The sequence below is a fragment of the Triticum aestivum genome, chromosome 1D (assembly GCF_018294505.1).
Source record: "Triticum aestivum cultivar Chinese Spring chromosome 1D, IWGSC CS RefSeq v2.1, whole genome shotgun sequence".
NCBI classification, from domain to species: Eukaryota; Viridiplantae; Streptophyta; class Magnoliopsida; order Poales; family Poaceae; genus Triticum; species Triticum aestivum.
In genome coordinates this window covers 437,677,002-437,821,180 of record NC_057796.1, presented here as the reverse complement: position 1 = coordinate 437,821,180, position 144,179 = coordinate 437,677,002, and the positions used below count along the sequence as shown (strand labels likewise).

The 144,179-nt window shown below is 45.2% G+C and overlaps 4 protein-coding genes, 1 long non-coding RNA gene and 2 pseudogenes across 8 annotated transcripts; 5 read left to right on the top strand and 2 right to left on the bottom strand.

Annotated features, from left to right (window-relative positions):
- LOC123173481 (senescence-induced receptor-like serine/threonine-protein kinase) overlaps positions 1–3,952 on the bottom strand; it is a 4,752-nt pseudogene extending 800 nt beyond the window's left edge.
- A 23,121-nt stretch (positions 3,953–27,073) lies between these two features.
- LOC123182695 (alpha-glucan water dikinase, chloroplastic) lies at positions 27,074–40,343 on the top strand. Its single transcript, XM_044595351.1, has 30 exons — positions 27,074–27,567; positions 27,698–27,739; positions 27,847–27,950; positions 28,059–28,137; positions 31,470–31,561; positions 31,652–31,955; positions 32,046–32,153; positions 32,217–32,315; positions 32,398–32,532; positions 32,634–32,731; positions 32,815–32,949; positions 33,098–33,260; positions 33,368–33,457; positions 33,542–33,727; positions 33,943–34,005; positions 34,077–34,139; positions 34,236–34,295; positions 34,420–34,572; positions 34,672–34,755; positions 34,966–35,142; positions 35,221–35,327; positions 35,464–35,677; positions 35,776–35,879; positions 35,973–36,108; positions 36,262–36,387; positions 36,656–36,766; positions 36,948–37,046; positions 38,912–39,178; positions 39,241–39,356; positions 39,450–40,343. The coding sequence occupies exons 1-30, from the start codon at positions 27,376–27,378 to the stop codon at positions 39,652–39,654; spliced, it is 3,912 nt and encodes a 1,303-aa protein (XP_044451286.1). The 5' UTR covers positions 27,074–27,375; the 3' UTR covers positions 39,655–40,343.
- Positions 32,857–42,204, bottom strand: LOC123182696 (uncharacterized). Its single transcript, XR_006492283.1, has 3 exons — positions 41,892–42,204; positions 41,653–41,802; positions 32,857–32,981 (listed from the first exon to the last, which is right to left on the bottom strand). It is a non-coding gene; the product is annotated as an uncharacterized lncRNA (long non-coding RNA).
- A 7,205-nt stretch (positions 42,205–49,409) lies between these two features.
- LOC123173465 (mediator of RNA polymerase II transcription subunit 15a-like) lies at positions 49,410–64,776 on the top strand (annotated as a pseudogene).
- A 4,085-nt stretch (positions 64,777–68,861) lies between these two features.
- LOC123182694 (uncharacterized protein At4g14342) lies at positions 68,862–71,884 on the top strand. Its single transcript, XM_044595350.1, has 4 exons — positions 68,862–69,180; positions 69,648–69,733; positions 70,012–70,135; positions 71,551–71,884. The coding sequence occupies exons 1-4, from the start codon at positions 69,175–69,177 to the stop codon at positions 71,596–71,598; spliced, it is 264 nt and encodes an 87-aa protein (XP_044451285.1). The 5' UTR covers positions 68,862–69,174; the 3' UTR covers positions 71,599–71,884.
- Positions 71,885–72,344: 460 nt separating this feature from the next.
- On the top strand, positions 72,345–80,775 carry LOC123182693 ((R)-specific enoyl-CoA hydratase). 2 transcript variants are annotated; one of them, XM_044595349.1, is made up of 4 exons: positions 72,345–72,685; positions 72,794–72,909; positions 72,993–73,107; positions 80,641–80,775. In XM_044595349.1, the coding sequence occupies exons 1-3, from the start codon at positions 72,407–72,409 to the stop codon at positions 73,102–73,104; spliced, it is 507 nt and encodes a 168-aa protein (XP_044451284.1). In that variant the 5' UTR covers positions 72,345–72,406; the 3' UTR covers positions 73,105–73,107; positions 80,641–80,775. The 2 variants fall into 2 exon arrangements, with proteins under 2 accessions (XP_044451284.1, XP_044451283.1); XM_044595348.1 differs by lacking the exon at positions 80,641–80,775 and having other exon boundaries at positions 72,993–73,405.
- LOC123182691 (putative disease resistance protein RGA1) lies at positions 78,714–87,850 on the top strand. Of its 3 annotated transcripts, XM_044595347.1 has the most exons (7): positions 78,714–79,034; positions 80,828–81,176; positions 81,269–82,438; positions 83,282–86,417; positions 86,858–86,880; positions 87,186–87,336; positions 87,408–87,850. In XM_044595347.1, the coding sequence occupies exons 1-7, from the start codon at positions 78,793–78,795 to the stop codon at positions 87,446–87,448; spliced, it is 5,112 nt and encodes a 1,703-aa protein (XP_044451282.1). In that variant the 5' UTR covers positions 78,714–78,792; the 3' UTR covers positions 87,449–87,850. The 3 variants fall into 3 exon arrangements, 1 of the variants encoding a protein (XP_044451282.1); XR_006492282.1 differs by lacking the exon at positions 78,714–79,034 and having other exon boundaries at positions 80,805–81,176; positions 83,282–86,497; positions 86,858–86,979; positions 87,109–87,336; XR_006492281.1 differs by lacking the exon at positions 78,714–79,034 and having other exon boundaries at positions 80,805–81,176; positions 83,282–86,497; positions 86,858–87,336.
- Positions 87,851–144,179: the final 56,329 nt, after the last annotated feature.

Sequence of the window (144,179 nt, the reverse complement as noted above, 5' to 3'; positions counted from 1 at the left end):
GAAGAAATATATACCTTCTGCGGATTCCAGTGCAATACGGAGCCTCTGCCTCTAGGCTAAGGGTACAGCGTTGCCATCTCTCCCTGCAAAAGTGCGTCTGACGTAGTAGTGTGGAAATTTGACACATAATGCTCTCTTTTTGAAAAAAGAAATCCTAATGCTTTTGTTAAAGATGGACTAGCACACCTCTGAGTTTATCTTCGAGGTTTCCTTCGGACATATGCTCGTAGACAAGTGCCAAATACTTTCCATCTTTGCAGTAACCAATCAAGGATATAAGATTCTTGTGATGGATCTTCGTCAATGTCTGAGCCTGAGTGAGGAGAAGAAATATGTCATAAGTTTAAAAAAAAATCTTCAAATGTACTATGCTCTTATTACACTTGACCAGACATTACCTCTGTCGAGAACTCTTTGATACCTTGACTGGAAGACTGAGACAACAACTTGACTGCGACGTGAGTACCATCATCCAAGAAGCCGTCATAAACAGTGCCGAACCCACCTTGGCCGAGCACTACCTTGAAGTTGTCCGTTATGACCTTCAGCTCCCTATACGTGAACTGGCGGTTATGTCCATGTCCATTGCCTTCCCTCGCCAATCCTTCAAATTTCAAGAATGAAAATAACATTACCTTCCACTCTTTTTGAGCAAAAACTATTCATTCACATGTGCGGATATCATTTGTATATCAACGTAGTGTTTATGCGGAGTGTTACCTTTCCTTTTTCTCACTCTGAAGATCAGTAGTACTACAAGTGCTCCTATCAGCAGAACTACAAATACGGGAACAACAATATACACGGTAAGCATAGAGTTGCTCTTCCTTTTTGTAAGCTGGCAGTAACTGTTGTTGCTACAAAGGTTTGGATTGTTGCCATATCTGTCAATAAGAACAAACAGATATCAGTTTTGACTGCGCAAATGTCAAAGCAATGATAGGAAAACGAAATGGCCATGGTTATATAGATGCGATGGACTGACCTAATAGCTAGAGAACCACCCTGAGTTCTCTTCAGAAGCCCGGAAGGAATTGATCCACTAAGCTGGTGGCCAGTCAAATCTCTAAGGGGACCAAATAGTGTTCACGTCAGTCAAACAATAGTGTAGTTACTTATTAGTCCTCAAAGATATCATAATGCAGAGCTGCTTACAGAACCACGAGAGCGGGTAGTCGTGAAAGGACATTAGGAATTGATCCTGTTAATTTATTGTTCGATAAATCCCTGAAATAAGTGACAAAGCATACGATATATGTGAACCATTTGCCTAACAAAATTCACAGGGAAAATAGATTTAAAATGTCTACTTACAAATACTGGAGATCTTTGATGTCAGCGAAATAAGGTGATATATCGCTGCTCAAACCGCCAGATGACATATTTCTTCCAGAACACAAAAAAGTTTCAGTTGAAACATCAAACAACATGGTTCTCATTTTTCTGGAATAATTTCTTGTGGGCGACAACAAATTAAATGCTTCAAAGCACAGCTCCAATTCTTTTCCAAGAAGGCAAATTAAATTTGAACTTACATGCTTGTAATTCTTGGACGCCCAGAAATAGCATAGCTACAGGTCAATCCCTCCCACGCAAAATTCTTGGGAGCGCACGGGTCACCCATCCAATTCTTCTTCACATGGTACTTAGCCTTGATTGCGTTGATGGCAAAAACTTTTTCCCCGCAGTAACACAATAGACAAGGAAGCACAACTATTAGATCATGTAAGCTCTGTTTTATGAAAAGCTTACTAAAGTAAGAACCGACAATGATCTAATGCACGAAAATAAGCTTTGGTATGTTTACCATCCTGACTGTCTGTTCCAACGTTGGCTGTGGAGATGACCGAGAAAAACTCGAAGGCATTGATGATCGGTGGCAGTGTCGAGTTGGCAGTGGCGATCATGGTGTAGTTGTATTGGTTGTACCCATGATGTGGTTCCCTGTTAGATATGGCGTCGGCGAAGAGGTACTCGAGCGTGTACGGGAGCTTATTCTTCTTGCCGTTGGCAATGACGTTGAACTCGCGCATATCATTACTGGCTAGGATCTGCAGCTCGGCGACGTACAAGATACCAATGCACCTACGATTAGTTAAAGGGTTAAGTAAGTGCACTCCTATATTAGTAGTACTATAGATGACAACCCGCATGTTGCAGCAGATATTTATAGGAAGTAAAAGTTGTAAGCCACATAAAGTAAACGATTGTGTGACAGGCATTCAGTCCTTCCTCGTGGATGTTAAGAAACTTGAACTTTGATATGCAAAGTTACAATGTTCGTTAGCCCAGATGTTATAGTACCATGCTATTTGTTATGTTTTCTTACTTAAATTTAACAATATTATTAATCTAATTAATATGCTTATTGGTGTTCCAAAAGTACCATACTGGGTTCTTGGGTTGACCTTATACTCCCTCGTCCCAAATTAAAATATCTAGACAAATCTAAGACAAGTAATTTGGGACGGAGGTTGTACAATGTTATGTATCAAGGAATGACACTTTTTTTAAGTCAAGAGATTTGCTGCGAGATCACGGGTCATATTACAAGTCTCATGGTAGATCAAACAGCTGTGACACTCCTAAATACAAATGATCTAATTCACCATATGTGCCCTCAGTTACCACTTTATAGGAAATTCAAAAAAAAAATCCCATAGTAGTGTGGGAGAAGGGAACTACACCTATGTGAACCTATGGCCTCCTTACCCCAAAAAATTTGTTGGGAGAATAACACACGAAAACGAAACCACATGAAAAATATGTTTTGAAGTTTTTAAAAAAGCTTTAAGAATTTAATGATGTTAAGAGGGTGGTGTTTTATTGAAATGCAAAATTCCAAGTTCAAATTATAGGATATGAGCTATGAAAATAACAAAATTAGCATTGAATAGTGCCGAACAGCAACATCACTATTCATTGCTGAATTTGGTTTTTTTATCATAGCTCACATCTTGTAATGCGTTCCAACTTGGAATTTCTCATGGCAATAAAACCTCACCTTCTTAACATCCCTTACTTTTTTTAGATTTTTTCGAAACTTTTAAACATGGTTTCCACAGAGTTTTTGTTGAATTGTTGGCAACTACTATATAATTGGGCTGATGTGACAATGGTGCATAGCTGCATGTGCTCTAAAAAATAAGTAGTAAGTGGGGATCCTGCTAAATATAGAAGATTGATTAGGTTCTTGGTGTAAATGTACTAGCTAACTAAAAACAATAATACCCATTATAGGAAAAACAATATTTCAATCTCGATGTTGTGAAGTGGGACAAGTGATATGCAGCTGCGTACCCGGGCAGTGGGTAGGCGTGGTTTGGCTCGGTGACCCACGAGAAGTCGATGGTCTTGTTCCTGGAGTCGTTGCGCGCGATGATGGCAGTCTGCATTACGGCGGACGGCACATGGAAGCGGAGGTTGCCGATAGTCTCCCGGACCTTCTCCGTCGTTGAGATGTCCGTCCACACCTCCGGGTCGCTCCACGGCAGCCAAGCCCGGTCGTACGGATCGTCCGGGTACCTGACAGGCAACACGCCCGTGGCACCCAGGCTGCGCCTGCCGATCAGGACCAGCCCCTGCGTCGCGTTCGCCTGCGGATACAGCGAGTTCTCGAGAGGCCTCAGCGCCAGCGCCGAGATGAACGGCGTCCCGGCGCCGACGTTCACCAGGCAGACCTGCACCGAGTCGTCGGGGATCACGGTGATGGCCTTGGCGACCACCACCGCGTCGACCTTGGACATGTTCACCGTCCGCCAGAAGTTGACGCCGAGGTAGAGGTTGAAGGCGGGGAGCTTGCTGAGCCCGTCGTAGTCGCCGTACCTGAAGGTGGCGCGGACCAGGTACTTGGACCCCGGCGTGAGGGACGGCAGGGTGTAGCAGCCCCGGGCCGTGTCCGGGAAGCTGCGCATGTTGAGGTGGGTTCGTGACATGCGTGGATCCATGTTCACTGTTAGAGTTGTGTCGAATATAGTGTACAAGGTAGGTTACAGTTGGACTTGTAGTTGTATTGTGTTTAGATAGGATATGGAGTCATGTCCAAGTAGGACACTTGTATCCTAGGCCTCTCATATATATCGGAGGTAGACACACGATGTAACCTATGCCAACATAATAGCACAGACGCGCAGGGGGGCCGGCGGCGTGTGCCGGCGCCCGGGTGGCCGGTGTGCGGTATTGTGACAGTGTCATGGGGAGGAGCGCCCGTAGTCAGGCCCCGGGGATGTAGCCATATCGGTGAACCTCGTTAACAAATCTCGGTGTCGTGCTTGTGTGATTGCTTGGTCCTCGGATGATCGACGGTATGTCTCGGATTTATTTTAACAAATGGTATCAGAGCTAGGTTGGACGGAGGTGGATCGTTGATTGGAGCCGGAAGGTATCGTTGGAGTTCTGCAGGGATGATCGCAGTCGTTAGAGAATCGACTTGAGGCGATCTAAGAAGCAGAATCAGCGAGGACGTGAGTGCGTGGAGGCGATGCAGATTGGAGGCCCAACCGGAGAGCTGAGCTGAGCGGAAGCCCCACGAAGGCCCAATCAGGCTGGCGCGTGGGTGCGTGCAGACGTGAGTTTTGTTTTGGACCAAAAGAAGAGGACCGAGTCCTGTGTACGTCACAGAGAGAGGCAGATCAGATTGATTCAGCGGAAGAAAACTACCCATCGTGTTGTGCATCCGTCAGGAATTAGCAGAGGTTGTGGCAAAGCAAAGGCAGCATCGGAAGTTGTGTAAAGGGAGCACACCACGTGAAGAGGCCAAAAGGTTTTTTCTTTGGCTGGGATTTGGTGCATGTACACGGTTGTGTACTTAGGCACCGCGTGGGAGCTCAGTTATTTTTCATCGAGTTAGCCGTATGAAGAACCATCACGCCAATGGGTATTAGGTTTGAGGTGAAGAAGTTCACGGAACTGAAAACCTTGGATTATGGCAGACACAGATCAAAGATTTGTTGGCACAATAGAGATGCTTGAAGGCGTTGCGGAAAGTCATGTCAGCTAAGATGGGATTATCATGTGATGGATTAGAATTTGCTGAAGACGATTTGAGAGCCTGGAGTGTGTCATGTAGCCGGACAAGTTCGGTTTGGCCGGACTAGACAGTCTGACGGATCGACACAAGTCAGTTGGTACAGAAGACGGTGGTGGGATCGGCGAAGATGCTGATGGTGACCGACTTCTGGGGCGTGGAAACACGTGGCGCAGGCCTGAGGGCTTGTGTGACTTCGACAAGACTATGGCGCGGGGTTGATTCAAGACGGTGCACATGGAGCTTGAAGTCGACGGGGCGCAAGGATGGACTGATCATCTACCATGGAGTCATGTTGAAGGTGGAGCTGGAGTCTGGAAGACTTCACTCGGTGCTGGATTGAGGGGCTACGGTGTAAGAATCCAGAGAATCGAAGCCTATTCAGCAAGGGGGAAAAGCGAGTGACACGTAGTTCGGACTGGAGCCCAGTGGTCTGATGGAAGCGTGAAACTCGTCATCGGCCGGCGATGATCGATGGTACTCTGCAGTGGGGGTTGAGTGGTGTGGGTTCGCGACCCTTCAGACTCGACCGGGACAGCGGAGGCTCGACGCGGTAATAGCAGCGAGGCGTGCGGCGCGCACGGGACATGGAGACGGGCCAGGGCTCTGGTGGTTATACATGTGGTGAGACAACTGCGAATTTGACTCGGGATGACTACAAGCAATGGTGAAATTCCTTCAAGTTTCAAACAAGCGGTCAAAAAAGGAGCGGTGATGTTGAGTTCAGGTAACTCTTATGTGTGACACCCAATATGTGAGTTGTTCACTTTCACGCAGGTCAGTGATCGGTGTGTGATGGCGTTGGACTGATACTCTGAAAGTTGGGAACGCAAACTAGTGAAACTTAATTTCGCTCGAGTGTTGACTGTGGTCAAGAAAAGAAGGGACTACAAATTGCAGGTGGAGTCACATGGAGTCTTTGGAGTAGCAGCGGTGCTCATGGGATAAGCTCAAGTCCAATGTACATGGAAGTTTGATGCATTGACGAATTCAAAGTGGTGGAGAATATTCGCCAAGGTGGAGTTTGTTGGAGTTGTGTCGAATATAGTATACAAGGTAGGTTACAGTTGGACTTGTAGTTGTATTGTGTTTAGATAGGATATGGAGTTGTGTCCAAGTAGGACACTTGTATCCTAGGCCTCTCATATATATCGGAGGTAGACACACGATGTAACCTATGCCAACATAATAGCACAGGCGCGCAAGGGGGAGCCGGCGGCCGGGTGGCCGGTGTGCGGTATTGTGACAGTGTCATGGGGAGGAGCGCCCGTAGTCAGGCCCCGGGGATATAGCTATATAGGTGAACCTCGTTAATAAATCTTGGTGTCGTGCTTGTGTGATTGCTTGGTCCTCGGATGATCAACGGTATGCTTCGGATTTATTCTAACGTTCACGGCGGAGATGTCGCGGTTGGAGCCGGCGTCCGTGAACCCGGCGTCGGAGGTGTACGGTATCTTGGTGGCGGCGTCCACGTAGCCGCTCTGCTCCGGCAGCCCGCAGTCTATGCTGATGAAGCCTGCATTGTGTGTATGGGATTTGATGAAACGATGAACACACCCACTTTTACTTTCTAACCTGCCGAGATATATTCCCCTCAAAAAAGAAAACTACCGAGATATTGTCCATTCCTAGCTATTATCTAAAGAAAACAAGCATCCGTGGATGATTGCAAGCTCACCTGTGATACTAGGCGTTCGCTGGCCGCGGACTTGAAGTACGCCGGCGGCGACGGCGAGGCCGAGCAGGAGCCTCAGCCACGGCCGAGCCGCTATCACCATTGATCGCCCCATTCCACTACACGCGCACATGCGGGGCCAAGCACCAACCCAGAAGTAACTTCTAACTTGGACAAATTATGCGCTCCACTAATTAAGTACCCCTATGTAGTTAGCCCTTAACCTAGTTTTTTTTTCTGCGGCCTTTGCCAACCACATCCACAGGCCAGTGAGCTTGTAAAAATATCTAGTGTTCGGCGACGACTGAGCTTCCAGTTGACTTGATTGATGATGAGAGTTCATTTGTCAACTGTCTCGCTGGTTGGAAAAAAAAATGTCTCGCTGGTTGCACGCTACAGATAATGCTACCGATTATACAGCCGTAGATCATCTCTAGGCCTTCTCCTGTAATGTGCAACTCCTCAAAGAACCCCCTAGAACTTAACTCCCCCAATTTTGAGGAGTGTAACTTTTGAGCACCTGGCCCTTCTTCATAACTTAACTCCCTATAATTTCGTTTGCTACTTCCTTCATCCTTTGCATAGAAACTCTATTTCGACTATATTTGCACAATGTAATAATTCAATAGATGATATTTCTAGTGCTCATATATACCAACAACATTTCAAACTTTAAATATTCAAATTCAAACACAACATAGGGTCTAAATGAAGTAATAATCCAAAACATGAGAAAAGCACAACAACCAAGTGTTGTCAAATGCCCACAAGTGCTCAAGAAGATCATCCTGGAGTTGGTGATGAGTTTCTTCTTTCTCCGTCATGCGATGCACTATGAGGAATCTTTAAATCATGTTAGCATGATGCTCTGCCTCGACATGTTCCATATTGTGGAGGTACATAGAGTCCTCCGGGTCGACTTTTGGAGCTCCTGTCTCCCCGGAAGATTAAGATCTTCGCATGCTTACTGGTTCGAGACCGCCTCAGCACCAGGGCGAAATTGCATGCAAAACAGTGCACCCCCTCCACCACTTGCACCTCCTGCTCGCGCAACAAGACTACTGACCACATCTTCGCCGCCTGCTGTCGCGCGACCTCCACCTGGGCCTGCCTGGGGATGGGTCCCTTCCACTCGGCCGGCGAGATCCTCTCTTCACCACCGTTGGTCTCGGGCTCGGCCGACGCATGGAAAGACGGCCTCCTGGTGCTTCACTGGCAGATTTGGAAGGCCGGGAACGATGCCACCTTCAACAATATTAGACGCCATGCTTGTGACATCCTCACCAAGGTGGCGCATGACCTCCTGCCTTGGAGGCGCCGTTTCGATGCCACGTCCAGGGAGCGGATCTTGTCGATCCACACTTTTTTTTCTGTCTGCGACCTAGCTCCCCCACCCCTTTGTGTACTGTCGCTTCTTATCTTTATGTTTTTTACCTTCTTGATGAAAAACACCGTATGACCACCAAGTCATTCGAGTGATATAACAACTGGTCGGGCCTAGTCCCCCCCCCCTCGTCATTCTCGAAAAAAAACATAGAGTCCTCCGGGTGACCTCTCTCATCTTCGGTGATCTTCTTTTTTTGAGTTGTGCAAGATAATACATGTTATCTGTTGGGGAACGTAGCAATAATTCAAAATTTTCCTACTTGTCACCAAGATTAACCTAGGGGAGGGACGGCGGCCACAGGGGAAACCCTAGATGGGTTTGGGCGCCCCCACCCCTAGGAAACTTGCCCCCCAAGCCGGAAGGGGCGGCTGCCCTAGGGGAGGCGCCCCCACCTCTCCAGGTTACGTGAGAGGGGTTGGGAGGGGCGCACTGCCCCTTAGTGGGCTGGTGTGCCCCCTCCCCTTGGCCCATAAGGCCCCCAACGCTTGCCGGGGCCTCCGAAACACCTTTCGGTCACGCTGGTCGTCACCCGGTACTCCCAGAACAATTCCGGACTCCAATACCTTCGTCCAATATATCGATCTTCACCTCCGGACCATTCCGGAGTCCCTCGTCACGTCCGGGATCTCATCCGGGACTCCGAACAACCTTCGGTAACCACATACTATTTCCCATAACAACTCTAGCGTCACCGAACCTTAAGTGTGTAGACCCTACGGGTTCGGGAACCATGCAGACATGACCGAGACGTTCTCCGGCCAATAACCAACAGCGGGATCTGGATACCCATGTTGGCTCCCACATGTTCCACGATGATCTCATCGGATGAACCACAATGTCGGGGATTCAATCAATCCCGTATACAATTCCCTTTGTCTATCAGTATGTTACTTGCCCGAGATTCGATCGTCGGTATCCCAATACCTCGTTCAATCTCGTTACCGGCAAGTCTCTTTACTTGTTCCGTAACGCATGATCCCGTGGCTACTCATTAGTCACATTGAGCTCATTATGATGATGCATTACCGAGTGGGCCCAGAGATACCTCTTCGTCATACGGAGTGACAAATCCCAGTCTCGATTCGTGTCAACCCAACAGACACTTCCGGAGATACCTGTAGTGCACCTTTATAGCCACCTAGTTATGTTGTGACGTTTGGTACACCCAAAGCATTCCTACGGCATCCGGGAGTTGCACAATCTCATGGTCTAAGGAAATGATACTTGACATTAGAAAAGCTCTTAGCAAACGAACTACACGATCTTGTGCTATGCTTAGGATTGGGTCTTGTCCATCACATCATTCTCCTAATGATGTGATCCCGTTATCAATGACATCCAATGTCCATGGTCAGGAAACCATAACCATCTATTGATCAACGAGCTAGTCAACTAGAGGCTTACTAGGGACATGTTCTGGTCTATGTATTCACACATGTATTACGGTTTCCAGTTAATACAATTATAGCATGAACAATAGACAATTATCATGAACAAGGAAATACAATAATAACCATTTTATTATTGCCTCTAGGGCATATTTCCAACAGTCTCCCACTTGCACTAGAGTCAATAATCTAGTTCACATCACTATGTGATTGTAATGCATCCAACACCCATGGGGTTTGTTCATATCTCGCTTGTGAGAGAGGTTATTAGTCAACGGGTCTGAACCTTTTAGATCCGTGTGTGCTTTACAAATCTCTATGTCATCTTGTAGATGCAGCTACCACGCGCTATTTGGAACTATTCCAAATAACCTCTCTACTATACGAATCTGGTTTACTACTCATAGTCATCCAGATTAGTGTCAAAGTTTGCATCGACGAACTCTTTTATCACCTCCATAATCGAGAAAATTCCTTAATTCACTAGGTACTAAGGATAAATTCGACCGCTGTCATGTGATCCATTCCTGGATCACTCTTGTACCCCTTGACTGACTCATGGCAAGGCACACTTCAGGTGTGGTACACAGCATACCATACTGTAGAGCCTACGTCTAAAGCATAGGGGACGACCTTCGTCCTTTCTCTCTCTTCTGCCGTGGTCAGGTCTTGAGTCTTACTCAATACTCACACCTTGTAACACAGCCAAGGACTCCTTCTTTGCTGATCTATTTTGAACTCCTTCAAAATCTTGTCACGGTATGTATTCATTTGAAAGTACTATTAAGCGCGTTTTTTTATCTATCCTTATAGATCTTGATGCTCAATGTTCAAGTAGCTTAATCCAGGTTTTCCATTGAAAACCACTTTTCAAATAACCCTGTATGCTTTCTAGAAATTCTACATCATTTCTGATCAACAATATGTTAACAACATATACTCATCAAAAATTCTATAGTGCTCCCACTCACTTCTTTGGAAATACAAGTTTCTCATAAACTTTGTATAAACCCAAAATCTTTTATCATCTCATCAAAGCGTACATTCCAACTCTGAGATGCTTACTCCGGTCCTTAGAAGGATCGCTGGAGCTTTGCGTACTTGTTAGCATCTTTCAGGATTGACAAAACCTTCTGGTTGTATCACATACAACCTTTCCTCAAGAAAATCGTCGAGGAAACAATGTTTTGACATCCTATCTGCAAGATTTCATAAATAATGCAGTAACTGCTAATAAGATTCCAACAGACTCTTAGCATCGCTACGAGTGAGAAAGTCTCATCGTAGTCAACTCCTTGAACTTGTCGGAAAACATCTTAACGACAAGTCGAGCTTTCTTAATGGTGACACTTACCATCATTGTCTGTCTTCTTCTTAAAGATCCATTTATTCTCAATAGCTTGCCGACCATTGGGCAAGTCCACCAAAGTCCATACTTTGTTCTCATACATGGATCCTATCTCAGATTTCATGGCTTCCAGCCATTTGTTGGAATCCGGGCCTACCATCGCTTCTTCATAGCTCGTAGGTTCATTGTTGTCTAGTAACATGACTTCCAAGAAAGGATTACCGTACCACTCTAAAGTAGTACGCATCCTTGTCAACCTACGAGGTTTGGTAGTGACTTGATCCGAAGTTTCATGATCACTATCATAAGCTTCCACTTCAATTGGTGTAGGTGCCACATGAACAACTTCATGTGCCCTGCTACACACTAGTTGAAGTGACGGTTCAATAACCTCATCAAGTCTCCACCATCCTCCCACTCAATTCTTTCGAGAGAAACTTTTCCTCAAGAAAGGACCCGTTTCTAGAAACAATCACTTTTGCTTCTGGATCTGAAATAGGAGGTATACCCAACTATTTTGGGTATTCTATGAAGATGCATTTATCCGCTTTGGGTTCGAGCTTATCAGCCTGAAACTTTTTTACATAAGCGTCGCAGCCCCAAACTTTTAAGAAACGACAGCTTAGGTTTCTCTAAACCATAGTTCATACGGTGTCGTCTCAAGGAATTGCGTGGTGCCCTATTTAAAGTGAATGCGGTTGTCTCTCATGCCTAACCCATAAAAGATAGTGGTAATTCGATGAGAGACATCATGGTATGCACCATATCCAATAGGGTGCAGTTATGATGTTCAGACACACCATCACACTATGGTGTTCCAGGCGGTATTAGTTGTGAAACAATTTCCACAATGTCTTAATTGTGTGCCAAACTCGTAACTCAGATATTCATCTCTATGATCATATCATAGACATTTTATCCTCTTGTCACGACGATATTTAACTTCACTCTGAAATTACTTAAACCTTTCAATAATTCAGACTTGTGTTTCATCAAGTAAATATACTTAGCATCTACTCAAATCATCTGTGAAGTAAGAACATAACGATATCCACTGCGTGCCTCAGCACTCATTGGACTGCACACATCAAAATGTATTACTTCCAACAAGTTGCTTTCTTGTTCCATCTTACTGAAAACGAGGCCTTTCAGTCATCTTGCCCATGTGGTATTATTTGCATGTCTCAAGTGATTCAAAATCAAGTGAGTCCAAACGATCCATCTGTATGGAGTTTCTTCATGCATATATACCAATAGACATGGTTCGCATGTCTCGATCTTTTCAAAAACGAGTGAGTCCAAAGATCCATCAACATGGAGCTTCTTCATGCGTTTTATACCAATATGACTCAAATGGCAGTGCCACAAGTATGTGGTACTATCATTACTATCTTATCTCTTTTGGCATGAACATGTGTATCACTGCGGTCGAGATTCAATAAACCATTCATTTTAGGTGCAAGACCATTGAAGGTATTATTCAAATAAACAGAGTAACCATTATTCTCCTTAAATGAATAACCGTATTGCGATAAACATAATCCAATCATGTCTATGCTCAACGCAAACACCAAATAACAATTATTTAGGTTTAACACCAATCCCGATGGTAGAGGGAGCGTGCGATGTTTGATCACATCAACCTTGGAAACACTTCCAACACATATCGTCATCTCACCTTTAGCTAGTCTCCGTAGCCTTTTATTTCGAGTTACTAACACTTAGCAACCGAACCGGTATTTATTACCCTGGTGCTACTAGGAGTACTAGTAAAGTACACAATAATATAACGTATATTCAAAATACTTCTGTCGACCTTGCCAGCCTTCTCATCTACCAAGTATCTAGGGTAGTTCTGCTTCAGTGACCGTTCCCCTCATTACAGAAGCACTTAGTCTCGGGTTTGGGTTCAACCTTGGGTTTCTTCACTAGAGCAGCAACTGATTTGCCGTTTCATGAAGTATCCCTTCTTTCCCTTGCCCTTCTTGAAACTAGTGGTTTTACTAACCATCAACAATTGATGCTCCTACTTGATTTCTACTTTCGCGGTGTCAAACATCGCGAATTGTTTAAGGATCATCATGTATATCCCTGATATGTTATAGTTCATCACGAAGCTCTAATAGCTTGGTGGCAGTGACTATGGAGAACCATCACTATCTCATCTGGAAGATCAACTCCCACTCGATTCAAGCGATTGTAGTACTCAGACAATCTGAGCACATGCTCAACGATTGAGCTTTTCTCCCTTAGTTTGCAAGCTTAAGAAACTTGTCAGAGGTCTCATACCTCTTGAAGTGGGCACTAGTCTGAAATCCCAATTTCAGTCTTTGGAACATCTCATATGTTCTGCAACGTTTCAAAATCATCTTTGGTGCCACAATTCTAAACCGTTAGCATTACGCACTGAACTATCACGTAGTCATCAAAACGTGTATGTCAGATGTTTCGCAACATCCACAGACGACGCTCGAGGTTCAGCACACCGAGCGGTGCATTAAGGACATAAGCCTTTTGTGCAGCAATGAGGATAATCCTCAGTTTACGGACCCAGTCCGCATAATTTCTACTATCAACTTTCAACTAAATTTTCTCTAGAAACATATCTTAAACAGTACAACTAAAGCGTAAGCTACGACATAATTTGCAGCGACCTTTTGACTATGTTCATGATAATTAAGTTCATCTGATTATTTAATGAACTCCCACTTAGATAGACATCCCTCTAGTCATCTAAGTGATACATGATCCGAGTCAACTAGGCCGTGTCCGATCATCACGTGAGACGGACTAGTCATCATCGGTGAACATCTTCATGTTGATCGTATCTACTATACGACTCATGTTCGACCTTTCGGTCTCTTGTGTCCCGAGGCCATGTCTGTACATGCTAGGCTCGTCAAGTCAACCTAAGTGTTTCGCATGTGTAAATCTGGCTTACACCCGTTGTATGCGAACGTTAGAATCTATCACACCCAATCATCACGTGGTGCTTCGAAACAACGAACCTTCGCAACGGTGCATAGTTAGGGGGAACACATCTCTTGAAATTTTAGTGAGGGATCATCTTATTTATGCTACCGTCGTTCTAAGCAAATAAGATGTAAACATGAGAAACATCACATGCAAATCATAAAGTGACATGATATGGCCAATATCATCTTGCGCCTTTGATCTCCATTTACGAGGCGCGGCATGATCACCTTCGTCACCGGCATGACACCATGATCTCCATCATCGTGTCTTCATGAAGTTGTCTCGCCAACTATTACTTCTACTACTATGGCTAACGGTTAGCAATAAAGTAAAGTAATTACATGGCGTTTTTCATTGATACGCAGGTCATACAATAAATTAAGACAACTCCTATGGCTCCTGCCGGTTGTCATACTCATCGACATGCAAGTCGTGATTCCTATTACAAGAACATGATCAATCTCATACATCACATATATATAATTCATTACATCCTTTTGGCCATATCACATCACATAGCATACCCTGCAAAAACAAGTTAGACGTCCTCTAATTGTTGTTGCATGTTTTACGTGGCTACTATGGGTTTCTAGCAAGAACGTTTCTTACCTACGCAAAAGCCACAACGGTGATATGCCAATTGCTATTTACCCTTCATAAGGACCCTCTTCATCAAATCCGATCCGACTAAAGTGGGAGAGACAGACACCCACTAGCCACCTTATGCATCAAGTGCATCTCAGTCCGTGGAACCTGTCTCACGTAAGTGTGCGTGTATGGTCGGTCCGGGCCGCTTCATCCCACAATGCCACCGAATAAAGATAAGACTAGTAACGGCAAGCAAATTGAACAAATCATTGTTGGAAATATGCCCTAGAGGCAATAATAAAATGGTTATTATTATATTTCCTTGTTCATGATAATTGTCTATTGTTCATGCTTTAATTGTGTTATCCGGAAATCGTAATACATTTGTGAATACATAGACCATAACATGTCCCTAGTGAGCCTCTAGTTGACTAGCTCGTTGATCAATAGATGGTTACGGTTTCCTGACCATGGACATTGGATGTCATTGATAACGGGATCACATCATTAGGAGAATGATGTGATGGAAAAGACCCAATCCTAAGCATAGCACTAGATCGTGTAGTTCGTTTGTTAAAGCTTTTCTAATGTCAAGTATCATTTCCTTAGACCATGAGATCGTGCAACTCCCGGATACCGTAGGAATGCTTTGGGTGTACCAAACGTCACAACGTAACTGGGTGGCTATAAAGGTGCACTACAGGTATCTCTGAAAGTGTCTGTTGGGTTGGCTCGGATCGAGACTGGGATTTGTCACTCCGTATGACGGAGAGGTATCTCTGGGCCCACTCGGTATTGCATCATCATAGTGAGCTCAATGTGACTAAGTAGTTAGTCACGGGATCATGCATTACGGAACGAGTAAAGTGACTTGCCGGTTACGAGATTGAACGAGGTATTGGGATACCGACGATCGAATCTCGGGCAAGTAAAGTACCGATTGACAAAGGGAATTGTATACGGGATTGCTTGAATATATCCTCGACATCGTGGTTCATCCGATGAGATCATCGTGGAACATGTGAGAGCCAACATGGGTATCCAGATCCCGCTGATGGTTATTGGCTAGAGAGGTGTCTCGGTCATGTCTGCATGATTCCTGAACCCGTAGGGTCTACACACTTAAGGTTCGATGACGCTAGGGTTATAAGAAAGGTTTGTATGTGATTACCGAATGTTGTTCGGAGTCCCGGATGAGATCCCGGACGTCACGAGGAGTTCTGGAATGGTCCGGAGGTAAAGATTTATATATGGGAAGTCACCATACGGTCACCGAAAACATTCAGGGGTATACCGGTATTGTACCGGGACCACCGGAGGGGTTCCGGGGGTCCACCGGGAGGGTCCACCTGCCCCGGAGGGCCTTATGGGCTGTAGGTGGAAGGGAACCAGCCCTTAGTGGGCTGGGCGCCAACCCCCCTAGGGCCCATGCGCCTAGGGTTTGGGGGGAACCCTAAAGGGGGCGCCCCCCTTGCTTGGGGGGGCAAGCTCCCTCCCCCCTTGGCCGCCGCCCCCCCCTCTAGATCTCATCTAGAGGGGCCGGCCCCCTTCCCCCTTCTCCCTATAAATAGAGGGGTGAGGGGAGGGCTGCAGCACCACATCCAAGGCGCAGCCCCTCCCCTCCCCAACACCTCTCCTCCTCCGCGTGTGCTTGGCGAAGCCCTGCCGGAGAACTGTCACTCCATCACCACCACGCCGTCGTGCTGCTGTTGGAGCCTTCTTCCTCAACCTCTCCCTCCTCCTTGCCGGATCAAGGCGTGGGAGACGTCACCGCTCCGTACGTGTGTTGAACGCGGAGGTGCCGTCCGTTCGGCGCTTGGATCATCGGTGATTTGGATCACGACGAGTACGACTCCATCAACCCCGTTCTCTTGAACGCTTACGCTCATGATCTACAAGGGTATGTAGATGCACTCCTCCCCTCTCGTTGCTAGTAAACTCCATAGATTGATCTTGGTGATGCGTACAAAATTTTAATTTCTGCTGCGATCCCCAACAGTGGCATCATGAGCTAGGTCTATGCGTAGTTTCTATGCACGAGTAGAACACAAGTTGTTGTGGGCGTCGATTTTGTCAATTTACTTGCCGTTACTAGCTTATCTTGATTCGGCGGCATCGTGTGATGAAGCGGCCCGGACCGACCTTACACGTACGCTTACGTGAGACAGGTTCCACCGACTGACATGCACTAGTTGCATAAGGTGGCTAGCGGGTGTCTGTCTCTCCCACTTTAGTCGGATCGGATTCGATGAAAAGGGTCCTTATGAAGGGTAAATAGAAATTGGCATATCACGTTGTGGTTTTGGCGTAGGTAAGAATCGTTCTTGCTAGAAACCTATAGCAGCCACGTAAAAGTTTGCAACAACAATTAGAGGACGTCTAACTTGTTTTTGCAGCAAGTGTCATGTGATGTGATATGGCCAGAAGGATGTGATGAATGATATATGTGATGTATGAGATTGATCATGTTCTTGTAATAGGAATCACGACTTGCATGTCGATGAGTATGACAACCGGCAGGAGCCATAGGAGTTGTCTTAATTTATTTATGACCTGCGTGTCAACTGGAACGTCATGTAATTACTTTACTTTATTGCTAACCGTTAGCCATAGTAGTAGAAGTAATAGTTGGCGAGACAACTTCATGAAGACACGATGATGGAGATCATGATGATGGAGATCATGGTGTCATGCCGGTGACGATGATGAACATGGCGCCCCGAAGATGGAGATCAAAAGGAGCAAAATGATATTGGCCATATCATGTCACTATTTGATTGCATGTGATGTTTATCATGTTTTACATCTTATTTGCTTAGAACGACGGTAGCATAAATAAGATGATCCCTCGCTAAAATTTCAAGAAAGTGTTCCCCCTAACTGTGCACCGTTGCGAAGGTTCGTTGTTCCGAAGCACCACGTGATGATCGGGTGTGATAGGTTCTAACGTTCGCATACAACGGGTGTAAGCCAGATTTACACACGCAATACACTTAGGTTGACTTGACGAGCCTAGCATGTACAGACATGGCCTCGGAACACAAGAGACCGAAAGGTCGAGCATGAGTCGTATAGCAGATACGATCAACATGAAGATGTTCACCGATGATGACTAGTCCGTCTCACGTGATGATCGGACACGGCCTAGTTGACTCGGATCATGTATCACTTAGATGACTAGAGGGATGTCTGTCTGAGTGGGAGTTCATTAATAATTTGATTAGATGAACTTAATTATCATGAACTTAGTCTAAAATCTTTACAATATGTCTTGTAGATCAAATGGCCCACGCTAATGTCAACCTCAACTTCAACGCGTTCCTAGAGAAAACCAAGCTGAAAGACGATGGTAGCAACTATACGGACTGGGTCCGGAACTTGAGGATCATCCTCATAGCTGCCAAGAAAGCATATGTCCTTGAAGCACCGCTAGGTGAAGCACCCGTCCCAGCAAACCAAGACGTTATGAACGCCTGGCAAACACGTGTTGATGATTACTCCCTGGTTCAGTGCGGCATGCTTTACAGCTTAGAACCGGGGCTCCAAAAGCGTTTCGAGCAGCACGGAGCATATGAGATGTTCCAAGAGCTGAAAATGGTTTTCCAAGCTCATGCCCGGGTCGAGAGATATGAAGTCTCCGACAAGTTCTACAGTTGTAAGATGGAGGAGAATAGTTCCGTCAGCGAACACATACTCAAAATGTCTGGGTTGCACAACCGCTTGTCTCAGCTGGGAGTTAATCTCCCGGATGACGCGGTCGTTGACAGAATCCTTCAGTCGCTCCCACCTAGCTACAAGAGCTTTGTGATGAACTTCAATATGCAGGGGATGGAAAAGACCATTCCTGAGGTATATTCAATGCTGAAATCAGCGGAGGTGGAGATCAAAAAGGAACATCAAGTGTTGATGGTGAATAAGACCACTAAGTTCAAGAAAGGCAAGGGTAAGAAGAACTTCAAGAAAGACGGCAAGGGAGTTGCCGCGCCCGGTAAGCAAGCTGCCGGGAAGAAGACAAAGAATGGACCCAAGCCTGAGACTGAGTGCTTTTATTGCAAGGGAAACGGTCACTGGAAGCGGAACTGCCCCAAGTACTTAGCGGATAAGAAGGCCGGCAATACCAAAGGTATATGTGATATACATGTTATTGATGTGTACCTAACCAGCGCTCGTAGTAGCTCCTGGGTATTTGATACCGGTGCGGTTGCTCATATTTGTAACTCAAAGCAGGAGCTGCGGAATAAGCGGAGACTGGCGAAGGACGAGGTGACGATGCGCGTCGGGAATGGTTCCAAGGTCGATGTGATCGCCGTCGGCACGCTACCTCTACATTTACCTACGGGATTAGTTTTAAACCTCAATAATTGTTATTTAGTGCCAGCTTTGAGCATGAACATTGTATCTGGATCTCGTTTAATGCGAGATGGCTACTCATTTAAATCCGAGAATAATGGTTGTTCTATTTATATGAGAGATATGTTTTATGGTCATGCCCCGCTGGTCAATGGTTTATTCTTAATGAATCTCGAACGTGATGTTACACATATTCATAGTGTGAATGCCAAGAAATGTAAGGTTGATAATGATAGTCCCACATACTTGTGGCACTGCCGCCTTGGTCACATTGGTGTCAAACGCATGAAGAAACTCCATGCAGATGGACTTTTGGAGTCTCTTGATTATGAATCATTTGACACGTGCGAACCATGCCTCATGGGCAAAATGACCAAGACTCCGTTCTCCGGAACAATGGAGCGAGCAACCAACTTATTGGAAATCATACATACTGATGTGTGCGGTCCAATGAGCGTTGAGGCTCGCGGTGGCTATCGTTATGTTCTCACCCTCACTGATGACTTGAGTAGATATGGGTATGTCTACTTAATGAAACACAAGTCTGAGACCTTTGAAAAGTTCAAGGAATTTCAGAGTGAGGTTGAGAATCAACGTGACAGGAAAATAAAGTTCTTACGATCAGATCGTGGAGGGGAATATTTGAGTCACGAATTTGGCACACACTTAAGGAAATGTGGAATTGTTTCACAACTCACGCCGCCTGGAACACCTCAGCGTAATGGTGTGTCCGAACGTCGTAATCGCACTCTATTGGATATGGTGCGATCTATGATGTCTCTTACCGATCTACCGCTATCATTCTGGGGTTATGCTTTAGAGACTGCCGCATTCACTTTAAATAGGGCTCCGTCGAAATCCGTTGAGACGACACCGTATGAATTATGGTTTGGAAAGAAACCTAAGCTGTCGTTTCTTAAAGTTTGGGGATGCGATGCTTATGTCAAGAAACTTCAACCTGAAAAGCTCGAACCCAAGTCGGAAAAATGCGTCTTCATAGGATACCCTAAGGAAACCATTGGGTATACCTTCTACCTCAGATCCGAAGGCAAGATCTTCGTTGCCAAGAACGGGTCCTTTCTGGAGAAAGAGTTTCTCGAAAGAAGTAGTGGAGGAAAGTGGAACTTGATGAGATGACCCCTCTCGAACCAGAAAGTAGCGCAGCACAAGAAAATGTTTCTGTGGTGCCTGCACCGACTAGAGAGGAAGTTAATGATGACGATCATGATCAAGTTACCACTGAACTTCGTAGGTCCACAAGGACACGTTCCGCACCAGAGTGGTACGGCAACCCTGTCCTGGAAATCATGTTGTTGGACAACGGTGAACCTTCGAACTATGAAGAAGCAATGGCGGGTCCAGATTCCAACAAATGGCTTGAAGCCATGCAATCCGAGATAGGATCCATGTATGAAAACAAAGTATGGACTTTGACAGACTTGCCCGATGATCGGCGAGCGATAGAAAATAAATGGATCTTTAAGAAGAAGACGGACGCGGATGGAAATGTTACCATCTATAAAGCTCGACTTGTCGCTAAGGGTTATCGACAAGTTCAAGGAGTTGACTACGATGAGACCTTCTCACCCGTAGCGAAGCTGAAGTCCGTCCGAATCATGTTAGCAATTGCCGCATTCTACGATTATGAAATATGGCAAATGGACGTCAAAACGGCATTCCTTAACGGCTTCCTTAAGGAAGAATTGTATATGATGCAGCCGGAAGGTTTTGTCGATCCTAAGAATGCTGACAAAGTATGCAAGCTCCAGCGCTCAATCTATGGGCTGGTGCAGGCATCTCGGAGTTGGAACATTCGCTTTGATGAGATGATCAAAGCGTTTGGGTTTACACAGACTTATGGAGAAGCCTGTGTTTACAAGAAAGTGAGTGGGAGCTCTGTAGCATTTCTCATATTATATGTGGATGACATACTATTGATGGGAAATGATATAGAATTCTTGGAAAGTATAAAGGCCTACTTGAATAAGTGTTTTTCAATGAAGGACCTTGGAGAAGCTGCTTACATATTAGGCATCAAGATCTATAGAGATAGATCGAGACGCCTCATAGGTCTTTCACAAAGCACATACCTTGACAAGATATTGAAGAAGTTCAATATGGATCAGTCCAAGAAGGGGTTCTTGCCTGTATTGCAAGGTGTGAGATTGAGCACGGCTCAATGCCCGACCACGGCAGAAGATAGAGAAAAGATGAGTGTCGTCCCCTATGCCTCGGCCATAGGGTCTATTATGTATGCCATGCTGTGTACCAGACCTGATGTAAACCTTGCCGTAAGTTTGGTAGGAAGGTACCAAAGTAATCCCGGCATGGAACACTGGACAGCGGTCAAGAACATCCTGAAGTACCTGAAAAGGACTAAGGATATGTTTCTCGTTTATGGAGGTGACGAAGAGCTCGTCGTAAAGGGTTACGTCGATGCTAGCTTCGACACAGATCTGGATGACTCTAAGTCACAAACCGGATACGTGTATATTTTGAATGGTGGGGCAGTCAGCTGGTGCAGTTGCAAGCAAAGCGTCGTGGCGGGATCTACATGTGAAGCAGAGTACATGGCAGCCTCGGAGGCAGCACATGAAGCAATCTGGATGAAGGAGTTCATTGCCGACCTAGGAGTTATTCCCAATGCATCGGGGCCGATGACTCTCTTCTGTGACAACACTGGAGCTATTGCCCTTGCCAAGGAGCCCAGGTTTCACAAGAAGACCAGGCACATCAAGCGTCGCTTCAACTCCATTCGTGAAAATGTTCAAAATGGAGACATAGATATTTGTAAAGTGCATACGGATTTGAATGTCGCAGATCCGTTGACTAAACCTCTTCCACGAGCGAAACATGATCAACACCAGAACTCTATGGGTGTACGATTCATCACAATGTAACTAGATTATTGACTCTAGTGCAAGTGGGAGACTGTTGGAAATATGCCCTAGAGGCAATAATAAAATGGTTATTATTATATTTCCTTGTTCATGATAATTGTCTATTGTTCATGCTTTAATTGTGTTATCCGGAAATCGTAATACATGTGTGAATACATAGACCATAACATGTCCCTAGTGAGCCTCTAGTTGACTAGCTCGTTGATCAATAGATGGTTACGGTTTCCTGACCATGGACATTGGATGTCATTGATAACGGGATCACATCATTAGGAGAATGATGTGATGGACAAGACCCAATCCTAAGCATAGCACTAGATCGTGTAGTTCGTTTGCTAAAGCTTTTCTAATGTCAAGTATCATTTCCTTAGACCATGAGATCGTGCAACTCCCGGATACCGTAGGAATGCTTTGGGTGTACCAAACGTCACAACGTAACTGGGTGGCTATAAAGGTGCACTACAGGTATCTCCGAAAGTGTCTGTTGGGTTGGCTCGGATCGAGACTGGGATTTGTCACTCCGTATGACGGAGAGGTATCTCTGGGCCCACTCGGTATTGCATCATCATAATGAGCTCAATGTGACTAAGTAGTTAGTCACGGGATCATGCATTACGGAACGAGTAAAGTGACTTGCCGGTAACGAGATTGAACGAGGTATTGGGATACCGACGATCGAATCTCGGGCAAGTAACGTACCGATTGACAAAGGGAATTGTATACGGGATTGCTTGAATCCTCGACATCGTGGTTCATCCGATGAGATCATCGTGGAACATGTGGGAGCCAACATGGGTATCCAGATCCCGCTGTTGGTTATTGGCTAGAGAGGTGTCTCGGTCATGTCTGCATGATTCCCGAACCCGTAGGGTCTACACACTTAAGGTTCGATGACGCTAGGGTTATAAGGAAGGTTTGTATGTGATTACCGAATGTTGTTCGGAGTCCCGGATGAGATCCCGGACGTCACGAGGAGTTCCGGAATGGTCCGGAGGTAAAGATTTATATATGGGAAGTCACCATACGGTCACCGGAAATATTCGGGGGTATACCGGTATTGTACCGGGACCACCGGAGGGGTTCCGGGGGTCCACCGGGAGGGTCCACCTGCCCCGGAGGGCCTTATGGGCTGTAGGTGGAAGGGAACCAGCCCTTAGTGGGCTGGGCGCCAACCCCCCTAGGGCCCATGCGCCTAGGGTTTGGGGGGAACCCTAAAGGGGGCGCCCCCTTGCTTGGGGGGCAAGCTCCCTCCCCCTTGGCCGCCGCCCCCCCCCCTCTAGATCTCATCTAGAGGGGCCGGCCCCCTTCCCCCTTCTCCCTACAAATAGAGGGGTGAGGGGAGGCTGCAGCACCACATCCAAGGCGCAGCCCCTCCCCTCCCCAACACCTCTCCTCCTCCGCGTGTGCTTGGCGAAGCCCTGCCGGAGAACTGTCACTCCACCACCACCACGCCGTCGTGCTGCTGTTGGAGCCTTCTTCCTCAACCTCTCCCTCCTCCTTGTTGGATCAAGGCATGGGAGACGTCACCGCTCCGTACGTGTGTTGAACGCGGAGGTGCCGTCCGTTCGGTGCTTGGATCATCGGTGATTTGGATCACGACGAGTACGACTCCATCAACCCCGTTCTCTTGAACGCTTCCGCTCGCGATCTACAAGGGTATGTAGATGCACTCCTCCCCTCTCGTTGCTAGTAAACTCCATAGATTGATCTTGGTGATGCGTAGAAAAGTTTTAATTTCTGCTGCGATCCCCAACAATCATCGCCCACAACTACTTTGTGTTATACTCGTGCATAGAATCTACGCATAGACCTAGCTCATGATATCACTATTGGGGAACGTAGCAATAATTCAAAATTTTCCTACGTGTCACCAAGATTAATCTAGGAGATGCTAGCAATGAGAGAGAGGGAGTGCATCTTCATACCCTTGAAGATCCCTAAGTGGAAGCGTTACAAGAACGCGGTTGATGGAGTCGTACTCACGGCGATTCAAATCGCGGAAGATCCGATCTAGCGCCGAACAGACGGCGCCTCCGCGTTCAACACACGTACAGCCCGGGGATGTCTCCTCCTTCTTGATCCAGCAAGGGGAGAGGAGAAGTTGAGGGAGGACTCTGGCAGCACGACGGCGTGGTGGTGGAGCTTGTGGTATTCCTGCAGGGCTTCGCCAAGCTCTACGAAGGAGAAGGAAGAGTTGGAGGAGGGAGGGGCTGCGCCAGGGAAGGGGTGCGGCTGCCCTCTCTCTCCCTCACTATATATAGGGGGAAGGGGGTGGAGGAGACGCCCTAGGGTTCCCTAGGGGAGGGACGGCGGCCACAGGGGAAACCCTAGATGGGTTTGGGCGCCCCCACCCCTAGGAAACTTGCCCCCCAAGCCGGGAGGGGCGGCTGCCCTAGGGGAGGCGCCCCCACCTCTCCAGGTTACGTGAGAGGGGTTGGGAGGGGCGCACTGCCCCTTAGTGGGCTGGTGTGCCCCCTCCCCTTGGCCCATAAGGCCCCCAACGCTTGTCGGGGCCTCCGAAACACCTTTCGGTCACGCTGGTCGTCACCCGGTATTCCCAGAACAATTCCGGACTCCAATACCTTCGTCCAATATATCGATCTTCACCTCCGGACCATTCTGGAGTCCCTCGTCACGTCCGGGATCTCATCCGGGACTCCGAACAACCTTCGGTAACCACATACTATTTCCCATAACAACTCTAGCGTCACCGAACCTTAAGTGTGTAGACCCTACGGGTTCGGGAACCATGCAGACATGACCGAGACGTTCGCCGGCCTATAACCGACAGCGGGATCTGGATACCCATGTTGGCTCCCACATGTTCCACGATGATCTCATCGGATGAACCACAATGTCGGGGATTCAATCAACCCCGTATACAATTCCCTTTGTCTATCGGTATGTTACTTGCCCGAGATTCGATCGTCGGTATCCCAATACCTCGTTCAATCTCATTACCGGCAAGTCTCTTTACTCGTTCCGTAACGCATGATCCCGTGGCTAACTCATTAGTCACATTGAGCTCATTATGATGATGCATTACCGAGTGGGCCCAGAGATACCTCTCCGTCATACGGAGTGACAAATCCCAGTCTCGATTGGTGTCAACCCAACAGACACTTTCGGAGATACCTGTAGTGCACCTTTATAGCCACCCAGTTACGTTGTGACGTTTGGTACACCCAAAGCATTCCTACGGCATCCAGGAGTTGCACAATCTCATGGTCTAAGGAAATGATACTTGACATTAGAAAAGCTCTTAGCAAACGAACTACACGATCTTGTGCTATGCTTAGGATTGGGTCTTGTCCATCACATCATTCTCCTAATGATGTGATCCCGTTATCAATGACATCCAATGTCCATGGTCAGGAAACCATAACCATCTATTGATCAACGAGCTAGTCAACTAGAGGCTTACTAGGGACATGTTGTGGTCTATGTATTCACACATGTATTACGGTTTCCAGTTAATACAATTATAGCATGAACAATAGACAATTATCATGAACAAGGAAATACAATAATAACCATTTTATTATTGCATCTAGGGCATATTTCCAACATTATCATGATCTGCCATGGTAACTTTGGGTTCCACTCAGCAGGGCCACTAACTATCCCAAAGTGAACTTGAAGCATCCCAAAAGTTCTCTCAACATCCTTTCTCCCAGATTCTTGGCACTTTGCAAAGTGAGATTTCTTGTTGTCTCCCGGACATTCAATTATCTTCACAAATGTAGCCCATGAGCTTGTCCATAAGCCTTCAAACAGAGGAGATCTATGCAAAACATTGAGGTCCAAATCCATAGATCACATGATGCAACCGCTTCAACAATTATGGTTGGATCATGGCAATGCCCTCTGAACTGCCCATGCCATGTGGTAGGATACCTCTTTGATGTCCAACAATCAGTAGATCCAATCATCCCTGGCTAGCTTCTAGATTCACATATAGCCATGAGCCTCACCGTGTCATCATCATGGGGTGCCCTCAAGTACTATGATCCGATGATCTCGATCCCGGCTTGTGTGAATCTATTCACACACTCGAGGATGGTATTTTCCCAATGCAAATGTACTCATCGCTAGTATGCCACACTAACATGACATATTTTGAAGTGCCATTCTCAACATTAGTGACCCCCTAGTCCCCTTGGATCATTCTTGAGCCACCATATCGAGAAAACATTCCCTCTCAAACCATGATGTTTCATGAGCAGCCTTCAAGAGGAAAATCGGCCTAGTTCCATTCATGAGCAGCCTCACCAAAGTCCAAGAGGAGTGGATTATGAATGTATGGTCATAAACACTCCTCTTAACTGCCATCGCTGTCACCAGAGGAAATATCTGCTCCCAATCAACACGCATCAAAACATGATCTAGTTTTTTCATAAGTTGTTGTATCAATAATAGCACTGAATGTAAAGGGCCATCTAGCATCAAAATTGTTATTATTTTAGCATCACATTGAGTGCATAAATGAAAAAAAACTCAAGAAAAGGGAGAAATATCACCTTGGGGGCAAATGGACAAAAACATTATGGGCGGAGAGAGGTGACTATCATAGCAACCGACGTTGGTGCACCGGCGAGGCTCCGAAGACGAAAACGGCATGGAGGGAGGAACCAATTTTTGGCATCACACCGTCGACCTACTTAGCATCGATCAAGGAAGCCTGTGGCACCTTGACACCGGCATTAGGAAAGCTCGATGAGGCGCTAGAGCTCAGGATGGCGGGAGTTTGCGTACGTCATTGGTGGCCTCATGCTCCTTCGACAGATGTGTTTACGGGGAATCAGGCATTGGCGTGGTCGGCAGAAGGGTGGAGCTAGTGGGACGGGGAAGGGTAGTGACAACGATCTGGTCACCAGGATGGCCGGTGGGAGAGGACCAGCATGGATGTGGCAGGTGGCTTGAGGAGCAACTCCTAAGGAGTTAATGGTTTGCAGGGACTTTGTTGTTAAACTTATCCCAACTTCTGATCAAGTGTGCTTATCTACTTGACTTCTGGTGAACCATGCTTATCTTATCTTCACAAATATTGGTTTATACACTAAAAAAAATTGGTCTATAAGATACTCCTCGGTAGAGAAGGAAGCATTCCTAACAGGCTTACTTGAACCCATGTTACAAGCTTGCTGCCATGTGGAATGTTGTGCTTACGGCTCCCCCTTTAGTCAGGTTCCACGGCGTATTTCTGAATGGACACGTAGATATATCTCTCTTATCTTAGGGATGACGTGCCAATTTATTTGTATCTCTTATATCTTAGGTTGACGTGGGAAATTATTCGGTCCAATCTTGAATCCCATCTGTCCGGTCCAATCTTGAATCCCATCTGTCCTTGATTACATGCATACGTAGATATATAAATAGATCGATTGCATTGCCCTTTTCTGGTATCCATAAAATAAGGAGACATGTCGCATTTTCGGAGACGGAGGGTGCATGTTCAATTTTAGCAGGGGCATGCACAGGCTCTGAACACATAGTACAAGGCCAAACATGGCACCGGAAAAGGTGGACGCCGAAGAGGGCCACGCTGCATGCGCGCCATGAATGCCATTTCCGGCCACCGCTAGCTCCGCCTGTTCCTCCTCGCCTCCTACTAGTTTCTTCGTCGCTCTCCCCTTCTTCTTCCCCCTCCGATCATCCAATGATCGCAGAAGAGTAGAATAAAGCATCGATCGAGCGAATAAGCCCAGTAAGTCTAAGCAGCAGTGGGTGCAACATGGCTGGATCCTACGCGGCTACGGCGCTGGCGGCAGCGGGGAGATGCGCGCCCGGGTTCCGCGCGCCGGCGGTCGACGGGCCGAGGCCGCAGCGGTGGGCGCCACCCCCGACACGCTTCGGCGCCGGTCGCCGCCTGCACGCGGCCGTGTCCTCCCGGCACCGCCGGCGTGTGGTCGCCGCCTCCTCCCAGGTAGGCAAGGGCGGCGACCCCTGCATGAAGTTTAACTATACGTGCGATCAAGGGAGTCTCTATTCTATCCATCTGTTCCTTTTCTTGTACTACTTGATTGATCGTACCGTGTTCTTGTCCCTGTGTGCAGAATGGTGGGAGGTTTGGCCTGGGCTCTAACTCTGAACTCCAGGTGGCGTCACGAAACGATCGTTTGTAGTGCAAGTTAACATATGCATGTGCCCTGATACGCGGACGACGGGTCTGATGCTCGCGTGCATGCATGCTTTGCGAATGCAGGTCACCGTGAAACCCGCGGGCTCGGCGGTGGAGGTCGAGCTGGTGGCGACCAACGCCGGCGGCGCGCTCGCGCTGCACTGGGGCGCGCTGCAGTCGGGGAGAAGGTGCACTGCACTGCACGCACATATGTTTCTTCCACTCATTCATTCGTCTGCTTGCTTGATTAGTTCCTACTATGCTTGCTTACGGGGCACTACATGCTTTGGTCGCAGGGAATGGGTGCTGCCGGCCCGGAGGCCGGAGGGGACAAAGACGGTCGACGACGCCGCCCTCAGGACTCCCTTCAAAAGCGTGCGTTTTTGCCTTTTGCCGTACATTCCTTTTCTTTGTGATTTGGCTTCAAAGAAAAGTAAGAGCGGTTTGGAATTTTAGCACCGTATATATCCACGTTTGGAACGCCTTGTGCCGTACATTCCTTCTCCTGTTCTGTTCTTTGAGGTTTGGAATTTTAGCGGTCATAAGAATTGGTTACGTGAGAATTCGTTAAGAGACTCCCATTTGCTTGCCGCATTCAAATGTCAAAAAGTCACGTGGCCGGACAATGTTTTTGTTACTCACTTATTTATTGACGCACTTGTTTTATATTCACTATGCAACGGTGCAAGACAAAGTAAAAAAATGATCATGTTGACTTATCCATTGATTTTTTTTTATGCACACACTCAAACAACCACAAAGATGCACTCACGCAACGCCGATTGAAGACCGGATGGGATATGCGGAGCTTCAAGATTGGCCAAGTCGTCATGGGCGGACCAGAGTTGTGAAGCTTTAAGATTGACGAAATCATCATGAGCGTCTCGCTGTCTATGGAATGCCGTCTCCCATTAAGGAATACTCTGCGTTAATGAGGCATCAAAGTTTTTGTTTGATCCCTCATGGGCTTGCCGTACCACTCTATTGGTTATACTCCAACCATTCATTTTAAGTGGGCTCAAAGGCACTCTCCAAATGTTTGCAACTTGATTGAGAAAAAACATATAGACAATCAATCAACTAACTCAAAGTCGATTAAATCACAAACGCTACTGCACCTAAATAACTTTACCACAATTTTAGGATTTCCATTTTTCACATAACCACCACTCTTACTTCTTGGCATGTCAGATGCCGGGGGGGTACAAGCTCCTTTTCAGAAGGATACTTGGAGTCTCATGAGCCATTCTAGCCTATGTGACATGTCCACATGACAGGGTCCAAAATCGCCACACAGACCATTAATTTGATGTAACACAAGGACGGTGGGGCGAATTGGTCGACCCAACTAGTCAGGATCATCCCTTTGCTTCAACCTCTATGTCATGAAACAATGGCAAAGGCGAGGCTGACATATGGCAAGGTTGATTGAGAATGGCACAAGCAAACAGGCTAAGTCTCGTTAACCAGAAGACGAGGAGATGATGTGTGGCACGAAGGACTTTTATGTGAACTAGCCATGCACGCATGGCCGATCTATAGATCATGGCAAACATGGTAACCGCTCCGAGATGCGACAAATGGAGGCCCCTCACCACATACTAATTATGATATTAATCATTACATGGCTAGTTAGTGGTTATTAAGCCAAAGAGATTAATAACTTAGACAAAATAATATGCCCAATTTGTGAAAGTAAGTTTACGCGGCAAGCCAATAATGCTCAAGCAAATCAATATGATATGCGGTTGCTAGTTTAGTTAGGTTGTTAGCATATGATAAATGTCCTACATGTGAGACTATCTTAGCCAAAACAATTCTATTTCAACACAAAATATAAATCACATACATATGTTCCAATAAATTATTTAACCGGATGTAACATGTGAGGCACATTTGATCCTGACAAAATTATAATGCAACGTCAACATGTCAATGATTCGGTGATAAATTACACATAATATTTTTAATATACTCTAGAATTATTTAGTTATGTATACCTAATCATAAACTAGAAAATGCTATTAGGATATTTTTGAGACCAAACGCTCTGGAGATCTCAACCAAAATATTTATAAGGATACATACAAAAATATATGCAATATGTTCATATGGATATCACAAATTAATCTATGAAAGCATGGCATTTTATTGTATTTTATTATTTTCTCGCATGGGGATGGGGCTTAAAAATATTTTTAAGGCATAATGTGTCAAAGATAATACTTTCATTACAAAAACAATCTAACTTTAGCACACTACATGCACATTTTTCATGGATAGACATTACAATTGTAGCACAAGGAAGACTATTGTTAATATTTATCATATGGTTAATTATCATAAGTATTTGATTAAAAAATATTGATTACTATTCTGATAAATTAAACTCAATTATAAGTAAGTATAAAAGTTTAATACAAATATTTAATTATTAGACTTTTTCATAACAACTTTTGTTTGGATCGACTCACAAAAATTCAGGGCGGTGATAACTCACACGTGGCAAATAATGATGTAATGGTCAAAGCTATAAATTTTCCTTATTCTAAAATTTATTTTGTTGGAATAGATTTTGTGTGAAATTAAGGAATCAATGTGTATTTATTGGCGGCGTCCCTGTTTATATCAAAATAATTAAAGATTGTAATTTTTTAGTCATAAAAATTGTGTCATTGCATTATAAATATTATATAATCATTCTATATCGCAACACGTGAAAGTTTAAACTTCTAAAAAATACATATTTGAGCATTCTATTTTGTATATACATGTCAACGAAAATTTCAATTTTTTTATTAAGAAGTGCTTTAATGAAAATTAATGCTATTATTTTCAACCGAGCAATCTAAATTTTTTATTAAATTATTGTTTCATTCCAAAAGTGTATAATTTGGATATTGACAGTCTCAATTATAACACTTCGTTCTTACATTGTATAAGTATATATTAATAAAAACTATAAAGAAATATATAATATAGAAGTTTTTTCTTGTCAAATCTAAAATATGATTTTTGCCTTACCAATGTTAACACTTTATAGTATTTTAATAGTCAAAGTTACTCAAGTTTGACTATACACTTTCTTTAGAGTCATGTATTCAGAGGTATTACGACAATAGACATCGTCACAACATAACATATACATGACAACTCTAATCATAATTTGTGTATTTAACATTATGTTAGGTAAGAGGTTGCAAAATATTGTAAATACATGACAAAGAGTCAAAGATAGTGCAATTTTTTTATAACAACTATCATATACTCCCTCCGATCCATATTAATTTTCGCTCACTTAGTACAACTTTCTTATACAAAACAAAAGATAAAGTAACTTTGTGGATGGACTCCTAATCCAGTGGCGTCTCATAACCGACGCGAACCTGGGCTGGAATGTTGTTGTCTCACATTCTCCTTAACTAAAAAGCCCCCCTGCTGGTCTTTTTTTAGTGATAAAGCAACTTTTAGTTATACTACAAATCTTTGATTACATGTTGCTAGCAAGTCATACTTTTGCGCATAGTGGAAGTATACATCGAAATTATGTTGAACGAAGTTCACATGCTCGTGAATCTCTGTGTTAAACAACACTAGGAATGGTATCAATTCTCTCGCAAATTATAAATGTCAATTCTTACAGAGATTATGATCAACTGATGTTACATCGATTTATTTGCTGATTTATTTTGTCTTCTGAATACCAGTCTGGTTCCAATTCTACACTGAAAATCGAGATTGATGATCCAGCTCTCCAATCAATCGAGTTTGTTCTCGTCGATGAGGCACAGAACAAATGGTCAGTGTGGCATTCAAGATCGTCATCCAGTTTTACATCTTTATCCATGTGTATGATGCCAACAAACCTACTTGCCTCTTCATTGAACAGGTTCAAAAATAACGGCGAGAACTTCCTAATCCATATACGACCAGGCCACCATCAGGGACAACATTCTGCTCCTGCAGCAACAAACCAAAACTTCTCATCTGAAAAGATCACACGCAAAAACAGAGATGTCATGCAGCTCCTCAGTAAACACACATCCAGTTCCACCGACGTAAGTAAGGCAACAGAAGCTACTCCAGATCGGAATCCCACGGTTCTTGATCTCTTCCTGAAGTCATTACAAGAGAACAATGGTTGCCAAGTCCTCTGCAAAAAGGTCTTCAAACTGGGCGAAAAGGAGATCTTGGTTAGTTCAGATGGATATTCTACTAAACCTTAATCTTATGCTTCTAGCCACATATTGCAATGCGGGCTAAACTATTCTCCCTTTTTGAAGGCATCAATGTCAGAAGTACAAGGAAAGTTCAAAGTTCACTTGGCCACAAATCACGCCGAGCCACTTATTCTCCACTGGGCACTAGCAAAGAAGGCTGGAGAGTGGAAGGTAAAATCATCACAAGATTCCAGGCAAGATTAACAACGAGACTAACATGTAAACTTTTTCCAGGCACCTCCTCCAGGCGTAGCACCTGCTGGTTCAACATTGCTTGAACTGGCATGTGAGAGTTCATTCTCTGATGCTGAACTAGATGGTTTGCATTACCAGGTAAACATAAATTCATCATTGCAGTATTTGTTTCCACTTTGTAATGGTGTCTACATTTGATGGAACTTTTTGTCATGCCAAGGTTCTGGAGATAGAGCTTGATGCCGACAGCTATAAGGGGATGCCATTTGTCCTCCGGTCTAATGAAACATGGATAAAGAACAATACCTCTGACTTTTACCTTGATTTTAGCAGGAGAACTGCCAAGACTTCAGAGGTGAGTTTACATTTCAGCTTTCGACCATATTTCACTTTCTCCCAAATATTAGGCAAGAGTTCCTTCAAAAGTGCTAACAAAATCTCACACCTGCCATGCAGCAGAAGGATAGTAGTGATGCTGGTAAAGGGACTGCAAAGGCTTTGCTAGAAACAATAGCCGATCTAGAGGGAGAGGCCCAAAAATCTTTTATGCATAGGTAAAATGCTAAATGGTGACTATAGTCTATAGTAACACGGTAGTTCTCTGGTACATCAATAAACTGGTGATATTCCTCTACAGATTCAATATAGCATCCGACCTAGTTGAACAAGCAAAAGATGCGGGACAATTGGGTCTTGCTGGACTACTGGTTTGGATGAGATTCATGGCCACGAGGCAACTTATCTGGAACAAGAATTATAATGTGAAGCCACGGTATGCACTTTGTATCCCTCATTTCATCAACCCTACAAAGAAAAAAAATCATCATAATGAAGTTCAGTAGAATGATAATTATAGCATTTCCACCAAACAGAACTCAAGTAGCTTTAATAACGTGTTGCCCCTTCTTACAATTATGCAGTGAGATTAGCCAAGCACAAGATAGGTTCACAGACAATCTTGAAAGTCTCTACAGAACATATCCACAGTACAGGGAGATGCTAAGAATGATATTGGCCGCAGTAGGTCGTGGAGGTCAGGGTGATGTCGGTCAACGTATTCGTGATGAGATTTTGGTAATACAGGTAAGTTTATTCAACTACTTTTATTTGCTGATTTGTTGATGAAAGAGTACACGATACAGGAATAGTATTTTTTTTGCGGGGGTGTACATCAGTTGTTTTCATTGTAGAGAAACAATAACTGCATGGGTGGAATGATGGAAGAATGGCATCAAAAACTACACAACAATACAAGCCCAGACGATGTGGTGATTTGCCAGGTAAGGCATTCATATTTGGATTCTTAGCACCGTAAGGAATTCAGATTTTACGGTACGTATCTGACTATATCTCACGTTTTGCAGGCACTGATGGACTATATGAACAGTGACCTTGACATCAAAGTTTATTGGGATACTTTAAACAAAAATGGTATAACAAAGGAAAGATTAGCAAGCTACGACCACCCTATTCACTCAGAGCCAAATTTAACGAGGGAGCAGAAGGAGGGTCTACTACGCGACTTAACAAACTACATGAGAAGCCTCAAGGTCAGCTTCATTGTGAAAGATATGCTAGTATGTAGCACATAATCTTGCTTAGAAACATCAAGATGGCTGGTAACTCCAGACCTTTTGTTTTATAATGTTCTACTCATCTCCATATGGAAGAAAATGCGAACATGATATAGTGATGTATTTATGGAAATGCCATTTTCCTTATCTTTCCTGGACTGCTATGTGTGACTATAATTCTAATATCACAGGCTGTTCACTCCGGTGCTGATCTAGAATCTGCTATAGGAACCTGTACAGGGTACACGTCAGAGGTACCATAATATATCAGCTAAATTAATGAAACCGTGTTCGGATTAGTTATGACAATATTTCCTTGTTACAGAGTCAGGGTTTCATGGTTGGTGTCGAAGTGAATCCTGTAAAGGGATTACCATCTGGATTTTCTGTAAATATGCTTAAACTTCCCTTCTAATACATTATTATTCTATTATCTGTAACATATGAAGGCATGTTTGTGTTGATATTCATCATTTGGGCACAGGAATTGCTTAAGTTTGTCCTTGACCACATTGAGGATAAATCAGTGGAATCACTTGTTGAGGTAACACTGCTGTTTGAAGACTCCTTACTTACATCAAATTTTCAGGCATTCATTTTCCTATTGCACCAGTGCTATTAAACAATACAGACATTATAGTTCAGTAATATTAATTGCTATCTTACAGGGTCTCTTGGAGGCAAGAGCTGCGCTTCGCCCTTTGCTCCTAGGCTCAACGGATCGCTTGAAGGATCTCATATTTTTGGACATTGCTCTTGATTCTACTGTTAGGACAGCAGTTGAAAGGTCATATGAAAATCTGAACAATGCATCACCTCAGGTTAACTAAACATATCTCGCTGTTTCTTCCCATTTACAAAGATAAATGTTTGTTACTTTGGCATGCGTACTGTCTCATAATCATCTCCTTTTCATCCAGAAACTCATGTACTTCATCAGTCTAGTTGTTGAAAATCTTGCGTTGTCCACTGATGACAATGAGGATCTCCTATACTGCTTAAAGGTACAAACTTCCGCACAACCATGATTTTGCTGTGTGTTATTTTGATCTTACACAAGATGAGCAAGGTGCATTCAAAGAAAACAATTATTGATTTGGTGATCAAACAACTTCCTTTTTGCTTGTAAAACCACATGTTGATAGTACAAATGGACAAATATATTTTTTGTGGGTCTTGCTGCACATGACAGTGTTCTTATTTGTTTCTTAAAGGGATGGAACCATGCCCTTGAAATGTCAAACAAATCTGATAATCAGTGGGCATTGTATGCAAAAGCATTTCTAGACAGAACTAGACTTGCACTTGCAACCAAGGGAGAAGAATACCATAATATTCTTCAGCCTTCAGCAGAATACCTTGGTTCGTTACTTGGAATTGAGCAATGGACAGTAAGTGCTTCCATCAATCATACTTTATTTTACTTTATTTTCCTATCTGCATACATGTATTAAATATCATATCTACAGCTTAACATATTTACGGAGGAAATTATCCGTAGTGGATCAGCCGCTTCATTGTCCTTACTCCTCAATCGTCTCGACCCTGTTCTTAGGAACGTTGCAAACCTAGGAAGGTAAGACACATAATTTTATTACTGCCACTATAATATCTATATTAGTCTTGCATTATTGTACCTTTTAAGATGATAGCCTCAAAGTTATATGGAAGCTGATCCCAATCTCTAAATAGCATCTTATATATTTTAACAGTTGGCAGATCATAAGCCCAGTTGAAGTAGCGGGGTATGTGGTTGCCGTAGACCAACTGCTCACTGTTCAAGACAAATCTTATGACAAACCCACAGTTTTGGTGGTAAAAGGTGTCAAGGGAGAGGAGGAAATACCTGACGGCGTTGTCGCCGTCCTTACTCCAGATATGCCCGATGTATTGTCCCATGTCTCAGTTCGAGCAAGGAATAGCAAGGTCATCTCTCTTAACAAAACCGTTTGGACGCTAATAATTCTATTTATTACTCTAGTCTACCATATATGCTAGATAATAATCGATTCCTTCCTTTGAAGGTATTGTTTGCCACATGCTTTGACCCAAATATCTTCTCTGAACTTCAACAAAATGAAGGCAAGGTACTTTCACTAAAGCCAGGTTCTGTAGATATAAACTACAGGTAATATTTATTCTTTACATCATAGCCATACCAAGTCATCGCCGAGAATTTTATTTGATATGCCTAACATCTACCTGTCTGCACATTTAATAGAGAGATTGCAGAGAATGAACTAGTTTCAAGTTCCCCTGATACAGCAGATGGTCAATCAGCACCATCTCTGTCACTAGTGAAGAAGCAATTTGTTGGAAAATATGCAATATCTGCTGACGAATTCTCTGATGAAAAGGTCATTACTCCAATGCCGTTCTGAATTTCTGATCTTACCTATGGATCATGCATCTTTACTTTCTGAAAATGATCATACCACGGAGCATATTCATATTCTATTACAAATAAATTATGCATATTTTGTATTATTCAAGCATATATTTTTTATTAGGTCGGAGCTAAATCTCGGAATATAGCTTACCTCAACGGAAAGGTGCCATCATGGGTCAGTGTCCCAACGTCAGTTGCACTCCCATTTGGAACCTTCGAAACAGTTTTGTCTGATAAGACTAACAAGGTTGGTACCATATCACTAGATTAATATTACTCTCGCAAATGCATCATACTAAGCATCACAGGGCTTCCACTTCTGAAGCAATACTATGCATTTACTGTTTTTCTAAACTATATAGCATGTTTGACGCAACTACTAAAAAAATTCTTGGTGAACTGTCAGATGTCTACTAACCAAAGACCATGTTAAGTTATGGTGTGGTTTTCGAGAACTACTGAACTGGCATAATAATACTCAATGCATTTATGGTTCATTAATTTTCAATTGGCAGGAAGTAGCCGGAAAGGTACAGATCCTAACGGACAAGCTCAATCAAGGAGAATTTGGTGCTCTTAATGAAATCCGAAATGTTCTGCTGAACCTAACAGCTCCTATTGATCTGGTAACAGACTATTCCCTACCTGCAAGGGTTTGTTTGTAACATAATCCTACTTGAACAGTTCTTTTGTAAGCTCCCAAATTCAACTGCAACAGTTTGTTTTTGCAACATAATCCTACTTGTAACAGTTCCTTTGTAAGCTCCCTAATTCAAAATATGAATGATTACACTGATTTATTTTCAGGTGAAGGAGCTCAAGGAGAAGATGCAAGGTTCTGGAATGCCCTGGCCTGGAGATGAAGGTGAACAGCGTTGGGAACAAGCATGGATGGCAATCAAAAAGGTGACATAGCTGATACTAGAATCCATTATAGACAATATTCATAAATTACCGAAAAAGGCTTTCGCCCCGCGTTTATATATACACCAACCACAGAATCCACAGTACAAAAACACACGCCACGCCACCGCAATACACGCACACACCCAGGGCGGGATACAAAGGCGCTGAGCGCTAGCAACACCATCCCTAGCACTACCACACAAAAAATGAAGCTACATATGACGAACCATGCCACTCCAAGCGGCGCCTTCAAGAACGGGAACGACACCCGCGCGCCGCCACCGCCCGATCCAAGGATCAGAGTTTCCCCCGGCAGCCACATGACGCGGGAATGATAGCCGCGACGACGCCTTCAAGAAGGGAACGATCTTCGCCGCCGCCGGTCCGTCCGAAGAAGAACAGTTTTCACCTCGGCCAACACTCACCACCACCGAACGCCGCACCCCGGCAACCACGCCGCCCACACGGCCATGAGCCGGGCAGCACCAAGGCACTGGCTCTGCCCACGAGCACCGCGCTACCACCACCAGGGCCGCCGCCCCAGCATCCAAGACCTCGACACCACCTCACCCGAGACCCGTCGCACCCCAACGAAAGAGACGAGCGGAAAGGTCCCACCTTTCGCCCTCCTGGGCGACCCCCAGCGTTGAGACCCAATAGGCCGGCCAAAACTGGCATCCACCGACCCGTCCTGCAACCCCGAGCGCGATACGAGCTCGGTCCTGCTGCATCGAGAGGGGGACGAGGTCAGTCCTGTTGCACCGTGCGCGAGACAAGCTCGGTCCTGCTGCATCGGGCGCGGGACGAGCTCGGTCCTGCAGCACCGGGGCGCGAGACGAGCGGTGGACCGCAGCTGGGAGAGGACCAGCCCATTGATGGGAGTAACGCCCGGGCGACGAGGAGATGGGGTGAAGGCCGAAACGGCCCGACCGCAGACGAGCCGACGCCGGAGAAGCCGGCCGCTGCCGCGAACAGATCCGTCGAGCTACCGTGGAGCCGCCACGACACCGGGAGGCCATCACCGAGACCTTCCCACGCCGCCGCCCACGGCCGGAGCAGCGGCCACGCCCGGCCGCTGTCCAACCCGCGCCGCCTGCCGGAACACTCGCATCAGATCCGGCCGGCACGCCCCCACCTCCACCAGCACCAGCCCGCCTCCGACCCCGACCGAGAGGAGAAGGAGGCCGAGCCATGGCCCGAAGAGAAGGGGTCCACCGGGACCCGCCCGCTGCAGCCCGTGGTCAGATCTGGACCACCGCCGCCACCAGACGTGCCGCCCCCGGAGCCCCGCCCGTCGCTAGGCAACAGCAGCAGGCGGCTCCTCAGCCTCGCCGGAGCAGCAGCCCGCCAAGGCAGAGCGCCCTCCGGCCCACGCTGTCGCAGCCCGAGCCGGCCGCCAAGGGGATCTGGACTGATAGGAGCCAACCCCGCCATCTCCGCCTCGCCAGCCGCCCATCCATTCGCGCAGCCGCCGCCGCTCCACCGGCAGGCCGCGCCACCAGCACGGCCGCCCGGGTCGCCGCCGCGCCGCCCCGCGCGAGCGACGCGCCCCTGCCAAGCTGTCGCGTACGCGCCGCGAGCAACAGGGGAGGGGGCTAGAAGACCCCGCCGCCGCCGACGCCGACCGGGCTTCGCCCGGCGGCGCCCTCCGGCGGCGGCGAGGAGGAGAGGAGGTGAGGAAGAGGGCTGGTCCGGCGGCGGCTAGGGTTCGCCCTGCCGCCCGCGGGAGCGGCTCGGGCGAGACGAAAGAGCCCACGATTCTTTCAGATCTATCCAAGCCGTTCAGTCTGGTTTTCCACCTTCAGGCATCAATTTCATATTCACAAATTAGCGAGACTGAAAAATCCCGTCTTGCATACTGTCAGGTGTGGGCCTCAAAATGGAATGAAAGAGCATACTTCAGCACCCGGAAAGTGAAGCTTGATCATGCCAACCTTTGCATGTCGGTTCTTGTGCAAGAAGTTGTGAGTGCAGACTACGCTTTCGTGATACATACTACCAACCCATCATCTGGAGAGTCTTCAGAAATATACGCTGAAGTTGTTAAAGGGCTTGGGGAGACCCTTGTGGGAGCCTATCCTGGTCGTGCAATGAGCTTCGTCTGCAAGAAGGATAATCTTGACTCTCCCAAGGTAAACCAATATTACTAGCAATTATTATTTTCTCTGTACTGTCTACTAAAATTTTGTTTTAGGTATTGGGATATCCAAGCAAGCCAATTGGCCTCTTCATAAAGAAGTCGGTCATCTTCCGTTCTGACTCAAATGGTGAGGACTTGGAAGGCTATGCTGGGGCTGGACTCTATGACAGGTGACTGAAAATCTTTCATGATACGCGATTGTACATTTTAAATTCTTCTTTTCTATGGGAGTCGCAGGTAATCATTTGCTGTTCTTTCTGTAGTGTGCCTATGGACAAGGAAGAAGAAGTGGTTCTGGACTACACAAATGATCCCCTCATTACAGATTGCAGTTTCCGTAATTCAATACTCTCAAACATTGCACGTGCTGGTCATGCTATTGAGGAGCTCTATGGGTCTCCACAGGATATTGAAGGAGTGGTGAGGGATGGAAAGATCTACGTTGTGCAGACACGGCCACAAATGTGATTTACTGTTTACAGAAGTACGGTATAGAATATGCATGACAGCCCGTGCATCTTATAGAGTTCCCCAATTGTGCAATGTACTAAAACATGCACATACATTTTTGGTGTTGGTATACGATGGCAAGTTAGAGAATAATAAAAGGAGGGTGTGATTTATCCCCAAGCATATAGAACTACAGAGTAATAAGAGTGCACTACGAAGAAACCTATCCATATAAGAAGTTCCAAAGATCTCTGACAGAAAAGAATGCAGCCTGCAAATGAAGATTAGAAGTGCTATTGCTTGAAAGAGAAGCACTGCTCTTGGGATGACTGAGATAAACAGGTCAAATCTATTTCTACTGATTTCAGGCCATTAAAAGAAACAAAGGCAACTGAGTTGTAATAAGGTAACTGGTAATGGCTGGCAGTTATTGGCTATTGCAGATAAGTTCACAAAGTCCTCTGATTCCTCGACCGGTGGATTATGGTCCATGGTCATAGGGTTGGTGCTAGTATGGTGGAGATGCAACTGTGAGGCAGGTTCAATGTGGATGGCCTCGGGTTTTTCTTTCTTTTTGTGTAAGTCGATCAGTTGTAATGCTTGCCATTGTGTTTAATAATAAATAAAATGTTTGCATCAATTGATGCAGGGGCCGAGGGTTTCCCTCTTTTCCAGAAATAAATTCTCTTGGCCACCTGTCCTTCTAATTCTTCACCACCACAGGTTCCCACCTAAATGTTTTCACATAATTGCTTTAGTCCAGGTGATAATGTGTGCGAATCATCACCTCGACATCCCAGGGTCGAGATGAAATATATTTTTGCACTAAGTTTTTTAATTCAAAATTCACTTGAAAGTTTCGAGCAGAAAAATACCGAAATTTTAAGATTTTCCGGAAACTGGTTCTCTTGTTCCCTCGTGAAAAAAAAAAGCAAAATTGAGAAAAACAAAACTTGTTCAAACACGTGCCTAGATCGAAGTCATCCTTTTGCATGGGGAAAAAACTCAATAGATCTCAACAGTATCCCTGGAGATTGGATCGACTGCAGAAATAGCCTTCATCGCAAAGGCGACACCTTTCCCCCAACTTATCTGCAACATAGTGGAGATGCAACCGTGAGGCAGGTCCAATGTGGATGGCCCCGGGGTTTTTTTCTTTGTAAGTTGACCGGTTTGAATGCTTGTCATTGTTTTAATAATAAATAATATGTGTGCATCAATCGATGCAGAGACTGGGGTTTTTCCTCCTTTTTGGAAAAAAAATACTCTTGGCTGTCTCTCCTTCTAATTCTTCATCACCACAGTTTCGCACCTAAATGGCGTGCCTAGATCGAAGTCATCCTTTGCATGGGTAAAAACCTCAATCCTTCTCAACAGTATCCCTGGAGATTAGGTCGGCTGCAGAAATGGCCTTCATCATGAGGGCGAGACATTGTCCCCAACTCTTCATCATCGTCACCCATGTTCTCTAATAACCTATTGTCGAAGCCCACTAACACGACTTCTCCTCAATCCAATATGCCCCCATCTGTGATATTCAGGTGGCTTCTCATCAAGGGCAATCTCAATACCAAGGCTAAATTGTACTGCAGAAACATCTCTCAGTGCCACTTCTTGAAAATTTGGAATGCCCACAACGCCAAAGTGTTCAGGAATGTGGATTGCATGGACTATGTTGTCTGCACCCTAACCGCACTGTTTGGACTTGTATGTTTAAAGAACGTAGTGACAAGACCGTCGCTATGTCTTGGAAGCAATACCTGTCCTCACATGCTTAGTGAGAAGGTCACATGCTTCATGCTTGTGTGCCCCTATACAACTTTCGCTCTGGTTAATGTATTCAGGTGGTCTGGTGCCTATTTACCAAATGCATAAGCTTTTAGCATGAATCAAATGGATAGACACAACATTAGTCATTACTGACTCAAATTAAATTCAACAGATATGATCCATTATCAATTAAAAAACGCCATAAAATTGCGACAACAATGACAACAGGAGACATAGTGCTCTCACCTGATTCCTGAAACAAGTGGACAGAAGATGAGAGAGCATCCTGGCAACAAAACGTTCCTTTTCATGACCCACCACTCAAGGTAATTCCTTTCAGGGTGAGAAGACAAGGCAACTCCATGTCTCACTCTGCACCTTCATAGTGCCTGCAGTCTGCAGATCAGCGGCAGACACTGTATTATGGTCAAGCGTAAAGTTCTTCTTGGTACACATCAGAACTTAAGCCGCTATACATTCAGCACCTTGCCCATGTATTGTCGAAAGAAGTCCCTCGCTGGGGTCCTGTGAGCACCATCAGAAGCAGGGAGCATTACGTCAAACACCTTGCGGCCATGGCGTCCACACGGGAGCCCGCACGTGCCCCGACCGGTACACACGACGAGTGCTGACTACCGGAAAGCGTGAGACGGAAAACACACAGCGCCGCACCGCCGCCCTCCCTCCTCCTCCGGTGCTCCCGGCCTCCCCCTCCGCCGCCGGTCTACTCTCCAGAAGTCTACTGCAGGCCCGGGCTGACGGTCTGGCGCGTCCATTCTTTTCCTCCCTGTACCGGGCCTTCAGTTTGGCCCAGTATCAAGGTAACGCGAGAACGAACCGATGTCGGATACAGTAGTACCACACCGCTTACGAACAGGGACCCGGACCGATTTATAAGCTGGTTTGTAGGCTTTGTGTTCACCATTCAGCATGGATGGTGAGCTATCTCAAAAACAATGAACAAAGAATAATTGTGATTTCATCATGGCTTTGCTCATTCAAGGGTGATTTCCTTGACATGAGCACATGACATGTTTACCTGCACGCTTTTTTTTTCTATGTCTGTCTAAAACTAACTTTTTTATGTCCAGACTAAAATGATACATTTGATCTTTTTTTTTAATTCATTGTGGATAGAAGTTTTTTTTCCCCTGATTTGATTTCTTATTTCACTATTCTGGGTATCAGAAAGAATATATATCTTCTATAACACTATGCTTCCTATTTTTAAAGAGCACACATTTAATTGAGGTCTTCAACTGAAATTGGGTCATTCAATTTTGACTGAGACAATAATTTCTCAAAGCTGTCTCGTTCAATTCTTTTATACTATACACTATGCTTCCCAATTTTAAGTCCAAAAAAACAATTAAGGTCTTCAACTTAGAATTAGATCAGTCGATTTTGACCGGGTCGACGATTCTCAAAGAGCTCTCCCATTTAATTCTTTTAATTTACTATGTTCGCTAACTTTGAAGCTCTTTCATTAAACTGAGGTATTCAATTTTGAATTTGGTTACGATTTTGACCATGCCAACAACCCTTCATAACTTCTTAACGATGCATGCGTTGCACGCCCACGCTTACAAGTTCCTTTAAAAATTGCCATGCAACAACAAAAGAGAATTGACATGTTATAGACAATCATTTGCTATGGTATAGTAGAGAAAAATTTCTTACATGTCCAATAAATTGTCATGCTACAACAGGACAAAGTTGTCATTATGTGTTTAGAATTTCAGTAATTGCCATGCTACATCATAGATGAATGTCATGCTGATGTCATGCTACACATGGATTGTTTAGGGAGGGTAGGCGGGAGCAAACATTTGTGTCGTTCACTCCAAAAGGTGGATCGAAGCGAGTGGTGTACACACAAAGATTGCTGTTAGAATTAATGGGCTAGGCCCATAGCAATTTCTGAAATCTCAAAGCCCATGTGTAAAATGGCAAGTGGTGGTGCTAAGTTTAGTCCCACCTTGGAAGTTGAAGAGGAGTTGGACCTCTTTATATAGTGGGTTCTCTCCACCACTCTAAGTGGTGTGTGAGAAGAGAAAGGGAAAACCACACGCGCGCTCGCTCGCCTCGCCTCGCCGGGCCGGGCCGGGCCGGGCCGTGGCGTGGCGTGGCGTGGCGGCGCGTACATGCGACATGCGCGTGAATGGTCCGCCGAAATCCGGTCCGTCTCCTTGCAGGAGCACATACCGGCTGCGGCCAGAGACACACCGAAAAACACCTAGGGTTTTGCCTCATCTCACAACTTGCGCAGCCATCGTAGTCTACTCCATCCCAAGCGCCGGCGTGCATCGGCGCGTGGGAGAGCAGGTCTCCGGAACCGTTCGTCTTTGCGATCCTGCACCGGGAGAGGACGAATTAGGTTTTTGGGAAGCGCTGTGCGCGACTGCTCAAATTCGTCATCACGGGTCGTCTTCCGTCCAAGTCGGGCGGTGCTACTCATCGTCGTATTCATCGCCGTCAGCAGCAGATCGTCGCCAACATCGTCATCAACACTGTCGCACCCATAATAGCTAACGATCAGTACGTCCAACATCCTCTGTTCATGTCTGTTTCTACAGCTATTGTTACGTGTTTGCTGCTGTTATGCATGTCTTGTTGTTCTTCTAGTTTGCTAGATTATTGCATGCTAGTATCTCTTCTAGTCATGAATTATTTACTGGAATTAATCATGAACTTGCCTAATATTCCAACAATCCAAAAACCTAATTATAGGCAATTTCCTGAGTTAACTATGGCTGGATTCGCTGATGCACTGAGGCCGGATAAGTTTACCGGTGTGCACTTTAAGAGGTGGCAGGTGAAGACCACGCTCTGGCTTACTGCTCTGAAAGTTTTCCACGCTAGTGTTGGTGCTCCAGAGGGAATGACCGACGAAGATCGGAGAAAATTCCAGGAAGCCAATACTATGTTTGTGGGATGCATTCTGAGTGTTCTTGCTGACCGTCTGTGTGATGTGTACATGCACATAAACGACGGAAAAATTCTGTGGGATGCACTGAATGCAAAATTCGGTGGAACATATGCAGGCAGTGAACTGTACATCATGGAGAGTTTTCATGACTACAAGATGGTGAATAACCGTTCTGTGGTTGAACAAGCTCATGAGATACAGTGCATTGTGAAGGAACTTGAACTCCTTAAATGTGTTCTACCCGACAAATTCGTGGCTGGGTGCATGATTGCAAAGTTGCCTCCTTCATGGAGGAATTTCGCCACAACTCTGAAGCATAAGAGACAGGAGATATCAGTTGAAAATCTGATTGGATCTCTTGATGTTGAGGAAAAAGCTCGGGCTAAAGATACTACTGAAAAAGGAGGTGAGGTTCAGCCTACTGCTAACATGGTGCAGAGGTACCCACAGAACAAGAACAAAGGGAAGAACAAACCTGTTTTCAACAAGCCTACCAAGACTACTACCTTCAAGAAGAAGAAGTTCAACAAGGCTGAGCTAGAGTGCTACGCCTGTGGGAAGCCTGGACACTTTTCCAAGGAATGCCCTGAACGTGCAGACCGCAGAGGGAAAACAAGCTCCAAGACTGTCAACATGGTGACCGCTAGCAATACTGATGGGTATGGTAATTTACCTATTGTGCTTTCAGTATTTCAATCATCTTCGTGGTGGATTGATTCGGGTGCTAACGTTCATGTGTGTGCTGACATCTCCCTGTTTACTTCTTATCAGGTCGCAAGGGATTCTTCCGTCCTAATGGGGAATGGGTCACATGCTTCTGTTCGTGGCATTGGCACGGTGGATCTGAAGTTTACTTCGGGAAAGATCGTGCAACTAAGGAACGTGCAGCATGTCCCTACTATGAACAAGAATCTAGTTAGCGGCTCCCTTCTATGTCGAGATGGATTTAAGGTAGTTTTAGAGTCCAATAAAGTAATCGTGTCAAGATTTGGACAATTTATAGGAAAAGGCTATGAGTGCGGAGGCTTGTTCCGCTTTTCTCTTTCAGATTTTTGCAATAAGTCAATAAACCAAATTTGTGCTAATGTTAATGATGATGCAAGTATTTGGCACTCTCGTTTATGTCATATTAATTTTGGTTTAATGTCTCGGCTATCCAGCATGAGTTTAATTCCGAACTTCACAGTTGCCAAAGGTTCTAAGTGCCATAGTTGTGTGCAATCTAAGCAACCTCGAAAGCCTCATAAGGCTGCCGAGGAGAGAAACTTGGCACCTCTAGAACTCATACATTCTGATCTTTGTGAGATGAATGGTGTGTTGACAAAAGGTGGAAAGAGATATTTCATGACTTTGATTGATGATGCGACTAGATTTTGCTATGTTTATTTGTTGCAAACTAAAGATGAAGCATTAGACTACTTTAAAATCTATAAAGCTGAAGTTGAAAATCAACTAGAGAGAAAGATCAAGCGTCTTAGGTCCGATCGTGGTGGAGAATATTTTCCAAAAGTTTTTGATGAATTTTGTGAGGAACATGGTATTATTCATGAGAGGACGCCTCCCTATTCACCTCAATCAAATGGAGTGGCCGAGAGGAAAAATCGCACATTGACTGACTTGGTGAATGCCATGTTAGACACTGCTGGTTTATCTAAGGCATGGTGGGGGGAGGCTCTATTGACTTCATGTCATGTCCTGAACAGAGTTCCCAACAATAATAAAGAGAAAACCCCTTATGAGGAGTGGGTTGCGAGAAAACCATCACTTTCTTATTTGCGCACTTGGGGATGTTTGGCAAAGGTCAATATTCCTATTCCTAAGAAACGCAAACTTGGACCAAAGACAGTGGATTGTGTCTTTCTAGGGTATGCTCAACGGAGCATTGCTTATAGGTTTTTAGTGGTAAAATCTGAAGTATCTGATATGCATGTTGATACTATAATGGAATCTCGTGATGCAACATTTTTTGAGAACATATTTCCTATGAAAGATATGCATAGCATTGCTAGATTTTCTTCTGAGATAATTCCTGAATCTAGTACAACTGATGAATGTTTCGAACAATCACATGAGGAAGTCCTTGAGAAGGATAACAATGAAGTTCCTAGAAGGAACAAGAGACAAAGGATTGCAAAATCCTTTGGTGATGATTTCATTGTATACCTTGTGGACGACACACCCAAGACGATTGCAGAAGCATATGCATCTCCGGATGTAGATGATTGGAAAGAAGCTGTTCATAATGAGATGGACTCAATTCTTTCTAATGGAACTTGGGAACTAACTGATAGACCATACGGTTGTAAACCTGTGGGCTGTAAGTGGGTGTTCAAAAAGAAGCTAAAGCCTGATGGTACTATTGATAAGTACAAGGCGCGGCTAGTGGCCAAGGGCTACACTCAGAAAGAAGGCGAAGATTACTTTGACACCTATTCACCCGTTGCTAGAATGACCACCATTCGAGTGTTACTTTCCTTGGCTGCCTCTTATGGTCTTATCATTCATCAAATGGATGTAAAGACAGCTTTTCTCAATGGAGAGTTGGAAGAGGAGATCTATATGGATCAGCCTGACGGGTTTGTGGTAAAGGGTGAAGAGAGAAAGGTGTGCAAGTTGTTAAAATCTTTGTATGGTCTGAAACAGGCACCTAAGCAATGGCATGAGAAGTTTGAAAGAACTCTAACTTCTGCAGGATTTGTCATTAACGAGGCTGATAGGTGTGTTTACTATCGCCATGGTGGGGGCAATAGTGTCATATTATGTTTGTATGTGGACGACATACTGATCTTTGGTACAAACATTAATGCAATTAATGAGGTCAAGTCTTTTCTATCAAAAAGTTTTGACATGAAAGATCTGGGAGAAGCCGATGTAATTCTAAACATCAAACTTATTAAGGATGAGAGTGGGATTACATTAACGCAATCTCACTATGTTGAGAAGGTCTTGAACCGATTCGGTTTTATGGATAGCAAGCCTTCTCCAACACCTTATGATCCCAGCGTGACACTCAGAAAGAACAAGAAAGAAACGAGAGATCAATTAAGATACTCTCAAATTGTCGGTTCACTCATGTACTTAGCTAGCGCTACAAGACCAGATATCTCTTTTGCTGTGAGCAAACTGAGTAGGTTCATGTCCAAGCCGGGTGATGATCATTGGCATGCACTAGAAAGGGTCTTGCGCTATCTGAGAGGTACTATGAGTTACGGAATTACTTATTCAGGGCATCCTGCTGTGCTAGAAGGATATAGTGATTCAAATTGGATCTCCGATGTTGATGTACTTTACGCAACAAGTGGGTATGTATTTACTCATGGTGGTGGCGCAGTGTCATGGAGGTCTTGCAAGCAAACCATATTGACGAGGTCAACTATGGAAGCAGAATTAACTGCTTTGGACACAGCTACTGTTGAGGCAGAATGGCTGCGTGAGCTCTTGATGGACTTGCCGGTTGTTGAAAAACCTGTACCGGCTATTCTTATGAATTGTGATAACCAAACGGTTATCGCTAAAGTGAACAATTCTAAAGATAATGCAAAGTCATCAAGACACGTGAAAAGACGTTTGAAGTCTGTCAGGAAGTTGAGAAACTCCGGAGTAATAACTGTTACGTATATACAAACAGACAAAAACCTGGCAGATCCCTTTACAAAGGGACTATCACGAAATGTGATAGATATTGCATCGAGGGAGATGGGTATGAGACCCATAGATGTTACACCATAGTAGTAACCCAACCTTTGTGATCGGAGATCCCGTGAATTAGGATCTGGGAAGAACAAGCTATTGGTTAACTGAGGAGAGTAATAACTTATGATCGTCTCCAAGTGAAGATGCAAAACTCTCAGAGCTGTAAGGCTCAGATCTGTAAGGCAGGTTGGCAACATGCCTTAATGTGGTTCTATTGGCTATAATTAGCAAAGATGCTGTCCTACAGAGCAGTCTTGAAAGAACACACCTATATGAGTTCTGACTGTAAACGTCGCAGTCTATGAGGTTTGGGTGATCTCTAGTAAGCTCACGAAGAGACCAGGGAGTATGACGTATAAGCTCCAAACCGCGGGGTAGCCTACTGGCGGTCCGGTACTGGTTAAGACTTTGAGTGAAACCTGTTCACACAAAACTAGCAATTCAAGGCATAGTCCATTGTCAAGTTGTGAATGGATGTAGCTTAAAGTTCTAGGCAGAAGTTCATGCGTTGAATCAGGCGTATCATAAAGAAGTTCACTAAAAATCGAAAACCGTTAATAGGGAACATCGGCTCTATAACATTTTTTGATATTTTTGGTTCCATAACATTTTTTATTTGTTACGCCATAAGCTATTTTTTCTTTACGAACCGATCTGTAGTTGGATGGTTAGGAGGACAACGATCTACCCAAACACCCAGGGTTCAAGTCCTAGACTTGACAACAATGGTCGTATTTTTCTGAATTTATTTCAGATCTTTCGGCGATGTGCTTTCAGTGAGAAGAGAGTTCCTTCGACTACGAAGGCATCTGTGACGACTTAGTTAATTTCAAAATGATAAGTCGTTAATCTTAATGATGCGCGGTCTCAGTCTCTCGCAGGTGCTCGTACGGGTAGGTGTGTCGTGCATGCGTTCGTAGAGGTGAGTGTATGTATGAGCGTCTGCCCGAAAAAAAAAGCTAACTTTCCTTTAGCATCTAGGTTATGTCGGTATTACGGATTCAGTAAAGAGTGCGAACCAATCTGTGGTTAGATGGTTAGGAGGACAATGTTATCCCCAGTTCACCAGGTTTTAAGTTCTAAACTTACATTGGTGCTCGTATTATTCCTGCATTTATTTCAGGCTTTCGACGGTGTTCGCTGAGTGGGAGGAAACATTTTCGTCGATTGCTATGCCAGTTCAGTCTCTCGAAAATGCTCATAGGTGTAGGGTGTGCCGAGGTTTATTTTGAAACAGTGTATGCTTGTGTATATCATCACTTCGATTGTAGTGTGTTAATTTTTTTTTCAGAAAAGAGATACGAGACCGCGGCGGTCAAGTTAACCACCCCACTGGGCGCGCAGCCGTGGAGACCACCTCCATCCAATGGCGGAGGCAGAAGCGGACGCGGGCGGCTCTCCCTCCCCTGGTGACCTAACCAGTATACACGAGGAATAGCCGATACGAACCATGGACGCCGACTCGCGGCCGACCCAAGGGTCGGACCCCGCCGCCGCCGCCGCTGACCCGCCCTCCACCGGAGCAGGCGATTGGCGCGCCCAGCTCCAGCCTGAGGCGCGCAGCAGGATCGTCGAGAGGATGTATGTATGCAGGGACTCACCCTACTTGGGTTTGATATTGTTTGATATGTTTTCCCCTTCCTCTAATAGCTTTTTCGGTTTCCCACATAGAAAAAGAGAGGAATTTCCGCCAGTTTTTCCATCGATCCGTCTGATGTAGTATATACTTGCTTTGATCCATAGCGGCAGCAACAGACTCGTCCGTCGTCGATCTAGCTGCTTCCAGTTTCTGCGCCTCCTTTTGATTCCTTCCTAGTCAAAACTCAAAACCTCCCCTGATTTGCATCCAGCTTAATGAGTACGTACTTCGTTAACTCTGAACAATCTAACACAAGTTTATTCACCAAGAGCTGCAGGTTTGTCATGTCTCGTCGTTTGATCACCCAGGGTAAACCATTCAGTTCAGGGATGCAGTTTTTTCTGAAACTAGAGCCCCTCGTATGCTTCCTTCCCAAGGATGATATCATGCACACGATCACAAGTCATGACTCCTTCTCCTTGGTCCTTGTTTCGACAGAGGGCGCTTTTATCTCCTTGGTCCTTAGCAAAACGAAAATTTCACATTCCTTGTAGGAATGGATGGAGTATATGATTGAGAATTGGAGATCTATCCTTGGCTGCTCTGCCTACTCGTTCCACTTTACATCTCAGATTTGCTCGCAACAGTTTAAAAGCAATGCATCCCCCAACTTATTCACATTTTGCATTATATATATGCGTGTAGGATGGAGACTCTGAAGACGCATCTGCCAGTATCTGAGCCAGAGGGACTGAACGAACTTCAAAAAATCGCCGTGCGATTTGAACAGAATATCTATACTGAAGCAACCAATCAGGTAATTTAACCTACCTTCGGAGCAGAGCACAGATTTTTTACTATTTTGCTCCCTAGCTGCAAAAGTTTTCTTTACCTTTAGAAAAAGAGATTTTCTTCACCTGCAACATATCCTATTTTTTTCTCATGCTTGGGAACTAACGCAATTTTCTGTGCCGCCGGGAATTGAACAGGGGCCATGGTCCATGGGTGTGCTAACGTCCAGTTATTTTAGTATTTTCGCACTTAGTATACATACAAAATCTAAGTTTAATCTACTATGCTAGCTAAATACCTGTGTGTTGCGTGTGACCGATTGTCCTCGGCTGTGGTGGCGTTGACTTTGTTGTGACGATGTTGGTGACTAATTATTCTGGGTGCATGCGAAGCGATAGATTATATATGGGCCGTTCTGGAAAGAATATATACTATTAGGGGACATATGGTTGGAAAATATTCCTAATACTAAATATCTACATGCCTAATTAACCGCCTGACTATAATTAGCTAATTGCATTAATGGCTTGGTTTTCATATTGATTTGGCACAAAAAATCCCTATTTATATGGACCTAATTAATTGCACATGTAATTAATTGTCTGGCTAATTAGTGCATTAATGGCTTCATTTTCAAATTGATTCGGCCCTCGGTTTCCAAATTGTTTTTGCATTAATGACTGCATGTGAAACAACGACGTAGCAACCCCCCTTTATAATAGTATAGATTTCTAATGTTATGTTACATAAACGATAGACCAAAACACTGATCATGATCTTGGTTATCATCCATCACATGTTGAATCTTGTAGTGCTGTACCTTGAGTGTCTTCAGTTAGTTGCTCTTCTAATTCATGTTTCTATGCCATCTGTCCATCCATCAGAATCTGTTATAGATGAAATAAAACTATCTCTGTTAAAACGATAGTACTACCCCAAGTCCATGGGATGGATACACAATGGTATACAATCATTTATCCCAGACTAAAAATCAAACAATACCTTAATACCTCCTTCACTTGGTTGAACGGTCTTCAGTATGGTAAAAAAAAACTCCAATGCATTTATTTGGTTGCGGTGTGCCATCTCATTATTTCCATTTTGAATTTCTTCCGTCTGACTTATTTGTGGCAAACCTAGGAGCAGTCTGCTCTTCATCATTTTGCCTAACTCAGTTCTAGTGAATATTTGTTTATTTGATAAAGTTGGGGCACACTGTCACTATTTTGATCTGGATTTTCTGTTCATATCGCTAATTTTGCCTAGAACTTTACATCATTTTTTTTGTATTACTCAGTCTGATTATTTCTGGAAGATTTCTCTGAAAATGCTCCCTATGGAGTCGAAGACACAACAGGCTCCTGGAAATGCTCATGTGATTCCAAATCAAAACAACTCCGACAAGGTACCATATACAGTAAACTGATTGTTGCACAATTTATCATCCTCTCTTGGATGTCAATTTACACTCATGAAATGATTATATCATATGGTACATTAAGGGCCAGTTCTTTCGGTGGCTTATACTCCCAAGCTTTTCCCATTAGCCGGCTTATGGGAGAAGCTTGGGATGAGGCGGCTTATTTTGTAAGCCGCAAAAGAACAGTGCCTAAATGTAACTTAGTTTAATGTTGGGGTTAGTTTGCAATGTTGCGACCATTAAGTTACAGTAACATTGGACCATCTTTAACTCTTTGTAGAATTATGTTCTTTCTCTCCTTGCTACTACTCAAATGTGATCTGCCTCTGAGCTTTCCACAAGATGTATTTTGTTCACAAGATACTTTCTTGAAAAACATATGCTACCTTTTCTAAAACAGCTCCTCGACTTCCTCCACAAGGCAGTAATCAAGCACAGACATCAGCAATTTCCTTCCGAATATTCAATTGACCGATTAATTTCTTATAATGTACTCTATTTTTCTTTGCCAAATAAGCCAGCATATGTCGACGTTTTCCCAAAAGTCTCGCAGACCTCTTTCTGATGATTTTTTTTGTGTAATTCTAAATGTGAAGCAAGTCTCCGTATCTTATTGGTGAAACTGAATACTTGAAATTCAACAGAACCCCTGTTTTCTTCTTTAACCATAAATCCCCCCAAAAATTACCTCCTTTCTTTTGCTCATGTATTATTCTGATTAGGAAAAATAAAAAATTATGTCAGTTATTTTGAAGTAACTCTAATCTCATACACACATTGCAATGTCTCAGCAACAGCCTGGCAGCCAAATACGTCTACATCTGTACAAGCTTCTTCACTCACTAACATCGGACAGAACTTGGCCGGTGTCAACCAAACATCAACGATGCAGAATGTGTCTTTCATGCCACAGAACATAATGAATAATGGCTTGGCGCAAGGCACTTCACAAGATGTTTATGCTGCACAAAGGCAAATGGCAGGAAGGCAACAACAAAAAGAATCTCATCAATTAATTTATCAGCAGCAGCAAATGCTAATGAAGCAGAAATTGCAGCATAATTCACTACTGCAACCGCATATCCAGCAGCAGCAATCTTTGTTGCAGCCAACACAAATGCAATCTTCACAGCAATCCATGATGCAAATGTCATCTGGCCTTCACCCTGGGCAGTCCATCGTTCCACAGACACAGCCAATGGCCATGCAGTCGGCTACTCAGAGTTTTCATCAACATAATCAATTGAGTTCCGTACAACATTCTGTGCAATCATTACTCGAGCAACCTCAAAAATCTGTTGGGAGGCAGCAGAAACAAGCACAAGCCTCCATTCATCAACAGCCGAATATTCTACAACAGCAACAACGACAGTTGATGGGACAGCAGCCAAATTTACAATAAAATCAGTTAATTGGTCAACAGAATGGTGCTGTGGAGATGCAGCAGCAACAGAGGCTACCAGTCAAGTTAAATAATCTTTTGAATGTCCAACAAACACAACAGATGTTGAACCAGCAGTATGTGTCTTTGCATGAGCCACAACAATCCGGCTCTCAGGCAAACATGTCGACTCTACAGCAGTAGCAACAAAGTCAACAGCAGCAGCAGCTTCTTGGAACTGTGCCTAATGTGTCAAACATGCAGCAGGTGCATATGCTACAAACAAAAGCTCAGCAACCACAACCACAACAGCAGGCTCAGCAACCTCCAATGGGTTTGATGCAAACTCAGTCTCAACACAACCAACTCCGACAGTCACAACAACATCTTATGTCGCAGTTCCAGTCTCAGCCTAACCAACTACAACATCAATTAGGGATGCAGCCACAATCCTCCATGCCGCAAAGAAATCAAACTTCTGGAGGCATGCTCTTGCCACAATAACATGGATCAACAAGAAGTTTCTTCTAGTAGTAAGTTCTCACATATACTTTCTTTGTGGATCCATCGTATGCTCTTATTGTTCTCGTCTTCTTTTTCTCCATGTTCTTATATCTTATTGATCTGGCCTCATTATTTTCACTATCTTCCTGTTGTGGCCTTACATTCCTTGTGCAGTTTAAACTGGCTTATTGATCTGGCCTTTCATTATTTTCGCCTACTTACATAGAATTTTTTTGGGGGAAATGTGTGTTGTCCATCAGGGCTAATTTTTTTTAAATAATACATTTTTTTAAAAAAATTACAGAAATAATACGCCAAAAAAAGATTTTTCAAAAATAATACACCATCGGCCTACTGCAGGCCGACAGAGCCCAGTCGGCCCACAGCAGGCCGACTGGTGGCCCATCAGTTTGCTGCTGGCCGATTGGGCTGTCGGCCACCAGATTCAAGCCCAGTCGGCCTGCAGTTGGCCGACAGGGTCCAGTCGGCCAGCAGTACACCGATAGGCCTGTAGTGGGCCGACTGGGCTCTGTCGGCCTGCTGTGGGCCGACTGGTGCATGCCCATTTTTAATAATACAGGCGAATATTTTTTAAAAGTATATATTTTAACACGTTATGAATACATGGTAACATTTATTCAAATACATTATTACTGGAAATACCATTGTTTTAAACCACACAACATTTTTTAAAATGCTTTTCTGAAATTTTCACAAACTTTTTTTAGAAACACGCGAATATTTTCTTAAAATGTCATGATCCATCTAAACATTTGTTAACCCACGTGATATGTGAGTATATTGATTGTAATATCATCTTATATTATGGGATGAAGGGAGTACCATTTTGTAGAATGTCATGGATATTTTTTGGAAACACGAGAATATTTCCAGCAAAGGTGACGTACATTCATTTAGTGGCAGGAACCATTTCTTATCATATTTTCCAAAAAAATTGCATGCATTTTTTGAAAGGCGGGAAACTTTTTCCATTGTGATGAACATTTGTTTTGAAAGTTATCGACATTTCCAAACTGCGCTTTTCCCGCCACCCATTTTCCGCCACCCATTTCCCGCCATCCATTTCCCGCCACCCATTTCCCGCCACCCATTTCCCGCCAACCAATTTCCCGCCACCCGTTTCCCGCCACCCGTTTCCCTCCTCCCATTTCCCGCCAACCTTTCCCGCCATTTTCTCGTCTCTATCTATAAAACCCCCTTCAGACGGAGCTGGATAAGCATTGCAGTGTAGTGTAGTTGAGATGTCCCATTATCCTTTCGATCGTAGTTTTCACCCTGGGATGAGCAGGACTCTTCTGAGGCTAGCTACCGATTTCAGGATGGATAATAGGATAGTTCCATGGGACGAACTCACCGGTAGTGACACCATAATGAATGAGTTGGCTCACCAATTACGTAGTTCTGGGTGGCCTGAAAGGACCTATGAGGAGGTACGTAAAGAACTTCTTAGGTTGCATGACAGGTGGAAGAAGGTAGTGGTGCCGAAGAGTGAAACTTTCAGAAGGATTTCAACAAATAATCCATGTTTATGGACTGAGGAGAGCGAGGACGAAGATGATATCTTCATGCCGCCGCTTTCGGGTTCTGCATCGTCGAAGGGCAAGAGTTCTTCATCATCGAAGGGCAAGGTTTCTGCATCATCGAAGGGCAAGAGTTTTTCATCATCGAAGGGCAAGGTTTCTGCATCGTCGAAGGGCAAGAGTTCTTCATCGTCGAAGGGCAAGAGTTCTGCATCGATCGAGGATGACGATGATGACTTCATGTAGTTTTTATGCTGTATGTTGTGAGTTCAGTTACGTGCCATTTAATTTGGATGTAGTTCTATCTAGTTGTTTGTAATGTCGTTGTATGAATATTATGTTCTATCTAAATATGATCTTGTAGAGTAGGCATATGTCTCGTACATAAGTACATAGTCATTTTTCTCATACATAGAATAGACATAAGTCTCACACAGAAATAGATGGTAATGTCTCTACTGATACATAGGAGCGGCAATGACGACGTCTGGCCTGGCGGGGAGGCGGATCTCGAATGACAAATGCATCACATATAACTCGGTTTCCTGTAGCAATGCAACTGAACAACCCTTTTCCATTCCCATTCGCTCAGCATTTCTTGAATCTTGCCATCATCAGTTATGTCAATCAATTTTCTTTCCCCAGGGCCATCTGAATGCTTCCTGCTGACGTAGTACACAAAATCGTCTTCCTTCAACCCTTGCTTCAACATGAATTTAGTCTTCAACCAATCAAAAGTGAGGTCCACTTCACTAACTTGCACAACACTTGGAGACAAGCCTTGGACATGAACAATAGGGCTAAGCACCCACTGAGTACTCTCAGCCATCTGCAACACACAAATCGCTATATATTACAGAATATTAACGGAGCAACTAATACAATTCACCCTCCTATAATTATATTACGAATATTTGCCGTAGCAACTACAAATATTGACAGATTAATTAGTTGACATCTAAATATATTAACAAAAACTACCGGAGCACCTACGAAAAATAAAATGTGGGCTTAAATATACCCTTGAAGCGTGCGAAGGATGAAGGACGAACGGCGGCCACCAAACTGCCGGTGCTCCGGCTCCAACGAAGAACGACGAACAACAGCTTTTTCTCCACCACAGTGCTCCAATTTCACCACCAGCACACTGCAATGCTTATGCAGCTCCGTCTGAAGGGGGTTTTATAGGTAGAGAGGAGAAAATGGCGGGAAAGAACGACTGCGATATGGCGGGAAAGGGTTGGCGGGAAATGGGAGGAGGGAAACGGGTGGCGGGAAACGGGTGGCAGGAAACGGGTGGCGGGAAAAAGTTGGTGGGAACATATGGCGGGAAAAAGTTGGCGCGAACATATGACGATGATGACTTCATGTAGTTTTTATGTTGTATGTTGTGAGTTCAGTTACGTACCATTTAATTTAGATGTAGTTCTATCTATTTGCTTGCAATGTCTCGTTGTATGAATATTGTGTTCTATCTACATATGATCTTGTAGTTCCGATAACAGAGTACTAAAATAGAGTAGGCATATGTCTCGTACATAAGTACATAGTCATTTGTCTCATACATAGAATAGACATAAGTCTTACACAGAAATAGATGGTAATGTCTCTACTGATACAGATACATAGAAGCGTCAGTGACGACGTCTGGCCTGGCGGGGAGGCGGATCTGGAATCGGGGACCATCCCAACCTGTCGGGTGCCCTAACGTGACGAGGAGGAATCTCAGACTCTCCCTGGTCATGCTGTGTATCCTGTGTGGGGCCTGGTGGAGGAGTCGAAAACATGTTCATCCACTGGGTGTGCTGCGACATCTGAGCCTGTATGTTGTCCTCGGGATGTTGATCACTCCCCCACGTATCATGTGATGCCGACATAGACGCCTGATATCCATAGGCCCCTACGCGATGGAACGGTTCATCATGAAGAATGAGGTCGCATCAATTAATATTGCAAACAATAAATATGAAGACACATACCTGCTGGGTGTGACGTCTGCTCTGGCTGAAACACGAAACTGGACGAGGGACCGTGCTGCTGTGGCTGTGGAGAAAACACGAAACTCGACGAGGGACCGTGTTGCTGTGGCTGTGGAGAAAACACGAAGCTCGACGTGGGACCAAAGTGCTGCGGGTGCCACGTAGAACTGCCAGGTTGGTCAGGACGGGGTGGCCTGGTTGTCGGCTGCTGTGCTAGGCGTGGACGTGGTTGATGTCGTTGCATGGAGTGACGCGGCTGCTCCTGCTCGTGCTGAACAACATCGGTTCTTCGGGTGCACGTGATAGCCTCGTACACCGTCCGTATCTTATTCTGAATTCTTTCCAAGAAGGGTTGTACCACTGGACGATGTTGAAGAAGAGGTCCAGACGATAGTGATCGTCCAAACGTGGTCACGTCGTCGTACAGTTCGCGTGTCAAGGTAGCCTGCAAATTTCCATGACGATTAATAATGTCTGTCTCTTGCACGTCAAAGTATTTGACAACATTACGTAAAGAAAAAATATCTTACCGCGTACTGCCTAGAGCCTGAAGTATCATAGCTCGGGTACATATCCGACGGAGTAGGATCCGGTAACTCCTCTGGGTGGGAGTACTCAACAATGCGTAATCGTGTTCCGGTCATGTAGCGTCGCAAATAGAGATTGAATTCATCGACACTGCCGTCTGCCTCTACTTGTACGCATATGCTCTGGGTTTGGAATGTAACACCTATCGGCGGGGTTGACGCTGTTGAAATTACCCATTGATCGAAAACCCATCAGCTCACCTGTCCAGGTATTGAGGACAGCCTCTTTCAGAAAATATGGAGACACAAACGATATTGCGTCCATTCCAAGCTGCCTGCAAGCAGCAAGTACATGTGAGCAAGGTAGGTGAAGCAATTTCGGTTTATTGCATGTGCACTCACATGTTGGCCAGGCTTCATTGCCAATTTTCACCTCATGCGTCCTCAACTCATTTGCACATCCGAATTTGTTGTTGGCTAAGCGGACCTCAAACCTTCTTTCTTGATTACCGATGGCGACTACAGTGTGTGACCTAGCTTTTTGCATCTTGTTGTCCATGTACTTCGTGACTCTTTCACAGTACCGTGTATTTGGGTTGTTCAAGATATGCTGCTCTGCTATTTGACGTCTGTCTCTGAAATACTTGACGGTGCCATAGAAAATACCCTCAACGATGGCTGTAAGTGGCAATGCCCGGTTTCCTCTGAGGACAAAGTTGTATGTTTCCGCGAGGTTCGTTGTCATGACACCGTACCTTGCTTCATGTGTGTCATGTAGCAAAGACCACCTCTCCAGAGGCTCATGCTCTATCCACTGCTCGAAGGTTTTAATCGACCTCCCGAGCCTTCTCCTAGTACCAGGTGGGTCAAAGCCTGGCAGGTCACATAGCCCAACAGCCTCCTCCTCCACGGCCGCTGTTCCTGTTGCCAACTGTGCAGCTACTGCTTCAACATGTGCCCTCACCGCTGCATCTCTTGCAGCTTTCCTGTCCCTCACGTGTCTCTGCGTGCACACATTAAGTCTGTCGCGTATCAAATTGTACTTCTATAACTGGTTCTGCTTGCAGAGTTTTTTGAACAGATTCATCAGGTTCTTATTTCTAAACTGCGAGAAGAAATTAGCCCCGAGATGGCGCATGCACCAACGGCTCTGCAAGTCCTGCCATGGAACTTGTTCCTCAGGGCCTGGGTTTGTCAGTGTCCTTATCGCACTGAGTATACCTGCATGCCTGTCATGAAGGATGCACACATTCGGCTTCTCCTTGACAACTGATATTTTCAACTGCCTGAAGAACCATGTCCAACTTTCAATGTTCTCACTCTCCACAAAAGCAAATGCCAGTGGGACGACTTGATTTTGGCCGTCTTGACCTATGGCTGTCAGTATCTGACCCTTGTACTTGCCTGTGAGAAAAGTACCGTCAACACATATCACCGGTCGGCAATGCCTGAAAGCTTCGATGCATACACCGAAAGAGAAGAAGAGACGATGCAAAACCCTCACAGTTGGGAACTCTGGCATGAACATGTCTTGGATATCGATATAGGTGCCTGGATTCCGCTGCTGCAGGGTGTGGAGGAGGTGGACAACAGAGTCATATGCATCAAAATAAGAACCAAATCTCCTCTCAAGCGCTGCATGCTTAGCCCTCCAAGCCTTGCCATAAGAAATTCTGTACTTCAACCTGGCGAACACTTTTGTCTGCACTGCCTTCACTTCCATAGCTTTGCCTTGCACTATCTCATCGTAAAACAGTCGAGCAATAAGCGTGGATGAAAGGTTGGCATGATCTTGAGGGATGCAGGGAATAAGACAAGTGTGATTAACTAAGTCACTTATCACCCAACTTGTGCCATACTTAGGGAGAAAGCCGTGCACCCTTGCGGGACAATCTGCATTCTTGCATACCATTGTGAGGAATTTCTGACTGGACACCTCAGCTTTGAAAACCCTTTGCGTGGATATTGCCCAATTAATTATTGCATCCTTCAGGGCTTGCTTGTTCGGATACATAGCACCCGTCGCAATATTGTTCTGGTGATATTGCCAGGCTGAATCATGTCCATCATTCACGGTCATTGCAGATGATAAGTCATGATTCCACCATGCAGGATTCGGGACCTCCTCTGCATTTTCTTCTTCATCTGACTCGTCAGAATCATCGGCATGACCCCTTTCAACATCGGTGTCTTCTTCTTCCATCTGGTTCTGCATGTGCCCATCTACCTCGTCAGCGTCCACCTCGCCATTGTAATCACCATCGGCATTTCCTCCTTCTACCTGACTACTCTGCCCTGGTTCATAACCATAAGCATTTCCTCCTTCTACCTGACTGCTCTGTCCTTGGTCGTAACCATAAGCATTTCCTCCTTCTACATGACTGCTCTGTCCTTCGTAGCCACCCTCCCCTTCATGTGCAGTGACCTCCTTCACGACGGGAAGCACTAAAGCAACAGGATTGCATCCCCTTCGTTCACAACCTTGTAACCACCGCACCCAATCGGAGTCTCCCTCTATTGGCCTCAAATAAAAGTAAATTTTTGAACTTGACCGTGTCCACAATGCATGAACACCGACGGTGTGTGTTTCAGTATCAAGACCTAAACTTGTCGCAATCCATTCTTTCAACTGACTAACAGACCATGTTTGTGGTGCGCTGATTGCAACCTCTATGTGAGTAAATTCACTCAGATCTGCTCCCAACTCATTTGTTTGGACAGTACCAGGACCATAGTAAAATCTCAACTTCACTACATCGGACATCTTGACTCACCTATTTTTTTTCAACATAGAAATACAAGTATTAGACATGACTATATATATATTACCAGGACCATAGTAAATAATATAATAAATAGGCCCATGTTTACTAATAATAAATAGGTCATGTTGATAATTCAGTTTATTTGAATTATATGGCCATGTTGATGTATTTTTTATTTTAATCTATGTTAAAATAATTTAGAAAAAGGCATGCGTCTTATTTCTACGATCATGTAAAATTCTTCCTTGCTAAGAAGTTTTTTTGTTAAACTACAGCGTGGCCGTTTAAAAAAAACAGTGTGGCATTGCTTGTTATGGGTTAAACTTTAGAAAATATGCATAATAAAGGTTAGCGGGTAATCCGCTTCATATTCGCATCGGGTACGGACTGAAACGTTTTTTAACATGTAGTTCTACTTTTCCTATTTTTTGCTTGCTTATTAAATTTTCGTCAAACTAACATGCTATGCACATGCCGACCCCAACTCTTCAAAAAAAAAAACTTGTCTCTTCTTTCCAACTTTTTATTCATGTTTCCAACTTTTTATCCCGCACCTGTGTACGTGTCAAGTATTAAGCAACAACTTATTATCCCACTAACAACTAATATAATTCACACACCTACAACTATATTACGAATATTTGCCGTAGCAACTACAAATATTTACGTATACTACCGGGGCAAATAACAATAATCGTACACAAATTTATTTTCACATCGAACGAAGCGTGCGTGCGAACGAATAATATTTACGTATACTACCGGGGCAAATAACAATATTTCCGTATACTACCGGGCCAAAAAACAATAATCGCACACAAATATTTACGTTTACTACCGCGGCAAATAACAATATTTACGTATACTCCCGGAGCACCTACGAAAAATAAAATGAGGGCTGAAATATACCCTTGAAGCGTGCGTGCGAACGAAGAACGAAGAACCACGAACGAAGAACGACGAACGACGAACGACGAACGACCTCCACCACCACCACCACCTCCACCACCTCCACCACCTCCACCACCACCACCACCTCACCACCTCACCACCCCAACTGCCCCAACGACGAACACTGCCCCAACTTCACCACCACCACCTCCACCAAAATGCTCGCCACGACCACCACGAGCTACCCCGTCAGTAGATCGACACCTCTTTTGGCTGCCCTAAATGAGTTGAACCCATTCACGGTGCCAAAATCGCGAAAATGTAGCTCATTTAGGTGTACAAATGTGTGCCATTTTTCTGTAGAGAGAGGAGGAGGAAGAACACAGCAGAATAAGCCACGGGAGAAGAATAATGGAGGAAGGAGAGGGTATGGGCGGGCAGGGGAGAAGGCCAGTGCGCGTGCCAGGCAAAATAATGCAGAGAGAGGGAGAGGATAAGGGCGGGCTGGCCAGTGCGCGTCAGGTCGGCCGCACCCTGTCGGCCACCAGGTGGCCGATCGGCGAGCGGCAAGCCGACAGGGGCGCCCCACGCCGACAGGCCGCTGCCTCCCCCCTCGCGACGTGGCACGACCAACCACAGGCCGCCGCGTGGCTGCCCGGCCTGCAGTCGGCCTCCTGATAGCCGATCGGCCTGCTGTGGGCCGACTGGGCTCAGTCGGCCTGCAGTGGGCCGACGGTGTATTATTCTTGTAAATTCTTTTTTCTGCGTATTATTTCTGTAATTTAAAAAAAATTGTATTATTTAAAAAAATTTAGCTCCATCAGGAGCCCAACACCCTTTATTCTCGTGCTAACAGTTACGTTGGACTATAATACAAGGTCCTTACTAGACTACAACCTGGATTCTTGGATCCTAACTCTTATTGAACTCTTAGGGCACTCCCGCTGCATTGTATCTTGTGTTGTATCATATTCATTAAATATGTGTTTAGATACAACTCTTCATATGGCTTATATCTTGGTATTGTATCTAATGGAGCTCCATTTAGTATGTTCTGTGAGAGAAAAATAATAATTATTTCCTCACTGACTAGGCTTCCCCAACGGTATTTGGACCTTGCCTAGGTGGCATGTTTCAGATACAACCAGCATCACTGCACTGGGTTTGCCCTAAGTACGACTCATACTGAAATTAATGTTTGTGCTACATGAACTAGCTTTAAATCTTTTTGAAACTTCTTCGAAGATGACAACCGGATTCATAATTCAGATGCAATTATACGTTTTTTGACAAGTGAAATGCGCTACAGGTCCTAGAACTATCGAGGGGTGTAAAGTTAGTCCTAAAACTTCAAAACAGCATTTCACTCTTCATTTGCCTGAACTACGGTGGTTAGTGATGGAATTATATATTGCGTTGTTCAGTGGCCCAGTACTATGTAATCATCATGTTGACTAAACGAACCTTACTGATCTCCGTGATTTCTCTTCAGCACATTGGGATTTCTTATTTTCTGGAAAAGTGCTACTGTGTAGTAATCATGATGACTAAGCTGACCATATTGATCTTCTGGGATTGTTTGATTTGGTTCACAACTTTTCCAATTGACCCTGCATTCCATCCTACAATGTACATGTAGCTGTTTATTTGTTGGTTTGTTCATTGTATCGTGATACTCTTCGAGTACCTTGCTTTTTATGCAGCATCCATGGACTCTACTTCTCAAACAGGCCATGCAGGCGCAGATGATTATTGGCAAGAGGAGATATATCTAATGGTAAGACATGACACTGATATCATCCTTTTTGACACTCCCTTCCTTGGAACTTCCTAAAATTCGTAGACAGTAGCCCCTATAACAAAGAGGTTAAGATTGCCCTGATCTAGATTGTTCGAAGATGAAACAACACCCCATATGTTGGATGTTGGGGCCTTTTATCACTTCATGTTGCCCATCTCCTTTTCCTTTTGGTGTGTACACCAACAAATTCCTCTTCGGGAGTTTCATACAGCAAGCGTGTAGATGCACTACAGTCTGGTAGTCGTCTTGTAAGATATATATTATTTGTATACGGAATTCAGTATGGAGCATACAACCATATAGAGTATCCAGATGTAGTAAAGCCTCAAGGCAGTTAGCAATTTTTATTTTATTTAATGGGCATCATAGTTTCTTATTTTGTTTTAGATTTGTATGCTTCTAAAAGCTACTTGAAATATCTTGCCAGTGCCATATTCGCTGACTTAATGACAAACCATGGTCTACTAGCTGTTCTGTTTTCATCTCTATATAGCTTCTGCACCAAATTTATGCGTGTATGTGGTCTTTGTTGTTGACAGATTAAGATGTTGAAGGACCAATACTTTGCAGAAATCAGTATGATAGAATGAAGAGCTTTAAAATAATATTGGGTCGTGTATTACAAATGCTGCAAATTAGCAAGAGTAGTATCCAGCCTGACATGAGGGACAAAGTTCCTCACTACGAGAAACATATTATCACTGCCTTGAATTTACAAAGGAAGCCAGCGCAGCCCCAAATACATCAATAGTTCCAGCAGAGCCACCTGCAGGACAAGCTCCTAATTCTTGCATTTCGTGGTGGCAACAGCCTTCCCAAAATTTGCGGCAGCATGATAGTCATACTAATACCAAGTGCAGCAGAAAGGCCTCTGGTTTTCTTAATTAAAAGCAGTAAGTATCTTGCGAACTTTGTGTTTATTGTCTTCTGTTATTTTTTGTGCTTAATCAGTGTTGTTCTGAATGTATTGTAGAACTTGACTATTTTCAAATTGAGCCAAACTGGTCTGAAGCATACTGGCATAAAAAATGAGGGCCAATAATGGGAATTCGATTGTAGGAGTTAGATATATATCATGCTCTTTTGGAGGAGACCCAGGGGATAAATCAACAACTCATACACAGAGCTATATGTATGTGAGGACGATTTCGCTGCTACTTCTGAAGGAGCTGTCATCAAATGCACATTTACTGCTGTGGCTGTTAGTTGGAGCTTCAAGTCCATGCTCGCATCTTGCAAAGATGGCAAGTTTTTGAAAGCGCTTGCGCACATGTTGTGGACCGATCTCTTGGAGAGAGGCATATCAGGGTACTGGCAAACTGAGTTCTTCATCGGTTTGGTCACTAGTCCGACCTTTAAAACTTTTTTTGTTTTGCTGGTGGTGGATGGTAGATGAGGGGAAGACTTTCTGTGGGGCGATTTGCTCGGTACCCTGTCCGGTGCCGAGATGAATGTCAGTGATTCTCGCTAGATCCATCAGCTGCGGTAATCATGTCGTTATCTACCGATATCCTACAGTTATCTCACAGCTGTAGTTACCCAGTGATAGTCACATGGTTGGTTGGATGAATAAGTTCTAGTTTTGGAATTGATAACTACTCCCTCTGTTCCAAAATAAGCGTCATGATTTTAGTTCAAATTAGGGAGTACTTGTGAGTAGGTGCTTGCGAATACATCCTACAGCAGAAATCTAGTTTCAAAGTTGATAAATATTCTTGAATTGTCTAATAACTCGCACATTACTAGCATGATAATCATTCATAGTTACCCAACATCCAAATTACACTTGCCAACATGGAATCAACATGAGGGAAATTTATAAAACATACTACTTGAACAGAGCAACCTGATCACTAGAACGAGGCTAAAATTTAGGCGCACTTGGCTGAATTTCATCCATGTCAGCAAATGCTGGGGATACTAGTCAATCAATATGTTATACATCCATCATTTCAACAGACACTAGACATACTAGACGTACTGTGGTCTCTTCAATTCTTCTCTAAATTGTGGCGTTGAACACACCAATTATGACTGACATGTCCACAACACCTGCTACCATCTTACTCTGAAGGGAAAAGTATATTTTTCGTCCCTCAATTCTTTCGAAAGTCTAGATTTGGTCCCTCAATTTCAAAACCGGCAAACCTCAATCCCTCAACTCTTCAAACCGGATAACTTTAGTCCCTCGTCTCAACTGATCCGGTATCGGTGCTGACTCAGTGTGGTTTTGACCGGTCTTCGCTGAGGTGGCAAAATTCATCTCTCCTACTCATCCTATCTCTTCTTCCTCTCATCTCTCTAGTAGGCATTTGATCGAGCGACTCGCGTGCGAGCCTGCACTTCCGTCACTGGCACCACTTGGTTGTCTGACTAGGCAACACCAGCTAAGAGCACGTTGCTGGAGGCCGGACCTGCACGCCTTGGCTGGTCGTCGACGATGGTCGCCCGGGGCAGAGATTCCCAACGCCGGCGCCGTAGTAGGTCATCTCATCGGGTCAAGATGTAAGTCTCTAGCTTTTGTTTAGACACAGTGGAGTTTGCTGGGTTGGTTAGCTGTACCCAAAAATCTGAATGATCCAATCACCTGTACGCTGATTGTCAAGATTCGGTCAAAACCATGTCCATGTCACACAAAATCCATCAAAAGTGGTACGAGGGACTAAAGTTATCCGGTTTGAAAAGTTGAGGGACTAGGTTTTGCTGGTTTTGAAATTAAGAGACTGTTTCTACACTTTCAAAAGAATTAAGGGATGAAAAATATACTTATCCCTACTCTGAATGACGCCCAACACCTGTGATAAGCATGGGAGGCTCATTGTCATTATGTTTTCAAACTCCCCGGCTACAGAAACTGACAAATCGAAATCACAAATACTCTGTCTTGACTCAGCTACATGTTTCATACACTTTTCTGAATCCCTGTAGCTGAAGGATTTAGAAACCGCAAGTAGTCTCTAGTATAAGTCCAATGCGTTTAGCACATGACTTCTACTACCTCCATTCCTAAATATAAAACGTTGCGGCAAATAGTAGTTGATATATTTAACTTCTTTTTATTCACTGTGCATAAAAGCTTTTTATTTCTGCTTGCAACTGACATTTTATTTCTAGAATAGTTGATACATTTGATTTTTTTTATTTCACTGTTCTGGGGTGTTAGAAAGAATATATATATAGATCAAGTTCAATGCATTTAGCACATGACATGTTTACCTGCACACTGACATGGTGTGTGCAAGTTTTTTTTCCCTGAATGGAACCGACTTTTATTTACATAAGATAGTTGATACATTTGACATTTTATTTATGGGTATCCAAAAGAACATATATACATGAGGGGCGTTTTGGCTCTATGGAGCATATGCTCTCTGATGAACAGTAAATTCAAAACAAATAGTAAATAGATTTCAAAAATACTGTTTTTTTGTGTGTGGATGTTCATTTAGTCTAACAAATATGCTTGACAATTTTCATGCAACACGGGATAGCAGTGCTTCTTCGATGAAAAAAACAAAATTAAATGTAACATTTGACATTCAATTTTTTCGCACATGTCAAAATGCTTAAGCTTTTTCACTAAAACTTTGCAGGTAGCATTTGGGTGTGACAACGAACACATACTTTTAAAAAAATATGACATTTACAAAAATCATTTTTGGCGAGCAGGAGCATATGCTCCCAAGAGGCTCTCCAATATGGAGGCACATAGTTTAACAAAACATGCTATAGATCTAGATGAGGGACGCCATTTGTGGTTTATGAATCCTCATGAAATTTCTGTAATACTGGTGACTCGAACTTTCGATCAATAAATTAAGGCATGTTACCCATAAAAAAGCCGGATTGGATTTTTGATATATACATCAACTACAATGCGTGTTTATGTTATGTTTTTGACAAATGTCATGTGAGTGCACGGGAGGGCCGCGGCACACCTAGAATTCTAAGCTTTTTTTATCATGTCATTTTTTCTAGATTTTGAGGTCCAAAAATAGCAGCTCATTGAGCGGACGTGGATTTTTATAGCTCAGGCTCCCGGACACCTCCTATCATTACCATCCAATATAGCTTTGAGATCCATGCTAGACAACTAACTTATTATATGAATTTTCTCTTTTTTGTTTCTTCCAAATAAAACAACATATGAACTATAAACTTGGCAAGATAACAAAACATTCTTACAACAATGCGGGGAAAACTTGCAGATTTTTTTGTCCGGCATAAATAGAAATGGGATTTGTTTTATTCAAAAATGTTTTTTTAAATTTATGATGCACGAAAAAATCTGAAAGTTTTTTCCCACATTCTAGTTAGAATGACTTGTTGTGCTGCAAAGTTTGAAGTTCATATGTTGTTTTTTATGGAAGAAACAAAAAAGACAAAATTATTGCACGAATCACGATGCAAAAATGAATGGCTAGATAAGGAGGTGCACCTAAGCCTAAGCTCCCCAATATATTTTAGCTCATTGAGCTGAGGCTAGCAAGGCAGCAACCACGCTCTCATCATTTCCTCTCCTATCAAGACAAAGGTGGACGCCAGACCTAACGCCGCCGTTGATCTCTTATTCGAACACGTCGCCACACGGGCACACAGCCGCAACCAACTCCCCTTCCCTCGCAGGCTTGCCTCCAACCTGCAGGGTGTCAGCAGTACACACTATTGCTGCCTCCTCCGCGACGTCAGACCGACGTTGCCGACCTACTATAGCAAGTTAGCAAGGGACAACTGGTCTTCTTGCAGTTCTGCTTAGCAATTCTAGGAACATGAAGATGAATAATTGATGCATATAATGCTCATGCTTGTATAGCCATTGATGTCAAACATGTTAATATGATAGCGGGGCATGGGATTGTAATTCTGCTATACCAACTTTTTCAATCAATATATGGTCATTATGATGATCGGTTTGATAGGGCGACTCTACTAGAATCGTTCCTATGTATTCCCTCCGTTCCTAAATATAAGTCCTTTCAGAGATTTCAATATGGACTACATACGGAGCAAAATGAGTGAATCTACACTCTAAAATATGTCTACATACATCCGTATGTGATAGTCATTTGAAATGCCTAGAAAGACAAGTATTTAGGAACGGAGGGAGTACATTACATTAACTTAAGAAAATCTTCACACGTTTCAAAAATGTGTTTGTGACATTTTCAAAAAATGTTTCTACAATTTACAGATTTTTTGCATAGTTAAAAAGAGATGTTTTTTTCATCATTAGATATATGTTTCAACATGTATTTATTTTTTGATACATTTTTATTAAAATTTTTAAAATATGTTTTGTAAAAAGTGTTAAACACGTATTTGGAAAATGTTAAACGGATATAAAACAAATGTTTTCAATACATATGAAAAATGTACAACGGGTATGGAAAAAATACATATGTAGTGAGAAAACAAATACAATGAAAACTGAAAAAGGAAACAAAAAAGGAACCCAAGATACTTAAAAAAATACAAAAAACATTTGAAAAAAGCATAAAAGAAAAAAAAACGGCGAAAAACCCCCGAAGAGAAGAAAACGAAAAGAAAAAGAAACCAGACGGAACCCATAAAGCGAACGAGGACGAGCGTGCAGATAAATGGGCTGGCCCGCTAGGCGTCGCCCGTTGGCAATTCCTACTGCGCTGGCTCTACGACCGGTCTCACTAGCAGACCAGCTCCCTTCTCCTTCTCCAGTGCGCCCCGAGGCCCCCGACCAGACGAGCAGAGCCCAGCTAGGGTTTCGAGATTTCCCGTCGCCAGAATCGACCGCCACCTCGTCTCCGCGAGCACCCGCCGGCGCCATCCCTCGCCCTCGACGTCTTGCGCCCCGGCGACCCTCCCGGATCTCGGCCCCCTCCTCCTCCTCGAGCACCACCGCTGTCGATCTCTACTCGCGCCGCCCGCAGATCTGATTCCGGGGTCCCCGGCTCTCCCATCCAGGATCAGGGCCATACTCGTCGGCCACCATGCAGGTCAGCAGTCCCTGATCAATTCAATCTCCATGTGTTGCTTATTCTCTCCAAAATATTCGACAGTTTTGCTTAATCCCTGACCAATCTCCCCGAACAATTTTTGGGTCGATTTATTCTTGTCGGCTAACTGAAATGATTGATAAACTTAAAACCCGTGCTATATGCTCTTAATATCCAAAGCACTTGCTGCTACTTTTACCTTTTCGTGCTGTGTCGATGGTTAGCTTAATGTAGTTACAGTGCCAGTCTTAGAGCTCACATGTTGTTGTATGTTTTGAATTGCCCTCTCATGAATCATGATGTTCACTTCTGTTTAATATCACCAGATCACTTGTCTCCGTTTAGCTTGCTTCAGCTTAAAGACTTCAACTAGGCCATAGTCTTCCAATATACTGTCGTTTTTTAACATACTTTTACATTTGAACTGCATGGCTTGTAAGTTCTAATATCAAATCACCATTTTGAAGGCCAGCGACAGGTTCAACATCAATTCTCAACTTGAGCATCTCCAGGCCAAATATGTCGGAACAGGGCATGCTGACCTGACCAGATTGTAAGCATCTCATCTTTTGTATTCCCTCAGTTCCTAAATATAAGTCTTTTTAGAGATTCCAATAAGGGACTACATACGGAGCAAAATGAGTTAATCTACACTCTAAAATATGTCTATATACATCCGTATGTAGTTCATATAGGAATCTCTAAAAATACTTATATTTAGAAACGGAGGGAGTATTAGAGATGTTGCATTAGCTAGCTAAGTGGTAAGACTTATTCTTGATTGGCATGGTCTGGTAGGATATTAACCATTATCATGTCCTTGTATTGCAGTGAATGGGCTGTAAATATCCAAAGAGACAGCTATGCATCCTACATTGGACACTATCCAATGCTGGCATATTTTTCCATTGCTGAGAATGAATCTATTGGAAGGGAGCGTTACGAATTTATGCAGGTATGTGTGAAAGAGATGTATCTTAACTCGTCTACTGAGTTTTTAGCTGCAAATCGTGTAGGACTGAACGGTTGTATAAACGTTGATGTAAATTAAAACTAGCATCGGTACTGAATTATGTTACTTGATTGCATTAAGCTTTCACTGGTGGGATGCTAGCCTTGCTTTGGGTACTTAAGCAGTTTCACTGTTTTTTATGGAGCTTCTCTTTGCATCATAATTGGCCTTCTTTTTCATCATGACCATGTACCTTGTAAGCGCTGTTATAGTGTATCACATTGCAAGCTCATTAAATACCATCTTGTTGTTGCAAATTGTAGCTGGGCAGGGTTTCTCTGATGAGCCATAATACATTGCGGTCAGAGTATAGCTTGAAGTTGTTTTGTTTGCACGCTGCCAAAGAAATTTTTAGTGATGCGTGACAGTTTGAGGTACTAAGTGTTTATCAATAGATGTGAGATACACCCCCTGCGAGAACATAGGTTCCATACCTCTTTATTCAAGTGATATGAGAGACACTTCATGTCCATAAATAAGTGTCGTTTCAGAATGCTCAGAGTTTAAATTTATAAGTTCGATCCTAATATACACAGAACTATTGACATATTTCTCATCAAAGGGGAAAATTGTAGCTTGAAGATGTTTCGTATATCAACTAAATGGTCCAAATTAGAATGTTGGATGGTATGTCCTTCTATTAAATGGCGGAACACACTGGACTATAGCTTAAATTGTTTATTTCCTGCTTCCAAACTTATGCAAACCTTAATTCAAGGTTATCTGGCTGCATTTTGTTGAACACACATTTTACCATATACTGTTAAATAGTCTTTCAGTTTAAAACCATGTGTACATTCTGCGGTATGCAATATGGATAATGAGAGCCAAGCTAGTTATCTAATGTCAGGATTTATCTTTCCCATTTTACTGTGGTATTAATCATTCTACTAGTACTCTAGTACCCCAGTGCCACAGTGTCTATCTATAATGGAGTCTTTGCTCTCCAATAAAAATTGCAAGTAAAATTTCTCAGGGCGCAAAATTGCACATGGATGGAGAAAAATGCCGCTATATTTATCGTCCTGCAGGCTTGCGCCAAAATGTTTAAATCATTCTTTCTACTCAAACTGAAGAAAAAGTTCAACCTGTCGTACCCAGTTTTTCTATTTGAACACGTATGCTATGGTCACGGCGCTGTTGATCTGTTCATGTGTTTCATCAAGTTCATTTTATTGCCATCTGCTTTAGCAAGTTTGAAGTTCTTAACGTATTTACAAGTATATGAGGTAGTCGCCCGCCGTACGTGGCATACCACAGTTTCTCCATTTGCATGTTTGTCCACTTATTTACAAGCTGTTGTATCGACAATGTATTTTAATATAAATTATTAAAACATTTTGTTTCTGGTCTTGCAGAAAATGCTGCTTCCCTGTGGCCTCCCTCCTGAAAGAGACGAAGACTGAGGAGCTGGTGCTATAGTGCTACCTCCACAGCAACTTGTGTCCAGATGCTGTGCGTTACCAAAGTCTCAAGGCCTGTCTGGACTAGCGACATGAGCACTCTCTGTGATTGTGTTTGAACATCACGAACATCTTTGTCTAGTTTAATTTCTGGACGGCCTTGGCCATCTTGCCTCATAAAGGGGTAATGTACCGTGATGTCGTATCTGCGTCTTACTATATATGTGAACGGTATAATCGAATTGCAGCAGCGCATGTTGAGACAGGAATGTTTTTTCTTTTGAAACTAGCTTTTTTCGTAATCTTGCTAGCTGGGATTCGTTGTCTCCACCTGCTTCGCTCCATTGGTGCCTGAGGAGGAGACTGAGGCAGCCCTTGCATTTCTTTTTCGATGAACTTCATATCTGTACTCCACTACCTGATATACCTTGGATGTCAGTTTCGCATCAGTGTCTGAAGCAAGCAAAATTTGCTGTACTGTTGGTTCTCAAAATAAGAGAAAAGGTTTGCTATACTGTCGTACGTACACGAACACTGCGAAGTCTGAATGCAATTTCCTTTGCCTTCTGTACTCTGATCGTGCCAAGTATCACTCCAGTCCTCAGACCTCATTTTTTTCACTGGTGTGATTTCGATTTCTTGGGCCGGGTCGTACGGCAGCAGATGGGTAGGCCGGGCCGCGATAAGCAGGCGGCGATGCACGCACTCTCGCGGAGGGACTACTAAGCCCGTTTGTGCAGCTCGTGCCCTTCACCTCCGGAAAGAAGAAGGAAGAAAAAAACCCTCCGGAAAGAAGAAGGAAGCTGCCGGGATGCGCCTCGCCCGCGCGGCCCCTCTGCTCGTCCGCACGGCGGCGACGGCGGCCACCGCCGACCCAGCAGCGGCGCTGAAGGCGGGCGACGCGCTGCGCTCGCGTCCGCGGCGGTTCACGGAGGACGACGTGGCGGCCTACGCGGGGGTGAGCGGCGACCGCAACCCCGTCCACCTGGACGACGCCTTCGCCCGCGGGGCGGGCGGGTTCCAGAGCGGCCGCGTGGTGCACGGCATGCTCGTCGCCTCCCTCTTCCCAGCCCTCATCGCCTCCCACTTCGTGCGCTCCCTCCCTCCTCCTCTTTGCCATTTCGTCGAACAGCAGGTGGGCATGGCGGGTCAACGGGATCCCGCCTGATCTGACCGGTGCTTCTTCGCGTTTGTGCAGCCTGGGGCCGTGTACGCGAGCCAGTCCCTCAAGTTCTCGGCGCCGGTGTACGTCGGCGACGAGGTGGTCGCGCAGGTGCAGGCGCTCCAAATCAAGGCCGCCGGCGCAAGGCACATGTACTCTACCTAGCACCCCTTAGACTGTATCTTCTGTCTAGCCTTGTGCTTGCTGAAAACTAATAGTAATATCTGTTTGGCAGCGTCAAGTTCGCCACCAAGTGCTTCACGGACGATGAAGAGACACTCGCCATTGACGGCGAGGCCATAGCTTTTCTGCCCACACTGAAGCTCTGCACAGAGGCAATCGAGTGACAAGTATGTTGATTATACGTTACTGAAGAACATGCTACGATCGATCAATTTTGTATAGAGCTACTCTTATCTCACGATAAACCATCTCGTCTTCATATAAGCTTTGGGGGTGTGATTGCAATTTTGTTGCTAAATACAGTAGTAGTACTATCTGTTAGGCGACAGACTTGGTCAGCTCAGGAGCTTCCCACTCTCCTGCCCACGATCACCATGATCCCCACGTATGGGGCTGGCTACGGCCGATATATGTACCCCTTGTACCTCTCTGAATCCAATGAGAAATAGACTGCATCAGTTTTAATAATGTTTTAAATAGCGGCGGACCTCCAAATCAGTTATAGCGAAGCTATAGCAGGCTATAGCGGGCTATTTGTAAATGAGATCATTTAGCAGCAACCTGCTGAAAGGGCTATAGCCCCGTTATAGCCGGCTATTTAAAACTATGGTTTTACATGGTATCTCTACTCTTATAAAAAACCGAGTTGGTGATGATGGTGTGCCTATCGTCTTGTAATATAGACCGTCCGATCTATATCTGACGGATAGAAAACAAACTATGACAATTTTACAAAAGATACCCGCACCTCTCTCCACATTTACAGACAAGGCCTTGCCCCGTTCATCCTTATCTCCCACAACCTCATTGCTGAGCAACTAAAAAAGGAAGTCTCTGGAACAATCTAGCATGGTGGCCCTGCCGCCTGCCGGCACTGTCCATCCCCATGCCTCCGCCCAGTCCGACCACCAGTCACCACCACGCTCCACTCCTCCTCACCTTATCTCTCATCTTTCATTTTTTCGATGAAAATTCTCGAGATACCAGTTTTCCGATAAAATTCTTGAGATATCATTAGTTTTTACACATGGGATTACTCCTGCATGGGTCAATCACAACAGGTGTTTTGTAAAAAAAATGCATCTTGATGTTCCGTGCAATGCACGAGCATCTTGCTAGTCAGACATCAATCCAAACCCACTTCCCTTGCCATGACGAACACCGGCGGGCAACCACCTCCTCCTCTACTTCCCAGAGGTCCGCCAAACCGTCCCATGACCGGCGTCCAAATCTCTCCTCTTGCCACTGCCCCTCTCACCGGCGGACCAACCCTCCCATGGCTACCGCCCCCATCTCCGGTGGCCCAACCTCTTCTACCCTCGTCCTACCTTCTCTTTCCTTCAGTGACACCATTACCGACATCACCCCATTCATCCCCATCGCGCTTGATCTCAACAGCCACAATTACTACCACTGGCGCCATCTATTTGAGATTCATCTTGGTCGCTGCTCTTTCCTCCATCACATCTATGGCGACACACCACCCTCCCCCCATGATCCCCGCTGGGTCAAGGACGACCTCGCCATAATCCAGTGGTTGTACACCCGCATCTCGACCGAGCTCCTCAATCTTGTGGTCACCGATGGCGCCTCCACGCATGATATCTGGGCCGAGCTCCGCCGGCTTTTCCAGGACAACCGTGATGCTCAGGTCTCCGCTCTCAACACGGAGCTTCGCAAGATCACGCAGGGTGATCGCCCCGTGGGCGTCTTCTGTTAGCGCATCAAGGGGATTGGCGACGAGCTCCGCGAGCTCGGGGAGGTGGTTGCCGATCGCTCTCTCCTGCACGCTTTGATGGACGGTCTTGATGACCATTTTGCGCAGCGGCGACCTTGATCCCCCTCCTCTGACCTGTGCCGATGCTCGCCGAGACCCGCTCCATGCTCCGGATGGAGGAGCAGAACAAGGCGTGCAAAGCCCACGCACTGCGTCTCTTCCACACCACCACGCGCCCTGCTGCGATTGAAAGCGTGAGCAAAGAGTGGTACCCCCCCCCCCCCTCACTATCATTATAAGAGCCTGTTCGGCAATTCACCAGCTCCGCAAAATACGGGAGCGCACGGAGCGACACTTTGGCAACTCCGGGAAAATAGTCTGCGGGCCACTCCCTCCTGGATGTGGAAAGAGCGGAGCTGACTTGTTCGGTGCTGATCTGGCGCTCTAGGAGTGGAGAGCTACCGAGTGAACAAACACACTACAACATGTATACATACATCTGATTTAGAAAAAAAATTATAACATCTTATAGTAGATAACTTTAATTTTTTGAACAAATGCCCACATTCAATTGGTTGGGTGATCATTCCGTTCCATCTAATCAGCGAGTTTACCACGGCCATTGCCTCCCACATTACATATGTAAAAGTCAGACACTAAAATGCAATTTTAGTTTAGCTTGATTGGTCAGGTTATTAAGCAAAATACATGTGGTATTCACAATACTGACTGTGTTTATTAAAAATCAAGTCAGTACATTGATTTTTATGACACCACACATCTGCACCTCGTAAAGCACGGGACTGTATTTGACGATAAAGAGTTTTTTCCCGCTTTATATTATAAAGCAACGACCAAGCACACGATACAACAAGCTTGCACGGGACTGTATTGCTCATTTGACGCTTCTGACAAAACAAATGGCGTGGAGATCCCGGTGATACTATGAACTGTGAGATAACCAGTACCATCTGTTACCGTGTCCTAGATCGTCTGTCCCCGTGTATGTCTTTTAAATATAATTTGATGTTATTTCTCTCATTTCAAGGGGGGTGTCACCTCCATGTGATGCATCCTTTTCCTTCCTATTTCCTAGTCAGCTTGTTAGGCAATGGCTGGGCTCCTGGCTAGATGTTCAAATGGATCTAGAATTATCTTAATATCAAACCAGGAGCCAAGAAGAAAAACAATTTGATGCTGATATGGATGGTACCAGCCTATGAGAGGTTCAGTTGGTCCAGAAGGTTGGCCATACCAATTTTTCCTCCGGGGTCCATTGGTTTCAGGGAGTGACTTTTTTTTAGATGAAGTTTCAGGGCCTGACTAGTCTCTTCAGATCGGACCAGGGCCGTGCTATCTTAATTGCTATGTTTCAGCCAGTACAAAGTACAAACAGTCATAGTGGCCTAACTAGCTGCTGCCATTGGAGATGAGCTATACACACAGCTGGGTTAGAAAATAATATAATCAATCAATAGATCCAACAGCTCATCACTTGCAGCCATAGGTTGCTTCATGATCATGAACTTTGGAGCTAAACCTATACTCATCTGAAATTCTCAGGATCATAAGAGCTGTCCTTGACCTTTGCTTACTGCTGGGGGTTCAAAATGTTGAGAGGGGGAGAACTAGCAGTATGGGCATCTCCAAGTCCGACCCTTAAACCGCCTGTAAACGTCCGGACCGCGCGGTCGGGACCTCGGAAGCCATCCGACGCAAGCCTGTATCGGTCCGCCGAGTGATCCGGACCACATTTTTCTCACAAACCGAAACCAAACTTGGAGGGGCTTTGCAAGAGTCCAGGCACGACCACGTCGGTCTCTTACACCCATGGCCCACCCAAAAGGAAGGCGGAGCCCACACTTTTGTAACACCCACACTGTTTCCGCGCCAAAATCCTCAACTCTTTTCTTCCATCCCGTCGCTCTCCAAGCAATTCCCGCCCTTTTCCCCACTTCCTTCTTCGCTCCCGCCTCCGACGCATGGAACCAGATGAGGACCTGTTGGAGATGGAGGTGGTGGAGGTGCAGGAGGATCCCAGTATCACCCTTGCCTGGAAGATCAACTCGGCGACGCGGCAAAATCGCCGCGTCAAAGCGAAGGCCACAAAGGAGGAGAAGCTCAAGAAGCAGAAGGCTGGCGGCGGGCGTGCTGATGGCATCCATGGTGGTGGGCGTGCTGGTCGTGGACGTGGTGGAGGTCGCGGCCCTGGATGCGGAGCCCCGATGGTGACGCCCGCCGTCCAGATGCCTCCATCGCCGGAGCATTACAAGGATCCGTACTACTACGCCGCCAAGCAGCTTGGTAGGCAGGCCACGGCAACCGCCGCCGGGCAAGTGCCTTAAATCGTCGACGTAAATGTGGCGCCGCTGCTCTTCTTGGAGTCTTCTTCGCCACAGTTCGTCTGAGCGCGGACGACGGGCGAGGAGCTCATGGGTGCCCGCACACTGTTCGCTGCTATGTCTAAAGCGGCGGAGAAGGCGTACGATTGGAGCACGATATGGACATTGGATGGCCGGCTCCCGCATCCGTGTCCGTGGACTGGTCCCCCGTGTCCGTGAACAGATGTGGGAGGGAATTTACAGGTCAACATTGGAGATGCCCTAACTTCTCTAAATTGAACATAGTAGGCTCTTCTTCATAAGAAAAATCGCCATTTCTTTAGATGTTTTATGTCTTTTGATACTAGATAGGAAAAAGTACTTATTAACCCATGGCCCATGACTTTTGATCAATGTTCATGATATCGATAACTGATACCATATCGGACAGCAGGTGCTGAGTAGGGATTAATCAGTGAATCGGCCATTTAACTGAATATATTGGTAATCCATTTATTAGGAGGTTAAATAGAGCCATATCTATATGTCCTAGGTATGTAGCAACATGCAATGTACTAAGTGTCTAAATACGCAATCCTATACTACATAGCAACAAGGAAAAATAATGCCTTGATGTTCTGATGATGTTGCAGCCGACCTGGAAGGCCATAAACCGAATTAGACATAACAAATCAAAATTAGTACTTGCACATCACAAAAGAGAAGTGCAACTAAGTAGACCTTGCACAGCACAACAGCAGCAGCACCACCACAGTACATCTAAGTAGAATGGGAGGGAGCGGGAAGTGCATCGATGAGCCCTTGTACATATAAACCCACTTTGAAAAATACATTTCTAAATACTGAAAACAAATCTGAAAAAGGTTGCATGGATACGTCTTCATGTTTTATGTGTGTGCATAAATTTTCACGGAAAAATAACTTTTTATGGCTTGTGCAAAAAGACAAAAAAGTGTTTCATAAAATGCTATTTAAAAGCACTGAATTTTTTCTTTTTTAAGAGACAAAACGAAAAGACATTTTTTCACAAATATTTTTGCCGCGCACACACATTAGCGAACATGTATGCGTGGAATTTTGTTTTAGATTTTTTGATATTCTAAAACGTGTTTAAAATGCATTTTTGAAAAAAATGGGTGCATATTCCCATGAGTTTAGAATGTGCCGACTTGGGAGGGAGCGACCTAACCTAATGCGTGGCTGTGAAAAGTAGGGAGGGAACGGACCATTTTTGGGCTAAAAAATGCCTAGCAGTTAATTGGCCCAGCCGATAATTCGGCCTGACAACTGATAAATCGGCTTGTGAGATAGATTAACAGGACCTACCAGTTAATGCCTCGAATAGCACGTTCTCGTATCGGGAGGGGTCCGAATAGCAGTTAAGAGCAAGGGCGACCCATTTCGTCCGTCCACGGCCGTTTGGGTCGCTGCGGATAAAAACGCTGGCCCAATGCGCCGACCCATTCTCAAAATACTTCCGCTTCGCGTCTGCGCGGACCCATTTCCGACCCAAAATTGAGCCTGAAATGCGTCGGCGCGGACGCGCTGTGCGTCCCCTCGGTGTCCGTCGCGGTCCCACTTATCGGCCGCCCAACCACCGCCTGCGTCTTATTAAATGTCATCACCTACCTTGGGGCCCGCCTAACAGTGTGTGGAAGGTTCGTGTGGCTGTCCCTTTTAATGGAAGCGTGCGGGAGGGGGGGGGCTCATCCACTTCCAACACCCGTCCACATCTGGCCACACGGTGCTCCCTCGCCGGCAACCAGGAACCCTAGCAAGCCAAAACCACCACCATGGGGTTTTTCAACGGGAAGGGGAGGGGAAGCTCAGCGCCAGCGCGAGCTCTTCCCGCGGCTCGCCGACGCGAGCTCCTCCGCCGCCGCCTGCTAGACGCGGCTTGCCACCGGAGCGGCAACGTCTATACATACCAGTCCACTAGGCGCGGTGGCACTGGCAGTACCGCCATCCATTGCAGTATCCGGATGTCAACCTGCCGCATGGTTGGCATCTGGATCCGCAGCGGATCCCCATTCCGGTAGTGCCACGCACGGTGCGGGCGCACGTCGAGGAGGTTTGCCGGCATCGCGAGGCCCTCACTCCGGAGCAGCAGGCGACGCGTGCCTACGCGCCAGACTCCCCCAACTGGGAGCACCGTTTCGCGCTAGAGCACGAGGAGGAGCGCTGCCAGGGCGTCCACGTCGAGCACGACGTTCCTCCGCCGCCGCCTGAGGTTCTGCCCGAGGAGGAGGATGAAGAGGCGGCGTACCAAGCCGCCCTCGAGCTAGCCCTGCAGCACGCGCTGGAGGCAAGCATGATCGAGGAGGAGGCCCAATGGGATGGGCTGGAGCACGCCCTCGCCTTGTCGGCGGCGGGGGACTCCATCGACGCCCCGCTCTTTGTCCCGCCCCCGCCACCGTTGCCGCTGCCCATCGTCAAGCCCAATGCGGAGCCGGAGCCCATGCCGACGCGGAAGCGCTCGCCACCTCCGCCCACTTGGCCGGAGGAGTCCTACACGTGGACCGGTGAGCGTGCCTCCGGTCCACTACGTCGTGAAGCCGAAGGAGGAGGCGGCCCACCTTGAGCGCTGGAAGGCACACTGGCTCGCCGAGGAGGGGGGCGACGGCGAGCGGCAGATGCTTTGGGACCAGCAGCTGCGCCGCGACGAGGAGGCACTATGGTTTGAGGAGGAGGAGGAGGAGCGCGCCCGGCGAGCCGTAGTGCCGGCGTCCCAGCAGACGCCGGAGGAGGCTGCCCTGGCAGCCTACCAAGCGGCGTTCGAGTGGGCTGGTCCGGCTCCCGTTTTTATCGAGCTCACCGGTGGCGATGGCGATGGAAAAGGCAAAGGCAAGGCAGATGTCTAGGGCAGCGTGCGGGCTCAGTCTTTTTTTATGTTTTAATTAATGTTTAATTATGTTTTAAGTGGACATTGGCTGGCGGTTGACCGGCCACTTAATGTTTTATTATGTTTATTTCTGCGGCGTGTTTTTATTTGGACGCGGGTAAATTTGGGTCGGCCTCCCGTTGGGCGCACCAGCCGACACAAATGAAAAAGCGGAAGCGCCCGTCCGCCTAGCCGATCCAAACGAACAAAAAGCGGAGAAAACGTGCGTCCGTTTGGATCGGCGCGTTGGAGTTGTTCTAACTGACCATATCGGCAGTTATTTGGTGGTTTCTCAAATGTCATGAACTTCAGAACAACTCATTGCATTTGCATCCTCATAGTGGTTTTGCCATTTGGATAGTGATCTCATCCTGTGCTTCATCCAGTTTGCATTAGCATTTTCTTCCACATCGGTCAAGGAATATTGCTGTTAGGATGGCAAGTATAAGTATAGCTCCCTCATAATCTAAGAAAAAGGCCTAGGCTCTGTAGGAATGCTGTGCGGACATGTGATGCAACCCAGTATGGCAGCTGGTGAACAGGCTTTGAATGCAGTTGGCAGACGTCTATTTCATAATCTAGGAACTAGGAAAAAGGCCTAGGCTCTGGGCTCTCCCTAGGAATGCTGTGCACACATGTGATGCAGCTGGCGTGAACAGGCTTTGAATGCAGCTCTGGTATGTTTGAGCAGGATTTGAATGTAGCTGGTGAACATTTATTTCACATCTACAAGAGCTGAAGCATTCATTTATTTCTACAGGGTTGCGAGTCTTCAGTCTTCTGACCACGTACTGCCTGGTTGCACATTGAAGCCCGATCCTTGCTGCAACTGCTTTACTCCCACGGCCAGAGCAATCCACGCGAAGTCCGCTCCACAGTCGATACCCAAGCGGCCTTCATCCTTCGGCTCTTCCCTTGTGAATCACGCCTCAAGTAGATCGTTGGAGGTACTACGCGGATCTGAAGGCTGCTGTTCTCTGCTTGGGGGTAATGAGCGGGCTTGGGGGCGTGATTGCGAGTGCCGTGGGGAGGCAAATCGCCAGCAAGCTTGGTAGATTTGCCTCAGAGGAGATCACTCTGCAATGGGGGTTCAGAAAGGAGGTGGCTGACATGGAGGAGAAGATGAAGGATCTGGAGGCCGTGCTGCACGACGCTGACGACAAGTGTCGTCGAGTAGGAGAAGGTGGAAAAGTGTTTCAGCGGTGGCTCACAAAGTTCAATCGCGCCGCCTACGACGTCGACGACGTGCTCGATGAGCTGGACGCTAACGAGCTCATCAAGAAGAGCCAAACCAAGGTATATATTCAGTTACACCATGATTCTTGCATTTCCATGTTTGAAACAATGATGCTCCTGGTGTATGACACTAACTTCAATTTTTTTTTCAGGTCAAGCTATGGTTTTCCAGGAACAATCAGCTTCTCCAGCGGCTGGCCATGCCCCACAAGATGAAGAACGTGAGGAAGAAAATAGACAAATTAGTTAAGGATGGCCAGGTGCTCAATCTTATGCCTCATCAAGCACCGGCAGAAGGAAGCAGAAACACTGAAACTTATGCAATCAACATTGGTGAAGGCATGAAAACTGGAATGGTGGGGAGGGATATCGAGAAGGAGAAGATAATCAGCCTGCTACTGGCATGTGAAGCTGATGAGGATATCTCTATCATTCCGATTGTTGGGCTTGGTGGCATAGGCAAGACAACACTGGCCGAATCAGTTCTGGCAGACAAGAGGGCCGCCATCTTCGACGTCTCAGCCTGGGTTAGTGTGTCCAAGCAGTTTGATCTGCACAAAATTGGGTGCGCCATCATGAGAAGCGTGAATAGTAACATCAGCCTTGACAACTGTAGTTTGCAGTTTCTTCATGATAATCTGAAAAGGGAATTTGCTACTAGAAGATACTTGATTGTTCTCGATGATCTCTGGGAAGAAGATGGTGAAAAACTGGAAGAGTTGAAGCGAATGCTACAATATGGCCGCAGGGGTAGCCGGATTATAGTAACTACCCGAAACCTAACCGTAGTGCAAAAACTGCGCACAGGTCTTCTTGCAAATGGCAGGAACATCCTGCCTGTGCCTGAGTCTCATGAAATCAGTTTGGATGTTTTATCTCCTGATGATTGTTGGGAGTTAATGAAGAAAAGGGCATTTGGGCCTGATGATCACCAAAGCATCTTGGAGGAAATTGGAAAGCAAATAGCTATGAAGTGTGGGGGCCTACCACTTGTGGCAAATGCTCTCGGGCAAGTAATGTCCGAGTTAAGGACCAGGAGGGCATGGGAAGACATAAGAGACACCAAGGTTGATTTGGGTTTGAGAGATGCTCAGCAAAAGAAAACACTAGAGAGCCTAATGCTGAGCTATTACTACATGAAGCTGGACTTCAAAATGTGTTTCACTTATTTGGCGGCTTTCTCCAAGGGCTCCGTCATGAATAGCAACCATCTAATCCATCAATGGAATGCTCTTGGATACATTTCTCCTGGGTATGATGGTCAAAGGTGCATCAACTACCTTCTAGGGATGTCATTTCTTCAAATTCCAGGCTCTCCTTCAGTAAGTATCTAATTAAACACCATTTCTCTTCTTCCTGTTGGGCCATTGATGCATTATCTATTTGTACTACAATGTGCTTTTACCGCCAGCAACCAGCTTCCATAGATTATACACTCTCCCATGGCTCCAGATTATGCCCTACACTCTGATTTTCAATTTATGATTTGTAACTAAATGCTTTAATGTTTTAATTTTAATTTCAAATTTGGTTGTAAAAGCTCTTAAGAATCTTCTTTTTCTCCTAAAGATATATTAATAGGAGAATTTTGTTCTTAGTCTTTCATTGATCAAGGTGAGCATTTAACTGGCATGTTAAAGGAAGACTTCAAATCAAATAACACTTAGTGCATGTAAAGTGATTTAATCAGCAGTCTTGCAGTCTTTCATAATATATATTTAGTACTCCCTCTGATCCTTATTAATTTTCGATGGTAAACCTTGACATCCAAATAAATTGAACAAATTTCACATGACACACCTAGAGAATTATTAATTATACATGTATTCCTGGTTCTCGTATGCATGTATTATATATTTATTTTTCACCTTTGGATTTACTCCATAAGTTATTATGAGATACTATGTGCATGTGTGTGTACAACATTTACAAATGTCTACAGCTCGCTTTTTTTTCCCTGAAAATATAAGGCTCCCATAGATGTCAAGGGAGCACTTAATGAGTATTTTTGACCTAGTAACTCATTAATAGCAGGTAGAAGGACCGCATTGAAATTTTGAAATCTAGCTGTCATACTTTCTGCTCTTAACTCTTGACATTTCTTTTCTAATTGCATTTCACATTTTACTTCTGCAACACTATTTTGATAGTAGTTACCTCCGCAGGTTAGTCCAAGTCCAATGCATGCCCGAGCTCCTGGGGAGGTCATCATGCATGATTTGGTTCATGATCTGGCATCAATAATTGCTGCTGATGAATTCATTGAACTGGACGCAACAAACAAGTCCAACTGGAACAAAGCTCGTTATTGCCGACATGCACAGTTAACCAACTATAAGAAGGATTCCGAGGTTTTCAAATATCTGCCAGACAAGGGTAGATCCCTCCATTTTAGGGATTTAGTGAAACTGCAACTCCCTCAGAAGGCATTTTCTCGATCCAAATACATACGTGTCTTGGACTTTGGGGGTTCAGCTGAAGTGCACTCTGCTTCAAGCAACGTAGTGCTTCCATCTTCCATTCATCAGTTGAAACTGCTTAGGTATCTTGATGCCACCGGCTTGCCAATCACATCACTTCCTAAGTCATTTCATACACTTCAGAATATTGAAACTCTCATTCTGTCCAATTGCTCACTTGAAACCTTGACTGATAATGTTTGTCGCCTCAGCAAGCTTTGCTATTTGGACCTATCTGACTGTAGCAGCCTTAGTAAACTACCTACATCGCTAGGGGAGCTCTCCAAACTCTCTTTCCTCAACCTATCAGGGTGTTCTCTACTCCAAGAGTTGCCCCAATCAATCTGCAACCTTACATGCTTATGGCACCTAGACATGTCAGATTGTCGGAAGCTTCAACAACTCCCTGATAATCTTTGGCACCTACTCAAACTCTCGTTCTTAAACTTGTCAAGTTGTTTCAATCTCGCCAAACTACCTGCCGATGTTAAATTCCCATCTTTAGAGCATCTGAACCTATCAAGTTGCCATGAGCTAGAAAACTTGCCAAAAGATTTTGGCGTTCATAAAAAACTTGAGTTCTTGAACCTCTCTGATTGCTACAAGGTCCCGATGCTGCCGGACTCATTTTGCCAACTTGACCATTTGAAATACCTAGATCTTTCGGATTGCCATAATCTCAAAGAACTCCCTGAATGGTTCGGTAACCTCTTGGAGCTTGAATATTTGAACCTAACAAGTTGTTGTAAGCTCCAAATATTGCCCGAGTCATTATGCAAGTTGTCTATGCTGAGGTGTCTATATCTGTCATACTGTGTGAGCTTGACAAGGCTCCCTTCCTCATTTAGTGACCTTAAGCTTCAAACACTAGACATAAGTGGTGTATTATCTCTCCGTGACTTGCCAGATAGCATTGGTGGCATGACTAGTCTCACCCAATATATTGCTGATCCTATGCCTGCTACTTTGGCTGAAGAGTCTCGAGCCATGAAGCAGAGTCTAGGTTTGTCGAGCTATGTACACCATCATGTACACGAGATAGACAGTGGAAGATGTAGCAGTATAGTGGAGCTTGTAGGATTGACCTGTTCTGAACTGGTCCTGAAAGACCTTCAGAATATCAGGGACCCGGAAGATGCTGACAGAATGAAATTGCGTGATAAATCAGATATTCGAATATTAGACCTTTTCTGGCAAAAAGAAGGCAGTGAATCTGTCCTTGAGAGGCTTGTACCTCCCCGTACTCTTGAACATTTTGGGCTATATGGGTATATGGGCAAGGATTTTCCTAATTGGATGTCTCACATGTCCTCCCACTTCCCTTCTCTCAGCATACTTGTTCTCCATGATTTGGAAACATGTGATTATCTTCCTCCATTTGGAGGGCTGCCAAATTTAAGATGCCTGTTTATGATGAGAATACCCAAGATCAGGAAAATTGACAGGGAATTTTATGGAGAGGGTGGGCCTTGTATGAAATTAAGAACGCTGCAACTGATATCGATGGAGAATTTGGTGGAATGGTGGACAACAAAGTCTGGTGAAGAAAACGAAGAGTTTTTAATCCCTAATTTGCATAATTTGGTGCTCGAGAACTGCCCAAGGCTGAAGTTCCTGCCGTATCCCCCAAGAAGTATGAGGTGGAGCTTGGAAAAGAGTGATCTGGCTTTGCCTGAACAAGGATTTGGGAAGCTTTTGTCTCACACTCTTCCTTTTGCGATGAATATATGCAACTGCAATTTTTCTGAGGACAAGTGGGATGGACTTGAACACTTATCCACCCTTGAAGAATTTATCGTTAACTCTGTCAGCAGCTTGAGGTCATTGCCAGAAGTAATTGCATGTTTCAGCTCTCTCACAAGACTATATTTGGTGTCGCTGAAGGACCTGGAGAGACTCCCAGTTTGGTTGGGGTGCCTCGTTTCTCTTGAAATGTTTTACATCCGAGATTGCTGCAACATAACGTATCTACCAGAATGTATGAAAGACCTCACTGCTCTTAGAGAGCTGAAGTTGATAGAGTGCAAAGGCCTAAAAAGCTTTCCGGGATCATTGGAACAGCTGACTTCCCTTGAAGAAATATACATCAGAGATTGCCCCAACATAACGTACCTGCCAGAATGTATGAAAGACCTCACGGCTCTTAGAGATCTGACGTTGATGGAGTGCAAAGGCTTACAAAACTTACCGGAATCATTGGGGCAGCTGACTTCCCTTGAAGAAATGTACATCAAAGATTGCCCCAACATAAAATATCTTCCAGAAAGTATGAAAAGCCTCACTGCTCTTAAAGAACTGAAATTGATACAGTGCAAAGGCCTAGAAGAATTACCAGGATCACTGGGACAGCTGACTTCCCTAGAAGTAATTCACATCAGAGATTGCCCCAACATAACATATCTGCCAGAAAGTATGAAAAACCTCACTGCCCTCAGAGAACTGAAGTTGATAGAGTGTGAAGGCCTAGAAGAATTACCAGGATCATTTGGACAGCTGACTTCCCTAGAAGAAATTCACATCAGTAATTGCCCCAACCTGACATGTTTGCCTGAAAGCATACACAGCCTCACCTCCTTGAAGAAGCTCCACATTAGAGAATGTCCAAGTTTGATTGCAAAATACGAAGGAGAGGATGCACACAAGATTTCTCATATCCCTACTGTCGAATTAGTTCCAGATGTACTTACAGCATTTGGTCGTGTTATAAATGCCTTGGCTGGACTTCTTGAGGTGCAGGAGGGGAACAATGTTGAACAAGCGTCTGGTTCTGGTTCCAGTTGGACCTGTGAAACAATGTTAACAGCCCCTCAAGAATGTCCTCAAAATGTTGACGGGCCATCCTGTAAGCTTTGACCGGTCATTTGAATCCATAGCATGCCACACGTGGTTGAGGCTGGCCCGTCCATCCCGGCTGCAGAGGAGGTAAGCTAGCTACTTGACTCCTTTTATTTCACAAACATTCTCTGTTTAGCCTTGAATTTCAAATGCTCGCACTGCAATTTGACCAATTGGATTGCTTGTTGTATGCATTAGCACTTTTTATTCAGTTCTTTCATGAGAAAAGTGTATATTAATATCATGTAGTTGTGTAACAGATAAAGTAATAGTTGAATAGATCTCATCTAATTTTCTGAACTTTCTGAGATTAAACTTGCATGGAAGAGCTAAACAAAGGTGGATGGTGGATCGGACAACAGACTTAAGTTAAATGCATACATCTTTTTATTTATTTTCTGACGTTTATAATACTTGGCTGAAAATAATCCATATCTCTTCATGCAGGGAACACCCATATCATCCAGCTGGTATGAGAATGACTGACATGGCATCCAAATGTTGCATACCATGTCAGTTTGAGCTTGGTTACCAATCACCATGCATGCATACAGGCTTATAACATCAATGTTGGTTAAGCTCACTCAAGATGACCTGCCAGATTTTGTAGAAGATCAATTTGAGATTCTAATGTGGAATCAAAGCTCAATAAAGCCAGCTTGAAGTAGTGCCTGACACAGCTTCCTTGGATTCTGTAGGAACACATTCTGAAGGTGGAAGAACTCTGAAATCAGGGCTAATGTTGTCTCACTGCACTTGTTAATTACTGTTTTAGATCTGGAAGGACAAGTCCTGGCCCTGCACGAGGAGCCCCTGCTGTCCGAGTCAGCGCTGCAATGACCCCGGTTTCTGTGAGGCCACTGTTGGTTTTGAAGGTGCCTGCAGGAAGTACTACCGGGTGGGCTGCCTTGGCATCACGAATACTGGTCCGTTGCTGTCTAAATTGTTTGTTTTTCCCTCCTGGTGACTTGTACTGAACGATTATTTCATGATTCAGGTGACTCGAACACCATGAATACCACGGCTGACTACCACTGAAGACAAGACGACTCGTGTTACCTTAAGGCGCTGATTGGATTGGCGTTTCACAGCGACATACACCTGTAATATATGCGGACCTCCATCCGTGGTTTTCATTTCCATGCAAAAATCAAGCGTGGCCGGTGTTGTACACCACTAAACTAAATACAAGTGTATAAAAATACACTGATACCAAGCGGGAGCCTAAGTTATGTCAGGTTCTTGGCACCAAATGTCGGGTCTCCTGCTATAGTTAGCTATGTATTTGCTGTGTTAAGTTGGGAGGTGCTCTGCAGATAATACTTCATACCGATTTTTAGAAGTAACTTTAGTTCGATGGAGCAGGGCAGCTCCGTCTGCTCCCAGGTTTTATCTCGGATACGCAACTTGTTTATTTCCATGAAGCTATCATAGTTTGAATGGGTAAGTTTGGTCCTTGTTCTGAGATAGGAGTATATGCGATCACTTTTCATCAGCAATGCTTCTCATGTTTTTTCTATAGATTTTTTACGAGTGTTTGTTCTGCAGAATGATACAGTAGTCATTGATGAAAAATAGAGAAAGAAACCATACGAACGAAATCACTAATTGAACTCTTTTTTTGAAGGTTTGAGAAGTACTCATTGCAAAGATCACTTTCACCTTTTCAGGTTGTGACAAGTAACGCGCTGCATATGTGCCACCTGTCGCAACCTGAAAGTTCCCTTTTTTCATAGACTATTTATTCAAAATGTTTTATCTCTTAAACCGTGTGTTCAAATACCGTTGGATTTCTCGCGTCGAGATCGTCAAAACTAGGTCCCATATTGATAGGTTTTGCCGAGCTTTCTTTTTCACGAAAAGAACCATACGAGAAAACCAAACTGGGAGCCTGGTTTTTTTCCCTTTCTGAAAGAGGCCTAGCCGTGCCTCTTGCGGGAGCAAAACCGTGCCTCTCGTGAAATAAGAAAAAACAGAAAACATGTTTTTTTCATTTCCGGGAGGCATGACTGTGCCTCACGCAAAAGCAAAACCATGCCTCTCGCGGAAGAAAAAAATGTGTTTTTTCGTGTGAAAAATATTTTTTTCCAAAATAAATTGGTCCAAAAGCTAAGGAAAACCAATGAAAAACCAAAAAGTTGAAAAACCCGGCAAAGAAACTGTTTAAAAAGCCGAAAACGCATGCGAAAAAAATCGAAGGGAGCGCCCAGAGCACGACACGAGCCCACCCGCAAGTGATCGTTGCGAGGCTCCTGAAGGAGCACTCGTCAACTAGTTTCTCTCCCAGACGAAACTAAACATGGGCATCCTCCGGGTACCGGCTGGGCTTTGAAAAGCCCAACCTCAAAATCTCAAGCCCGAGCTAAGCCCGAAACATATTGAGCAGTGCATTTTTTATATTAAAACAATGAATTTCAATATATTTAAATGATATATTATACCTCCAAAATCACTAATTAAGGAGTACCCCTTGCAAAAATCACTCCCACCTTCTAAGCTGTGACAAGTGGTGTGCGCCACTTGTCGCAACCTCGGAGTTTTTCCTCTTTTATCTCTTAAACCGTGCGTCCAAATTTTGAACCGTTCTCACCATTGGATTCCTCGCGTTTAGATCTTCGAAACTAGATCACATGTTAATAGGTTTTGACGAACTTTTTTTTACGAAAAAACCGGAAGAAAAAACTGTACCGGGAGCATGGTTTTTTTTCTTTCCGAAAGAGGCACGGCCGTGCCTCTTGCGAAGGCACAATCGTACATCGCGGAAGCAAAACCGTGCCTCTCACGGAAGGAGGAAAAATACAAAAAATGTGTTGTTTTTTCGTTTCCCATAGTCGCGAAAGCACAACCGTGCCTTTCGCGGAAGCAAAATTGTGCCTCTCGCGGAAGAAAAAACGCGTTTTTTCCGTTTCCAAGAGGCATGGACGTGCCTCTCGCGAAAGCAAAACTGTGCCTCTCACAGAAGCAAAACCATGCCTCTCGCGGAAGGAAAAAAACACATTCTTTTTTCGTTTCTGAGAGGCACGGTCGTGCCTCTCGCGAAAGCAAAACCGTGCCTATCGCGAAAAAAAACGTGTTTTTTTTCATTTCCGAGAAGCATGGCTGTGGCTCTCGCAAAAGCAAAACCGTGCCTCTCAAGGAAGAAACAAAAACGAGTTTTTTTCACGCAATTGTTTTTGTACAAAAGCTAAGGAAGACCAGTGAAAAACCAAAAAAATAAAAAAAAACTCGTTTAAAAAGCCGAAAACGCGTGCGGAAAAAAAAAATAAAAAATCCGAAGGGAGCGCCCAGAGCGCGACACATAGCGGCGGCTAAGACACGCTAAGTGGCGCGCTCTCAGTCCACCCGCAAGTGATCGTTGCGAGGCTCCGTAAGGAGTGCTCGTCAACTAGTTGCTCTAATTATACCTCCTTATAAAATGGCAGACGCTAGGAATCATCCGGCTGATCCGTGCGTGGGATTAGCCGGGTGGGCAGCACTCGATCGTCTTACTAGCCCGTATTATAAGCCGTTCGATTCACCCGTCAAACCTGTTTGATTCATTTCTTTTAGGGGGTGCGGGTCACGACTCGCGGCGCTGGTACTGCTTTCACATAAGAAACAATTCCTTATTTAACATTATCTTAAATTTTATTTCCTTATTTAACACTGAAAAATTATTTCTTCCCTATCTAACAACGAGTCTAATTTTTATGCCTTTTATGACACTTTCGTTCATTTTAAGCCTAAATGACACCTGAAAAGACCCTTTTGCCCTTCATGTGATATATGTGTGTGCGGTGTAGTAGAACACAAATGCAACATCAGTGCAAGGGCAGCGCAGCACATACACATGCACGCGCACACACACAGCAGCACACACGCACGTAGCACACTCACAGGCAACAGCACACACGCAGTAGAAGCACACACAGAAACGCAACACACACGCAGCAGCAGCACACACAACAACACGGACGCATGCAGCACACACAACAGCATGGACGCATGCAGCACACACATACATGCTACAGTGCGCACACACACGTATACGCGCAGTAGCAAACATACATGGAGCCGCACACACGCACGCGCGCGCACACACACAGCAGTAGCACACACACACGCGCGCACACACACGCAACAACATACAAGCGCGCACACAAACATACCACATGAGGGCAAAAAGGTCTTTTCATGTGTCATTTAGGCTTAAAATGAACATAAGTGTTATAAAAAGCATAAAATTTAGACTCATTGTTAGATAGGGAAGAAAATATTTATCGATGTCAAATATGGCATAAAATTTAGACACGGTGTTAAATAAGGAATTCTCTCTTCACATAAAGCTACGCACACGGGACACAGTGAAGAGCTTCTTATTTAGCTAAGTAGCAAAGTCATCTCGTATCAGTTAGTACGTAGCAAGTCACCCATTGCCTAATAAAGAAATTAGCAAGTCATCCATTCTCATGCAGCGACACCAGCTGCTTCATAGACAATCGACAGAGTGGCTGCTGCATACGAAGGTAGACGCGCTGCAAGCCGAGACGACAATGGCTCAACGAGTTGTCTGACTGTTGCGGGCGTAGTGTGAGGGTGCGAGCAGTGCTGCGACGCTAGACAGTCATCTTTGCGATAACAACCCGATTACTTTGACGACGGCGGTGATGCTACAAGGCGTGCTGCAAGGAAAACCTGGCCTCTTCAACGATGTTGCGATGTTATGCTTCGACGACCATGGCGATGGCACGATGACGTGCGGTCGCGGCAATGCTGCGACGACAGCCCATCTGCTTCGACGGTGTTTCGGCCGCATGCTTTGACGGTAGCAGTGATGCTACAGCGATAAGTTGTCTGCTTCAATGATGTTTGTGACGGCGTGCTTCGACCAACACGGCGGGTGCTTCAACAGCCGCGGCGATGCTATGATGTAAACCCGGGTACTTTGATGATGTTGCATCGACACGCTTTGACGACCGCGGCGAGTGCTTCGACAGTCGCAACAATGCACGACGGCACGGCGACTGCTTCGATGATGTTGCAGCAACATGCTTCCAACACCCACGACTATCTTGCGGCGAATCGCGATGACAGCGTTCTTTGAACGATTACGGCAATGCTGCGACGGTGTGCTTCGATGACCACAGTGATGCTCCGACGAAGGTCCGATTGCTTCGACGATGCTTCAACATCATGTTTCCCGGTCATGGAGTGCTTCGATGAAAGGACGACCGTTTCAATGATGCTACGACATCAACCCGACTGCTTCGATGATGTTGCGGTGGTATATATGTTTCGACGGCCACGATGGCGGCACGGACGCTACTCTAAGCATTGCTATATATCTAAGCAAATCATGGCTCCATGTGCTTGCTAGTACTAAAATCCAACAAAGACCCACAATCAACGTCAAATATATGGCGTTCTGGAATCCTTGTTTAGTGCTGTCTATGTACTTCCTCTTGAAATTGTTGGTAGCATCGCGTAAATATGTGGGAGACGTGCTAAGCACTAGGTGTGAAAGTGCAAGTAAAAAGAACCTGTTAAACGCGTCATCGCGGAGGGCAGAGGCTCCACGCCACACGATGGCGTGCGATCACACGGCGCACGAGGCGGCTTAAGAAGCCCAAAATCATCCGGCTGTTTTTAAACATTTCCCTTATAAAATAGCGATTTATACCCTCTCGGGATTTTCTTTGGGATTTTTGGCCGGGCTTCGGTGAGAAAAGCTGAGCGCGAGCCCGGCCCGGATGTCGGCCTTTTGGTCCACGCAGTCCATGCCTGGGTCTAGACGGAGAGTTCTCCTATACAGCGCTCAGGTCGCGCGTGCACCCCCCTACTCCAGTGTGAACAAGTGGGCCGGCCCATATTCGCTACTTTCCGGTTTTGGGAAGGTTTCTCTTTAAGTTTCGTTTTTTCTTTTTCTTTTTTCATTTTCATTTTATACTTTTATTTTTATTTACCTTTTTGTTTTTTATTGTTCCGTTTTCCCAAATTCACGAGTTGTTTTTTGCTGAAAGCTGGGAAAATTTTCTAAAACTCAATTTTTGTTTATCGAATTGAAAAATTGTTCATCATATTTTAAAATATATCCAACATATTAAAGTTGTTCATAAAATTCAGAAAATGTTTTCAAATACAAATTTATTAATTCAAAAACAATTCATCGAGCTAAAAAAATGTTCATCATATCGAAATATATTCATGAATTTAAAAAACGGTTCATCATATTGAAGAAATGTTGATCGAATTCAAAAAATATTCTTGAATTCAAATTTGTTCATCAAATTCAAAAAATGTTCATTGATTTTAAATTTTGTTCATCAACGTGCAGTTTTCTGAAATCACAGACTTGTTTTGAATCAGCAAAAACATTTTAATCAATGAACGATTTTGTGAAATTCATGAATATTTTGGAATTCACGAACATTTTTTAGATAGGCGAACAATTTTTTTTCAAAATCATGAACATTTTTAAACCAGAACATCTTATGTTTTCGGGAATTTTTTTTATTTTTTTTGGAATTTGTAATTTTTTAAAATTCGGAATTATTTAATGAATGAAAAATAAAAACAGAAAAATGGAAAAAGAAAAAGGCAAAAAAAGAAATAGGAACTGTGGTAATCAGCCCCGTTCATGGCCGGCCCGATAGGGGCGCACAGGAGGAGAGGGCGTGCGCCCTGGCATGTTGCGCCTCACGCGCCAAATATGAGGTCCCCTAGACGGACCCATAGAGCGAACGAGGACGACGTGCATCGAACGGGAACAGATAAATGGGCTGGCCCGCTAGGCGTCGCCCGTAGGCATTCCAAAATGTTGTTCTATGTTTTGAATTGCACTCTCATGATGTTCATTTTTAAATTTTTCTTATTTTGAGTAATTCTATTTAATATTGCTTGTAAGTTCTAATACAAATCGCCATTTTGAAGGCTAGCCACAGGCTCAACATCAATTCTCAACTTGAGCATCTCCAAGCCAAATATGACGGAACAAGGCATGCTTACCTGACCAGTTTGTAAGTATCTCATCTTTTATATTAGAAATGTTGCATTAGCTAGCTAAATGGTACTGTAAGAGTTGTTCTTGATTGGCATGGTCTGTTAGGATATTAACCATTAACATGTCTTTGTATTGCAGCGAATGGGCTGTAAATATCCAAAGAAACAACTATGCATCATACATTGGACACTACTCGATGCTGGCAAATTTTTCCGTTGCTGAGAATGAATCTATTGGAAGGGAGCGTTACGAATTTTATGCATGTATGTGTGAAAGAGATGTATCTAACTCGTCTACCGAGTTTTAGCTGCAAATCGTGTAGGACTAAACGGTTGTATAACCGTTGATGTAAATTAAAACTAGTATCACTACTGAATTATGTTACTTGATTGCATTAAGCTTTCACTGATGGGATGCTAGCCTTGCCTTGGGTACTTAAGCAGTTTCACTGTTTTTTATGGAGCTCCTCTTTGCATCATAGTTGGCCTTCTTTTTTCTTCGAAACGGAGGCAAAGATTGCCTCGTCTATTAATTAAGTAGAAGAGAATTGCCCAGTTAATTATGGAAAACCGGGCAAAAGCCGGAACAACAAGGGCCAAGCCCACTCCCAAAGACTGACACACACAGGGCAAAGCCCACCCTCATCGACAACATGTTGACCGCAACTCTGACTCTGATGGAGAACTCAGAAGAACAAAAGCAGGTAAAAGCTGGCGCCACGGAAGATCACCGAACGGACCACTTGCAGCTAGTCCTTGTATACCACAGGGCCCCGCCGCCGCAGTTTCGACTCCACAACAACAAACAGACCGAGGTAATACCGCGGACACGCCAGAGAAGAGCCGACTATCGCAACCATTGCCACGTCGCCGACATCGCTCCCACCATCATCCTTGCCAGAGAAGCTTGTAAGCGTTGTTATAGTGTATCACATTGCAAGCTCATTAAATACCATCTTGTTGCTGCAAATTGTAGTTGGGCAGTATTTCTCTACTGAGCCATAATACATCGCCGTCAGAATCTAGCTTGAAGTTATTTTGTTTCCACGCTGCCAAAGAATATTTTAGTGATGTGTGACAGTTTGAGGTACTTCATGTTTGTAAATAGATGTGAGATACACCCCCTTGCGAGAACGCAGGTTCCATAACTTCTTCAAGTGATATGAGAGACACTTCATGTCTATAAATAAGTGTCGTTTCAGAATGCTCAGAGTCTAAATTTATACGTTTTATTCTAAGGGTTAATTATCCTTTTGCCCTCAGTGGTGTCCGTGTGATCAGTTTTGCCCTCAGATGCGAATTGTGCTCAGTTTTGCCCCTAGTCCATGCGCACCGACTCGTTCCGTGAACTCTGCCGTCTCCGTCAGGTCAACGTTTTGACTCGGCCCTTACAGATGGGACCAGGCGGCAGAGATGGCCAATTCTATTCAGACCGTTGCACGCGTGGCTTGTGGGACCCAACAGAGAGCCGTTGAGCAGAGAGCCGTTGCGGGTGTGCTATATAAGCGAGCGACACACAGCGGCGGTGATCACGGCGACAGAGAGCACGGCGGTGACCACGCGATAGAGAGAGAGAGAGAGAGAGAGAGCATGGCGGTGGGAAGCTAGCTATGGAGGGCGCGGCGGCGTTGAGATCCCCTTCGGCTCCGAGCTCCATGTCTTCCTCAAGCACCCGCGCCACCTCGCGGAAGCAGAGCCGGGCGCGTGTGGACATGCCTGTCTTCGTCTGTCCGCGGTGCCGGGCGGGCGTTGTTCGGAGGTTTCTCACACCGGGGAACCAGAATCGTCCGTTCTACGTGTGCAGCAAGAATGGGGTAAGAATCGGGGCAATTTCACCATTTTCGTGGTCGGGATCATTGAGCAATGGGTTGATCTGTTTGGTGTTCATGCAGGTGACATGCTTCTTTCTTTGGGTCGATGCTCTGGCTAAGACTCTGATGAATGAACTGCAAGAAGAGCATGGAGAATGGTTGTGCATGCTGCCACGAACGGCAGTGGCCGCAACACGACCTCCGGAAGAAGAGATGGAGGGCGAAGCACGCACTGACAGAGAGCTAGCTGTTGAGCTTAGGATGTTGAAGAAGAAGGTTAGGAAGCTTGAAGATCAAGCATTACCAATACCCATTTGCAAATACTTTTGGGCATTTGTAGGTATGGTAATCGCACTGGTTGTTGTAAGTGCATCTAGTGCCACCCCTAGTTGGTTTTGGAGTATTGACGACAAACCTGGTTGAGGGACTAATGTGTTTGTGAGAATTGCAGAATAACACAGGTAGTAGTCCCTCATTGAGTCGGTTTACCTACCGGAGATGACCCCTAAAAATGTATGAAGACATTGAAGACAATGGTGGTATGTGAAGATATTCACATTGAAGACTATAACAAGAGAAGGCATTGCGTGAAGACTATGGAGAGCGAAGACTTAGTTGTTTCGTTGTTTCCTTTTCTTCTTTGTTGAGTCGTAGGAACCACCGTACTGTTAAGTAAGGTCCCAGTGAACAAAGTCAGAGTGACTGAAGTGATGCTCAACCAAAATCCTATGTCTTCGAGCGAAGACAATGAGAGCAAATCTTATCCAGAGCTGGATGAGTCAGCTTTACTTGTAGCCCAAGTAAACTTGCTGCGTGTGTTTGAAATCTGACCGTTGGAACACGTGTCAGTTCCTTAGTGACCCAGGGTCATTTCGGACAAATCAGGTCGGGTTGCCTAGTGGCTATAAATAGCCCACCCCCTACACCATAAATTGGTGGCTGCTCAGAGTTAGTGCACGGCTTTTGTCGTTTGAGAGCAACCCACCTCCGAAGCTTTTGAGAGAGAGAAATCCTTGCGAGGACAAAGCCCAAACACCCAGAGCCAGAGAGTGTTAGGCATCACTAAAGTCTTTCTGTCCGCGTGACCTGAAGACTTGTTACACTTGAGGACTGTGAATCCTCCAGCCGGTTAGGCGTCGCGTTCTGAGCATCCAAGAGTCATTGTGGATCGCCGGTGAACGAAGTTTGTGAAGGTTTGGAAGTCTACCTTGAAGACCTACCAGAGTGATTGGGCGAGGACTAGGTGTCCTTAGCTCAAGGGGAATAAGGTGAAGAAGCGGTGTTCTGAGTTGAATCTCAGCCTCCCTAACCAGACGTACAGTTGTCACAACAACTGGAACTGGTCCAACAAATCCCGTGTCCTCAACAAGTGACTGGTTCTATCCTCTCCCTCTCTTTACTTACAGTTTGTCTTCGTGAAGTCATTGCCTGATTGCATTGCCTGTTTGACTTCACTGCGTGACTACTATTGTTGTTTGGCTTCATACTGTCTTCCATCCTGATCTTTACTACCTAGCTGCTATTAGTCTTCGTGCTTTCACTTCATTGCATACTTGACTATGGCTTGCTTAGTGTAGTCTACTTTCCGCTGCATATGAATAGGTTCATTTCTATCATTTGTCTTCGAAACTATCATGTTTTGAAGACGTTCATAAAAATCGCATATTCACCCCCCTCTAGTTGATAACTAGAACTTTCAATTGGTATCAGAGCAAGGTACTCCCTTGTTCTGTGTGATTCGGTTTAACTACCTGGAGTTTTAGCTATGTCGACTGCAGGGATAATCAAAGTCTCTGCATCTTGCCCCGTCTTCGATGGAACTGAATATCCCTACTGGAAGAATAAGATGCGCATGCATCTTGAAGCCATTGATGTCGACCTCTGGTATGTCGTCAAGAATGGCGTTCCCAAGACTGGTGAAGGTGTCACCCCTGCTGATGTCAAGAAGTTCATTCAACCGGATTCTACTGCCAAGAATATCATCTGTGGTCATCTGACCAAAGGACAGTATGGCCGTGTGAGTGCTCTAGAAACGTCGAAGCTAGTCTGGGACTGGATCTCCAAGGTCAACAAAGGCGTCTCAACCCAGAGAGATCAAAGGATCAGTGTTCTTCGCAACCTCTTCAACCGCTTCAAGAGGAACGACAATGAGAATGTCCAGCTCATGTTTGATCGGCTCACTGACATCACAAATGAGCTTCGTGCTCTCGGCGCCACTGAGATCACCAAGCATGAAATCGTCAAGACACTACTGAGATCACTTGACAGCTCGTTCGACACCCTTGCCCTCATGATACAAGAACGCCCTGACTTCAAGACACTCGATCCGTCTGATATACTTGAGAGGCTCAACACACATGAGTTCCAGCTATTTGAGAAAAGAGATATTTATGGTCCCAACTACGGCCGAACTCGTGCTTTGAAGGCAAAAGCTATTTCCTCATCTGAAGAAGAATCCGACTACAGTTCTAATGATCCTGAAGACATTGGAAAGGAACTTGCTATGCTTGTGAAGAAGTTCCAGAAGTTCACTAAGAAGAAGGGCTTCAGAAAGTCTTCACGATCCAGCTCAAGAAATGATGAAGCTTCCACTCATGACCACAAGAAGAGAACATGTCACAAGGGCAAGAAACCTAGACACTACATCTCTGAGTGTCCATAGTGGGACAATGAGAACAACAACAAGAAGAAGAAGAGCAAGGAATATGATTCTGATGACAAGAAGAAGAAGAAATCCTCAAAGTCTTCTTCCAAGTCCTCATCCAAGTCTTCATCTCATAAGAAGAGCTCATCCGGCAAGGCTCGTGCTTTTGTCGGCAAGGAGATGGATTCAGAGGAGGAGTCTGCTTCTGAGGAGGCAGAGGTGGAGTCTGAGGAGGAGTCCGACCCTGGCGTTGCAAGTCTGGCTCTAGCTACAGCCTACGTTGCCAAGTCCATCTTCAACACTGAAGACAATGGCTCCGTTACCAACGCTGAAGCTAATGACAAGGACGACTCTGCTCCCACCTACTGCTCCATGGCACGTGGTGCCAAGGTAAAATCACGCGATGCTTACTTTCAAACATCTAGTGAAGATGACTCTGATTGTGAATCCAAACCCAGCTACAAAACACTTGCTAAAATTGCAACTGAACAACAGAAAGCTATGGAACATACTCAAAAACTGTTAGATAAAAGCGATGACCTGTTGGATGCTGAAATGACCCGTTCTCAGTCCTTAATTGAAGACATAAAAAAATCTTCATGTTAAGTACCAGGAACTTGAAAGTCGTCATGAAACGCTCTCAACAACTCATGAAAAGCTCTCCTATTATTATCTTCAAAGGAAGCAAGAGCTTGAGAAATTGAGAGCGACTCATGAAGATCTTCAAAAAGAGAATGAGTCACTTCGCGCTCAACAAATTAGTTCCGCTCAGGAAGGATTTGAACCACCATGTCTAAAATGCCTTGAGCGTGATAACACTACTTCTGTTGCTGAATGTTCTACTGCTGCTACTGTTGCAATATCTTCAACTGCTGATGTGGTAACTAACCCCTCTGCTGAGGATACCACTACTATTGCTGATGAAAATGCTAGGTTGAAGACATTGCTTGAAACAGGGATGTACAAAAGTCTCAAAGGGCATCAGACACTGTGCGATGTCCTCAAAAAGCAGATTCTGAACCGAAACCCTAGGAAAGAGGGTGTTGGGTTCGAGAGGAAAATGAATGTTGATGGCTCCTACTGGAAGCCTGAGCAGTACCCCAAAACCACATGGGTTGCTGCAAAGGGACCTTCAGTGGATCCATCCACCTTATCTGGCTTCACCTGTGCTAACCCTATTATCATTGATGAATCCTTTGATGCAAACTATAAACTGTTTAAGAATCAGAATGGTGAAGTGTTTGCCAGATATATTGGTACTAACTGCAGGAATGGGCCACCTATGAAGAAGATCTGGGTTCCCAAAAGTTGTCTTGAGAATCTTCCCGTGAATGTCATCATGACACCACCTGGGAAGAAGACAAATCCCAGACCAAAGGCTTCATATGGTCCAAAGGCTTCATACAGATACATGACTCAACTGAGTCACCCTAACGCCAATGTTTTGCAGGGAAACCATACTCAGACTTATGAATATGAGCGTGTGTCTTCAAACCGCTATGTTCATAAAACTAAGAACTTTTCTGCTTATTCATATGAGTATCATTCTTCTCCTGCAAGGCTATTTGCTAGGGCTCCAAAGCCGAAGTTCTCAGATGCTGCACTTAGACTCATTGCTTCTAAGCCACCCCTGAAGATGTGGGTGGTTAAGAAGAATTAACTTTCTTTTGCAGGGAAAGGTCTCCAGCCGGAAATCAAAGGCGTCTGATGCTATTGCTGGGGACCTAAAACATCTTGTAGGGCGCAAGATCAAATGCCCAAATGGTCTCACTATGTATTTTGTTCCTGAATCGTTTGCCAATCATCCTATCAGTCCTAATCTTGATCTGAGCTTTGATAATCCTCTTGCCCGTCAAATGTTTATGCTTCACAATACTCTTGGTGAAGCCTATCCCCCTAACTGTACTGTAGGGTATGACACCTCATGCTTCAGAATGGATTATGGACAGCGGATGCACTAATCATATGACTGGTGATCGAAGTCTTCTCATGGACTCAACCTTACGTCCATCTGACAAGAGTCACATCACATTTGCTGACACTGGTAAAAGCAAGGTATTGGGTCTAGGTAGAGTTGCAATCTCAAAGGATCAACACATGGATAAAGTGATGCTTGTTGAATCCCTTGGTTTCAACTTAATGTCTGTCTCAATGCTTTGTGACTTGAACATGATTGTGATATTTGGAAAATATCGTTGCCTTGTACTAATGGAATCTGACAAGTCTCTAGTCTTTGAAGGGTACCGGAAAGATGATCTATACATGGTAGATTTCTCAGCAGGGCCACAGCTTGCCGTATGTCTTCTTGCAAAAGCTTCAGAGTGTTGGCTCTGGCATCGGAGGCTAGGGCATGCTGGCATGAGGAACTTACACACTCTCGCAAAGAAGAAGCATGTCATAGGCATCGAGGGCATCAAGTTCAAGAAGGATCACTTGTGCGGTGCCTGCGAAGCTGGAAAGATGACTAGGGCCAAGCATCCCTCGAAGACAATCATGACGACATCTCAACCCTTCGAGCTGCTACACATGGATTTATTTGGCCCTACTCACTACTCTACTCTCACTACTACTGCTTGTCTCTATGGCTTCGTCATTGTTGATGATTATTCAAGATATACATGGGTGCACATAATTCTCTACAAGACTGAAGTGTAGGATGTCTTCAGACACTTCGCCAACCGTGGCATGAACAACTATGGCGTCAAGATCAAGCATACCAGGAGTGACAATGGCACAGAGTTCAAGAACACCGACCTCGACCTTTACTTGGATACATTGGGAATCACTCATGAGTTCTCAGCTCCGTACACACCTCAGCAGAATGGCATCGTGGAGCGCAAGAACAAAACACTCATTGAGATGGCTCGGACGATGCTCGATGAATACAAGACACCAAGAAAGTTCTGGCCTGAAGCTATTGATACTGCATGCCATGTTATCAACCGTGTTTATCTTCACAAGCTGCTGAAGAAAACATCCTATGAACTCCTCACTGGTAAGAAGCCAAATGTCAGCTACTTCAGAGTATTTGGTGCTAGGTGCTGGATCAAGGATCCACATCACACTTCAAAATTTGCAGTGAAAGCACATGAAGGTTTTATGCTTGGTTACGGAAAGGATTCGCACTCCTACAGAGTCTTCAACCTCTTTCACTATAAAGTGGTTGAAACTGTGGATGTGCGGTTCGATGAGACTAACGGCTCGCAAAGAGAGCATCTGCCAAAGGTGCTAGATGAAGTTCCACCTAGTGAATCCATCAAGCTAATGGGAACTGGAGAAATCATACCGACTGATGCACAGCCTGAAGAGGAACTTATCATTTCCGCACCTAATCAACCTGAAGACAATGCTCAGCCTGAAGACAATCCTCCTAACGATGACAATGATCAGCAAGAGCAAAATCTTCGTCCGGTTCATCCTCGAGTTGCAAATGAAGTACAGATTGAGAAGATAATTGACAGCATCAATGCGCCTGGTCCACTCACTCGTTCAAGAGCAACACAGCTAGCAAATTTCTGTGGGCACTTTGCATTTGTCTCAATATCTGAACCCAAGAAAGTTGCTGAAGCCTTCATGGAACCTGAATGGATTCAAGCTATGCAAGAAGAGCTTCAACAGTTCAAGCTGAACAATGTCTGGGAACTTGTCAAGCGTCCTGACCCCCGCAAGCACAACATAATAGGCACAAAATGGATATATCGCAACAAACAAGATGAGCATGGTCAAGTTGTCAGAAACAAGGCTCGTCTCGTTGCTCAAGGATACACTCAAATTGAAGGGATTGACTTCGATGAAACATTTGCTCCTGTGGCTAGGCTTGAAGCTATTCGCATACTGCTAGCCTATGCTAACCATCACAACATCTTGCTGTATCAAATGGATGTGAAGAGTGCATTTCTCAACGGCAAGATTGATGAAGAAGTGTATGTCGCACAACCTCCTGGCTTTGAAGATCCAAAACATCCTGATATGGTGTACAAGCTAAACAAGGCACTGTATGGCCTCAAACAAGCCCCTCGCGCTTGGTATGACACGCTCAAAGACTTCCTGAAGAGCAAAGGCTTCAAACCTGGTTCCCTGGATCCCACACTCTTCACGAAGACATATGATGGTGAACTATTTGTGTGCCAAATATATGTGGATGACATTATCTTCGGCTGCACCAACCAGAAATACAGTGATGAATTTGGACACATGATGCAAGAGCAATATCAAATGTCAATGATGGGTGAGCTGAAGTTTTTCCTTGGTCTTCAAATCCGTCAACAAAGAAATGGCATCTTCATATCTCAAGAGAAATACCTCAAAGATTGTCTGAAGAAGTTTGGAATGCAAGACTGCAAAGGTTACACGACGCCAATGCCAACCAAGAGTCATCTGGGTCCTGACGCCAATGGTAAAGAGTTCGATCAAAAGGTATACCGCTCCATGATTGGTTCTTTACTTTATTTATGTGCATCTAGGCCAGATATTATGCTTAGTGTTTGCATGTGTGCTCGATTCCAAGCGGCACCAAAGGAATCGCATCACTTAGCTGTGAAGCGAATTCTTCGATATTTGGCTTACACCCCAACATTAGGATTATGGTATCCAAAGGGCTCAGAGTTTGATCTAGTTGGATTCTCGGATGCTGATTATGCTGGTGACAAGGTGGATCGCAAGTCTACATCAGGCACATGTCACTTTCTGGGACGATCACTTGTCTGTTGGTCTTCAAAGAAGTAGAACTGTGTATCACTCTCCACTGCTGCTGGATCTTGCTGCGCTCAGCTTCTATGGGTGAAGCAAACACTCAAGGACTATGGCATCCATCTGAAACAAGTACCACTCTACTGCGACAACGAAAGCGCCATCAAGATTGCCAACAACCCAGTTCAGCACTCGAAGACAAAGCACATTGAAATTCGTCATCACTTTCTCAGAGATCATGTCATGAAGGAAGATATTGATATCATACACGTCAACACTGAAGAGCAACTGGCAGATATCTTCACAAAGCCCTTGGATGAGAAAAGGTTTTGCAAGTTACGGTGTGAGCTAAATATCTTGGAATCCTCAAATGTCCTGTGATCAGGCACACATCCTAACACTTATGCATGTTGATGACTTAGATGTGCAACACACGAAGTAAAGTATATCTTCAATCAATGAAGACTTACATTCTAAGTGTGAATACATTAACACGGAATTTGACTTCGGAGCGCCACGATAATTGTGCGCCGTGTCTGGGTCTAATACTTCCTATACGGTGGGTAACGCCACCACCAAATTCTTCTGTTTGAAGTGTTTTTCTCATGGCGTTACATTTGCTATGTCTTCGCATTTGGTTTGTCTTCAATTTCAACTTGTCTTCATGATTATCTTCACTATGTTGATTTGGTTGCATTCTGATATATACATATATTAGTGTTCTGTCCTCTACAGCATTCACTTATAGCTATGTCTTCTCGTTTGAATCTTTTGAACTAAGTGAATGTGATCGGACCCTAACCTCTCTATGCTTCCTACCTCAAACTCTGTCTATCCAAATCATATGCATTCTGTTGAAACTGTCGAATGTCTTCTCTGCGTCCTTGTCAGTAGAAGATACAGAGACAAACATTAAATCTGTTTTAAATGTTCAACTCTTATTGCCTGAAACCCGGAGAAGCCAGAACGACCATTCGACCGTCCAGGCGGGCGTGGGAACGTGGGACAACTCTAAATGTGTTGCATGTTTGACACGTGTCCCTCAGATGTGAACCGCCAGGGGCACCTGCGTAATTGCGCTGTGCCGTCCCCTTTCCCTATAAATACCTGTCCAATCGCGGTCAAAATCCTTCTTCCACCTCGACAAACCCTAGCGCCACCGCTAGCTCTCGACGACGCCGGCAATGAAGCGCTTAACTGAACCTCTCCGACGCCGTCTTCACGCCGGCCGCGGACATCGTCTTCTCCGCCGCCGCCGTAGGTGTCCTCCGTCGCCAAGTTAGGGCACGGAAGATCGAACTGCTCGGCCTCATCTTCTACTCCATCTAGCAGTTCATCATGTGGTAAATTAACACCCTCTTTTTACCGTCTCTTTGATCCTATAGATTCATCCTTTCTACCAAAAGTGGTTTCTGCCTCCACAAATTTGGATCTATCATGTCTGCATCTCATATAATGCCTAGTATATTCACTTATGCTTCACACATAGTTAGATTCCTCACTTGTACTTATTCTTGGATTCGTACAAATCTGGAACCAACTCTCAACATATAAGTGAATGTCTTCGCGCTATGAGGTCAATGTCTTCTAAACTGATTTATCTTCAAAATCTTCTGAGAATGCATATGACCTCTTCCCCTTCCCTCGCATCTCTAATGCTGTCACAGGTACATGTCCGTGGGAGAATCCCTTGGTTCTCATAGTCTGCATTCATTTGCAGAATTCTTACAGCATCACATCAACTCTCCCGAAGCCAGTTCCTGTCTGACCAGCAGACGGAAGCCCTTGACAGTGTTGAAGCCATTCAGTCTGAACTTCATGGCAACAGAGAAGTCTGCAAGGAAGGGTGGCAGACAGCGCCGTGGGAACACCTCAAGAGATTTGCCTCCTGACCTCTATGAGCTGTACAAGACAGATCCAGAGGAGGACTACAATCAGCGAAAAACCCGAATCCAATGGATTCGAAGATATTGGGCAGAACAATGGTACAAGTACAGGTTCGTGACCCAGGAATATGCTGAGAAGAATGCCATCAAGCGACCATGGGGAGACATTTTGTACAAAAATCTTCCACCCAGGTCCAGAGCTGAAGCCATTGAACAAGGCTTCTACCCTTGCATGGTCCGTGGACCACAGCCTGAAGATGCCGACCCATCTTCATTGCTATGGTGTCGTGACGACAATCTGTTCAAGCGCAACTTCCAGTTTGCCAAGAACTCTGCCAAAGAAAACAAGAAGTCGCGGGGATTAGACTTCAATCCAGGCCCCTCTGCTCCTCGTGCCGATGGCACACGCGAAGCTGAACCCAATCTTGTTGGGCCCTTCTACAACCTAGAGGGTCTCATCACTCATATTATGGTTCAAGGGACAGCCGTGGATGAGCCTGCAGACGACGCTGATTCTGACGAAGCGCCTGCACCACCGAAGCCAAAGAAGCTGAAGAAACCTAAAGCTTCGAAGCCTTCCCCTGCACCAAAAGCTTCGCGAGTGAAGCCTCTGGTCACTGCTCCTCCTGCACCAAGTGTGCAGTCTGAAGATCTCTCACGCATCTCCAAGACTGAGAAGAAGAACAAGAAGCCTATGCACACCACTGGTCCAGTTCTGACCCCTGCTGCTGTTCTGAGGAACGAGAATGACGCCATTGATCTGTCAAGTGACGACGATCTTGCTGATGACGCTCTTGAGCAGCTGATAAAGAGCAAGCAAGAGGCGGAAATCTTCAATGATTTGCCTCTCTTTGACGTGGAAGTATTGAACAACTTCATTGATGAGTGGTTTGACACCCCCAATCTCAGCTTTGACGATCTACAACTTCCCATTGGCCTGAGCGTCTCCTTCCATGGCGCCATTGCTCCTGAGCTGGCTCTTGCTCAGAAAATTGTTGAGCTGAAGCACAAGATCGATTATGAAAAGGCTCAGTTCAAGAAGCACATGGCCAAGCTCAGCGTGGCAGACGTCCAAAACTTCAAGGTCATGCTGCATGAGCTCAAGGAAGCGTTTCACAAGAAACGTGATGAAGCCAAAGGTTCTCGTGAGCGCATGAAGATTCTTGCTGCCAAGTGTGTTCAAGCTTACAATGAAGCTGAGAAGCGCAAGGCACTTGGGCGTCCTGGCATCGACCCTAAGATGGCTGCCAAGCAGAAGAAGAAGCCATCTGTGGACCAAACTGAACCATCCAGGCGGGAAGAACCTCGCATTGTCTTCCCAGCCAGTATGACAGGCGTGAAGCCTAAGGTCCCCACAGTGGCTTCAGAGCTTCAGAAGACAAGGGCAGCTGAAGCCAAGGCCAGAAAGCGCAAGACCAAGAACACCACTGATGATGCTCCACCCACCAAGAAGCGCAAGACCAAGAAGAGAGATCGGGCTGCTCCCACAGAGCCCCTTGTAGTCGAGCCGATTTCTGTTGCTCGTCCTGAATCTGCACAACAAGAACGTCGAATGATAGTTCATGAGCCTGCTTCCACAGAGGCTCCTGAGGCTGAAGACATTCCAGCTGTTGACCCCACCGCAGCTGAAGACATTGGTCATCATGACAATGTTGAAGATGATGAAGTCCTTCCTCAGATCGAGCACAACGTGGTATCATCGCCTGTTCTTACGAACAGCGAACTCATCAGCATTGGTCGTCCATTGACGCCAATTGCTCAGGATGACTCATGGGCTGATCACCCACAAGAATCCCCCCGTCAAGAAGAAACACCAGTTACTCCCCCAACTCAAGTCACCACTCCGGTGATTGAAGATGAAGACTTTGTGGCCCAACCAACTCCATCTCCACAAGCGTCGCCAGCGTTTCGCAGGCTTCGCAAAGGACCAAGGCCACAGGTCACTCTGTCAAGTGTTCCAGAAGGAGAAGAGCGCCAGTCTGTTTCACGCCAAGTTTTTCCTGAAGCCTCTCCAACTGTGAACAACCCCGAGACTGAAGCCAATATGGCTGAAGATATTCCGGCTGCATCAGCCGATGACCAAGAAGAACCAAGAGAAGAAGAAGCACGTGTTGCTACACCCCCTACCAACCAAGTTGTTCTCGAGGAGAACGTGTCTGACCCTCCAGCTACTCAAGTGGAGGTTAACAACATTGAGGCGGCCACCAACACCAACACTGAAGCCAATGACGTTGTCATGGCTGAAGCTAATGTGGCGCTTGAAGTCAATGTGGTGCCCGAAGTGATAACACCTGAAGTCAATGCTGCACCTGATGCCAATCAGCATGATGAAGCCACTGCCACTACTCCTGTACCGCCTCCCAGGCCACATACTATTGAGCAAGCATACAACTATGGTCAGCTGGTTACTGTCAGATGGCCTATTATGGTTCCTCCTCCTGCTGCTGGTCCGCAATTTGACTATCATGTCGAGCACAGGCCATAGGTTCAGAAGCCTAAGCCAAGACTGCCCAGGTTTCCAGGTACTGCCACTTCACCAGGGTTCTTCAATGCTAATGGCTTCATTGCGCACAACACTTTCTTTGATAGCGCCAAGAACCCCTATTCCAAGCCAAGGATTTCATCAGATCGGTTCTGGAGCTATCAGCAGCGTAGTTATTATTCATGTGTTCTTTACGATCAAGGGCGCATCTTTCCTCATATGCGTCTTGATTGCGAAGCCATTGCTGGATTGCCATGCCTTGAAGAAGCCCTTGACTGCTTCCGTGATGCTGGCTTGCTAAACTTTGTGACAGATAAGGAGCATTGGAATGAAGAACTTCTGCTTCAATTCTATGCCACCCTCCACATTCGCGGCTACAACAGGGATCCGAAGACTTGGGTCCTTGAGTGGATGACAGGCAATGTCCATCATGAAGCCAAAGCTTTTGACATCATTGAGCTAACCGGCCTGCCCACTCCAGGAGAATTATATGAACCTGGTTGTCAGCTTCACCGCAATGCTTTGGAGAGTATCTTCCATAAGCCAGAGCCCAACATGAGCCAAATGCTGAGCATGATGAAGCCTCTGCCACATGACGCTGATTACCCAAAGGAGTTCTTTGTCGAAGACCTAGAGTATCTGCCCCGCACTATTTATCACATCATCAGGCGAACTCTATGGCCTGTCAAAGGACATTCTTCAGCAGCAAAACTTGAAGGAGCAATGAAGACTTTGGTCTTTTATATCTTCAACGGCATCAGCTTCAATGCTCAAGACTTCTTTATCAGGCAGTTGGCTGCATCAGGCTCTGATCTCTTTGGACTGAAGTTCTACGCTCCGTGGGTCATGCGCCTCATCAAGCTACACTCAGCTGTCAACTATCAGCCCTCTGCTCGCAACCATCTGATCTTTCTGCCAGAGGTTGATATGTCAGTTGAAGCCATATACCCAGAGCCTGCCAAGGAGCCTGTTTGTCTTCACAATGCTGATCACCAAAGCTTCACGCAACCCATTGAAGGAGTCCAGGCAGTCACTCGTGTTTATCCTTTGGCTGGAAATACACGCTTACCTCACCGTGCTCAAACTGAAGCCACTGAAAGCACTATTGCTCAAAGGCCTCGGAAGCGATCTCGTGTTCTCAATGACCGAGAACTTCTCGTTGCCCTGCATCAGAAACAGGATAAGCATCACTTCTGGCTGAAGCGTCAGATGCAAAGCCTCTTGGTGGACGTCAATCGCATTCGCAATCTTGCCACCAAGAATGCCTTTGTTACTCATGAAACCTGTCGGAGGTCATGGAAGAGTTTGACATTGCTGAGTGCTGAAGCAGATCTTCAAGACGATGGCTTCACTGAAAGATTCAAGTTTGACTCCACTCCTCCAAGGAATGCTGTCTTGCGTCGAACTCCGTCTCTTGAAGACTCTGATTATTCCTCCTCCGCTGCAACGGTGAATGCAAGAGTGATCGATGATCAAGATGATGCTACTTCACCACCTCCAACTTCAGCACGTATCGACACTGCACCAAGTTCGTCTGCACCGCCAAACCCCGACGCCGACCCTGCATCCTCTCCTACTCCTTCTGGGAACGAGTAGAGGCTCTATGTCTTCAAACCTTTTTGGTCCTTACTGACAAAAGGGGGAGAAGCATATGAGTTGATAGTCTTCAAGCGGGTCCATATGGGCGGTTGCTTTATATTTTGCCTAGTGTTTACAACTCTCGCTTTTGATACATTTGGTTCTTTGAGTTGTAACACTTAAACTTGATGGTCGTCTGCTACGTTTTCTGCTATTCTGTGATGCGATGATAAATTCCGCATGTGCGAGGATAAATTCCGCACTTAGTCATTTTTGCAGACGTCCATTTTTCATTGTGCATGTCATTATCTTTGTTATATCAAATCATGCATGATGAATTGTCTTCATAAGTTGAAGAGGATCTCCACAAGTACAACCTGCCATGTGCATTTGCATTCCAAAAGCAAATTACTTATATGCACATCTTCAGGGGGAGCCTTTTGCTACTTATGAAGACAATACCTAAATCCTTTACAATTTCACATATTTTTATCCCCGTTGAAAACTTCAACCAGTTTGTCATCAATCACCAAAAAGGGGGAGATTGTAAGTGCATCTAGTGCCACCCCTAGTTGGTTTTGGAGTATTGACGACAAACCTGGTTGAGGGACTAATGTGTTTGTGAGAATTGCAGGATAACACAGGTAGTAGTCCCTCATTGAGTCGGTTTACCTACCGGAGATGACCCCTAAAAATGTATGAAGACATTGAAGACAATGGTGGTATGTGAAGATATTCACATTGAAGACTATGACAAGAGAAGGCATTGCGTGAAGACTATGGAGCGCGAAGACTTAGTTGTTTCGTTGTTTCCTTTTCTTCTTTGTTGAGTCGTAGGAACCACCGTACTGTTAAGTGGGGTCCCAGTGAACAAAGTCAGAGTGACTGAAGTGATGCTCAACCAAAATCCTATGTCTTCGAGCGAAGACAATGAGAGCAAATCTTATCCAGAGCTGGATGAGTCAGCTTTACTTGTAGCCCAAGTAAAGTTGCCGCGTGTGTTTGAAATCTGACCGTTGGAACACGTGTCAGTTCCTTAGTGACCCAGGGTCATTTCGGACAAATCAGGTCGGGTTGCCTAGTGGCTATAAATAGCCCACCCCCTACACCATAAATTGGTGGCTGCTCAGAGTTAGTGCACGGCTTTTGTCGTTTGAGAGCAACCCACCTCCGAAGCTTTTGAGAGAGAGAAATCCTTGCGAGGACAAAGCCCAAACACCCAGAGCCAAAGAGTGTTAGGCATCACTGAAGTCTTTCTGTCCGCGTGACCTGAAGACTTGTTACACTTGAGGACTGTGAATCCTCCAGCCGGTTAGGCGTCGCGTTCTGAGCATCCAAGAGTCATTGTGGATCGCCGGTGAACGAAGTCTGTGAAGGTTTGGAAGTCTACCTTGAAGACTTACCAGAGTGATTGGGCGAGGACTGGGTGTCCTTAGCTCAAGGGGAATAAGGTGAAGACGCGGTCTTCTGAGTTGAATCTCAGCCTCCCTAACCAGACGTACAGTTGTCATAGCAACTGGAACTGGTCCAACAAATCCTGTGTCCTCAACAAGTGACTGGTTCTATCCTCTCCCACTCTTTACTTATAGTTTGTCTTCGTGAAGTCATTGCCTGATTTGCTTTACCTGTTTGTCTTCACTGTGTGACTACTATCGTTGTTTGGCTTCATACCATCTTCCATCCTGATCCTTACTACCTAGCTGCTATTAGTCTTCGTGCTTTCACTTCATTGCATACTTGACTATGGCTTGCTTAGTGTAGTCTACCTTCCGCTGCATATCAATAGGTTCATTTCTATCGTTTGTCTTCGAAACCATCATGTTTTGAAGACGTTCATAAAAATCGCATATTCACCCCCCCTCTAGTCGATAACTAGCGTTTTCAGTTGTAATGTTGAAAATGTATGGAAAGGCATGAATTATGGAGGAATTTGTAAGCTTGAAATTGTATGAGAAATTCACCTAGTTTAAATGTTGGTCAAAGTTGTTTAAATGTTGAAAAAAAGAGAAGAAGTGACCAACATTTAAATATGTTGAAAAAAGGAGAACAAATGAGGAATTCAGAAACTTTTGATCAATGAAATGCAGCTCTCTGCTCTGCCTTTCTGTCAAAAAAAAGGTTCCTCTTGGGCCAAATTCAGATCGTAGAGCCAAGTGCAAGCTAGACTAATGGGCCAACTACATCCAATTAGGCCCATTCGGGGGTTCTCTTGCGTGTTTTTCTATTTTCTGTTCTGATTTAGTTTAGGCAGTAAATCATAATGCTGAAACTTTTTGTGGAAGCTAATTGAATTATTCCAGAGCCAAACAATTAAGGTTAGAAATTTTTTGGAGCTGTTAAATATTTAATAGCAATTTAATTACTCGAATTCAAATACACCGTGATTTAAATGAAAGACCAAAATGTCATGGAAAATGTGCCTCAGCTCTGGTAAAGGTTTACACCTGGTGCCAAAATAAATGAACATTTTTGAGGGCATTACAGTGAGAAAACATAATTTGTCTAAAAAAATGAAGGGTGGAAAATGTGGAAAAAATTGGTGCGGCTGGGGACTCGAACCCAGGACCGCGTGGGTTTGTGGCGTTTAGGGCTGCGCTGGTAACCGCTAGGACAGATGGAAAGACTTTGACATGGGTAGGGAAGGAAGGTATACATAGCGAGACCGTGAATGTTTGCACACGCGTGAGAGTGGTTTTTCTTTGTTTTGCACTGAAATTTTGGAGGGTTGGAAGGTTGAAAACGTATGTTTGCACTGCCACATGATTTTTGGTTAGAGTGGCACTTGGTTTAGGGTTAGAGTGGCACTTGGTATAGGATTTAAAGGGAATAAATTTGCATGTTAGTTCATGACTTGTTTTTTTTGAATGAAAGAGAGGGCTTCTCACCCCCTCCGATTTTCATTAATGAAAACCACAAGTTCTCGAACTTCATGACTTGGTTTAGGGAAGAAATGATATGTTTGGGCATGGACATTTTTTAACACACATAATAAACCCTAATAACTTAGATAAGATGCAAAACACCGTACCCTTACATTAAGCAATAATAATAAGTTCATGGACACATGACGAAACATGACACGACACGACACGACATAGAAAAGCAACAAAATAAAAATGAAACATGACGAGCTTGACTCCAGGCTTGAACATCTTCATCTTGACCTCCTCCTTCCATCGTGGCCGCGCGCCCCTTCAACACCGTCTTCAACTTCACACCTCCTCCTCCTCGTCGTAGGGAAGGGAGTGCATCTGGCCTGGAGTGGGGAAGATGGTCTCGTAGTTGGTGTAGATGTTGTACACGGTGAAGAAGATGGCCTCGCAGCCGCACCAAAAGACTTGGCCGAGGAGCTCGCGCGCGTCAAACGGGTTGGTGAAGGTGACTGTGAGTAGTAGGAGGATGCTGCCGCGGTCATGAACCTCATTGAGGGTGAACATCCTAGGCAAGCCCCATGGGAGGTGGGCATAGCCGGCTCTGAGGAAGGCGCGGGTGAGTTCGACGGAACCCCTCCACCTTGAAATAGCCCACACACGGAGCTTCCTCTCCACGAGCACGCCCGGTGGGTAGCAGAGCTCCGGCATGATAGGCGGACGGTTGAAGGTCGGCCCGTTGAACTGCATCTTCACTTGGTCTCGCTTGGGGAGGGCTCGGTCGCTTGGGTGTTTGAAGTTGGAGAGAATGGATCGGATCTGGCTTGTGGGTGGGAGAGGAAGAGAGGCACTCCATTTATAGGCCTGTGGGTGGGAGAGGAAGAGAGAAAGGATGAGAACGGTGCGTGTGTGTATCCGTTACGTTTTGTACTCTTTAATTTTTGCACAAAAACGATGCATGGGGCGCGTGCGTGCATCTGAATCACCGCATAGCTCTTTGACCGGGCCCGTGCATCTGACTCGCTGCCCTGAACCACCGCCGTAATGCCTAACTCTGAATCAATACGTGCATGGCCACCTAGCTCGCCTCGCTAGCCTAGCTCGCCTAGCGCGCCTCGCTCGCATGCATGCACGTCCGCCTCCCGCGCATGCAAACCCACGTCGCCGCCCTTCCCATGCATGCAAGGCCCGAAAAGGCTAAGATGGGCTATTTACTGCGGTCTCAGGCCCAGACAACGAGACGGCCCAACGGTCCATCCAGCGCACCCGGTATTTGTTTAAAAAAACAATCTCCCAGCCAATCAGATTGCATCTCGCAGATCGGCCCCCTCCTCCCCGCATATTCCTTTTAGAAGGGTTAGATCGATGGCCCTTGATCGCCGCTAGGGTTAGATGGACGGTCCTTGTTCAACGCTAGGGTTAGCGGGGTTTGGGAGGGGTTTGGAGCAGTCAAAGCTATGTTTGACCAGATTTCAAATGAGCATAATAAACTAAATAAAAATCAGAAAAATGAAAAACCTGCGCACATAGTCTTCTTATGTCATATATTAACGATTTAAGTTGATAAACAAGGTTTACATACATTTAAACGATAAGTTCATGTGTATTATGTGATATCTCGAGTATCTCAAACTCTCTTGTATGAAGTGAAGAGAAGTGTTTTAGGGAAATGAACATGAAAATTTCAAAAAACTCACCACAGCTTCATTTTAGAGTGACTAAGAAGGATCCACGCTTAGTTTTTCATTTTGATGTTTTAGACTTGTTTAAATCTTGGTCAAAGTTAAGTTTGACCAGAATTCAAATGAGCAAAAAAAATTAAAAAAAATCAAAAAATGGAAAAAACACCGCACATAGTCTGTATATATAGAATATATGTGTAGGAAAGTTATTTGGCTGATTTAGACAAGGTCGAAAAAAACCTTGCTTAGAAATGAGGCCGTTTACCCTACCTTTGGACCCCTCTTTTAAGCACATTTTTCATGAAAATTTCAAAAACCTCACCACAACTTCATTTTGGATTGACTAAGAAGGATCCAGGCTTAGATTTTCATTTTGATGTTTTAGACTTGTTTAAATCTTGGTCAAAGTTAGGTTTGACCAGAATTCAAATGAGCAAAACAAAATTCAAAAAAAAAAAATCAAAAAGGAAAAACCATGTGCTCATTCAAACATCATCCAACATATTTAAACATCATGTCAAACATAGTTCTGACATAGGTCCAACATCATCCAACATAAATACAACATTATTCATAATGTTTCATAATTATTCATAAATAGCGTTGGGGCTTCTGTCTATTCCTTGAGCTTCTTGCCATCACTTTGCTCCTCGTGCACCTTGTGCTCATTGCTTCTTCTCTTCTCCTCTTGGTTGTCGGTACCTTGCGCGTCTTCTTCAAACCTACCATAGAGCTGTGCAAAACATAAAGGGTAATGAGATCATGTCAAGTGATAAATGTACAGTAGTATTTGACCCTTGCAAGATTTACATACCTAACAGAACTCACAACAACAGAAGGTTGGTCACCATTTGGAGCCTCACTTGGATCATCATTTGGAGCCTCACTTGGATCACCATGATCACCATTTGGAGCCTCACTTGGATCACCATTTGGAGCCTCACTTGAATCATTATTTGGAGGATATTTTGGATCATCGTCAAAATCATGCGGCTGTTGACCATCATCATTTGGAACCTCATCAAAATCCTCATCTGATGCAACCGGCTGTTGACCATCATTTTCATCATCTGTTGAGGCAACTGGCTGCTGAGCAACATTTTCATCGAAGCCTTCATCGAAACTCTCTCCGAACGCTGGATCTACTGTGTTATCACAATACTTACCGAAATGACCAGTCCCACCACACCTTGTGCACTTACACTTCCTCGCTCCAAGTCCAGCTCCTTCGCTGCGAGGTCTGATTCGACTCTTCCTTGGTCTACCTGCTGCTCTCTTCAGAACTAGAGCGCAAAGCTTGAATCAAGGGTCCACCATGTCCCATTGTTGTTTTCCCTCCATAGCATGCAAGGCATAAGCATATGTGGCTTTGAACCTTGCAACAGAGTAGTAATCATGCACATACTGCTGTATGTTCCCTACTGGACCTGGGAGAGAAGTGATGAAAAACAAGGCATGAATGCATGGCAACCCAGTTATCTACCATTGCCTACAACTGCAAGTTGTAGCTTCTAAATCCACTGGATATCTCCATTCCCTCTTCTCTTTATCCAAATATGATATCTCTGCTACGGTACTCGAGCAAAGAGTCATGTTCATTTCCAAGCCTGTTGTTTTCTGCTTCAGTTCATTCATCATGGCAGGGATGATAACGTGGCCCATGAATTTTGCCTCGGCTATTCCTGCACGATAATGAAATTTTTGCATGTATTCTATCCTTATCCTGTCAAGCAAATCCACCACATAATGACCCTTTAGTTTCTGGATCGCTGAGTTGAAAGACTCTGCTAGATTATTGTGCACATAGTCAACTTTGCTCAGTTCACTGAATTGGCTTCTGGCCCATAACTTGGAGTGGTGTGTTTCCAAGTATTCTTTCACTTTGGGATTCATGTATAACTGCCTCAAGTGGTAGTTGTGCTTCTTCACACTGCAAGTCAAAGATGCTGGCCATAAATTGTCGGTATACACCTTTCCTTTGAATTTCTTCATGAAATTTGCAGCAAGGTGATGCATGCATTCCCTATGCTCTACTCCAGGGAACACATTGTCCATGGCCACTTCTAAACCTTTGCAGGCATCTGTATGAATGACCAACCCATTGGGATGTGCAATAGACCGGCGCTGATTATGCAAAAACCAAGTCCAGCTCTCCTCAGACTCTGTCTCCAGCACACCGTAGGCAACTGGAAATAAAAAACTGTGTGCATCAACTGCACAAGCTGCTACTAACTGTCCTTTAAACCTCCCTGTGAGAAAAGTGGCATCAATAGCCAAATAAAGCCTGCAGCCTGCCAAAAAACCCCGACGACAAGCCTTAAAGCAGACAAAAACCCTCCTAAAGCATTCCTTGGTCTTTGTCACTCCCCTGAATGTGTACTCCACGGTGTGGTGATCAATATCTACAATACTACCTGGTCTTGTCCTCTTCACTTCACCTTTGAATGAATACAACAACTGAAAACTTTCCTGCCAGTTACCATAAATAGAATCCATAGCATGTTGTTTACCATTGAACAACCTCATGTATGGTAAATCTATCTTGAACTTATCTTTGATGTTCTTCTGCAATTCCTTTGGACCCACTTGCTGGTTTTCTTTCACCCACTTCTTTACTTCTTCTGCCACCATCTTGACTTGGCTCTACTGATTGTATCCTTCCTAAGGGTTGATTCTGGCATGTGTGCTTAAAAGGGTTCACTTTGACCTGAACATTAGTGCTATTTCACATTTTAGATGCGAGCAGCCTCCATGGACAACCCTCAGTCGGACAGTGCACTCTGTAACGTACTTGATCGCTCTTGTCAACTTGTAAAGTACGTTCTACCTTGATGCAGTATGTCACAAGTGCATTTCTACACTCATTCATGGATGCAAAAACTGTACCTTCTTCCATATGAGGGTTCAAAGGGTCCCATTCAACAGCTGCAAGGTCTTCGTCCTCACCCACCGCGTCATCATCCACACGGACTATATTGTGAGCCTCATCTTGGTTTTCAGCCCGAGGTGCCCATCGTAAATTCCGAATAACATCAGAATATAGCTTCTCTTCATCAACCCCAGAATTGTAGTCATCAAGCTCCACTTCAAGGGGGACCCTACTGTCGTTGCCCACAATTGTCGAGCCACCACGCCGCCGTGCACCAACTGAACTGTTCTGGCTAGAGATGCCATTACGACGACTTGGTTCTCCCTGAGATGTTGCACCCGTCATCCTAGGTCCAAATGCCTGCTCAAGCACATCAACTTGCAGCCTCACATGAAAATTATCTTTCTCTTTATGCCTAACAAACATGGTAGCCAGCTCTTCATCATTACTAACTGTCACCCATTTCTTTTCCCCATCATAGTATTTGTATACCACTTCATCAAGCAAACCCCAAGGATATTGGCTACAAATTACCTCCCCAAATTGTCTGAAACTCCAATTACTAGCCATTGGCAACCGATAATCGAAACCTCCTTGGTATTTCTTCTTATCCTTTGCATCGAACATGTACCGGTCCCTTCTAATGTGCACCAAGAAAGCAAACCGCAACTCCATCCTAACCGACGAAAAACAGAGACGCAATCAGCACACTAATTGGGCAAACCTACTCGAATCGACTGTTCAAATGCACAACTAAGCTCAATCTAAACAGGAGGCATGACTTACCCCTCGGGAACCCAGTCGTGGACGCGGCGGATCTCTGGCCCGATGCCTGCCTCGCCAAATACTCCGGGGTCGCTGCTGCTCGCCATTTCGCCCTAGGGTTCTTCCTCCTAGTTCAAACAGCTCCAGCAGCCCCCCACCTTTGAGCGCTCCGGCCGGGCGCACGGAAGGAGGCCGCACCGCGGGTCGAGCAGGTGGTGGGTGCCCCACTATAGCGACCTGACCTCAGACGGTCAAGTCTCTGTGTTCAGTGTCATCCCTGGATCGGTAATGCTGACATACACAGTACTTAAATGGATTTATAACAGAGTAGCAATCACACACTTATTACATCGAATGTCTCAAAAGAGAACTTATTACAATAAATATGGCTTAAGGCCATCTAAATAAGATAACAGCGGAAGGCTTGGAAGATAAAGTGAGCCCATCAACTCCAACGGCATAGCTGAGTGCATGACAAACGACCTATGGCACCTTACTCGTCGTCTGAAAAGTCTGCAACATGATACGTTGCAACCCGAAAACGGGCCAGCACATGGAATATGCTGGCAATATAACACAGTAGAGCAATGAACAGATAAATGCTATCACTACATGCATATATGGCTGGTGGAGGCTCTATGGTTATATTATTTTTGTGAAAAGCCAATTTTTCCCTACAACAAAGGAATAAATTTTTATTTAACTACCATGGTGGTTGAAACATTGAGAATGGTACCCCCATCTCAATCCCAATTAAAAGTAATCATTAACAACCCAACAAATTAATTTAGAGTGATGAGATCAAATCAATAATTCAAGTACCAGATACTCAAGTTGTCCATAACCGGGGACACGGCTAACCATGATTAGTTTATACACCCTACAGAGGTTTGCACACTTTTCCCCACAAGACTCGATCTCCTCTGTTGGAATTTCTCGCACTACATGGTGTTTGAGAGACGGATGACCGAGACACAATCTTTCAGAAGCATTAACTCTAACCCCGGGTAGACAGTACCAACCTACATCCCCTACATCTGCTAGCCTACCACTGGAAGAGGTCATGCAACCTACTCAACTATGCTAGAGCCCATAATAGCTTGTGGCTGCAGACGGAAGTCTCTAACATGAGTAATCTTATGATCCCTTTGAGCCTGGGTGGCGGACCATAGGAGGATCACACGGTATAACCCCGGGATCTCCTAGGACAACACTGGTATAACCCCAGGTGCCCAAAACAAACAATCCGCCCAGATGCGTATTAAAGTTGCCACCTTAAATTGAACCATTAATTAACAATCTCACATCTTTCATGGAATACACTCAAACCCAATCCACGTCTACGAGCATAGCATGGCAATATAAGCATAGCGTAGAAGTAACTCCCAAGGGTTTGATAATAAAACAGGTGATAGGTTCTACCTCATCAACTACTTCCCAGACCCACAAGTTATTCACATCCTAATCATGCAGTGTTTGAGGATTGTCACTAATGCATAAAAACTGGGTATGAAAAGAGTATGATCAATGTGTTACTTGCCTTGCTGACGATCCGCAAAACCTAGTGACTCGTAGTAGCACGCTTCGTACTCCGGGAATTCTATCGCAAACAAATAATAGCATACATAAGCACTCAAGCAAAGATGAATGGGTAAATCCCAAATAAAAATATCTAACCAGAAAGTTCAACTGAAGAACTCCGGTTTGCAAAAATAATCAAATCAAACGGAGCAACAAAATTTAACTGCGAAAGAAACAAGGTCCGATTACTAATCTGGACTAAGTCAAATTTTACAGTACCAAAATCTTGTTCAACTTGGTTAAACAGAAAGAAGGCTTCGAGACGAATATCTAGGCGCTTGTTTCACCTGATTTGGATAAACGAGCGAAAAGTTATACTAGATTGAAGATTAGGGCAGAAATCGTGATCGGAAATTATCGCGGGAAAACCCTGGAAAAAGCAAAAATGACGAACAGGCTAACGAACGAATGTTCGCTGTCTGCGGCTAACGGATGAACAACGTTCGTTAAAACGAACGTACGGACGAATGTCCGCTAAATAACCGAACGAAAAAAAACGAACAAAACCGATCTAGGGTTTTCTGAAAAAAACCGAGACGACGACGGCGACGGTTTCTACCTCCGGCGAGGTCGGCGGCGGCGGCGGGATCGCGGGGTGGCAGCAGCGGCTCCGGCGGGGCGGCGGCGTCGGCGGCGGCGCGAGGCGGCGGCGGCGCTACGGTTTGGCGGGGTGGCGGCTTGGGCCGGCGGCGGGGTCGGCCTCCCGGCTTATAAAGGCCGGCCGGGCCAGGAGTCCTAGTCGGACACGGCCCGTTTAGGTCGGTGCAACTTTTTTTAAACCTGACATGGAAAAACAAACAAAAGAAATACTAAACGGACTCCAAAAATCCTGAAATAAATTTTCACAGTCCTCTAATAATATTCCGGACAGAGTGAACATTTATTTGGGCCTCTAATGGAATTTTGAAAAACAAATATTTTTCCTAATTCAAATAAAATTACAATAAAATCCAAATAAAATTTATTTATTTGATTTTAATATTTTTCCTCCAATATTTCATTTATTTTGGAGATGTCATATTATCTCCTCTCATATATTTTAATATGAAATATTTTCGGAGAGAAAAATAATTAAAACCAAAGTGATCCTTGTTTCGATATTTGACAAAATTCAAATATGAAAAACGTGAAATCCCCAACTCTCTCCGTGGGTCCTTGAGTTGCTTAGAATTTCGAGGATCGCAAAACGAAATGCAATAAAAATATGATATGCATGAATGACCTATGTATAACATTCCAAATTGAAAATTTTGGATGTTACAAACCTACCCCCCTTAAGATGAATCTCGTCCCCGAGATCCGGGTTGGCTAGAAAATAGGTGTGGGTTGTCTTTGTGTAGACCATCCTCTCGTTCCCAGGTGGCTTCATCCTCGGTATGGTGGCTCCAATGAACTTTGCAAAACTTGATAACCTTGCTGCGAGTAACTCGGTTGGCAAACTCGAGAAACCTGACAGGTTTCTCCTCATATGTCAAATCACTATCCAACTGAATTGCTTCCAGGGGCACTGTGTCTCTCAGAGGAATATCGGCCATCTCTGCATGGCACTTCTTCAATTGGGAAACATGAAACACATCATGAACTCCTGACAGTCCTTCGGGTAACTCGAACTTGTAGGCCACCTCTCCCATACGTTCCAAAACTCGGTATGGTCCTACAAATCTCGGGGCTAACTTTCCCTTAACCCCAAAATGTTTAACTCCTCGCAGAGGTGACACTCACAGATATGCTCTGTCTCCGATTTCATAGACTACCTCCTTGCGTTTTGAATCTGCATAACTCTTCTGTCGGGACTGAGCTACCTTCAGTCTATCTCGAATCAGCTTAACCTTCTCTTCGGACTCCTTAATCAAATCCAGTCCAAACAACTGGCGGTCTCCAACTTCATCCCACATCAACAGTGTTTGGCATCTTCTTCCATACAAGGCTTCGAACGGTGCCATCTTCAAACTTGCCTGGTAGCTATTGTTGTATGAGAACTCCGCGTAGGGCAAGTTGTCATCCCAACTAGATCCATAATCTAGCGCACAAGCTCTCAACATGTCCTCCAGAATCTGATTGACTCTCTCGGTCTGTCCATCAGTCTGCGGGTGAAAGGCGGTACTGAACTCCAGCCTGGTACCTAAAGTCTGGTGCAGTTGGTGCCAAAACTTTGAAGTAAATTGTGTTCCTCTATCTGATACGATGTTCCTCGGAACTCCGTGCACACATACGATCCTGGTGATATATATCTTGGCCAACTTCGCACTAGTATAGGTGGTTTTCACTGGGATAAAGTGAGCTACTTTGGTCAAGCGATCCACTACTACCCAGATAGAATCATATCCCGATCGGGTCCTCGGTAATCCGGTGATAAAATCCATGCCAAGCTTGTCCCACTTCCATTCGGGTATCGGCATAGGCTACAATAATCCAGCTGGCTTCTGATGTTCTGCCTTCACTCTCTGACATACATCACATACGGCTACATACTCGGCAATATCCTTCTTCATTCCAGTCCACCAGAAACACTCCTTCAAATCTAAATACATCTTGGTGTTTCCGGGGTGTATCAAGTATGGCGAGTCATGAGCTTCCTGTAGTATCAACTTCCTGATCTCGGCATTATTGGGCACGTATACACGGTCCTCAAACCACAAGGTGACGTGCTCATCCTCACGAAAACCCTTGGCTTTTCCTTTGCTCATTCTCTCCTTTATCTCTGCAATTTTTTTGTCATCCTTCTGAGCTTCTCGAATCTTTCCCAATAATGTTGACTGAACCTCCATTGCTGCAACAAAACCTCTAGGGACTATCTCCAAACGAAGCTGCCTGGGATCCTCTGCTAACTCCTTTAGCAATTCCCCGTTTACGAGGGTATTGGCGTAACTCTTCCGGCTGAAAGCGTCGGCTACGACATTGGCCTTGCCTGGATGATCGTGCAACTTCATATCATAATCCTTTATGAGCTCCAACCATCTCCTTTGCCTAAGGTTTAGCTCCTTCTGCATGAAAATGTACTTCAAACTCTTATGATCCGTGTACACATCACAACGGTTTCCAATAAGGAAATGTCTCCAGGTCTTGAGCGCATGCACTACGGCTGCTAACTCCAAATCATGCGTGGCGTAATTCGACTCATGCGGTCGAAGTTGACGTGAGGCATATGAAACAACTCTTCCGTCTTGCATAAGTACTCCTCCAAGTCCTAAGCGAGAGGCGTCGCAATACACTTGGAAATCCTTGCGTATATCCGGCAGAATCAACATTGGGGCTATAGTCAAACGTTTCTTCAACTCCTGGAAACTTGCTTCGCATTCTTCAGTCCAATGGAACTTGGTGTCCTTCTTCAATAATGCCGTCATAGGCTTCACAATCTTGGAGAAATTCTCAATAAATCTCCGATAGTATCCCGCGAGTCCGAGAAAACTGCGGATCTCCCCAACTGAGGTGGGTGCCAACCACTCGGTGACTGACTGAACCTTGGTAGGATCCACTGCTATACCTTCTCCTGATATAACATGTCCAAGAAATCCAACTTCCTTCAACCAAAACTCACATTTGCTGAACTTGGCATATAACTGATGTTCCCTGAGCTTCTCAAGAACTAAACGCAAATGCTCCTTGTGTTCCTCTTCATTCTTCGAGTATACCAAGATATCATCAATGAACACCACGACAAACTTATCCAAGAACCCCATGAACACCTTGTTCATCATACTAATGAAATAGGCAGGGGCGTTAGTCAGTCCAAATGACATAACCATATACTCATATAACCCGTACCTTGTGGTGAAAGCTGTTTTAGGTATATCATTTCTCGTATCTTCAGCTAGTGATAACCTGATCGCAGATCGATCTTCGAAAACACTTTAGCTCCTTGCAGCTGGTTGAACAAATCATTGATCATCGGCAGTGGGTACTTGTTCTTGATCGTCACTTCATTCAACACATGATAATCAACAACCATCCTCAATGATCCATCCTTCTTCTCAACCAAGAGCACTGGGGATCCCCATGGTGATGAACTTCGTCGGATGTAACCTTTCTCCAACAACTCCTTAATCTGCTTTTTGATCTCTTCCAGATCATTGACAGGCATCCGGTATGGTCTCTTTGATATTGGTCCGGTGCTTGGCAATAGCTCTATCAAAAACTCAATATCTCGATCTGGCGGCATACCTGGTAACTCCTCTGGAAATACATCTAGGTAATCCTTCACTACGGGCACTTCCTCCTGAACAACTCCCGTGAGAGAATTTACTTGGGCCCTCCTCGGTGCATGCCTCAAAACATACTTGATCCGTTTTCCCTCCGGGGTGGTGAGTAGAATGGACCTACTAGCATAGTCAATGTTTCCTCCATACTTCGATAACCAATCCATTCCTAGTATCACATCTAATCCTTGTGACTCCAAAATTATTAGGTTTGAGGGGAAAACATAGCTACCAATGGTTAAGGGTACCCGATCGCACCATCGACTGGCCATATACTCTGCACCGGGTGAGCTTACTAACAAGGGTGTCCTAAGGGCTAAGGTGGGTAACTTAAACTTGTCCACAAATCCCCTTGAAATGTATGAATGCGATGCACCAGTATCGAAAAGAACGAGAGTGGTAAATGACTTAACCAAAAACTTACCGATAACTGCATCAGACTGCTCTTCAACCTCCTCCACGTTCACGTGGTTCACTTGTCCCCTGTTGAAAGGGTTGGGCTTCTTCCCAGCACTTCCATTGCCATTTCTGTTGGGGATATTACTACTGGGTATAAACCGGCCAGGAGAGGTCGGGTTATCCCCATAATGAGTTATTTATATTTGAAGCCCTTGAAGACAAGGAGTGTGGCGCTTTACGAAGGCCCAGGGCCCAGGGGCGGATTAAGGCATGTAGACATAAACCGCCATTGATATGTAAACTTGTGTTGTAAGATAGGAAAGGGTAGAAACCGAGCCGAACACGTTTATGAGCCGGCCTCGGGATTCTGTAAACCGGCGGGTGTCAACCTATGTATATAAAGGGACGACCCGACAGCGGTTTAGGGACAACAAACAACAACTCGAGAGCCAGGCATAGCGGATTCGCTCCATGGTCATCGAAACCCTAGTAATTCCACAACAACTGGATTAGGCTTTTACCTTCACCGCAAGGGGCTGAACCAGTATAAACTCCTTGCGTCCTTTGTCCGCTTTAACCCCTTTAAGCTAACCCGTCGCGATGGCTCCACGACTAAGTCCTTCCACTAGGACATCTGCCGTGACAAAACCACGACAGTTGGCGCCCACCGTGGGGCTATCGCACGATGGTTTCGAGTTCTTAGAGGGCAGCTTCGAAGGGCTTAAGGGATACACTGTGGGCCGGATGACCAAGAGTCGTCGCGGCAAGCTCTACATTGACAACACAGGCTGGGGCCCCGAGGCCGGCTCAATCGAGTATGGGTACCGGGTCCCCTTCGGCAGTATTCACGTCTTCATTGGAAAGATTGGCGAGCCGGGCCCTGAGCCGGACATCTGCACCGACATCGTCGAAACGGCTCAGTGTGCGAGACCCGCCCGGGCTCAGCCCGGCATGAAGCGTGCCTTCGTGGGAGTCATCCACAGAGCAGAATCTGAGGATAGATCGGCATCTGGTGGTGAAACCGTCGTTTACTGTAATGACGAGTCATCTACTGGAGAGACCGAGTCATTGTACCAGCTGCAAGATGGCCGGTTTGGTGGATGTTCCGATGGCGATAGTATTCCGGACCCCTCCGATCCACCGAGCTGGGTTGCGATCTTCATGGCTGGTACATAGCCTGCGCAGCACTCTTCGACTGTAGCGGCAATGATTTCCGGATCAGTGGCGGCGACAGCAGCCGGGGCAGGAGGCCTGGCGCGACCGCCGGCTTAGGTTTTATCCGATTTATTTGACGCTTTGGCAGCGCTGCTGGCGGAAGTTAACTCGGCGAATCAGGATGAGCATAACGCGGGGATCGCGAAGGTGAAAGATCAGATAACTCGGGCCAAGGCAGACCTCGCAGCCGAGGATACCAGGATGGTCGCAGAGCGGGCCGAGTTGGAGGCACAGGCTTACCGGCTTATGTTGGATCAGAGCGCGTCAAACGATGTCATGAGGAGAAGATACCGGTCTCACCTGCCTCCGGTTTATGAGGCCAGGAATCTCTTTAATACCCCAGGAGCAGGAACCAGTAATCAGCCAGTGGTAAACCGGGTGGAGGCACCTGGAACGGGGGCGCCAGTTCAGCCACGTCCAATAGATCCGCCTCGTCAGAACAACGTCCTGTCATAGCACGTCCCAACACCACCGGGTCATTATTCTAACCCGTTGGATAAAATTATTGCCGCCGCTTCACGATTAGCAGCTCTTCCGATCGAAGGCGAGTCCCCAGTAGTGGTCGAGACATGACGGGCTAGAGAGCTCCTTCAGACAGCCTTGACTCAGTAGCAGGCTTATTCATACAGCCGCGAGAGGATTCATTCTACTCCCGCCCGAGCCGGAGTTACATCAGGCATATGGATGAACCGGCCATGTCGAGCAGTGCGCGAAATCATAATCCGCCTCGTGGCCATAACTCGGTGGGTGGCGGTGTTGATGCTCAGAACGTGGTGGATCGTGCTAGGGCACGTCGAGAAGCCGAGTTAACGGCGCAGTACGCGGCCCGTCAGCTTACTCCGGTTCATCCAACAACTTCGGTGGAACCAGGGGTTACCTCCAGTTCTTTGGGGGTGCCGTGTCTCGTCCCGGCGCTATGCAATGTACGGCTGCCCAAGGATTTCAAGGGCCCGCGTAAAGTCCCAAATTACACTGCCGATTTATCCCCCGAGTCATGGGTCGAAAGTTAATTATGAGATGGCAATGGAGATGCTGGACGTGGATGATGCGGCGTGTGCTAAATACTTCACCATGATGCTGGAAGGGACAACCCGCACTTGGCTGAAGAACTTGCCAGCTAACTCCATTGGGTCATGGGCCGAGTTAAGGAGCCGGTTTATTCAGAATTTCAAAGACACATGCAAACAACCCATGTCAATTGTGGACTTAGCTGCCTGTGTCCAGGAGGAAGGAGAGTCAACAACCCATTGGGTGCGCCGGGTTTCAGAAATTTTGCATTCGTCTGACCGCATCAACGCTGATACAACAGTTTTAACGTTGGAAGGCAATTGCCGGTTTGCACCTCTGAAGTTAAAGTTGGGACGGCTCAAACGTCACTGCAATGACATGGGGACGCTTATGGCAGCTCTGGTGAAGTATGCCGACTCTGATAGTACCAAGGACCCTGAGTCTGACGATGACAAGACAGGAAAGGGAAAGAAGAGCGGCAGCACCAAAGGGCAGCAGCATAACCCGGCAGTTCATGGAAATAGTGGTAAGCGTAAAGCGGATAACAGTTTAGATTTTGTGGCTAATACCAACACGCAGGATAATGGTCAGCGTCGTAAGGGTAAACTGCCCCCGCGTGGTGGAGGATCAGGTCCCAATCCTGAGCGCCTGTCTCACCTGTTAAACCAGCCTTGCCCAAAGCACGGGTCGTGGGAAAAGCCAGCCACGCACCTCTGGAAGGATTGTTATATTATACGGGAGTTCAAAAATTCAGATTTTTTCCAGTATGATCATGGACCAGCCGGCGGTTCAGGCCCCGGATCTCATGGGCCGGGTTATGGTGGAGGCAGTTCCGGTTCAGGATTTCACGGTAATCAGAGCGGACATGGCAATCAAGGCAATCAGGGTAACCAGGGTGGTTATAATCATTAGGGGAATCAGCAGCAACAGCAGCAGTCGGGTTACCAGAGCAAGCCGAAGCAGTTGAATAGTGGGCAGTACCATGTCTTCACCACGAGCCTGTGCAAGCACGATCAGAAGCTTCACAAAAGGGCAGTGAACTCCGTTGAACCGGCGGTGCCCCGTTACTTGCGCTGGTCTGAACAGCCCATCGTGTGGAGTCGAGAGGATCATCCGCCCCGGGTTGATAATCCGGGTCATCTGGCATTGGTGGTGGCGCCTCAGGTTGGAGGGTATAAGTTCACCAAGGTAATCATGGATGGAGGGAGCAGTATTAATATCCTTTATTATGAAACCTTCCGTCGCATGGGGTTAACAGATAAAAATCTTAAACCGTCAAACACCGTTTTTCATGGTGTGGTGCCTGGTAAATCGGCGTATCCAGTTGGTAAGATAGCTCTGGAGGTTGCTTTTGGAGATGAGCATGATTCGAGATTAGAAACATTGGCTTTGGAAGTGGTGAAGATTAAGAGCCCATATCACGCCCTGTTCGGACGGCCGGCTTATGCCAAGTTCATGGCAAGGCCCTGTTATGTTTATTTGTAGCTTAAGATGCCGGGTCATAAGGGGACTATCACAGTACATGGAAGCCGTAAGATCGCTTTGGAATGTGAAGCAGGTGATGCGGCTTATGCTGAGTCGGTTTGGGCAACAGAGGAGTTGAAGTTCTACAAGGACAATGTTGATCCGGCAGATATAACTTCTTTGAAAAAGCCAACTACAGAGCATGATCCGTCCTTGAAGTTTAAATCCGCTGATGAGACTAAGCTAGTTGATTTCGTTCCTGGCGATTCATCCAAGCAGTTTAGCATCAGCGCTAACTTGGATCCGAAATAGGAAAGCGCGCTCATCGAGTTCATCCGTGAGAACCGGGACATCTTTGCATGGAAACCTTCTGACATGCCAGGTGTACCGAGGGAACTCGCTGAGCACACTCTTAATGTTGATCCCAAGTTTAAACCGGTTAAGCAGTTTCTCCGCTGCTTCAATGAAGAAAGGCGCAAGGCTATTGGTGAGGAGGTAGCCAGGCTCTTAGCGGCTGGGTTTATCATTGAAGTATTTCATCCTGAGTGGTTGGCTAATCCGGTGCTAGTACTTAAGAAGAACGGCACTTGGCGTAATGTGTGTGGATTACACAGATTTGAACAAGGCTTGTCCAGCAGATCCTTTTGCTCTCCCTCATATTGATCAGATCATTGATGCTACGGCGGGTTGTGAGCGTTTGAGTTTTCTGGATGCATATTCTGGTTACCATCAGATCAAAATGGCAGTTAAGGACCAGGAGAAGACAACTTTTATAACTCCCTTTGGAGCCTTCTTCTATGTGTCTATTCCTTTTGGGCTCAAGAGTGCCCAGGCGACTTATCAGTGCTGTGTGCAGAATTGTCTTCATAATCAGATCGGCCGTAATGTTCATGCTTATGTGGATGATATTGTGGTGAAATCCAGAAAGGAGGAGACATTGATAGATGATTTGAAGGAGACCTTTGATAACCTCTGGGTTTATAAAATGATGCTTAATCCGGCCAAGTATGTCTTTGGTGTACCGGCAGGCAGGCTCTTGGGCTTTCTGGTGTCTAACAGGGGCATTGAAGCTAATCCGGAGAAAATCAAGGCTATAACTTCTTTGGCTAAACCGAAGTGTATCAATGATGTTCAACGCCTGGCAGGCCAGATTGCAGCCTTGAGCCGGTTTATCAGTCGCCTTGGGGAGAAGGCTATCCCTTTATATCAGATGCTGAAGAAGACGGATGACTTCGTCTGGAGTGACGCCGCCGATGAAGCGTTTGAGGACTTAAAGCGGCAGCTAGCCGAGCCGTCTGTCCTTGTTGCTCCTGTTGAGAAAGAGCCCTTGTTGTTATATGTGACTGCTAATGCCCGAGCTGTTAGTGTGGCTATTGTGGTGGAGCGCAAGGAGGCCGGAAAAGAGTATCCGGTTCAACGGCCGGTTTATTATATCAGTGAGGTACTTATTGAGTCCAAGAAGAGGTACCCACATTGGCAGAAGCTGGTGTATGGAGTTTTTATGGCGAGCCGGAAGCTTAAGCAATATTTCCAGGGTCATCCCATCACTGTGGTTAGTTCTGCTCCTTTGGGGGATATAATCCAGAACAGGGAAGCAACTGGCCGGGTTGCCAAGTGGGCCATTGAGCTTGGATCTCACGGGTTAAAATATATGCCTCGGACGGCAATCAAGTCCCAAGCGTTGGTGGATTTCATCAATGACTGGACAGAGTTGCAGGCGCCAGAAGAGAAGCCGGATCATACTTATTGGACTATTCATTTTGATGGGCCCAGGCAATTGGAGGGCTCGGGGGCTGGAGTCGTGTTAACTTCCCCACGAGGTGATAAATTTGTTATGTTCTCCGTTTAATGTTCCCTTGCACTAACAATGCAGCTGAATATGAGGCTTTCCTCCATGGTCTTCGGATGGCTAAGGAGATGAATTTAAGCCGGGTTAAGTGCTTCGGTGACTCGGACCTGGTGGCTCAACAAGTGTCTGGTACTTGGGATTCCAAGGACCCGCTCATGGGAGCATATCGTCGAGAGGTGGATATTGTTGCAGGTCATTTCAAAGGTTATCGGGTTGACCATGTGGACCGGCGGAAGAACAAAGCGGCGGACGCTTTAAGTCGTTTGGGTTCCCAACGTAAACCGGTTCCACCCAACGTCTTTCTGGATGTGTTACATAATCCATCGGTCAAGCTCCGCACAGAGGAGGATCTGGTTGTTCCTGATCGGAGGCTCAGTTGGTGGCGGCTCTTCATGTCATCCCAGATTGGACGGTCCCATATTTGGCGTATATGAACCGGGGCGAGTTACCGGAGGATGAAACTTTGGCCAGGCAGATAATCCTGCGGTCCAAGTCCATGACTATTGTCAATGGGGAGTTACATCATTGCAGTGTGACAGGGGTGTTTCAACGTTGCGTGTCTCCTGAAGAAGGCCGTGAGATTCTGCGTGAGATCCATGAAGGAGATTGTGGTCACCACGTCGGTTCAAAGTCTCTGGTAGCCAAGGCTTTTCTTCACGGTTTCTATTGGCTAACGGCTCATGCTGATGCTGAGGACTTGGTAAAAAAGTGTGATGGCTGTCAAAAATTCTCACGGTGCGCTCATGTACCGGCTCAAGAGTTGAGGATGATTCCAATCACTTGGCCGTTTGCGACTTGGGGGCTGGATATGGTTGGGCCCTTTAAGAGATCTAAGGATAAGAAGACCCACCTTCTGGTGGCAGTTGATAAGTTCACTAAGTGGGTGGAGGCAGAGCCAGTTAGTAAGTGTGACGGAGCTACGGCAGTTCAATTCATCAAGAAGGTGATTTTCCGGTTTGGGTTTCCACACAACATTATAACTGATAATGGCACTAATCTGTCCAAGGGTGCTATGAAAGAATTTTGTCAACGAGAGCACATACGGCTTGACGTGTCATCAGTGGCCCACCCCCAATCTAATGGTCAAGTGGAGAGAGCCAATCAAGAGATTTTGAGAGGCATCAAGCCCCGGCTTATGGTTCCCCTGCAGAGGACGCCGGGTTGTTGGGTGGAAGAGTTACCTTCCGTGTTATGGAGCATTAATACCACCCCCAACAGATCTACGGGTTACACGCCTTTTGCATGGTTTACGGAGCAGAGGCGGTTCTCCCTAGTGACATCCGTCATGACTCGCCTCGTGTGGCGGCCTATGTCGAAGCTGACAATGAGAAGGCACGACAGGAAGCACTTGACCTGTTAGATGAGGAGCGTGACATTGCAGCAGCTCGTTCGACGATTTACCAGCAAGATCTGCGTCGCTATCACAGCCGCCGGGTTAGAACCAGAACTTTTCAGGAAGGCGATCTGGTGCTCCGACTCATTCAGGATCAGACTGATATGCACAAGTTATCCCCGCCTTGGGAAGGACCCTTTGTGGTCAGCAAGAATCTGCATAACGGGTCATACAACCTTATTGATGTTCGAGAGCACAAACACTCACGTAAATCGGAGTAGAGACCCACCGGCCATGGAATATTGCTCATCTTTGGCCTTACTATACTTGAGCCACAGGCTCTTCTTATGTACATAGTTATGACAATGTATATATTATGATCAATATAATAAACCGGAGCCTCGGCTAAAGCGGGGTATCTGTTGTTTTCTTACATCATGTGTGGTTACATGGGGGCTTCTGTTATAAAGCAGAGTCCTGTTTGCTCATTTGATCCGGCTTATAAAGCCATATATGAAGAATCACTTGGGGGCTTGGTCGTATTCGAACCATAGCTACACCTCTTGATCGGCGTAAGGCCACCAGGGAAATCACTTGGGGGCTTGGTCGTATTCGAACCATAGCTACACCTCTTGATCGGCGTAAGGCCAAAAAGAAATTACTTAGGGGCCAAAAAGAGTGTTGCAAAAGCACAACTCAAACATAGGCACCCGCTAAGCACAACTCAAAATATTGCTTGGGGGCTCTTTGCTTCTCAAAGAACAAAGAACCTACACTTGTAATAGGCTATCAAGCCAGGCTTGGAAGCCAGGTGTATTCACCTAAAACCCCGGGTTATCCTGTCTCTTTAAGTAAGCCACTCCATCCAGGTAATCCTGGTATGACCCACCGAACGTTTGACAGGTCAATCTCATAGACCCTGAACTTGTCAAAGTTAAAACGACGATTGGTTAATGTGAGGTCCATCTTAAAAGGCTTTGTAAAATGGTTTAACTCAGTGGCCTGGCAGCCCATGAAAAGCCTCGATTAGGGGCCTGGCAGCCCGTGAAAAGCCTCACATGTTCTTTTTTGCTTTATTTGCCAAGTTTTCTCTCTTTTGATGAGGTTTATAATATTTTATGATAGACCGACGTTTATTGACCCGGCTTGGCTTTCAACTACAAGTTGTCAGTACATGATCAATTATAATCCGGCGTTTATTAACCCGGTCTGGTTTCGACTGTAAGTCGCCAGTATTATATATGGTTAATCCGATGTTTATCACAACCCGGTACGGTTTTATCATAAACCGGAACAATATGGAAGGAATTATCAGTACTCAAGATTGGGGTTATTTCCCTTAGTACAATAAAGTTGGCCAACCAACAATGTGATTCAATGTCACAGGTATCATCTATTTCATATTTGATTATTTTCACATACAGCCTTGGTTATAAATCCTAGCTATATATTTGGGCATCATGACCCGTCCGGCGGTAAACCACCAGGACACTTTCAACTTCTTGTATGCAGGAATAGCTTGAATAAACCGCTATGGATTATGAACATAATATATCCTAAGCATGGCGGATTAACAGTGTCAGGCAAAATAAATATGCACGATGGCATAGCAGACCAAGTGTTTGAACTAGCCTATTACAAGGCGCTTTAATGCCCAAAAGGATAATTTTTTTCAGCAAGTGTTGCAGTACGCAGAAAGCTAAACCGGCCTCCGGATCATGACTCATCACCAGGCTGACTTGACAGCTGCGGATCACCTTGCACCAGTTCATCCTCCTCCTCTCTACCCAGTGGCTGGAAGTCAATGGTTGCCCAATCGATCCTAGTTAGGGCTTGGAATACAACTTCATCGCTTATAAGTGTGGACGGTTCAATGTCAGGGGCATATGTATGCTTACGGATTGGCGGGATAAGATTTTGAGCGTCCGGAGTTGGTGCAGCAACCCGTTTGTAGTTGACGTCATAAATCGCATGATAGTATGACAGATCAGTTTCTTCAGCCAATTGGCAAGCCAGTGGACGCACTTCTTTGGTTATGGCTCGGAGGGCATCATTGTCAAAATCTGATCCGTCTTCCTTCAAGCTTGGATACCCTTTACCCACATCCACCGGATCAAGATCAGGCACCCATGCTTTAGCCCGGGTTAGCGCGATCAGAGCACCTGCCCTCGTAGCCGATCTTTTTAACTCTTCAACCCGGGCAGGCAGCATTGACAACCGTTCTAAGGTTTCCTTGATTAAGGTTGGGGGCGGCTTGTTGTGAGAAGCAGTGCAGATGATCCGTTGCGCGCTGGTATATAATTGTTCTATCAGAGTATAGGCAGCCTTCAATTTTTTCCGCATGTCAGCACCCAGATGGGTAATGCGAGTTCCTGCATCATTACGAGCATCAGTAAACCGGCAGCTGATAGGTTAATATATGCTAAAAACCTAAAATGAGGATACTTACCAAACACAGCAGTGGTCATAGCATTTATCTGCCGCTTCAAGCCGTTCAGTTCTTCTGTCACCGGTTTAAGGGCTGCTTCTGCATCCTCAGCCCTTTTCTGCAAATTGGATTTCTCTATATCCCAATCCGCCCGTTCCTTCTTGAAATTTTCCTTCAGCTTCTCCATGGCTGATAAGGCACTAGTCAGCTCATCTTTGGCTTTGGAGGTTTTTGCTTGTTGGGACTTGATGTTTTCTTGAAGCTCAACGGTTTGGGCTTCTTTTTTGCCCAGCTCAGCCTATAAAAGACAGACATATCATGAGTTGACAATTCATATTGGAAGTACCAAGCACATAACAAGTTATACAGTTGGTACTTGGGGGCTAATGCATATTTGCTTGTTAACAAATTTTTTTACAAAGTCCCAAGCACAATACAAGTATTATTCTTGGCACTTGGGGGCTAATGTATATTTGCTCAAAGTAAACAGTGGTAAAAATCCCGGTTCAGCTTGGAAAGATAAACCGGCCCTTGGGGACTACACAGGCGAAAGTGACAAGATTATTATTCTAAAGTCCCGGTTCATATTAATAAGTTAAACCGGCCTTTGAGGGCTACACAACCAAAGTTGAAGTATTCTAAAAGTCCCAGTTTAGATTGATATCATAAACCGGCCCTTGGGGTTACTGCAGTTAACATTTGGAACCAAAGAGGAACAGATATGCAGAGTGCAGCGGCAGTTACCTCATATCGTTCTTTCATCAAGTTCACTAAACCGGCTTCATAGTCGCGGCTTGTGTATAGACGGTTCAAGAAGCCAGAGTGAATATCTTGGGCATTGAGATGGGCGTAGCTTGATAGATCTGTATTCCACTTGCCTTTGTTCAGGACAGAAGCTTCTTCCTTGGCACTATGCTTTGATAAAGCGACAGGATTGCCAGGGGTGGTATGACCAAAGCCGGTAATCATTACATCATCCGCCTTGTCCTTAGCAGCCTTCACTGGACTTGACGGTTTTTACCAGCAGCCTTAACTGGGCTTGACGTTTTATCAGTGTCTCGGACAGGGCTTGTCGGTTTATCGGACTGGCCTGTTGGGTCAACCTCCACTTGTTCAACAAAAAAAATCATAATCTTGCGGCGGCGGGTCATTAAGGATGGTGTCAGCATTTGTATGCTCCGGATCTGGAATTTTTTCCGGTTCAACAGCTACATTGTCGTCAGCCCGTTTATTTAACCGGGCCTTCTTGCTGGGTCTAGGTTTGGCACTGAAGAGAACAAACATAAAGGTCAATACATCGGACAAATATAATATATCAAGGATAAAATTAAAACGTAACTCACCCAGGAACCGTCTTGAGGGGTGGAAGTTGTGTGGCCGTTGACTCGCCAGAGGATGTATGAGGGGTTCCCTGATAATTCGAATTAGACGGATTAAGAGGCAGTCGGAAACAACCCGCCTTGGGGCAAGAAGTATCAAGAATATAAGAGACCTCTGATCGACGTTTCCGGACTGGAGTGTTTGGTAAACCGGCGGAGGTAACTACCTGGCCACTGTGCCGGGTTGTGCGGCGGGCTTTGTGTTGCTGCTTCTTCAAAAGAAAGTTTGGGTCCAAGTGAGCTAGGGGTGAGAAAATTTTACTTTCCGGTTTGCTTGACGGATTTTCTGTGTTGGCAGAGGATCTGAACCGGAAGAAAGGATAATTACCTCTACATCATCAGCTTGGCTGCCTTCAGCGTCGTCCTGATAATAGTCATTGTCAATGAGGTGTATGAAAAAAGAGCCAAGAGAGTCAAGTTCTACCTCTGAGTCCGGATTATCCAGGTCAGCATCAGCATTTGGTTCAGAAGACTCAGTGGTCCTTTTCTTGGCAGGTATTTTAGTAACCTTGGTCTTGGGGCGAGGTGTCTTGGCCGGTTTATCCTGTGGCTTCTTCTTCCAGAACAGATCATCACCCTGTTAAAGATGGACAAAATTTTGAGAGAGTATTTAAAAGGATTAAGCTAAAATAAAAAGTTATATGATTCTTACAGCTGGCGGTTTATTGGAAGTGCAAAAAGGACTAAACCCTGTCTTGCTACAAACAGCCTCCAGTTCATTCAATATTTTCTTGATAGATTCAGTAACTTCAGCCTCTGTTAGCTGAATGTCAATATGACGTTGAGGATCTTTCAAATCCCCTGTGTATTCACACATTAAACCGGGGCGCCGGCTTAAAGGCATAATACTCCAGGATATCCAGCAGCGAACAAAGTCAACACCAGTTAAACCATTCGCCATAAAGGCTCTGAGCTTTGAGAGTTGTGGTGTGTAGTTGGACCGTTCCTTTGCAGTCAGTCTCTGAGGAAATGGATGTGTGTTGCTAAGCCTGTGAGGACAATAACCCGGCAGAGGATTTTCTTCAGTTGGAGACGTATCTCGGCAATAAAACCAAGTCTGATTCCAGTCCTTGGGGTGACTATGAAGCTTGGCGTGAGGGAAGCTGACATCTTTTCTCTTCTGAATAGCCATTCCACCAAGTTCAGTATTGGGTCCGTCGGTAAACTCTGTACGACGGTTCAAATAAAAGAAATCCCTAAACGGTTCAACTGTGGGATCCTCTTGAAGATAAGCCTCGCAAAATACTTGGAAATTGCAAACATTGGACACAAAGTTTGGTCCAATGTCCTGAGGATGGAGTTGGAAGCTGGAAAGTACATCTCGAAAGGATTTTGATCCGGGAGGGCTAAACCCTCGGCCCAAGTGGTCAACAAACACGACTACTTCCCCATCCTTAGGCTCAGGTGGATTTTCTGGACCAGGGACCCTCCAGTGGATAAATCAATGCCGATTTAAGATTTATAACGGACAATCATAAAGCGACGCAAGATCAGAAGCAGAAACAGAGGCATATACACATTGTTAAACCGGAGTCTGACATTGTTAAACCGGAGTTTGACATTTGAGGAATTAAAAATAAACGAATTGGCGGTTTAAGAGGGGACTAATGGTACCTGCCGGATTATCATTTTCTAAAAGGTTAAACCGCCTATATTGGTATGGAAGGTACAGATCTAAAAAGTCTAAGTAAGGGAAAAAAGAAGTTTCACAGATTGGTATGGTAATTTCAGATCTGCAACGTATCAGTAAATCAAAATATATTCAGACTTTAAATACAGGTGTTCAACTAGTTCATCAGGTTCCGATGAGTTTTTCTATGCGAAGAAGATGTTCTAAGGATGAAAAAGGGGATTATAACTACGACTACGCAAGGAAATGTCAGATCTGAGATCACCACTTGCACTATGAAGATGAACAGAGAAGAACAGCTTCGAGCTTTGAGGCACGTCGAAACCCTAATGGCGGATCTAGAACAAGGAAAACGAGACTTACTGTTGTTGATGGAACAGCGAAGGTGCGCCGTGTTTCTCTGGTACATTCAGGTTGATGCAGCGGCCGGAGATGAGGTCAAGGGCGGAGCTTGACGACGGCGGCCGCGCGAGAGGGTCAGGTCGGCGCAAGGAAGAAGAAGAAGTGAGAGAGGCACGGGGGGGGGGGGGGAATGAAAAGAACCCCCCGGCTTTATTTATAAGGAGAAGGGATAAGTGACATGCGCGAAAATCGAGGAGCCCAAAAATTGGATATGTGGCAGAGCTGTCACCTTAATTGTCGGAGGCTCATTAATGGAGGTGAGATATGAACAATTTTTAATAACAGGTGCCATCATGGTGATTTATTATGATCCTGGAAGATGACATCATGGCGGTCTACAAGATTTATGCAAAGGTGCTGAAAGAGGAATTTTCCTAAGTGTTGAAGATTGACATGAACATGTTCAAATCAATCTGGGGCCTAATGTTGGGGATATTACTACTGGGTATAAACTGGCCAGGAGAGGCCGGGTTATCCCCATAATAAGTTACTAGCAAAAAGGCCTGTGCGTTGCAACGGGAGAAAAAAATCTCGCATATCTCTAGCTGGGTCAGTTGGACAAACTGTGTGTGGCCGATTGGCGGATTATGAGATCGAACCCTGCCATGGGTTATTTTATTTTTTGTCAGCTCTCTGGACGTGGGCCATAATGCTCCGTCAGGTGGGCTTCCTCCGTTGGGCCAAAACAGGTGGCAAGTAACGATAGTATACGTGAAAATTAATTGAAGCGGACTAAACCAAGCGGGACGAAACCAAGAATATCACCGCCCTTTAATAGTAGGTATAGATTTATATTTGAAGCCCATGAAGACAAGGAGTGTGGTGCTTTACGAAGGCCCAGGGCCCAGGGGCGGATTAAGGCCTGTAGACATAAACCGCCATTGATATGTAAACTTGTGTTGTAAGATAGGAAAGGGTAGGAACCGAGCCGGACACGTTTATGAGCCGGCCTCGGGATTCTGTAAACCGGCGGGCGTCAACCTATGTATATAAAGGGATGACCCGGCGGCGGTTTAGGGACAACAAACAACAACTCGAGAGCCAGGCATAGCGGATTCGCTCCCTGGTCATCGAAACCCTAGCAATTCCACAACAGCTGGATTAGGCTTTTACCTTCACCGCAAGGGGCCGAACCAGTATAAACTCCCTGCATCCTTTGTCCGCTTTAACCCATTTAAGCTAACCCGTCGCGATGGCTCCACGACTAAGTCCTTCCACTAGGACATCTGCCGTGACAAAACCACGACAATTTCCATTCTTCAATTCCGGACAATCATTGGCGTAGTGCCCAGTCTTCCCGCACTTGAAACAGGTAATGTGACTTTGATCCTTCTTGGCGGGTGTGGCTGGGTTAGAGCGGTTCTGATTGGTGCCTGCTCCATTCCCGTTTCCATTCTTGGGGCCACTATGGTTATGCGAACTACCTCCATTGTGAGTGTGGCCTCCATGGCTATGGGTAAGTCCTCCCGAGTTCGGGGTGAAACGAGGCTTCTGCTGAGCTCCTGAATTGTACTTTCCTTGTCCATACATCCTTTTGCGGCTCTCAATCTGCTGCTGCCTCCCTTCAATCATAAGGGCCTTGTCTACCAACTCCTGGTAGTTGTTAAATGTTGCCACCATCAACTGCATGCTCATCTCATCATTCAGCCCTTCCATAAACTTCTCCTTCTTCGTGGCATCTGTGGCCACATCATCAGGGGCATAACGAGATAACTTACTAAACTCATCTACGTACTGAGCCATAGTACGATTTCGCTGGCGCAAGTTGCGAAACTCACGCTTCTTCATGCTCATAGCTCCAGTTGAGACATGGGTTGTGCGAAATGCTTGCTGAAACTGATCCCAAGTGATATTGGCTATAGGGAAAGTGGTTGTGTAATTCTCCCACCATGAAGCTGCTGGTCCATCCAATTGATGTGCGGCAAAACGCACCTTCTCAGCATCTGTGCAACCTGCGGTGGTCAACTCCCTTCCAATCCTGCGTAGCTAGTCATCCGCAACTATTGGCTCGGTGCTACTGGAAAACACCGGCGGCTGCAACCTCAGAAAATGGGCTAAGTTGTCAACTCGAGGCGGGTTGTTGTTGTTGTTGTTGTTGTTGTTGTTGTTGTTGTTGTTGTTGTTGTTGTTGTTGTTGTTGTTGTTGTTGTTGTTGTTGTTGTTGTTGTTGTTGTTGTTGTTGTTGTTGTTGTTGTTGTTGTTGTTGTTGTTGTTGTTGTTGTTGTTGTTGTTGTTGTTGTTGTTGTTGTTGTTGTTGTTGCCTTGGTTCTGGACTAATATCTGCATCAAGGCATTCTGCTGCTGGATCAACTGGGTGATCTCAGGTGGGAAGACAAATCCGGTGTCACGTCTCGGAGGCATCTGATGGGTTTAGAGGGGAGAGATAGAATAGAATGAGGTCTAGTGAGAAAGCACTACCCATATGCACATGAGACAAACACAATCATATCATATCACTCAATCAAACAAGCAAGGGCATACAATCGGTCTAGAACTATCATTACAAAAATGCTCGGACTACTAATATATACATGGGGAATACTACTAGTCTTGTGGTGGTCATCTAGAAATTTTGATCGGTGGAAGATTCCATGATATCCGCTCCAGCTTCATCTTCATAATCATCATCACTATCGCCGGGGTCGGAGTCGGTGTCGCCGATGATGATATAGTCTTCAGAACGAATTTCCTTGGGTTCGTCGTCTTCTCCTCCTGGCGCGGGGTCTCCTAGGAATACTCCTATCTTTCTTATCAGGTCATTCTTCTCCACTAGTATTGCGATTTCCTCCTCGTATCCATCGCGTGTATACTTGAGTTCCTCTTCTAGCTCTGTGATCCTAGTCATCGCCTTCTTCAAATCCATCATGATGCGCACATCTGGTTCTCCTGTCGACGAATGTGCTGGTTTAGCTCCTGGACGAAAGTTGCAATGGACCTGTCCCTCCTGGTGCTGACTATCACCCATTGCTCGTCTCGGCGCCCACATATCTGATAGATAGTATCCTTGAGATCCTTGTGATAAACTTCGCCAATGCGTCCCATGGCAATGTGGGCTGCCATGCTCTTGCCTAAACTCCAGGTTGGTGCATCAAAGGAAAACTCTATGGGCTCAGTGACTGGCGGGAATGTCCTTCCTGGAACTTGAACTCAAATCATCCAACGCTCCTCTTCTAGTAAAGTAGCGGTGTAGGTCCCGGTGAAGCTTGGTATTCTGATGTTCAGATACCTAGTGACTTCCTTCAAGTGTCGTCCAAAGGGTGTGTCTTCATCCGGTTGTGCAAACTTGTTCCTTGAGTCCGCCATCCTAAAGAGTAGAAAATGGAGAGGAGTCAAAAATGAGTAGAGAAGAGTGACCTATGACTTATCTTAGTGGTCGTGTCCTACATTCAGCGTGTGCTCTGATACCATCCTGTAGCGACCCGACCTCAGACGGCCAAGTCTCTGTGTTCCGTGTCATCCCTGGATCGGTAATGCTGACACACACAGTACTTAAATGGATTTATAACAGAGTAGCAATCACACACTTATTACATCGAATGTCTCAATAGAGAACTTATTACAATAAATATGGCTTAAGGCCATCTAAATAAGATAACAGCGGAAGTCTTGGAAGATAAAGTGAGTCCATCAACTCCAACGGCATAGCTGAGTGCATGACAAACGACCTATGACACCTTACCCGTCGTCTGAAAAGTCTGCAACATGATACGTTGTAGCCCGAAAATGGGTCAGCACATGGAATATGCTGGCAATATAATGATACGTCTCCAACGTATCTATAATTTTTGATTGTTCCATGCTATATTATATTCTGTTTTGGACATTATTGGGCTTTATTATACACTTTTATATTATTTTTGGGACTAACCTATTAACCGGAGGCCCAGCCCAGAATTGCTGTTTTTTGCCTATTTCAGAGTTTCGCAGAAAAAGAATATCAAACGGAGTCCAAACGGAATGAAACCTTCGGGAACGTGATTTTCGGAACGAAAGTGATCCAGAGGACTTAGACCCTACGTCAAGAAAGCTACCAGGAGGGCACGAGGTAGGGGGGCGCGCCTACCCCCCAGGCGCGCCCTCCACCCTCGTGGGCCCCATGTTGCTCCACCGGCGTACTTCTTCCTCCTATATATACCTACGTACCCCCAAACTACCAGATACGGAGCCAAAAACCTAATTCCACCGCCGCAACCTTCTGTACCCAAGAGATCCCATCTTGGGGCCTTTTCCGGAGCTCCGCCGGAGGGGGCATCGATCACGGAGGGCTTCTACATCAACACCATAGCCTCTCCGATGAAGTGTGAGTAGTTTACCTAAGACCTTCGGGTCCATAGTTATTAGCTAGATGGCTTCTTCTCTCTTTTTCGATCTCAATACAATGTTCTCCCCCTCTCTTGTGGAGATCTATTCGATGTAATCTTCTTTTGCGGTGTGTTTGTTGAGACCGATGAATTGTGGGTTTATGATCAAGTTTATCTATGAACAATATTTGAATCTTCTCTGAATTCTTTTATGTATGATTGGTTACACTACAAAAAAAATACACTTCCGTGATGATACGTGTTTGTCACAGTAGGTTGCGTTTTTTGTCATGCATGTACATCCATGACAAATTTATGACAGAATCAAGATAGTCATACCTGTGCTCTCGTAGAAGTGTTCCATGACATTACCAAAATTATCATCACGGAAGTGTCCACTTCCATGACGATAAATCGCGCGTCACAGAAGTGCTTTCGTCAAGGGTGACCGACACATGGCATCCACCGTAACGGAACGCCGTTAAGCTATCGGGTCGGGTTTTGGATCCGATAACCCGTTAACAGCCCCGACCAATGGGGATTTTCCACGTGTAAAATCATCATTGGCTGGAGGAAACACGTGTCGGCTCATCGCTGGGACAGATGTCATCCACTCATTGGACAGAAGGCGCCTATGATACGTTGACACATGGCACGGCCCAACAGAGGCCCATTCCTGTGAAAAGGCCGGCCCGTTTGACTTGGTCAAAAGGTGGCGGGCCGGCCCATGGAAAGCCTGTTAACGGCCTGTTCGCATATAGCCCATTTACAGCCCGCTAACCCAAGGCCCGTTACGCCCTATTTGAATTAGGCCCAGTAGCGTCATCTGGGCCATCCAATATGATTCCAGCCCATTTTCACTTCTGGCCCATGTATGGCCCATGACGTCTTTCGGCCCATATGAGGCCCTATGTAACTCTTGGCCTATTAACGGCCCGTGGTGAAACTGGCCCGTAATGAACAGTGTATCACTTTACACCCATTAACGGCCAGTGGTGAAACTGGCCCGTAAAGAATAGTGTATCACTTTATACCCATTAACGGCCCGTTATTCCATTGGGCCGTTTCTAGCCCGTGTTATCTTTCGGCCTTCTCAGAGCCCATTTATTCTTGGGCTATTTTCCAGCATTCGTTTACTTACGGCCCGTTACTGTCATTTTCTGCTTGTGGGCCAAATTCAGCCCGTGGTTACAGTCGGCCCGTTTGTGGTCCGTTAATACGTTGGGCCGTTTTCATAGCGTCATCAAATACGGCCTATTAGCGATGGCCCATTATGGTCGGCCCATGAACGGACGATTTCATCTCTAGCCCGTTTACGGCCAGAATGCGGTCTGTTTGGCCCATGTTTGGCCAATCGATCATACGGCCCGTATAAGGCCCATTGATGATATGGCCCGTAGAAGGCCCATTGTTTGTACGGCCCGTAGAAGGCCCACTGTTTCTACGGCCCGTAGAAGGCCCACTGTTTCTACGGCCCATAGAAGGCCCACTGTTTCTATGGCCCGTAGAAGGCCCATGTTTCTACGGCCCGTAGGAGGCCCAGTGTCACTACAGTAAATATTAGGCCATGGTTATTGTGGCCTAGTTTTAAAAAATAGGTTATTGCAGCCACTAGCAAACCGCAGAAAAAGAACTGCACTGACTACAAGCAAACAAATAAACAAGACAACAAGGAAATAAATAAGCAAGCAACTTACACTAGGCTATCACGGCTATTACACATATTACATCCACTGGGCATCAAAGTTCGCCACCAGTGCAAATATAGGGAACACAGCTGCATATAAACGCCGCAGCAAAATAAGTCCAGAATTGAAACCACTTCAGAAGAGCTCAAGAAACAATATTCTGGGTACCCATAATGCTGGCAAGATGCTTAGCAAGCTTATTAACTTTCTCTTGTTTGGCGCTTAAGTCCTCCAGCGCTTGCTGTTGCACCAGAAAGTATGCATCTGAATTCTGCAGGGACTTCCTCAGTCCTTCGGCTTCCTGTCGCATAACATCTGATCGATGTCTTTCAACTTGAAGTTGAGACTCAAGAAGCTGAACTGATTCAGGCAACGAGTTTGAAGAGCTGGTGCCAGCAGTGGTAGCCAGTAACTCGAACACTACATCAAGACAGGACTTTGGGGTTGTCTCAGTGTCTTCAATATAGTTTTTATCAGCTTTCTTGGAGACCAACAGGGATGTCTCACTATCTTGAACCTTATCTGCATTACTTCCTTTACCATTGCATAACAGGGTACTCTTCTCCAATATTTTATCCGCGTTCTAAAAGAGAAACAAACAAACACATCTCAGGTTTACAATGTAGTATATGAAACTCATTTTGGTAAACCAGTTCAGTAGTAAGGTGGACAGGATAACAGCATGAAACAAACATATATCTATGTAGTATGGTCACTGTATGGTCTATATCATTCTAGTTTATGTTGCCAAATCAAGATAGATACAGTTCGAATCATATCTATTTAAGACAAAGCAGCATAGACAGAATATAAGTGTGGGAAACTACACAGCAATAACAACACTTGTAATGTGCATGGCATGAGAACATAACTGTTTATTCAATTGAAACTGAAATCAACATAGAGCAAGTTACAACAGCAAACAGCCAAACACGTTGAAGAAACAGGTTTAAAACATACCTGTTGCGCCATTGGAGTTTCAATTGCATCCTTCAAATTTGAAATTAGTTGGTATCAGTAAATACAGTGATGCAAGAGCAAAGTAGTATGAACCATAGCTACGGAACCTGACCTGAGAACAATTCTTCTTCTGCTTTAAGCGTTGACTTCGGGTTCGGAGTGGTGGTCCTCGTGATTTGGGCACTGCAGTTGCCTTACTAACTGCTCGTGTTTGGGTGCTCTGTGGTGGAGACGGTGCTGTGTCAACGGGAACTGGGTGTCTATCTGCTGGGGTTGGGGTTAGAAGGGGTGTAGCTGGTTCTCTGTCCAACTGGGTAGGGGTACAATCTGCATGAGTGTGGGTTATGTGTGGTGGGGCTGGTTCTTGGGCAAGTACAACCGTGGTTCTATCTGCATCGACAGGTAGCACGATCTTTTCTGAAGACCGTGTTTTTACTCCCACAGATACTGCCATCACTCCCTCCAATTGAAATGGCTGATAAACAAGAAAAGTAATTGAATGTACAGACATTGTAAGATAGACAGGTGCAATGGATAGTAGGGAAGAAAACAGGGCATGAAATAATTCACATTTATGTTGTCTAAGCAAACAGAATAGCAGGACATAATTTCACATATATGATGGCTAATTAAACAGGATAGCATGACACAATTTCACATGTATGATGGCTAACTAAACAGGATAGAATGACATACTTCAAAATATGATGACTATGTAAACAGGATGACATGATATAACTATACGATGTGTCTATTAAAGTGGTTGGCATGCCATAAATCACAAACATGCCGTCGATGGAAACATGATGGCATGATATAATTCACGGATAGAATGACATAATTTAAAATATGATGACTATGTAAACAGGATGAGATGATATAACTATATTATGTCTTTAGAAAATGGGTTGGCATGCCATAATTCAGATACATGCTGTCTATGTAAACATCATGGCATGACATAATTCAAATATATGATTTATATACTAAGGAAGTGAGCAGAGGGCAATCGCATATATGATGTGTCAACTAAGGAGATGGCATTCAATATTGTGTATATGATGTAAAAACTAAGCATTGCAATACAACATATGCATTATATGAGTAATATAACCCTGCCAAGTTTGAGCATACACCTCAGGGGGATAATAGGACTGGTCATCTGCCTCTGAATCCTCCTCTGAAGAGCTATCTGTAACCAGCAAGATATCTGCTTCAGCAGGTAGCATTGTCTGCTCTGAAGACCTTGTTTTCACTCCAGATTTCTCCATCACCAATTCAAATGGCTGATGCACAGGAAGAGCAGTTGAATATACAAACATTGTCGACAAAAGCAATGAGAAATACAAAAAAAGGACGGCATGATATAATTCACATATATGACGCTTGCCTAAACAGCATGGCATTGCATAATTCACATACATAATGCCTTGCAACAAGATAACATTGCATAATTCACATATATAATGTCTTGCAACAAGATGGCATTGCATAATTCACATATATGGTAATTAGACACTAAACAGGTGGCATTCACACAAAGCATGTCTAAACTAAGCAAATGACATAGCAATGCAAGATACCATACGCACGATATGAGCAACATAACCCTGCCAAGTTAGGGCATGCACCTCGGGGGGGGGGAATATGACTGGTCATCTGTCTCTGAATCCTCCTCTGAG

Coding starts and splice junctions, on each gene's coding strand:
- LOC123182695 (XM_044595351.1), top strand. CDS start 27,376: ATGGCTGGATCCTACGCGGCTACGGCGCTGGCGGCAGCGGGGAGATGC. Junction 36,767..36,947: donor TAACAGCTCCTATTGATCTG/GTAACAGACTAT, acceptor ATTTATTTTCAG/GTGAAGGAGCTCAAGGAGAA. Junction 39,179..39,240: donor ATAATCTTGACTCTCCCAAG/GTAAACCAATAT, acceptor ATTTTGTTTTAG/GTATTGGGATATCCAAGCAA.
- LOC123182691 (XM_044595347.1), top strand. CDS start 78,793: ATGGGGTTTTTCAACGGGAAGGGGAGGGGAAGCTCAGCGCCAGCGCGA. Junction 81,177..81,268: donor TCAAGAAGAGCCAAACCAAG/GTATATATTCAG, acceptor TTTTTTTTTCAG/GTCAAGCTATGGTTTTCCAG. Junction 82,439..83,281: donor AAATTCCAGGCTCTCCTTCA/GTAAGTATCTAA, acceptor TTACCTCCGCAG/GTTAGTCCAAGTCCAATGCA.
- LOC123182693 (XM_044595349.1), top strand. CDS start 72,407: ATGCGCCTCGCCCGCGCGGCCCCTCTGCTCGTCCGCACGGCGGCGACG. Junction 72,686..72,793: donor CCCTCATCGCCTCCCACTTC/GTGCGCTCCCTC, acceptor GCGTTTGTGCAG/CCTGGGGCCGTGTACGCGAG. Junction 72,910..72,992: donor GCCGCCGGCGCAAGGCACAT/GTACTCTACCTA, acceptor TCTGTTTGGCAG/CGTCAAGTTCGCCACCAAGT.
- LOC123182694 (XM_044595350.1), top strand. Junction 69,734..70,011: donor CATGCTGACCTGACCAGATT/GTAAGCATCTCA, acceptor CTTGTATTGCAG/TGAATGGGCTGTAAATATCC. Junction 70,136..71,550: donor AGCGTTACGAATTTATGCAG/GTATGTGTGAAA, acceptor CTGGTCTTGCAG/AAAATGCTGCTTCCCTGTGG.